Below are 125,743 nucleotides of genomic sequence, written 5' to 3' on the forward strand. Positions count from 1 at the left end.
TAGCAGAGAAGGGAAGAGAAGAATTGCAATAAAATGCATAGTGTTCTAGGGAGGGGGGGGGGGGCGATGTCTCTTTACCTGGTTACATGAATATCAACTAACCCATTTCTACATTTTATGAGCAAGATTGATTGTTTTGGAAAAAAAAAAACAACAGGCATACACAACAAGTAGATATGCTTATATAGATCTTGGGATATACAAAAAGAGAAAAGTGAATACAGTGGGATTAACGTTTCAGAAAGACCAGGGGGATGTTTCACAAAGATTCTAAGTTAAACTTATCTCTAAGTTGGACTTAACAATAATGGAAAGCCGTTAGCATCATTGAAAATATTTTATAAAAATTATTTTAAATTGCATAAAATGTTGATTCAAATCAATCATATTTTCTATTATCTCGGGAGATTTCATGTTCTTGATGTGGAATTTAAGAAAAGTCTAAAATACTTCAATTTTGCTTTTGAATGTATTTCGTTATATGCTACAAATGGCTCTCCATAATGTTTAAGTCCAACTTAGAGTTAAGTTCGACTTAGAATCTTTGTGAAACACGGCCCCCCCCCCCCAAGGATATGTAATGAGAAAAAGAGATAGAGGTGGATGGAGCGAGAAAGAGAGATTGAGGCAAATGGAAAAAGAGTGAAAGTATAATATCGGTATTAATTGGGAAAACAAAGCTAAGAAACGGGAAGGGGAGGGAAGCAAAAGAAAGCGTAAACAAGAGAGAAAGATGACATATCTTAATTAGGAGCATGTGGATCAAGACAAAGAGAAAAAGTGACTGGTGTAAATGGAATTTTTTTTTGTCGGAACAACATAGATAAAAAGATGTATTTGCCAATAAAATTTTAATTATACCCTAGAAGTGAAGGCTGCTTGAATAATTCTATTTTCATAATCCTGTTTTTAAATAGTCCTCCACCCCCTCCGACTCGACGTCAATGCTTTACAGACATGTGCAGTACATGTAGCCATATTCGTTGTCTTTCTTTGTCCTCATTCGGAAATTGACCGGAAATTATGAAAATAAATGAATTGTTGGTTCATCTTGTATTTCTTTTCATGTACTACTACAGCCATATTCCCCAAGGTCTGACTTACAAACCTTGGAAATGCCTAGTCGTGATAATTAATGTTACATGACGTTCGGTACAAATGAATTATCCATTATAACTTGTGAATGATACAATAGCTAGGGGAAAGGTCAATTTGATGGTTTTATATAATTGCGAGAGCCATATTTTATATACTGTACATTCTACATGTATAATTGGTCTCCTTTTTGTTATGCGCAATAGAATTATACATTAATCATGCATTTGTTAAACTTCATATTGCATTACTAGCTAAATCTTTGTCATCGAGTCGCTGGCCTCGAGTGGAAAAGCTCAATACAATACAACAATTAAGCCCAGTCCATTTGTAGTTTAGGCGCATCTTTATCATTTCCTCTTTGATGTATGGATGAATGTATACAATAAAGTAAACTGGCAATTATGATGGTTACGATTATATATAGTGAGAGGCACGTAACTGACGTGCCCTCCATCGCCCTCCATCACTTGCAATGCAATCGAATTTGGCTGTTTTAGTTTACCATAAACAAATATATTATATGATATGGCATATTGCAGCATGATATATCTGTACATGTATATTGATTTTGAGATTGGAGCTAGTTCGATTCCTCTTAATTGATGGAATCAGCTTTACAGATTGTATTAATTTTTGGTCTCTGTTTGCTTGGTTAAACCATGATCTAAAATATTTTGAGAGCTTAAAAATGAATATCTATTACCTTGCCAAGAAAACTTTTTTTTACTGAACCGTCTAAGTATAAACTGTTATACTGTACGCACTTCTTAACTTCTTTCTTACAGTCAACCAAGTTTTTATTATCATATCAATCTAAAATATTTGCAATCGAACAATAACATATTCTTAACAATATTGTTTATTTATAATTGTAATATAGCAGCCTGTCTCTTTATACTACGTAAATAGAAATACCTTTTAATTTTGTTATTGGCAATGCAAGGCTATTGCATTAATAAAAAAAGTTATAAACAAAACTGGTCAGAAACAGTTTCAATACTGAATTTCTAATTGTAATCTCAATTTTTTTTACTGGTTTTATAAACAAAGGCGGCCCTCCCGGGGGGCAGGGGGGCACAGTGCCCCCCACTGTTTCAGATACCCCAAAATTCCCCTTTTTACATAGGAAAAGTGCCCCTTTTATTTTGTAAGAAGTGCCCCTTTTACATAGGAAAGGTGCCCCTTTTACTTTGACAAGTGCCCCTATTACTTAGTAAAAGTGCCCCTTTCCCCTTTTCACCTCTGACGAGTGCCCTTTTTATTTTCGACACGTGCCCCTTTTCCTTCGACATGTTCCCATTTTCCTTTGCAATAAATGTTCATTTTCCATTCTCATGAATCTTGAAATTATCTTGAATAAGTGCCCTTTTTAATCTCTAGTATTAAAGTGCCTCTTTTCAGGTACGAGAAGTGCCCCTTTTCACTTTTAATAGGTGCCCCCTTCACCTCTGATGATTGCCCTATTCAAAACTGAGAGGTGCTCTTTTTACTTTGACAACTTCCCCTTTTTTCCTTTGTAAGAAGTGCCTCTTCTCTTTTTAATAACTACCCCTTTTTTAAACTCGGATGAGCGCACCTTTCATTTTAACATGTGCCCCTCTTATTTTCTAATAAGTGCCCCTTTTCCTTATGATAAGTGCCCCCATTAGAAAGAGAGAGCTCCTTCCCCTTCTCATAACTTCCCCTTTCCCTTTCTAATAAGTGCCCCTTTTCCTTATGATAAGTGCCCCCATTAAAAAGAGAGAGCTCCTTCCCCTTCTCATAACTTCCCCTTCCCCTTCTCATAACTGCCCCTTTTAAACATCTGAACGGTGCCCCCTTTTCATTCAACAATCAACAAATGCACATTTTCCTTTATTATAAGTGCCCCTTTTACATTTTCATAAGTGCCCCTTTTCATATCTGGTCAGTGCCCCTTTGCAACTCTGATAATTCCCCTTTTAATAATGATACGTGCCCCTTTTCCTTTCTAATAAGGGACCTATCCCCTTTTCACCTCTTATAAATGACCCTATTAAAATCTGATGGGTGCCCCTTTTCCGTCAACAAATGCCTATTTCCCATTTTCGTAAACGCCTCCTTTTCATCACTGGTGAGTGCCTCTTTTCAAGTGAAAAAAAGCCTCATTTTCACCTCTTATAATTATCCTTTGACTTATACACGTGCTCCTTTTATTTTCTAATAAGTGTCTTATCCCTTTCGATAATTGTCCCCTTTTCATGTAATCATTAAACGTGCCCCTTATTTAAAACGACTAAGAGCAGTTTCCCCCAAAGTTCGCCCGCTGCGCTCGCTCGCATTTAAAGATTATATAATTATGTTACTTATCAAAGGTCTTTTCAGTCTTCCGTTATGAGAATGTGCTTATAACCCCATCACGATTGGCTTTTTTCCTCTTTATAAGATGTAATTTTTCGCACTGCGACCTCACAGATCTTTAAAAAATTTCTCGCTCGCTTCGCTCGCTCGTAAATGCATATTTTGACATCACACCCAACTGTAAAGTTTGATGCTTAAGCGATATCTTGTATGATGTATGAAGAGAAACAAATATTGAAATCATCCCTGATAATGTAATCACAATGTAGGGGTATAATGTATACCAATGTCTAAAAATTGTATATTTTCGCTTTGAGATTTCCCACTGTAGGTGCCCTTTTTTCCAGAAAGTGCCCTTTTTTTGTTGGTGCCCCCCCCCCCCATTTTGAAAGTCGCTCGGCCGTCCCTGTTTATAAACGTTTATTGTTTATATTGTTTCTTATTTTACTGTCAACCATTTTTCTGTATGTCTTGTTTTCTCCTCCTTAATGTTCTCCTGTCTCTTCTTCTTCTTCTTCTCCTTCTTTTTATTCATTTTATCATATCACTTTAATTACTGCATGTCTTAATTTGGGTATTTTAAATTGTACTATTTTGATGTAAATGTATGTTAAATGTTGCAGTTTGATTTGTAAGTTCAAGATGTGTCCGCTTATAGCTGTGGCTTTGGATTTTTATCAATAATAACCTTATCAATTCAATTCAATTCAATTTAAAGCTTGCTATGCGGATTTAGCTTACTGAGTATTTTGTGCTGTAGAAATGGGTCTATCCTACATGTAAAGAACACTTGATATCACTGTTCATCCCCACTACGTGCAATTATAATACATTAGTTAAACACATTATAGATCGAAAGTACTTTGATTATTTTCAAATTGTTGGAATTATCCTTTTAAATTTCATAAAATTGATCTTGCATTATCACTTGGTCAAATCCTGATCCTAAGCATCTTGTGAAAGCCAAAAGCTTGCCATAATAAAGCTCAATTTAAGTAATAGCTACCTCTTGAATTAATCTGGTCTTAATCCCCTAAATAATGCTATTTACGACAGACTATTATGTCCATAAGACTATTATAATAAACAGTATCACACTACATGGCTTGAATAGGTAACATGTATAATTAACAGACTTTGTATCTAATTAAAACTTCATTCTCTAAACTTCCAACAATTTTTGAATAATTATATAGTATGTATCGCCAGGCGCATTATTTTTCTATTATGTGTTTTCTTCGACTGTCACCTAGTTACAGATTGAATTCAACCCATGAATTAAATACACCTTTGGCGAAGGACATGGCATATCAATTAAAAGTGGTGTATCTAAAGATAAATAAAATCTTCGAATCACTTGGGGCAAATGCTGCCAAGAAATGAAGGGAGAATGGCGAACGGGCTTTATCTACATTTTTCTGGACATTTTTCTGGACCTTCATAAGCCCGCCGCCGGCGCGCCGGCCCCATCTTATGTTGGATATGCCACTGCAGATTGTGTATGCAACTATAACAAGTGGGAATCTGAAAAGATTATCTTTCCCTTACCCTCTTGCTCTTGGAGAACAATTTTCTGATTCCTGCCCAACAGCAGGTCTCAAGGGTCTCAGAATGATCTTCAACTTCCTCCTCGAAAGACAAAGATCGGGGTCTGGATTTAGCAGAGCCCATTTTGAAAATTGCCAAAAGGTTTCGAAATAATTTGCGAAAATCGCTCAATAAGCTATGTGCGCAAGAGAAATGAATCTAGATTGTCATAAAATTGTATGGGCAGTACTAGCGGTAACCAGAGATACGCGCATGCGCACTGTTAATCATAATGCGCGCTTGCCTCTACGTCAACAATGGTAAGGATGCGCGCGCAGCAAAAAGTTTAGTAAGTTTGTCGAGGGCAGCGCAATGCGTGAATCTTAAAAAGAACACATGCAGGTCAAATATTTGAATGTATTTCTATAAGATAAGTAGTTCGTTAACTCTAGATATCATATAGTATATTCAAACTGATTATTTTGTATGATATCCTTTAATCTATTTAGGTACTTCGAAATCAAATCACTTTGATAAACATAGGTCTCTATTTAAGTCAGCAATGCACCTAAGGGTGCACCTAAAATATGAGGGCAATATTGGGAGATCTTTTTATGACAAAATTGGCTCAGGAAAATATACAACTTCAGAATTAATGTTCAGTTATTGGTCAAGTTTGCTGCTGCTGAAAGCCAATAGAGTATAAACAATGAATTCGTTTTACAATATCCTGTTATTGGAGTCGGAGTAATAATTGAAGCAACTTTGGTTTTCATGCAGGGAGAACAGTATAGTTAATAAATAAATGAATATTACATGTATTTGTAACATTACTGTTTTGATTATCATTATCATTACTATTATTATTATTGATATTTACTGTTATTTTTATTATCATTATTATTATTACTGTTATATTATAATCATTTACCCTATGACTGTTATTATATACCTCACTTAAGAAATCCAGCCATCTGATTGGTCGAATTGCATTCATAAACTTCAACTGTTCCTGTAAAATTCCCGGTAACCATGCTTAAAACATTTCATTATTTTTAATAACCATGGTTATTAAAAAAATAGGTCAGTCTCCATGGTTACCCCATAGGTTTACATGTTAAAAAATGGTTTGAGCGATGGAGGATACCATACGTGTGCGAAAAATTGGTCGGCAATTTCAATACAATTGAATCTCGATCGATCTTACCGACAATTTTATCTTGCATTGTTGACATGAAGACGAAAATAAACTCTCAAAAACAAAACAACAACATCTGCCGATAGATCTTGATCTAAGTTCGTGCCAATATGCATTGCAAAAGTAAAAGAAGGGTCCGTTTCATGGAGCTTTTGCGAAGCATCCCTCACGCGGAGCCGTTTTCAATCGTTTTTAATGTATATATTGGAGAAAACTGCCAAGCATGTTAACGGTGCGCGATAGCCAAGCGATCTAAGCGTTGGTTTTCGATACATCTCTTGTTGTACGCAAGAGTTCGAATCCCGTCTTCGACATAAATGTGAATTATTTTTTATTTTTTATTTTTTAGTCTATTTTTTTTCGGCATATAAAAGTATTAATGACTGCTTTAATATTCGAGAAATAGTTGTTTTCATACGCTCTCGGGAAGGTTACAATTGGGCTATTCCCCTCGGCAAGCCTCGGGGAATAGCACAATTCTAACCTTCCCTTGAGCGTAATAAAACAACTATTTCTCTCAAAGCAGTCATTAATACTATACTATGATTATTACTGCTAATATTATCTTTACTATTTTTGTAGTTATTTTGTAGTTATAATCATTATCGTCATTTTAATTATTATTAGCATTATTATCAGAACTATTACTAAAGTGTATTACTATTATTGTTGTTCTTCTCCTTCTTTGTCTTGTTGTTGTTGCATCACTTGCATTGTATTATTATCATCATCAGTCTTATTATTTATAATAGTTTATTTTCAATATTTACTATAAAGCTCAGTACCAAGAGCTAAAAAAATTATTGCCAAACAATAGGAAACCAACGTCTACTTCACTTACGTGCCTCTTACTATATTCGTATCCATCATCAGGCGCGGATCTAGGATTTTCCAATAGGGGGGGGGGGGGGGGGGGGGGGGGGGCCGGAAATTTGAAAATTGCGCAGACCGTTTTTCAACTCAACATACCAATCCTGACAAGGTCATATTAGAAGCACCATACCGGTACAATTGTTGACATTTTCACCGGGGGGGGGGGGGGGGCTTTCACAATTCGGCTAGTGAGCGAAGCGAGCGAGCAAAAATTTGAGGGTAATGTTTTTTTTGTGAGAGTGTTATTTATCACCAAAATAAAGGGGAAAGATATAAAAAAAAAAAATCATATTCGGGCAGCTCGCTCCCCCCCCCCCCCCAATTACGAGCGAAGCGCAGAAGCATTGATGTTTCATGAAATTATTAGAGAAAAAATATGATTCGTTGTACCATTCTCGACTCCTAATCCTAGTCTAAATTTAGTTCCTCCCCCCCCCCCCCTCCTCCCCCCCCCCCTCCCGCGCGAAGCGCGGAAGCTTTGACCTTTCATTAATTATAAGAGAAAGAAGACGACTTGTTGTACCATTCTCGATTCTTAGTCATTGTCTGAGTTCATCCCCCCCCCCCCCCTCCAGCGCAAAGCGTAGAAGCTTAACGTTTCATTAAATTATTAGAGAAAGAAGACGATTTGTTGTACAATTCTCGACTCTTAATCCTTGTCTGAATTCAGCTCCCCCTCCAGCGCAAAGCGCAGAAGCTTTGACGTTTCATTGAATTATTAGAGAAAGAAGACGATTCGATGTACCGTTCTGGACTCTTAATCCTTGTCTAAATTGAGTCCCCCCCCCCCCCCTCCCACGCGAAGCGCGGAAGCTTTGACCTTTTATTAATTATAAGAGAAAGAAGACGACTTGTTGTACCATTCTCGATTCTTAGTCATTGTCTGAGTTCATCCCCCCCCCCCCTCCAGCGCAAAGCGTAGAAGCTTAACGTTTCATTAAATTATTAGAGAAAGAAGACGATTTGTTGTACAATTCTCGACTCTTAATCCTTGTCTGAATTCAGCTCCCCCTCCAGCGCAAAGCGCAGAAGCTTTGACGTTTCATTAAATTATTAGAGAAAGAAGACGATTCGATGTACCGTTCTGGACTCTTAATCCTTGTCTAAATTGAGTCCCCCCCCCCCTCCCACGCGAAGCGCGGAAGCTTTGACCTTTTATTAATTATAAGAGAAAGAAGACGACTTGTTGTACCATTCTCGATTCTTAATCATTGTCTGAGTTCATTCCCCCCCCCCCCCTCCGGCGCAAAGCGTAGAAGCTTAACGTTTCATTAAATTATTAGAGAAAGAAGACGATTTGTTGTACCGTTCTCGACTCTTAATCCTTGTCTGAATTGAGTCCCCCCCCCCCCTCCCGCGCAAAGCGCGGAAGCTTTGACGTTTCATTAAATTATTAGAGAAAGAAGACGATTCGATGTACCGTTCTCGATTCTTAATCATTGTCTGAATTCAGCTCCCCCCTCCAGCGCAAAGCGCAGAAGCTTTGACGTTTCATTAAATTATTAGAGAAAGAAGACGATTCGATGTACCGTTCTGGACTCTTAATCCTTGTCTGAATTGATTTCCCCCCCCCTCCCACGCGAAGCGCGGAAGCTTTGACGTTACATTAAATTATTAGAGAAAGAAGACCATTCGTTGTACCGTTTTCGATTCTTAATCATTGTCTGAATTCAGTTTCCCCACCCCCTCCCGCGCGAAGCGCGGAAGATTTGACGTTTCATTAAATCATTAGACAAAGAAGACGATTCGTTGTACCGTTTTCGACTCTTAATCCTTGTTTGAATTGAGTCCCCCCCCCTCCCGCGCGAAGCGCGGAAGCTTTGACGTTTCATTAAATTATTAGAGAAAGAAGACGATTCGATGTACCGTTCTGGACTTTTAATCCTTGTCTGAATTGAGTCCCCCCCCCTCCCACGCGAACCGCGGAAGCTTTGACGTTACATTAAATTATTAGAGAAAAATGACGATTCGTTGTACCGTTCTCGATTCTTAATCATTGTCTGAATTCAGCTCCCCCCTCCAGCGCAAAGCGCAGAAGCTTTGACGTTTCATTAAATTATTAGAGAAAGAAGACGATTCGATGTACCGTTCTCGATTCTTAATCATTGTCTGAATTCAGCTCCCCCCTCCAGCGCAAAGCGCAGAAGCTTTGACGTTTCATTAAATTATTAGAGAAAGAAGACGATTCGATGTACCGTTCTGGACTTTTAATCCTTGTCTGAATTGAGTCCCCCCCCCCCCCACGCGAAGCGCGGAAGCTTTGACGTTACATTAAATTATTAGAGAAAAATGACGATTCGTTGTACCGTTCTCGATTCTTAATCATTGTCTGAATTCAGTTTCCCCACCCCCTCCCGCGCGAAGCGCGGAAGCTTTGACGTTTCATTAAATCATTAGAGAAAGAAGACGATTCGTTGTACCGTTCTCGACATGTCAGAATTTTCAAAAATGTTTCTTTGTCTGCTCCTATTTCGTCCTCTTACTGCCCCTACCGCCCCTAGCTACGCATGCTTTAACGGGGAAATCAAACAATAATGATTGTGATAGCACACAATTAGGTCAGTAGAAATGAAAGGGGAAAAAAGATCTTTTACACCGACCATGGAATAATCACGACCGGGAGCGTCATATCATAGTTTTGTGTTATCGGGCGAGGGCCGGCGCGTAGCGTGGCCCTCTATCGGGCCCACGATCGCCGCCCATGTCCATGATTACTACCGACATGAGTTCAAATATAAGTACAAGCGAGTTGGTATGAGCTGAATCCAAATGAATGGCAAAATAAGAGTTGTGAAGCGGCCCTACCGTTAATTTAAAATTTGACTGTTGAGTATATAGCTTCTATTTGAAAGACATCCAATATATTGTGCCCTTTTCAATTTTTTCAAAAAGCAGGGGCTATTTTTAACGTTTAACTTTGAATCCGTGGCTCGAGATTTTATGCGGCCGGCCCGGCCCCCTCTATTCAATAACGTTTCCCAATTCTTCTGGAATGACCCCAAATTTCCTGATTACAGTTTTTCCCTTATTCGTCGTTACTGTCACTTAGCGCCATTTCCTTGTCCTTCCCCTTTCTTTAATACCCGACTTTTCTCTTCCCCCTCCCCCCCCCCCCCCCACCCACTTAGTGTTATCTCGGGTACGCGCATGCATGTTCCCTCTCTTTGAAAGCACCCCTTTATCTTCGGTGTGTAAAGTCAGTGCGGGCCGGATTTTTGTGTATTACGGGCCGGACTTTGTTGCGTGAAAAGTAACCCTTTATCGGAGATTTTGGAACACAAATACGGTCCCTCTGACCCCGGAGTGGGAGTGAGGTGGGGGGGGGGGGGGGTTATCTTCTTTTTCTTTTCTCCTTTTTTTTTCTCTCTCTCTCTCTCTCTTCTTTCTTTTCTCTTCTCTTTTCTCTTCTCCTTTTTTTCTTCTCTTCTCCTTTCTTTTTTTCTCTTCTTTTTTTTTGCGCCGCCAATAGGGGGGGGGGGGGCCGCGGCCGTTTCGCCCCCCCCCCTGGATCTGCCACTGATCATAATTGCCAGTTTGCTTTATGTATACATTTATCCATACATCAAAGAGGAAATGATAAAGATGCGCCTAAACTACAAATGGACTAGGCTTAATTGTTGTATTGTATTGAGCTTTTCCACTCGAGGCCAGCGACTCGATGACAAAGATTTAGCTAGTAATGAAATATGAAGTTTAACAAATGCATGATTAATGTATAATTCTATTGCGCATATCAAAAAGGAGACCAATTATACATGTAGAATGTACAGTATATAAAATATGGCTCTCGCAATTATATAAAACCATCAAATTGACCTTTTCCCTGGCTAATGTATCATTCCCAAGATATAATGGATAATTCATTTGTACCGAACGTCATGTAAATTAATTATCACGACTAGGCATTTCCAAGGTTTGTAAGTCAGACCTTGTGGAATATGGCTGTAGTAGTACATGAAAAGAAATAAAAGATGAACCAACAATTCATTTATTTTCATAATTTCGGGTTAATTTCCGAATGAGGACAAAGAAAGTCAACGAATATGGCTACATGTACTGCACATGTCTGTAAAGCATAGACGTACGAGTGGGAGGGGGGGGGGGGGAAAGCTATTTTTAAGGATTATAAAAATAGAATTATTCAAGCAGCCTTCACTTCTTGGATATATTTGTAATTTAATTGGTAAATACATCTTCTATCTAAATCCTAAAATAAAAACTTGTTGTATTGCCCTTTGGGTGCCAAAACATGGGTCGGGCGGTCGGAAAAGTATTTTTTTTTTAAACTTTTTTTTTGTCGCCCTCTTTGGGCCGATATATTTCAGATTTAAATGTTTTTTTTGTTTCTCCTTTTTTTCCCGCCCTCTTTTGGCTGATATTTCTTAGTTTTTAATGCTTTAATACATGTGTTTCAACGTCACCATTCCATTGATATATTTTTTTTCACCTCATAATCATCCATGGTTTGCACGAGTGAGAATTTTGGAATAATTTGATTATATGCATTTTTATTCATCAATAAAACAAAATCTAAAAAACGGTTAAAAAAAAAAAAAAAAAAAAAATTTAAATGCCGACCGTAGATTTTCAGATTTTGGGCCGGTCGCAAAGGGCAATACAACAAGTTTTTATTTTAGGCCTAATGTTGTTCCGACAGAATTCCTTTTCCATTTATCCAGTCACTTTTTCTTTTTGTCTTGATCCGATTGCTCCTAATTAAGATATGTTATCTTTCTCTCTTGTATATGCTTTCTTTTGCTTCCCTCCCCTTCCCGTTCCCAATTACCAATATTTCACTCTTTTTCAATTTGCCTCAAAATCTTTCTCTCTCCATCCACCTATATCTCTTCTTCTCATTATATATATTCTAGGGGGTGTTTCAAAAAGATTCTAAGTCGAACTTAACTCTGAGTTGGACTTTTATATTACGGAGAGCCATTTGTAGCCTTAAAATGAAATATATTCAAAAGCAAAATCCAAGTATTTTAGACTTTTCATAAATTCCACATCAAGAACATGAAATCCCACGATAATAGAAATATGAATAATTTGAATCAACATTTCATGCCTTTTAAAATAATTTTTACAAAACATTTTCAATGATGCTAATGGCTTTCCATAATTTTTAAGTCCAAATTAGAGATAAGTTCAACCTAGGATCTTTGTGAAACGTTAATTCCATCGATTTACTTTTCTCTTTTTTATATCCCAAAATCTAAGCACATATCTATTGTGTGTCTACTTGTCTTTTTTTTCTTCTCCAAAACAACAAAACTTGCTCCTAAAATGTAGAAATGGGTTAGTTGATATTCATGTAACCAGGTAAAGAGACATTGACCCCCTCCCTAGAACACTATGCATTTTATTGCAATTCTTCTCTTCCCTTCTCTGCTACTCCTACCCCTCCTTCCACCTTTTATCTGTCTATTAACTATGTATGCTTGTGTGTGTGTGCATATGTGATGGTGTGTGTGTGTGTGTTGGGTGTATGTGTACACATTCTGTAGGTAATCGGTAATCATTCGTATTTTCTTACCCTTTTTTTTTCTTTACTTTAATACAGGGAACCGTTCACAAACGTATGCTTCTTCGTGGATACTCTCACCATTTTATTGAACAATTATTATTTTGTTTTATACTAAATCTGTTTCAAATTTTGACATTCATGTATTATCATTGAAAAACCTATTATATGTATTTTGAATGTTTTTATTAAAATGGTTGAACACGTTTTTGCTATATGACATCTACCTTGATCATCAATTTTGCTAAAAAAGTATTGTTATGAGCTTTGCACTTGTATTAGTTTTCTTAATACATTAACGTTGGGATAATATATACTGCTACAGGAAATTAAGTTCTTTTACATGAAAAATTATTCATTGTCTGGAGAAGCAAAGGAGACATCATGATTCATTGATCATAAATAGTTTAGAGCAAGAAATGTGTGTATACATGGACCATTCACAGATTCCCCAAGTTCAGATTCCAGGGAAGACTGATAGTAAGCACTAAAAAAAAAAAAAAAAAAAAAAAAAAAAATTCCCCCTCAACCACGCCCCCCTTAAGTAAAAAAAGGGAAGAGGATTCGGGGGGAAAATGGCATCTAACAACATCCCCCCCCCCCTTTTGAGTAAAAAAAATTGGGAAATAATAGGGAAAAATAGGGAAGAATAGAGAACATATGGGGAATCGGGAGAAGAAAAAAAGTAGAAAAAAAATTGGGTAAAAAAAAAAAAAAAAAATCGGAGAAAAAAAAAAAACAATTGGGAAACCGATTAAAATTGGGTTTTATCAGGCCTGGATTCATAGCGGTTTCATGACACAAAATAACTGAATCACAATGAATCACACAGAATCATGATGACAAGGAACATTTAATATACCTGTATATAAAGACCTCTCAAGGTGTTTAAAGACAGGTGGTCTTTACATACAGGTGGTCACTAAAGCGGGTTTCACTATACGGTACATGTATTTCAACTATGAATTCAAACATCATGACCACATTGCCACAGGAATTTTTTCCATATATGGTGATATCAATCAAGGATGGATCCAGAAATTCTCTGACAGAGTGAGGGGGTGGGGGGGGGGGGGTGCCAAGAACAATTTTTTTTAACGAGCCCCCCCCCCCCCTTACGGGAAAAAAGTAATTAGTTTGTGCTTTTAGGCCTTGTCCAGTTTGTAATTTATTCTAGATTAAAAAGAAAAAAGGAAAAATAACAAACCTGTTGCAAAACATGTGACTATATTAAAACACTCATAATCGTATATACTTTATGTTTAAAACATTTCACTAGCTGTACTTTTTTCATTCATTCAAAGGTAGTTTTGGTGGCCTTTTTGGAATTTAAATGAATCAGGACAGTACATGCACAACTTAATTTTGAAAGTGAATCAGGGAATATTCTAGTGCAAGACTCCTACTCAAAGAATGGGTACCTTAGCTTGTAATTAAACACTCGTGAAAGATGTTTATCACCCCATGTCCACACACAACAAATTCATCATATAACTATCCCGAAACAGTATAGTTATACCGTTTCGGGATAGTTAATACAACCAAATTGTGTGTGTGGATGCTTACTAACGAAACGCGGGTTTGGGCATCATTTTGAACTAGAAGTCAATAGAGAATCACGCCTAATAAGCGAGTTCACGGTTGCAGTCTGAGCATGAGCAGATCAAGGTCATTGCAGAACAAATTGTGAAATACACGGAGACGAAATACTGGATACGTGCTCATGAAAGTTATGTAATCGTTATTCATTCTTGCACATTCAGTGCAATCCATGATACACAGGTGGAAGTATTCTTTCAAAGGGGAAAACAAAGGCTATGTTATATAGCACCTTCATCGCTGTAGGAATGATTATTTCACAATGTACAAAGTGGGACCTCTTCATGTTTTGAAGATCTGTGGATATTCGGGGTCATTGCAGTAATGTGCTAACCGTGAACTGGTCTATTACGGAATGTGCTGTGTGTGGATGTAACTAGTATAACTAGTTAAACTAGATGGTATAATGGTATAACTGGGCGGAGTTTTACGTGACCGCACGCGAAAGGAGACCTGACCTCTCTTTTCCGCATTCATTTCATGACAGCAGTAGTAAAACTGCGCACTTATACAACGTTTCGCTGTAGAGTTTCGGAATTACTTTCTGGTCTGTGTGGACACCCTGGAATTTGTACGATGATTCTTTATAGGACGTTTCTTGTGTGTGGACACCCTGACATTTATACGATGATTCTTTATACGACGTTTCTTTATAGAGTTTCGGGATAAAAAAATTGTGTGTGAACACGCTGTCAGTCACAATAGCACAGGCTGAGATGAAGATGATTAGACGGAAGGACAAGACCTCTCTACATGACAGAAAGGAGAATGAAAATCTCATCTAACTCTTAGGAAGTTAGGAATGACAAAAATCATATACCTCAGTAACACCAACGTCGCAAGTGTGGAAGAACATCAGATAAAAAATGTTCCCTGAAAAGCATGGCTCTTGAAATGCTTTCATATTCTAAATATGGCATTAAACAACGTAAATATCGGGACAGATTTTTATGACACATGTTCGTGTAGCCCCATATTTATCTTTTTGTGTACAGGTGCTTGTAATTTTACCAAGACTTGGCCAAATTTCTTATCATTTTGATGATTCCAGAACCTAGCAGTACACACCAATACTTATAGGCCTATGGTAGATGAGCAACCTTTTATGATCGATTCCACACTGTTTCTTTAACAATGCAATTGCATGACCAGAACTCAACTTTATCTTTAAAGGTACCGGTATTACAAAGTTGAACATATTGGGGAGCATATGCGATCCTACAATGTTCAGTGATCGTTGTCGCGGTTGCAATCGAGTCTAAAGTTATGAAATTGTAAATAATACATTTAGGTCAAGATATTAATTAAGCTATGAAACAATGTTTCTTGACTATAATCGACCGATTAGGTATTCACGTTTGGAAATTATATATCACAACTACATATTCTGAGATTTCCATGGTCGCAGCTACCATTGTACGGCCGTAGGCGCTATTTGAAATTCATCAAAATTTACCGGGAGCACTTGAAAGTAGAAGTGCTTTAGGGACTAAATATTTTAGTGTTTATAATACATCCAAAGGGGCATCCAAATATATCAAAATTGTAAAGAATCACTATCCACCCAATTTTCAAAATTTCCCAAAACTTTGTATTACTATGTATGGTTACTTATCTTATGTTTATATTTGTGTTATATGTTTTTTGATTTTTGTTTCTTTTTATTTAATGTTCGTTTTTTTTTTTCTTCTTTTTTAAAATCTTTGCTTACATGTATATGCTATGAATGCTTTGGGAACTATGCGTGTACAAGGCCTAAGGGCTTTATTTATGTAGTTCCCCATTTCATTTCTAAATTTGTTCATGAATAATTTTGTATCTTTTGTATCAATGTAATTTTTAATCGATAATGAAATAAATGCGAATTCAGTTCAATTCAATTAACAAGCTTGAGTTCCGGTAAAGAATATAATTAATTTGTCAGCTTTTTTAATGTCACTTTGGAAGAATGCCATAGTGAAGAGGTCCCCTAAATATGATTGCTCTTCTAATGCCATTATATTTTGAATATATGACAAGAAATAGCTGAGAGCTTTAGACCAAACAAAAATGCCAAATGAGTGTGTAGTCCCAGATACCCATTTCTGTGAGCTATGCATGTGATTTTCGACATGACTGTCTAACAATATACCTCAACACACTCTACATGTAAGACCCAAAGTCAAATATGATTTCATAGAACAATCACAGCTGCACAAGTAAAAAACTACTAAGATAGGTTTACTTTAATTACAATTGTCAAATTTGCACTTCATAATTTTTTGGTGGACAGTTGCTAAAATCGATTTTGATTTATCATTATTGATTTACCAATAGAAGCCATTGGACATGACTGTGTTACAATATACCTCAACACACTCTACATGTAAGACCCAACGTCAAATATGATTTCATAGAACAATCACAGCTGCACAAGTAAAAAACTACTAAGATAGGCTTACTTTAACTACAATTGTCAAATTTGCACTCAACAATTTTTTGGTGGACAGTTGCTAAAATCGATTTTGATTAATCATTATTGATTTACCAATAGAAGCCATTGGATTTTGGGAACACGAATGCGGGGGAGGGGGCCGGGCTTAGCACTTCAAAAAAATTGAAATTACCATATTATTCTTTACACTTCACTTGACATGTATGCAAATTTTCGCGGCGATTGGTTGTTTCACGGCCGAGATCATAAGGGGGCCCCCCCCCCCCCCAGGGCTATGCAGTTTCAAAATAGCCCGGGCTAAAAAGGGTTAACCTAAACACACTATTAGTTAATGGTTAATCCACGAATGAAGTTTGAAGTATGGTAAGAGCAGGAAATTGATGGCTGAGCAATGGTTGCAGGAGCATGCGTCATACAACCAATTTTAAGAAGTCATATCATCACTCAGACTTTGTCAAGTGCTGCCTCAACACCAATGAATATCCTTTGGCAAGACATTAATCTACATTCCGTCGGTGGGGTGACAAAACCTTGTATCTCAAAAATCATGAATTTTCAGGAGAGCGAAAAAACTTTCCTGTCTCAACAAATTTAGTGCTGTGACACCGTTCTTTCTTTTTAAAACTGGAATATTTAAACAATTTTTAATGTCATTGTTGAAATACAGTAAAATAATTGATTTTATATTTGAAAGTGAGTTACAAAGTTTTTGCGTTTATTTACATTGATACAAGTTTTTAGTTTGTATTCAAATTGAGATACAAGTTCTTAATTTCAACTCTGGATGAGTTACCAGGATTTGGTTGAATAAGTTACAAGGATTTGAATACACTAACTTCGGTACTGATAGGCCGTGTGTGAGTTATACGAGGAAAAGGAATTACGTATCTTATGTTACGAGGTTTTGTCAGTGCAGCTTCAAAGGGGGTTAAAGTTACGAGATTTAGTTTAAGAGTGTTTGTGTGGAATTTGTGAAAAAACCGAGAAGGAGGCGTTCCATGGATTTATGAGGTGGTGTCGTAGGCCATTACATACAAAATTATGCAAAAAAATCAAAATCTCAGAAAATTGAGATACAAGGTTTTGTCACCCCACCGACGATTTGCCACTCTCCACCCAGGTGCTAAATGGGTACCGGTAGGAAGGAATTTCTTGAATTTCACCGAAATCAGTAGCCCACCAGAGCCGGAGTGCCTTAAACACCTTGCGTGGTGGATATGAGCCCTATAAAAATATCCAATATTATTATCATAAATATTATCATTATAACATTTTAGTAATTTCAATACAATGGCTCCATAACTAATTTTTTTATTTACCTTCCATTTGTTGTGAGTTGTCTGGCAAAGTCTATAGCTGTAGCAGAATCACCAACGTCCAGCGGCTTGGACATAGCTCCGTACTGTCCAAGAGGACCGGCGTCACCTTGGTCCTCATCCACGCTTTTCTTCTTACCCCACACAATCACCTGAAGAAAAATAATAGAAATATTTAAAGGTATAGACCAGGTTTGCAAACGCTCCCCTCTCAAAAATGAAATGGAAGCTCTTATTACCAATCTGTGAAAGAATATCTTTTGACTCATATGTGATGATACAAATTTTGCCGGGAAACCGCCTACTAATTGATATATTTGGTAAATTACCATATCTGTCTGGACTGGATAGATATCTCATAGTCCCATATACATCTTTCTGTGTTTGTAACTTTACCAAGACTCTGCCAAATTTCTTATCATTTTGATGATTCCAGAACCTTGCAGTACACACCAATGCATATATACTAGATCATCAACCTTTTCTGATCGATTCCACAACGTTTCTTACACAATGCAATCGCATGACCAGAACTGGGCCCCGTTGCATAAAACTTACCATTGATGGTAACTTTGCCATCAATGGTATCTACCATGGAAACCTTGATTTTGATTGGCTGTTGAGCCCTGTTACCATGGTAGTTGCCATTGATGGCAAAGTTATCATCAATGGTAAGTTTTATGCAACGGGGCCCAGGGCCCAGGTTTGGTCTATACCTTTAAAGAGAAGGTCAAGGAGTTCAGCAATTATATGTCAGCCTCATTTGCAGCCTTGGTGAAATATAACATCAGGTTTGGAAGACCAAATAATCCAGAATTTTGGCAGTGTCAAAATCTAGATGGAGCAAAATGGTTTATCAATACAATATAGTACTTTGGAGTAGGAGTCATTCATGCAGTGAGTAGAAGCATACCTGCCAACCTTCTACAGCAAGTATTAGAATCTTGAAAGGAAACATTAGGATATTATGATATTTTTACACAATTTTTTTTCAGAAGAAGTTAGGAATCTGGGTATCATAACATTAGTTTTGAGGGCCAAAATATAGCAACCATTCCTGCACATAGGAATGATTAGCCGCTACGTAAAAGTAAAATAATTTAAAATAAAAATGATGAAGCTTACCTTCTTATCTCTGGAGGATGTAGCAAAAAATTGACTATCATGAGACCAAGAGCATGCCCAGATGATACGTGAATGTACCGATGTCTTCTTATCGGTGTGTGCTATCAACCGATATGGATTATCTATTGAAATCAGTAAGAAACAAAGAGGGTTTAATTTGGTGGGCCAAAATTGTATAGTGCAAATTCGTGTTAATAATAATAACGGCAACAACATTGACAATGATAATACTACTTCTAATAATACAAATAATGGTAATAATAATAATGATAATGTAGATGTGCCGTGGTCGAGTGGTTAAGTCGCAGGACTGTCGATCACAAGGTCCGCGGTTCGAGACCCGCCACGGCACTAATATCCTTTGGCAAGACATTGATCTACATTTGCCACACTCAACCCAGGTGATGTAAATGGGTACCTGGCAGGAATTAATTCTTTGAAATGCTAGAGCGCCGCAATGGCAGCACAGCTAAAGCCAGGGTAATAATCTCCAAGTTTGGAAGCGCTTAGTGATTCTAATAAGCGCTATATAAAAACTGAGTATTATTATTATTATTATTATTATAATGATAATAACTATAATGTTGAGAAAATCAATAATAACCATTATCATCATCATAATTATCATCCTGAGCATCATCAAAATTTATGATAATAATGATATTAGATGTTTTTATAGCGTTCACATCCACAGCTCAAGGTGTTTAAAGCACTCTAATATTAAGAAAAAATAAAAAAATAAAAACCCAACGATTTTGAACCCCCTCAATGCGCTGCCAACTTAAGGATTATAAAGCTCTTTTTTTTCTTCGAAATTCCTAGCATTGTGTGCGGTGTGTGCAATAGCTTTTGCCCTTCCTACTCATGCATCTGGAATATTTTGGGGCTCTGAATCAAAAGTTATTAAAGGAAACCTAAACCCAAAGAATAGGTGTAGGTATTCTGAAAAATGAGATATTCCTCCCCTTTGATGTACAATATTCCTTACGAAAATGTACAAGATATATATAAATGAAGATATTCCTGGCATGATGTGATGCCTGTCAGCATGACATGGGCGCAGCCATTTTCTTAAAAATGTGATGTATCTGTTGAAGTTGTACATGTACCATGCACCAAGCTTTAGTTGGAAAGAATTTTTAAATCAATAACGAAACCTTTACTTTTCAATGAAAAAAATAACAACTGAGATGATAGAAATTATATTAGGTGAAAAATAAATAACAAGGGCACAATTGTAACAAATTCATTTATATATACTACACTATAGCAGTTGACAAATTTATTTCATTTATGAGAAACCTTCAACCCAGAAGAGCACTAACTAATTTATGCAATTTGCGTTCTGGCAATTATAGTACAAAGGATAATAGCAGGTGAATGAAGTGCTTTATCACCACACACGTCTGGGAAAGAAGCATCCATAAATTTGAATACATTTACTTGATAAACGACTTCGCATAGTACGTCACATTATCAAGAAAATGGCGATGCCCATGTCGTGCTGAGAAACTGTACTTTATTTTTGCTTTATACCTCTCTCATACACTTTGGTGGGGAATCTTGTAGATGTATGGGTAATAACATAATAAATCTCTCAGAATAAGTAAAGTTATTACTTGGGGTTCGGTTTCCTTTAAGCCAAACCACGAAATGTGGGATGATTGTCGTGAAAGGGATTCGGTAACTTTGTCTCAGATTCTGAATCAAAATCCTGGATTTAGCTCATGCTGCAATCATAATTATAAACCTTTAGGTCAGTCAGGAACCCAATGACTTTTACAAGCCGATCCCCTGTCTGATTATCAAGATATTTAATCGAAAACAAATTTTGCGTTTTCCTAACAGTTTTCAAAACACTACAGTCTATTGGGGAAAACGAGTATGGTAAAACCGGTCACTCAAAGATATTTACTTTTTTGAGGCAATTCTTGATCATTTTTTAAGCACAATTTTTGTTAGGTCTTCAATATACCACCATATCACAAACACTGGTAACACGTAGGGCTGTGCATCTCAGATTTAACATTTAACTTTTGTATGCACTTCTTGATCATTTTGAAGCGCATTTCTAGTTATCACTATTTCCATCATTATCATCAATTTTATTATTATCATTATCATTATGCCATTAACAAATATACATGTTTAAGCGTCCCCGCCCACTTCCTTTTCGGGGGCCGCCTCATGGGCCTACTGCTAAAATGATATACTTCTGATTTAAAAAAAATAAAAAAATACCTGCGGCCATCTTGAAAAATGGGTATATTGAAGCGGCCATTTTGAAGAAAAAAATGGTGTAAGCAATAGTGAGCACTAATTGTTTTTTTTTTGGCTCCCGAAAATTTTAAAAAATCGCACCCCCCCTTCTTTGAGCGCCATGGGAGGGGGCCCATCTCCAAAAAAGGGTAAAATTTACCTGTTTTTACTCTTTTTTTCTCACAGGAGATCACCCCCCCCCCCCATCCGCCACTAGTATACAGTCAGTATTTGCTATACATTCTTTTTGTTTTAACTTTTTCAAATTTTCCGGGGGTGGACGATCCCCCCTAACAAAAATTGAGGCCGGGGAAGAGCCCCCGCCCCCGGGATCGCCGCCCCTGATCAACATACACGAACTGATCTATACATGGAACGTCTAGCTTCAAAGGGTATGCATGCCTGTGAGGTAGACAAAAAAGATGAAATGATTTTGAATAATTCACTATTAAAGATAAACTTGAGTTCTGGTAAAAAAAAGAAATTAATTCTCACAGAATCAAACGAAACTTACACTGAATGTTCAAGATTACAAATAAATGACATGTGCCAAACAATTTTGGAAGAAAATGTATACTGGCTGAGTAATGAGCATAGAAAAGACTAGGAAATGAAGGTAGTACCAGCCCCGACACCATGTGTGTTGTCCCATATATAGCTTTCTGTGTACAGTGCTTGTTACTTTACCAAGACTCTGTCAAATTTATTATGATTCTGATGACTCCAGAACCTTGCAGTGCACACCAATACTTACATGCTACATGATCAACTGTTTCTGATCCTTTCCACACCTTTTCTTTCACAATGCAATCGCATTACCAGTACTAAAGTTTATCTTTAATGATTACAGAAATGGATAGAAATCGAGTGTGCAATTGATTAGGCCTGCATGTTATATGTATTTATATATATTCATATTAAATGTATGAACATTCAGCTAGTTGACCTGGGGCTCCTTTTAAATTGTAACGACTGACGCTAAAACATAATGTACTTCTCGGCATTACACCGAGGGTAAACATGCCAAAATTCGGCGTAAAGATTCATAAATGAATGATACACGCCAATAAAACAAAAACAACAGCAACAAGTCCCCAGACATATAATAATCGTATGTAAAACGAATTGCACAAACACACACACACGCACGCACATACGCTCCTAAACACACGCACACACGCGCGCACACACCACCACACACACACACGCACACACGCACGCACACACACACAAACACACGCTTGACTGCGCATAACCTTCGAGCTTAGAGTCGGTGTTTTTTCAGTTGCGTAACACATTTCTCCTTGTATCGTGAGCTTGAATTAATGCGTCCTCCGACCCTTCTCTAGCTGCGGACTGACCACACAGGACTTCCTAACTTATTTCCGTAGTTTATGCATAGTCCTATATGTATAGTATGGTTGAAAATAAGGCGCAGAAAAACTGTACCTGCACAAACTTCAGGATGGGATTTTATATTTCTCTATGTGTCACCATCTTTCTCGTTTTGTTCTACTGCATTTATATATCTGAAAGGAGAAGATCGGAGACATTCCTTTTGACAACATTCAAAGATGGGGATTGGGTAAGTCGCTCAGATTCAATGATGACCTATAGGTAGATGGTACACTGTTGGCCCAAAAGCTACATTTTGTTTGCCTCTTTTCACGAAGTGGCCGTTAAAATATGATTTCTTCTTAAAGTGACTCGGTAACATTGCCTCAGATTCTGAAACTAAATCCTGGACTTAGCTCATGCTGCAATCATAATTATAAACCTTTACGTCAGTCATATTAGAAATCCCATGACTTTTACACTTTTACTGTCTGATCATCAAGATATTTATGATTGGAAATCGAATTAAATCAAATTTTACGTTTTCCCAACGTTTTTTTATAACACTATCTTTTGGGGAAAATGAGTATGCATGATAAAACCATTTTTGAGGCACTTCATGATCATTTTGAAGCGCAATTCTTTGGGGCTTCATTATTACACCATATCGCAGACAGTGATATCACGTAGGGCCATGCATCTCAGATTATATCTTCTCAGAACATTATGAGAATATGAATAATCTTTATACTCGTAGAGATTGATAAATAAAGAATCAAGAATAGACTGTATTGTCAAAATCATTTCATGAAAAGAACTAAGAAAAAATGTTCAAATTTTAAGAGCAACAGTGTAAATTTATTTTTTCCATTCATTTCATTCAATAACTCGAATTAGGAACACTCTTTTTAACCACAAGCAATGAGGAGAACCCTTGAAACGGAAATTATTTTTGATATTCTTTATATTCGTCGATTAGCATTATGTTTCTTGGAATTAAATTAATCCAATACACAGCAAATAGCATTAACAAAATATATCATTATCAAAGTTTATGGAATGTGGAATGATGCTGGAGCTAGCAGTAATAGCACAGTATCACAGTAACAATTAAATACAAGTCAAATAAAAATAAGGTAAGAGAGAGAGAGAGAGAGTGCGATCAAGATGACTGAGATATACATAATCATAATAATAATGCTAATGAAGTCATTTTTATATAGCACATTATAATAAATTCTCTATGCGCTTTACAACAGTTTATTGTACAGTATATTACATGATTAATCTGAAGATTTAAATATGCATAATTTAACAAAAGTACATATCATATACAATGATGAAGAAAAAATTCAGATATAATGGTATAAACTTATGATTGAACACAATTATAATAGGTGTATAATTACGATCTTATTGTAGTAACGAAATAGCATTATTTGACATAAACTAGTCATATAATAGGCCATTTTCGTAATGTAACCAAATTCAATGAATAAGTCTTTGTGAAGTGCCTAAATACAGATTATTTCATTCACCTGATAAGAATAATAGTATTTCAATAGACAAAATCCGAAATGCATACATTAATTATTGCCAGGTTGGACAACATGAAGGCTTGACCTACCTAACAACACTTAATATTATGCAGTTGCATTCTGACTATTGAAATACTATTATTCCTATCAGGTGAATGAAATAATTTGTATTGAGGCACTTCACAAAGACTTATGCATTAAATTTGGTTACATTACGAAAATGGCCTATTAACAGACTATTGGACGAACCTAAATGTCTTCAGAAGTGATTTGAATGAATCGATGGCGGGGCGTTAAAAACATTTAATATTACATTTTGTTCCGTAGGATGGGTCCATAGTGGCTCAGGGATCTTTCGCCGTAGATGTATACATGAGATTGAGAGAGAAAGAGAGAGAGAGAGACAGGAACAAAAGTCATAGAAAACATAGAGTTCGTGGGAGATAACATCGATTGTTTTTTATCATTTCAGTTTGAAATAATGATAGTACCACTTTGAGGCGGGCTATGCTCGCTGTTTTTAAGGACCGCTATTCATTTTGTTTCGCGTTATGGATAGCGGACTTTATGAATAATGTTCCTTGTGAATGGCGGTCCATATGGATAGCGAGCTTGACCCTCGGAGCGTGCAGAACGTAAAAAATTAATTATTAGGAAGCGATTCCAATTAACACAGTGGGCATTAGTATTTACAGGAAGATGCATGCATTCAGAGCGATCAAGATGACTGAGATATACATAATCGTACTAATAATACTAATGAAGTCATTTTTATATAGCACATTATAATAAATTCTCTATGCGCTTTACAACAATGTATTGTACAATATTTTACACGATTAATCTGAAGATTTAAATATGCATAATTTAACAAAAGTACATATCATATACAATGATGAAGAAAAAACAGATATAATGGTATAAACTTATGATTGAACACAATTATAATAGTTGTATAATTAGTTAATTACGATCTTATTGTAGTAACGAAATAACATTATTTGACATAAACTAGTCATATAATAGGTCATTTTCGTAATGTAACCAAATTCAATGAATAAGTCTTTGTCTATTGGTTACATTACGAAAATGGCCTATTAACAGACTATTGGACGAACCTAAATGTCTTCAGAAGTGATTTGAATGAATCGATGGCGGGGCGTTACAAACATTTAATATTACATTTTGTTCCGTAGGGTGGGTCCATAGTGGCTCAGTTATATACTTTTTTCCCATTGACCACTTGACCACACATCGTACGTATTGCACTAGTGGGGTGTTATCGCATGGTCCATGGTTATTGTAATTTGCAAGGGTAGGGCAGCTGCAGGAATGGCGGCGATATGTAGAGCGGACTAAGACCAGGTTCTTAAATATGACGCTGAAATTTTGCATTCTCTAAAAAAATTATATTATGCGAAATTTTACCATCGATTTTACTGACAAGTCTGCAATGTTAAAGATGTTAAATTGTGTTAAAGGTAATACACTATTTTGGTATGGGGTCATGATTTTGGTCCAAATGAACATATTGGAAGCATTATGCGATCCTACAATATTCAGTGATCGTTGTCGCGGTTGAAATCGAGTCTAAAGTTATGAAATTGAAAATAATAAACTCTTTATGTTGTATCGCTCCCTCTCAAGGTAAAGATATTAATTGAGCTATAAAACAATATTTCTTGACTAAAATTCCCGTTTGGAAATTATATATCACAACTACATATTCTGAGATTTTCATGGTGGCAGTTCCCATTGTACGGCCGTAGGCGCTATTTGAAATTTATCAAAATGTATATATTTCATATTACATTTTTCTCGAAAGCAGAAGTGTTTTAGGGGCTAAATTTTCTAGTGCTTATGATACATCCACAGGGCCATCCAAATGTATCAAAATTGTAAAGAATCGCTATCCACCTAATTTTCTCAATTTCCCAAAACTTGCAAGTTGCAAATTCAATGCATTGCTCATGTGCAGAATCCATGATGGCAAGCATCGATTAGTTAAGGCTCGTCATCATCGGGTTCCGACATCGAAAACTACATTGTAATTTTATTCCTTTATCCCCCGGCACGGACCGTCAAACTTGCGAAAAAATAATTAGACCGTGAATGAGGTCGTTGTTAGCTATACATTATACATCCTTTTCACTAGTTTTGGGAAGAGGTGGAAATAACTTGTCAGTGTTATCATTGTTATTACGCAAGTGTGGAAGAGCATCAGATAAATCATGTTCCCTGAAAAGCATGGCTCTTCAAATGCCATAATATTCTAAATATGGCATGTAACAGCATACAAATCGGGACGGATTTTTATGCCACATGTTCGTGTAGTCCCATATACATCTTTCTGTGTGCAGTGCTTATAACTTTACCAAGACTGGGCCAAATTTCTTATCATTTTGATGATTCCAGAACCTTGCAGTACAAACCAAAATGCTAGACGGTCAACCTTTTCTGATCGATTCCACACCGCTTCTTTCACAATGCAATCGCATGACCAGAACTCAACTTTATCTCTAATGACGCGATTAATTGACTTGATTTTCTTGACAAATCCAGAAGTCTTTCTAATATAGGGGGGGGGGGGGGGGGGAGGGGGGGGGGGGGGGGAAGGGGTAAGAGGTCATTTTTTTTTTTGTCTCGAAATTTGAACATTTGACATGTTGCACCGTTGGGGGGGGGGTAAGGTCATCTTTTTTAGGTCAGCCAAGGGAATCTTTTTATTTATTTTTTTTAAATAAAAAAACAAAACAAAAAAAACAACAAAAAATATCCAAAAAAAAAGGGGGGGGGGTTAGGGGGGTTATGGGGGGGGGGGGGTTATACATATAAAAAATCCCAAAGGGGGGGGGGTTAAACCCCCAACCCCCCCCCCCCCTCCCTGTGTATACGATACTGTAGAAAATTGACTTTTTGTATCTCGGAATCAACTTTGAACTGTACTTGGTTCGAACTCAGGGGCGGATCTACGGGGGAAAGGGGTGTTAGAGGGTAAATAGCATTTTATTCTTGGTATATACTTAATTGTCCAAATACAATATATATAAATATAGTAAGTACATACGCACAATACGCAGTATGTAAAATATACATGTTAAATTACTTTCAATGGAAAACGTACAATAGTTTTTCGACATGTCCAGTTTTTAAAAACGAAAATCACATTGTCTTAAATACTCTATAACATTTTACACAGTGATTTTTTACTGAAAATAATATTTCCCCTTTTTTCAATGTAAATTGAATGTTTATGAATTACGAATTTAAATCCTCTTAACGTTACTGTTGCTGTTGGATGTGTTTATATATATATATTATAAATCCTTTTAATGTTGTTCATGTTGTTGAACTGTGAACTTATTGAATTAAACCCCTGTGAAGAGGAAAATAATAAAGAAAATATCACCTTGATTTACATATTCAGCTATCATAATGGTTACGTAGAACATTATATTGCTATTGAATTGCCTTTATCCTTTATCTTTAGTGTTTTAAATGCGTTTAAAAACTCTGCCATACCATACAACTGCATTTCCATCCCGTGTTAATATGCTTTTTCATTTAGAAGATAATGCTTCGTTCACTCGATGAAAATTGACTCCCTAACTTTAAAGGTATAGACGAGTTTTGGAAATGCCCCCCCCCCCCTCAAAAAATGAAATGAAAGCTGTTATTACAATCATGAGAAAGAATATGTTTTGACTAATACGTGATGATAAAAATTTAGTCGGGAAAACGCCTACTAATTGATATATTTGGTAAATTATTATATATATCCGGCCTGGATAGATATCGCGTAGACCCATGAACATCTGTCTGTGTTCAGTGCTTGTAACTTTACCAAGTCTGGGCCAAATTTCTTATCATTTTGATGATTTTTTTAAAAAACCTCATCCTGCTCTCCTTTTTCGATCCTAAGTTCCTCTCTACTTCCCCCTTTCTTTCCTTCTCTTTCTGTATCTTATTATTTCTTTTCTTCTCTCAATTCCTCTGTCCAGCTTTTCCATATCTACCTTCTCTCTTATACCCCATTTATCTTTTTCTGCTTACTTCTGATGAGATAAATTTGAAGTTTTAAAGGTAGTGTATCCCTTCTGCAGCCAACATCACATTATGTACTGGAAATTTGCAGGAATTATGAATATGGGATGTCACACGTGTCCTCTTTGTGAAATGTAAACGTTTGTAGTGTCCTAATATTCAAATTATGCAAGGAAAATCCATTTATTTTCTAGACTTCAATGTCAGACACTGACTTCTTTTTCTTCTTTGGTAATAACATACAGAAAATGAGCTAAAAAGGATCCATGAGCACCAATACTAAGCCCACTTTTTGTTATAGCCGAAATTAAACTGATTGAATCTTAGCGGAGCACAAAACGTACGACCATTCGGTACAAAGGTATGAAAATCAGACTATTACTAAATGGATTTCAACCACTCTTAAAAGTAGATTCGACAACTTAAATGCTCGTTATTTTCAAGCCCTTTCGTTTTAAGGGAAGTTCTAAATTAGTTTTATCTTTCAAATGCTGCGCTGGAATTTAACCATTTCATTTTTTTGGGGCCTGTAAATGGGACAAATTACCTTTAAAAGTTAATTGTAATAGTTGCGGATTTATTCAGTGCCCTTTTGTATAATTCATGTGCGACAGGCGCGTACGCAGGATTTTTTCAAGGGGGAGGGGGGGGGGGGGTTAACATTTATAAATCGGGCCGAAAATTTCGCAACGACTCAGCCAGCCGCTGAATAAGCGGGGTTGGGGGGGGGGGGGGGGGGTAAGAGGTCACCTTTTTTTTTTTTTTGGTCTCGAAATTTGGAAATTTGAAATTTTGCTCCGTTGGGGAGGGGGGTAAGGTTTTTTTTTTTTTTTTTTTTTAAATCCAAAAAAAAATCAAAGGGGGGGGGGGTTTAGGGGGTATGGGGGGGGGGGTTTACACACATTAAAATACCTAAGGGGAGGTTAACCCCCCCCCCCCCCCCCCCCCCCTTGTGTACGCGCCTGGATGTGAGGCTACATGTATTAGAAGTTCAATAATAGTTAAATTTGAGTTCTGGTTTGAACATTGAACGTTCAAGATTACAAATAAAAGACATGTGCTTATATAACACGGGTCACATGGTAGTCTGCAAGCACAGACCCTAATTGAATTTGAATTTGAATTTGAATTTATTAACAACAAAACAACAACATAACACAATGTTACAAATGTATTCAAGTGGGTAACAAAATAACAAAAATATCTATGTACATGAGTTACAAGGAAAAAGAAAATATCCATAGTTGAACTATGTGTACAAATTAAATTAATCATATACCATGTCATATCAAAACCTTTGAATTAGCTATAACTTAATAATACGTAGAGATTTGTGGCTGGAATTGAAATTTACAGAGTTTAAATAGCGTATTTAAGTTATTCAAATAAAGGATATTTTTAAACTTAAAAACTTAAAATGTTGTTAAAGGGAGATCCAAAAGTTAGCACGAGTGCTTGTCGGGATTGGATCTCCAAGTTTCTAAAACTATATGCAAATTCATATTGATATTTATTTTGACTTAATATCATTTATTATTTGATCGTCATGATTCATCTCTGCTTAGGAGTTTAATTCTGAGATTTTGACGAAATGATGATCTTGTTTTTTCTTCTCTTATATTTATGGGCAAATTATTCAGCAGCTTTGCTCCAATGAAAGAAATTGAAAAAGTGCCATGTGTCGTACTACATTTAGGTAATCGTGGCATTAAATGTTCTCTCCCTCTTGTTCTATACATGTGATTCATTAAAACAAAGTAATCCATTAACGAATGTGGTAAATGTCCTTTCTGCAGGTCATATACAAAGGTCGATACTGAATGCTTGAACAGATTATGCACATCTAATACCTGTAGACGTACGAACAGTGCCTTTGAACTTGTTCTACATGGGGAAAATGTTATCAAATGCATGGCCATTTTATGTGCCAATAGTATGCAATTTAAATGACTTTTATAGCAGCTTTATCAAAAAATCATTGTGCCTTAAAGGTATTATGTCCCATTTGCAGGCCCAAAAAATGAAAAAGTAAAATACCAACTGCATTTGAAAGATAATACTAATTTAGAACTTCCCTAAAAAAGGTGGTTTTTGAAAATGTCTTCAAGTGGGAAAATAACGACTATTAGTTGTCAAATCGACTTTAGGGCTATAGAGCCCAAAAGTAATAGTCTTGATTTTCAGACAATTGTACCAAATGGTCATACGTTTTATGCTGCGCAAAGATTCAATCAGTTTAATCTTGGCCATCACAAGAAGTGGGTTATTGATGTAGACAAATGCTTCAGTTTTGATTGCAGATGATTTTCACCAGGTTTTTGTGATTTTTATTTGTTTATTTGTTTATTTTACTGGTTCATACGATCAAGCTACTGCAGGATAAATAATCCAGTGTGAGTTATACTAATATATCCATGTCCCTTTGACATACGATTCCCAAACCAGAAATGTAAAAAGACCATGACTTTATGGACTGGATGGTTTTAGATGAGTAGGCCTGATTATTTAATACCCTAACATTGGAAGCGGTTTATTGTGAATAGGACGGAAATATGCCATTTATTGGATTATTGGCTCGCATTATTCCGATTCCGTGGCTAGGAAGTTAGTTAATTTATTTATGCTAATTCAGCCTGTGTCCCTATCACCAAAACTTACGCTAACCGTATCCCACGAAATTCGGGAAAGGAAGTGTATGCGATGTTCATTCACTACCGTCACTTCGTGAAAAAAGGGACGAAATTATGCTAAATCACCCTATATCCCTTTAAAACTTACGCTTACCGTATCACAAACTTTGATTATCTGACCACTAACCCCTAATATTATATCGGCAAATCCGGACGAGAAACGAGGAATCAATATCACGTGGCCTTATGATGTGAGAAGAAAAATTAGGGGCAGATAATACCAAGCTCCTTGATAATACCATGGACCTAGAAGGACCATGATAATAAGCGAATTCGTAATTAGGATTTGCGCATGGGCAGATAAAGGTCATTCGTACCCAAATTGTAAAACCATTGAGACGAATACTCGGATCGTGGTCATGAAAGTTATGTAATCGGTATTCATTTATGCACCAACAGTACATTTATCTGATACACAGGTGGAAGTATTCTTCTCAAGAGGCAAACAAAAAGTATTCATGAAGCACCTCCATCCCTTTGGCAGGGATTATTCTAAAATGCACACGTGGGACGTATCCAACGTGTAAAAGATCTGTGGATATTTTGGGGTCATGCGTTCCAGAGCTATTAGGGACTTTTAGATTTGCACGTCAACAGCTTTGACTGCAACGTGTGACGTCATTTTAAGGCACTGTGCATGCGGTATGTCGTCTCAGTCGGCGATCGAGAATGCGTCAACCTTGATTTTCCTAAATCTAGTACATATACATACATACATATTGATATTTATATAGCGCCTTTACATGCTCAAGGTACTAGTATGCCGCGTGCGCATAAAATATACAGTTCCTCAGGTAGACAAAGGAACATCCCTTCCCTGCTATGTAAAAATGTGTAGAACAGGTGTCACATGCACATTCACCTGTTCTTCACATTTTTACATATTAATAGCAGTGAAGGGATGTTCTTTTGTTGAGGGTAGAATGGGGAACTGTATATTTTGTCCTCTTTCTTTGTCCGTGATGTTCATAGTGTTACTTCCTGCATGCATGTATATCGTCGAGTGGAATCTAAAGGATTTATAAGTGTAGTCAACATGGGCAGTTAAGTACGTTGACACGCATGAACAGTCGGAGTTCGTCGTGTTCTCGTCCACTCAATCTAAAAGTCTCTGTTTACGAACTCGCTTATACGCCAGTTCATAGTTGCAGTCTGAGCAGATAAAGGTCATTGCAGACCAAACTGTGAAATACACGGAGACAAAATACTGGATACGTGCTCATGAAAGTTATGTAATCATTATTCATTTATGCACAAGCAGTGCACTCCATGCATGATACACAGGTGGAAGTATGCTTTGAAAAGGGGAAACAAAGGATATTTATGTAGCACCTCCATCGCTGTAGGAGTGATTATTTCTAAATGTACACAGTGGGACCTCTTCATGATTTGAAGATCTGTGGATATTCGGGGTCATTTGGGACATGTGCTAACCATGAAACTGGTCTATTACCAGGCGCGGATCCAGGATTTCTTTGGGGGGGGGGGGGGCAAATTTGAAATTATGCGAGCCAAATATTGGTACGTTATGGTGACCAGCAGTGACGTAATGCAGGGGGATGTAGGGAGGGGCGAGTTTCCCCCCTCCCTCCTCTGCAAAGCGCGGAAGCTATATATGACGTTTCATTAAAGTATTAGAGAGAGAAGACGATTCGTTGTACCGTTCTTGACTCTTAATCCTTCTCTTAATTCAGCCCCCCCCCTCCGCGCAGCGCGGAAGCTTTGACGTTTCATTAAACTATTATTGAAAGAAGACGATTCGTTATAGCGTTCTCGAAAATTATCCTCGTTTGAATGCAATTTTCCCCTCCCGCGCGAAGCGCGGAAACTTTTACGTTTCATTAAATCATTGACAAAAGAAAACGATTCGTTGTACCGTTCTCGACTCTTAATTCAGCCCCCCTCCCCCCCCCCCCGTCTCGCGCGAAGCTTTTACGTTTCATTAAATTATTAAAGATAGAAGACGATTCGTTGTACCGTTCTCTATACTCTTAATCCTCGTCTTAATTCAGTCCCCCCCCTCCGCGAAGCGCGGAAGCTTTGACGATTCATTAAATTACTAGAGATAGAAGACGATTCGTTGTACCGTTCTCTATACTCTTAATTCTTGTCTGAATTTCAAAGATGTTTTTTGTCTGCTCCTTTTTCTCCCTACGTCCTCTTCTATTCCTCTCCTCTCTTTTTTTTTGTTATCCCCCCCCCCCCCCCCCCCCCCCTGGCTACGTGCCTGCGGTCAGATAAACAAATTTTGATACCTTGTCCGACCCGAGAAGCTCAGGGGTTTTAGGCATTTGATTACGGTCAGATGAACATATTTTTATACCTTATTTGTGACACTGGTAGGACACTAATTGGCGTGAGGTCCAGCGGGCGAAGCCCCCAGAAAACAGGGGTTTTAGGCATTACATTTCCGTCAGATTAGCATCAAGAACCCCGGAAGCTCAGGGTTTTTTAGGCGTTTAATTTCGTTCAGATGAGCAGCTAGTTAACTACTCTTTCTTTCTTGCTCTCTTTATTTCTATTTCTCTTTACTTTACCTTTTAAAAAAAAGTGGAGGGGGGGGGGGGGGCTCGAGGCTTGCGATTCCAGCCGATCCCCGGGCCCTAACTTTTCTCAAGAATCATATTTCTTGCCTGGCTGTAAATTTAGGAATTTGTCATTTTCCAACAAACGCATACAAAAGTATAATTTACTAAAAACTGAGGAAAAATCTCGAAAAGATTTCAGCATTATTGGTAAGCCACCGTTATGGAATTTGAAATGAACCACGTTTGAATTTGAATTCCCCCAAGCCCCCCCCCCTATCAGTACGCCAGTGCCCCCTTTTTGTCTTTCTCTTTTTTTCTTCTTTCCCTTTCTCTCCTCCTTAAGGTTTGCCGAGGGGGGGGGGGTGGGGGCAAGGGCCTTTCGGCCCCCACCCCGATCCACACGTTGTTGGCGGGATTAACCGGAACTGATCTCCCGTTCTTTTCACCCTTTTCTTTTCTTCTTCCTCTTTTTTGTTCCCTTTTAGCTCTCCTCTTTCCCTTTTCCTTCTTTCTCTCTTTGTTATAGCGGGGGCGGGGGAGGTAAGGGCCTTTTGCCCCTCCTCGATCCACCGGCGGGAAAATTGCAAATGATATTCCCTTTATTTTTTTTCTTCTTTTTCCTTCCCTTTATCTCCTCTTACCCTTTCCCTTTCCTTCCTTCTCTCTTATTTTTTTATTGGAGGGGGGGGGGGGGGTGCAACAGCCTGGGAGGCAAGGCCCTTTCGCCCCCCGATCTCCTTCTTCACCCGTTTCTTTTTCTTCTTCCTCTTCTTTCTTCTAGCGCTACACCTCTTACAAAAACAAAATGCAAAAATATCCAAAAAGAGAGGACTGCAATGGGGAACTTTGATTTAAGCTACGCGACCATTATTCTCTCATTTCCTTTCACATTGTATCTCATAACCATGAGAATTGCCAAGCTATTGTATACGTTTTTTCGTTACACGAACACACACAAACACACGCACGCACACACGCACGCACACACACACACACACACACAAGATCATAACCTGCACGAGTCTACAAGGTGTGAGAAAACACTGATTCAGGAAAGAATGCAAGGGTGAAAGTAAAAGCGAAAAAAGTGGACACTCTCACATGGCTTCCATGGATGCCGTCTTTGTTCTCTTTTTGCCTTCTTCTTACTCCTTGACCGGTCGCGCATATTTTTTTTTACAAAACTGTTTAGCCATATATAGTTCATGTGCAAGCACGTATACCCAGGGAAGAGAAGGTAATAGAAAAGGGAAAACAAAAAAATACATAAGGAGAGTGCAGAGGATATGGAGAAAGAAATACAAAGAAATATATAAGAAATACATAACGGAAGGGCTTTTAGGCACCAAATTACGCATCTAGGGACCCGCCTTAGGCCCCTTGGTTGAGTCCAGAGGGCAGAGCCCCCGAAAGCTCAAGGATTTTAGGCATTTAATTACGGCCAGATGAGCAAACAGGGCCCGCCTTAGGGCCCTTGGTTGAGTCCAGAGGGCAGAGCCCCGAAAGCTCAAGGATTTTAGGCATTAATTTACGGCCAGATGAGCAAACAGGGCCCGCCTTAGGGCCCTTGGTGGGTTCCAGGGGGTAGAGCCTCCGGGAGTTCATGGAAAAATACTGCCATTTTAGCAATACTTGTAAATCACTGGTATCAAATTAAAAATAACCCATGTTTGAATTGTATTGGGGGGGGGGGGGGGTTACTGCCCCCCCCCCATCAGTACGCCAGTGAAAGAGGCGGAGGTGACGGAAGGGACTACCCCCATAAAGCTGTATGATAAGTCTTATATGTAAACCCCTCACAGGTTTTTGAAGTTTTGTTGTGTTAAAAATTACATTCTTTAGCAAAACTACAGCATAAAAACAAGCAATATACTTTTTCACGCTTTACTTTTACTTTGCCGATATCTAGTGTGCAGTCCGAAGGGTTGTAAAGATTTACTAGGTAAATTGTACTTTGACTGAGCAGGAAGGTACTTCTTAAAAGAGCAAGCTGAATATTCATTTTTTGAACACTGATCTATTTCTATAACTTTTAATCTTGTTAACATACAGTGTAATTTGTACATACGTGATACCATCAGAATACATATTTTCTTCAATATTTACTTGTATATTTTTAGGATATTATGCGAAGGAGCGTAGCGACCGAGCGAGAAGATTTTTAGCATTTCTATTAGTCTAAACGCTGTACTCTTGGGCCCACCAGAGCCTTAAAGCGTGTTGCAGTCTTTAGTCAGTATTTGCTATACATTTTGTTGGTGTGCACTTTTTCAAATTATCCATGGGGGACGATCCCCCTCAGAAAATTCCTCTTCTTTTTTCCCTTTCTCTCCTCTTTCCCTTTCCCTTCTTTCCTTCTCTCTCTCTCTCCTTTTTTTTTGCGGGGGGGGGGGGGGGGGGCAAGAACCGCTCGGCCCCCCTGGATCCGCGTCTGTCTATTACCATGTTTTGATTTTGTAATTGAAAACGTGATCAAACACATCATCATAATTTACAGGTTGCAACCAAAAATCTCAACAATTGAAACTTTTTCAGAAGCCTAACACTAAAAGCTGTTTTAATTATTTTATTAAAAGAGCTTTGTAGAGACGATGAACAAATAAGAATAAAAATATATGAACGTCGTTAAAGGTAAAGACCAGCATTGGAAACGCCCCAATTTAAAAAAAAATGAAATGAAAGCTCTTATTACCAATCATGTGAAAGAATATGTTTTGACTAATACATGATGATAACATTTTTGCCTGGAAACCGCCTACTAATTGATATATTTGGTAAATTAGTTTATCTATTGGGATGTGATAGATAAAACGTAAGTGTCGCGCACCTGTGCGTAGTCCCATATACATCTTTCTGTGTACAGTTTGTTTGTTTGTTTGATTGATTTTATTTCTGCGTTCAAAAATATACAAATTCAAAGTCAAAGTACAAAATTTCGAACAATAACAAATACAATGAATACAATGTTTACAAAAGTAATTAAATGAAAAATCATGTACAATTATATCATTCGATAAACATGTACGAAGCATACAATAACATAAGAAATATATGAAATATTTTCAATAAATTAGAGAGGTAATTTGGAACGCAGGAGACCACCATCGTGAGCGGTTAGGCTGGAGATGGATGGCGGCCTCGTGCTTGTAACTTTACCAATACTGGGCCAAATTTCTTATCATTTTGATGATTCCAGCCTTGCAGTACACACCAATACTTATATGCTAGATGATCAACCTTTTCTGATCGATTCCACAACGTTTCTTTCACAATGCAATCGCATGACCAGAACTGGTCTTTATCTTTAAGCGTGAAACCGTTCACCTCATTCTCTCCCCGCCAAATAATCCAAACAAAAGAATCAACCAACGAGAAATCAACTGTTACACGAATTTATCATGAGTCCTGGAAAAGTGATACTGCATGTTTGCATAGACATAGCAGTATTAGAGCGCAGCAAAGGCGAACGATTGTCGCAACAATTCAGAAATCGTTGATTGGATTGCCTTTCCCTCCAAATTACCATGATATACCAAGCTACATACAACGATGATCGACAAAAAAGATATTGTCTTGAAAACAGTCAGAAAACATTTGAACTACAGAGTGAGTCAGAAAAAATGTCCCACTTTTTAAAAGTTGTATTGTTTGAAGTATGAATATTTAATCATGTGTTTCATGATATGTCTTGATAGAGCTATCATCCCAGTATATTCTCATTTGAATCTCTGCATGCATGACTGAACATCAGACAATCATACAAGACTGCCAGATCTCACTTGCGCCAAGATACTGAGGAATAAAACAGTGGATTGAACAAAGCCAGCCACATACACACATACACGCACGCACGCACACGTCTGTGTGTTTGTTTTTGTCTGTCTGGCTGTCTTTGTTCAAAACAATATTTTATTCCTCACCCAGCAACTTGGCGCAAAAGAGATCTGACACTCTTGTATAAATATTATGTGATGTTCAATCATGCATGCAGAGATTCAAATGAAAATGGTACCTAAATGTACTGGGAGGAATACTCAAGACATATCATGAAACCATTATTCATACTTCAAACAATACAAATTTTAAAAAGTGAGACATTTTTTCGGACTCACTCTGTAGAATGACTAAAACATAATGCAAATAAATAAGACTAGAATGAATAAGACACAAGTTCGTTTTACCATGTTAATCATCCAGTACCAAATACCCAAGCAAAATTCGAGCCAGATGCATATAATGGTAAGCTTCAGGACAATGATTCATGACAAATTGTCAATCGTCATGATTATATTCTCTAGACGTATTGCAAGAGATAATCAGGATAATACGGATCAGAATGATACCACTACTACTAGGCCTACTTTCACATGTACTATACCACACTACCGTCATTGATGATTATGCTGATGATACTGATGATACTAATGATATAGTAATAATTATAATAATACTACTAATTTTAATCATTACCGTAATCATCACGTTCATTTTCATCATAATGAAAACAATACAAATAATAATGACTATAATAATAATATTAACGATAATAATCTTGATAATTACAAGAACACAAAAACCACCAACAATAATAATAGTTATAATAATAATTATTAACATAGCACACCCCAAGAACCCCCACCTGGTTACGCGCTTGCTCTCTCAACTCTCTTAATATGTTCATGTGACATTTGGAAAAGTTCGTTCCAGATTTTGGCACATGCGCACTATGCAATTACGAACTGGCTTATTGATTCAAGCCGCCGAAGTAGGTGTTATCAGCGAACTATATATTATAAACAGTGCGTCCTAGAAAAAACGAAACCAATAATTATTGATATTTTATCATAACTTAATCACAATTATAATTAATAAATGAGACACATTTATAAAGCTTGACCAGGTCTCAATGTTAGAATTAATATCTGTTATCATATTCCAACAGGTCTTTGGATCTACTAGTACTAGAGGACATTACGCTTCTACCGTCCAACAAACAACTCCACACCTCAATATTTCGAGACCCGTGAGTAAACCAATGTTTTCATGTCATTTTGATAAACACATGTATTGACAATGTCTCCTCATTTTGATTATTCCAAAACCTTGCAGTGCACACCAATACTTATGCTACATGATCAACTTTTTCTGATCGATTCCCAACCGTTTCTTTCACAATGCAATCGCATGACCAGAACTCAACTTTATCTTTAATATGTTCTATATTCTACTTTATGTTTTTTTTTTCTATTTCATATTCCGCCTTTTTCTTTATTTTGATCTTCTTTAGATATTACTTTATTTAACAAATATTTATTCTAATGTTTCCTTTTTTCTCTTGATAATATTTTAGCAGCGAATTAAGAGTTTTGGGTAGACATCTTTGATGAAGTAAAGTAGTAAAACCTGGGCATATGACGTATTACAAAAGATAACTATAAAAATAAGGATAAGATTGAAGAATAGTAATAATAATTCTAAGAACCAGAAATGCAATCGTGTCAAAGCGTTTTGCGTGCAATGACGCCCATGTTACTACGTGTCAAACGAAAGAGCTTCTCTCGGACTATCCAGAGCAATTTGTAAGAAGTCTGTAGCTTCTGTGATAGTGGAAATAGGAAATAGGTAGCCCTAAGGGCGAAAGAAAGGCTTCGAAAAGTGGCCCAAAATGGACAAAATTTAAAGATTACGCCTTTATCCGTCTCATGCATCAAATGTGTTGTAAATGGGCCCTGTCATTATTTAATTTGAATTGCAAAAACATTATACGCAGTACTCTTTAGGAAAATTGTTTGATCGTTTCCAAAAATAGCACTCAGGTTTGAATAGCTACCTGGCGATTGCTAGGGTAATGATGATTGCAGGGCCAGCAGAATTGACCAACCCTAGGTAATAATGATTATTATCATTTTTTGATATAGTTATTATCATTATTATTCTTATCATTATCATTATTGATATTACAATTATTGTTTATCATAATAAATGCTTTTATTTTCATTTATTTCTTTAAGGAAACCGCTGGTGTTACGAGCGATAAGAGTTCTACGTTTTACATCATCGATGCCTCAAGGAAATACCAAATATGTGATCGTCTGGATGTCATCATCGAGGCCAGAGACAGTAAGAATCAATTAAAAGTAAACGGAGGAGATTATATCCGGGTCAGGATCTACAATAATGACCTTAAAGCCGGTGCATCTGCCGATGGAGAAGTTGCTTATCTTGGAGATGGCAAGTACAAGGTTCGTAAAAAAAAATGATGGCTCCCCCCCCTTCTTCTTATAATAATCTTGTCGCGCTATCTCCTCATATCGAAATCAAATCACTTTCAATTAGTCTATATCCGAGACAAATCAAGAACAGATTATGTTCAGCGCCAATAGGGACTAACATTAGCACATTTTAATTGATGACGTGTAAGGTCATTGGAATTGCCTTGGAATAATTTTTCGAAAGTTTATGCGATCGTATTTATTCTGTACAAATGTATTGCGATATATGCCATCTTATATCTCTCATCTGACACCACATTTAGGCATCGTTCACATTACGATGGGTCGGGAAAACCTTTGTTCGTGCAATTCTCGTCCATCCAGCCGAGGCCGTGAATGTATTGAGACGAGCACGGGATACTTGCCCAACGAGATATGGCTACAATGGACGATTCACCGGGACGATTGGAAATAAATCTGTTGTAGAAGACACCGTGTGCAACATAATTACTCCCGAACCCAATGTAAGTAGGAAATAATTTACCCTTCTTTTGTTTGTACTAAATGTATTTCTACTACTACTACTATTACTACTACTACTACTACTACTACTACCAGCACCACCACTACTAATAATAATACTACTAATACTACTCCTACTACTCCTACTACTACTACTACTACTACTACTACTTCCACCACCACCACTGTTGAAGATGAAAATGATGATGATGATGATGATGATGGTGATGATGATGATGGTGAAAATGGTGATGATGATGATGGTGATTATGATGATGATGATGATGGTGGTGATGATAATGATGATGATGGTGAGAAGTAGAAGAAGATGAATAAAACGAAGAAGGAGAAAAAGAAGAAGAAGGAGCATAATATTCAATTTTAACCAAAGGAAGCTTCATCAGCATCAATACTGGTCTTTCTGAGGGCCCAGCAATTATTACTCCAGCGAATGCTAGGTTCCCATTTACATCTTGGTGGAGAGTTGCAAATGCGGATTAATGTCTTGTCAAATGCCGGGCTGGGATGTCAACCCTTCATCCTAGGAATGAGGTGCGAGCAGGCGCGCCGGAAGCAGTTTCGGATTAGGGGGGGGGGGAACATTCCAGGGGGCTCACCTCAAGTTGCCAGACCTGGCATAATTATGCTTTCAGGCATAATTTTGTCCCTTTTAGTATCTGGCATTATGCCTGGCATAATTTGGCGGTTTTTAGCAAAATTCTGGCATAATTTGAGCATTTTTAGCACAATTGGCATACATTTTCCAACATATTTCTCCCTTAAATGCTTCTTACTACCCCCCCCCCCTCGTTTATTCAGCGGCTGGCGCAGTCGGCGCGAAATATTTCCTAAAAAATTGCTTCTTACTACCCCCCACTCCCGCTTATTCAGCGGCTTGCTGAGTCGGCGCCAAATATTTCCTTACAAATTCGATGTCTGGGGGTTGGGCATAAAATTTAGCGATTAAGCATAATTTTCGCTGCTACCCTAACATATTTTTTTTTTTCACCGGCCACGCTGGCTCACCTTCCTTTTTTTTTGGGGGGGGGGGGCAGAAGAAAAATCTGCATCACCACAACTCTTACATGCAGGCCCCACGGGACATTTTTAAAAGTGGAGTAGTAACGAACAGGTAGAGCGTAGCGAGCGAAGCGAGTGGAGCGTAAATTGGCGTGATGTCCAAGGGCTTTGCCCCCGAAACCTCAGAGGTTTTATTTATTTAATTACGGTCTGATGAGCATCCAGGGGCCCGCCTAAGGGCACTTGGTTGGATCCAGGGGGAAGAGCCCCCGGAAGCTCAGGGGTTTTAGGTATGTAGTTACAGTCAGATGAGCATCGAGGGGCCCGCCTTAGGGCCCTCGATGGGTGAAAAGGTATGATTTACCCCAAAAAAATGAAAAAAATACCGGAAAATCATGTCATTTCAGGAACATTTGTAAATCACTGGTATCGAATTAGAACCCCCTATTAGTACGCCAGTGTTCAGGGGCTAATTTCTTCTCACCCCTATAATAAAAACAAACACGCTTTCCCATCCTCTCACAATATTTCCACGATATACGCGTATCGCTATTATAAAAACCTCCATTGATAAATTTAGGGGCATGCAGAATATATAGGAAATTTAATTCCTGTTAACTTTCCTTTTTCTGAAGTCAATCAATTGATATGTGGTTCAATTCAGTTTTTATTATTTGTTATGTTCTTTTTTGGTTAAAAAACACAAACAATCTGTACTCTTTTACTGCTTTTTTTGTGGAGGGGGGGGGGGGGAGAATGCGTTTCCCTCTCATTTTGTTGGTTGGGGGGGGGGGGGCGCCTTCCCTTCCCCCTTCTTCCGGCGCCTATGGGTGCGAGTTAATGTACCACTAGACCACAGCACCTGCTGTTTATTCAATTGTTTTTAGAGTTTACCTTCACTCTGTGATAAAACTCCACCTTTTAAAAGGGAAGTCCACCCTTTTGTTAAGTTCCATAAAAATGAATGAAACATATTAGTGAAAGTTCGAGCAAAATCCGATTAGAAATAGGAAGGTCATGAAGATTTGAAGTTGTCATTAGTTAAAGACAAATTGGCAACACTGTGACTTATCATAAGAGCTCCTCTTCAATTTGTTCTGTACAACACATTTCATAAACTTGAAACTAGTCAATTATGACGGAATATATATTACATACAGGAGTGAGGAGTTGTATAAAAACATATTTGCAATAATTATATAACTTATAAAGGAAAATATAGGGGGTGGAAGGGGGCCCAAGTAACGTCACACATTTGATTCTACACTAATTGCAGGGTTTGTGATTATGATCGTTTCATGGTTACGGCAAGTCTCTGTCCTTCCCCTCTCTCCCCTCTTTTCCTACCCCTTCTCTCTCTCACTCAGTTCAGTTTCAGTTCAGTTTATTTTATTTTTGCACGGCACCAACTTCAGCCAAGGGCTGTTCTTCTGTTGGTCCGTGCGCAATATAAAAATTACATGTACAATTATAAGATAACACATATCATAGCATATGGAATATTAAAAAAAACAAAAACAAAAGCAAAAAACATAAGTATACAAAGAAAAATGAAAATTTACAAACCAAGATACTACTACCAAGCCCCCCCCCCCCGTCGGCTGTTATTCTTTCCAGACAGCGTTTATTTTAGATGTTATAGTTATATAAATAGATATTTAAGCGAACAAAATATAAAATTAATATTCATATTACCCTTGATTTAAATACAGAGAAAGACATATTTTGTACGTTCATAGGTAGCTGATTCGAAGATGTAATGCCTCTATAACATAAACTCCTTTTTTAAATTCATATGGGGTTTTGGCAGTTCTAAGGTTTTATAAGCATTTCTCAAGCCATAATGATATTCTTTAATAATAAAGTACTTTCTAAACCCACCATATATCATTTCATGCACTATTGTATACAAAATACATAGAACATGTTCATCTCTCCGTTTTAATAGATTTTCTGTTTTCAGACAAAGAAATAAATCTCGGCTTGGGAACCTCCATTCAACTTGAAGTACCACCCGGAGTGTCCTATTCTGTAGCTTTTGCAAACTGTCTAAACGTCCTTTTCCGGCATTCCCCCAAATTGCATAACAGTAATCAAACTTATATACATTGAATTACTGATTTATAAAATATAAGTGCAGTTTGCTGTGTAACATATGGTCTAAGTCTTTTCAACAAATTTATATCTGTTAATACCTTCTTTCTTAAATATTAAATATGTTTACCCCAATCCAAATGTTCATCAATAACTATTCCAAGATACTTACGGTGGGTTACACGTTTGAGAGGAACATTTTGTATGTAAACATCTGGTACTACAATATTTTTTAACCGTTTCTTCGTTTCAATAAAAAGTAATTCACATTTTGGCACATTTAAAGCAAGTATGTTCCTTTTTAACCAAATATCAATAAGTAATAAGTCTGCATTTAATGATTCGGTAAGAGTTTGATGATTTGCACTAGCGTAATATAGACACATATCATCAGCATATGAAGATATTTTACATGTTTTCAGACATAAAGGCATATCATTAATAAACAGGATAAATAACAATGGGCCAATATTTGACCTCTGCGGTATTCCACATTGCATCTTTTGTGAATTGGAATGAACCCCATTTACACAAATGTATTGCATGCGATTGGCTAAGTAGCTACTAAACCTCTGTAATGACATTACATTCAAGCCAATAAGCCTAAGCTTATTTAAAAGAATTGAGTGGTCTACTGCATAGGCGCCGGAAGTTGGGGGGGGGGGGGGGAACGCATTTCCCCCCCCCCCCCAAAAAAAAAAAACGCCCCCCCCCCTCCACAAAAAAAAAACAGTAATGGAGTACACATGGTTTGTATTTTTAATCCAAAAGAACGTAACAATAATAAAAACCTGAATTAAATCAATCATACAATTCCATTCAAAGAAAAGGAAAGTTCACAGGAATTAGATTTCATAAACATTGCGCATGTCACCTATACGGTATTTATCAATGGAGGTCTCTATAATATAATAGCAATACACGCATATCGTGGACATATTGTGCGAGAATGGGAAAGTTTTTTGTTATAGGGGTGAGTAGACATGAGCCTCTGAACGCGGGCGTACTGGTGGAGGGAAGGGGGGGGGGGGGTTATGTATTTCTTAGTCGAAACAAGTGATTTACAAATTTTGACGTTGTGACATAATTTTCCGGCATTTTTTTTCCATTTTTTTTGTAAGTCTTACCTTTTATGCGTTTGTTGGAAAATAAGAAATTCCGAAATTACAGTCAGGCGAAATACGCTAATTTATAGAAACCTTTGTGTCATTCTCTGCAAAGTGCCTGGGCTCGAGCCCCCCCCCCCCTCCTTTTTGAAAAAGTATGTTAAAGAGAAGAAATAAAAGAAAGACGGAGAAAAAAATAAGTGACCTGCTAATGTCAAAAATAAGGTATAAAAAAATGCTCATTTAACCGTAATTAAATGCTTAAAATGCTTAAAAATTAAATGCTTAAAACCCCTGAGCTTCCGGGGGCTCTGCCCCCTGGACCACATCAAGGGCCCTAAGACGCAGGACTCAAATTAATTTTTTGTCCACGGGGGCTCTTCCCCCCCCCCCCAAAAAAAAGAGACCCGTGAGCCTTCTCACGGGGGCTCTTTTAGTGCTGACGGGGGCTCTTATTTTAATACAAATTTCCATTGAATTGGTACCCATGAAACTCCTAAATTCCTTGGTATTTTATCATTATCATTTATTTAAGTCGGCATTTTCCCTCTTAGGAATTTACTTGTTACATAGCTGTATACTTTTTTCCCCCGTGATCAGTGGCGGATCCAGGGGGGGGGGGAAGAAGGGAAAAAAAGAAGGAAAAAAAAAGGGGGAAAGATTTTTTTTTTGCTGTTGAAAAAAAAGTGTTCCCATCCCACTTGTATCACAGAGAAACAACAGTTTAAGTTAAGTCTAACGTTAACGTTAAATTTGTAATTAAAATGTAGAGTACAGCCCTTGGCCTTAGGCCTAATTTAGGTCGTAACTGTTACTGTTTGAAAATCTAAAGTAAAATTAAACGGTTTTCATGGTTATAGACCTAGTAATTGAGAAAAAAAAGTTTACCCGTCACTGAGACCAGGTCAATCAATCTTCTAGATCCATTATTAGCGTCTAACGTTAGTAGATATAATGTAGATGCAGGCGCAGATCCAGCGGGGGTGAGCGGGCTTTGCCCCCCCCCCCCTTCCGCAAAAAAGAGAGAGAGAGAGAGAGAGAGAGAGAGAAGGAAAAGAAGGGAAAGGGAAAGAGCAGAGAAAGGGAAAGAAAGAAGAGGAAGAAGAAAAGAAAAGGGGGAAGAAGGAGATCGGGGGGGGGGGGGTGCGAAAGGGCCTTGCCTCCCAGGCTGTTGCCTCCCCCCGCCCCCGCTAAAAAAAAAAGAGAGAGAAGGAAGGAAAAGGAAAAAAGGAGAGCTAAAAGGGACCAAAAAGGAGGAAGAAGAAAAAAAAGGGTGAAAAGAATTTCGATGCGGTGTTCGAGTAGAATTCTGTGAGATGATGATATACTTTCTCGTAGCTTGATGTGACGAGGTGTCTCTATCCAGATATCTGTTGATAGTATTATAGAATATAGAAGCCTGAAATGACCTTCTGCTCGTAACCGACAAGTCACCGCATTAAAATTAAATTGCAAATAGTGTTCAACAACACGATGGTGGATGAAACTTTCTAATATTCGAAGATATATGACCTTCAGACCATATTGTTTCATTATTTTTTATTCAATCAATCAACGTCAAAGAATTGATTTATCATCGCTCTTCAATTTATTATTTCACCTTTTAATGTACTTTCATTCTTATGAATCACGAAAGAACACTGTATTGGATTCTTTAATGTTTGTTTTGATTAATTTCCTCCCCTTTCCTTCGGCTCCCTGTTTAATACTGATAAAATTTCAATTTTTCTTAATCAAGGCAAAATATTATTTTCATATTTTCTTTATGCAAGACAGGAAGAGAGAGAGAGAGAATATGTTAAGTGAGAATTATCGAGTACAACTATGAATTGCATCCTTTTCAATATTATTCAATTCGCTGAAAATATTCAAAATATGAATATGATAAATCCTCATAATACACCAACGCTGTTCAACGCATCCAACGCTCCAACCATAGCACATACGCCAATGCACCATATTTCTCAAAATGAAAAGATTTTTTAAATGAAATTTGAAGAAAAATCAAATTTACAATGCACTGACAGGCATCAGTTGAAATCATGAATTCTCTGTGACTGGCTTCGCACTAGTTTCTGAGGGACCAGTCACTAAAGAGGAAATAAAGGGAAGGAAAATTGAGAAAGAAGTAAATAAAAGAAGGGGGATATTAGTTGCAATTTTCCCGCCAACAAGTTGCGTATCGGGATGGGGGTGGGGCAAAAGCCCTTTGCCTCCCCCCGCCCACGCTAAAAAAAAAAAGAGAGAAGGAAGGAAAATGAAAAAAGGAGAGCTAAAAGGGACCAAAAGAGAGGAAGAAGAAAAAAAAGGGTAAAAAGAAGGGGAGATAGAAAACCTAAAAGAGAGAGAGAAGGAAGGGAAAGAAAAGGGAAAGAGGAGAGAAAGGGAAAGAAAAAAAAAAGAGAAAGAAAAAACGTAGGGGAGATCAGTTGCCAACAAAGTGTAAATCAGGGGGGGGGGGGGGCACTGGCGTACTAATTAGGGAGGGGGCTCGGGGGACATAAAATTTAAACGTGGTTTATTTCTAATTCCATAACGGTGGTTTACACATAATGCTGATATGACATTATTTTCCGAGATTTTTTAGTAAATTATACTTTTTTTATGCGTTTGTTGTAAAATGACACATTCCTAAATTTACAGCCAGGCAAGAAATATGCTTCTTGAGATGCCTAGGGGCCTACACGTCAGGGCCCGCGGGACGGGGGGGGGGGGGGGGGATCGGGAGCCTTGAGGTCCCCCCCCCCCCCCCCCTCCACTTTTTTTTGAAATAGTATATAAAGAGAAATGGAAAGAAAGAGAGCAAGTAAGAAAAAATAGTTAACTGCCAGTGTCACAACAAAATAAGGTATTAACCGTAATTAAACGCCTAAAATCCCTGAGCTTCCGGGGCTCTGGCCCTGGACCCAACCGAGGGCCCTAAGTCGGGCCCCTTGATACTCAGCTGACCGTAATTCAGTGCCTAAAACCCTTGAGCCGAGTCGAGAACGGTACAGCGAATCGTCTTCTTTCTTTAATAATTTTAATGAAACCCCAAAGCTTTCGCGCTTCGCGCGGGAGCGGGGGGGGGGGGGGGTGGAACCGAATTCAGACAAGAATTAAGAATCGAGAATGGTACAACGAATCGTCTTCTTTCTCTAATACTTTAATGAAACGTCAAAGCTTCCGCGCTTCGTGCAAGAGGGGGAGTGGGGCTGGCTTCAGACAAGGATTAAGAGTCGAGAACGGTACAACGAATCGTCTTCTATCTCTAATGATTTAATGAAACGTCAAAGCTTCCGCGCTTCGCGCGGACGGGGAGGGGGGGGGGGGGTTAAAATGAATTCAGACGAGTATTATTTTCGAGAACGGTACAACGAAACGTCTTAATTTTCTAATAATTCAATAGAACGTCAAAGCTTCTGCATATCGCGCTCGAAGGGGGAAACTGAATTCAGACGAAGTTTATGAGTCGAGAACGGGCAACGAATCGCCTTCTTTCTCTAATGATTTAATGAAACGTCAAAGCTTCGGCGCTTTGCGGAGGAGTGGGAAAATTGCCCCTCCCTGCATCCCCTCCCCCAATTACGTCAATGCCGGTCACCATTACGTACCAATATTTGGCTCGCATAATTTCAAATTTGCCCCCCCCCCCTAAGAAATCCTGGATCCGCGCCTGCCCGTGATGACATTCTCTCCATTTCTTCCCGTTCTGCACATAATGTCGTCCTCATTATTCGTAGCAACCTTATTTATATTCTTTCTTTACTTTTAGTCTTTACCATATCCTTCCAAAACACGGGGGCGGATCTAGCTTTTTGCTAAGGGTGGGGGGGGGGGGGGTAAACCAAATACGCTGTAGAGCATCGTCCACGTGCCGCGAAGCGGTGAGGCGATTTTTTTTTTGGTGCTATTTTGATCCCTGTTAGTGATGTTTTCCTGGTATCTACTGAAATCTACTACTACTGTGTAGGTCTGGACACATGATAGCACTTTTCTATGCACATCACATTTTCACTTGGCAGCCTTCTGATCTTCTTCTCAATATTGATTTATTGGTCGAGTTACATTATTTGCTGGTCTTTTAGAACAACCAGATTTCAGAGGATTCACACTTTTCACAACGAAAAACTTCTCCATGTTTCAGTCCTTGCGCGATCGTCTCCAGCTCCAGCAGATATTGGGCGTCAGCGTGCACACCGGTACGTACATATTTTTTTTACACAACTGTTTAGCCACTTCAGTCAAATATACTGTGCAAACGACTAGAGACAGAGTCTAGCATTACCCTAAAGGCGTTGTGCGCCTGTAATCCAGCTAACAGTGGAAGTTACAAACTGATTCAGCCGAGGACGCAGGTTCGAAACTGAGTCACGTCTTTCGGATGGTGAGGTTTAAAGGTCGGTCCCCAGACGTAAATATTCATATCTGATTGATACACGTCTGTAAAAACCAAATACACACACACGTGTTACACAGTGTATACTCTTCTTCTATGTACACTGTGTAACACTACTCGTTAATTTGTTTCGGGTTAAATCTATCCTCTCTTCTCTTTCTTTATGTATTTCTGTGTTCTCCTTCAATCTACCCTCTTCTCTTTTGTCATGTATTTCTTTGTTCTCCTCCAATCTATCCTTTTCTCTTTCGTCATCTATGTTTAAATCTGATAGATTTCCTTTCTCCTTCTTTATGTATTAGTCCCTGTTTTTCCTTAGTCTATGATCCTCTTAGCTCTTCAATTATGTATTTCTACGTTCTTTCTTTGACTCATCCTCTTCTCTTTCCTTATTTCCTTGTTTTTCCTTCTTCATATCATCTCCACTATCCTTAATGTTTTTCCCTTTCTATCAGTTTCCCTTCCCTGGGTGTACGTGCTTGGACCCTTGCACATATAGTGCGCTGACGACTTAGACTCTTTCACCAGAGCACTTCTTGGAACTTTTTCGCGAAAATGGCTAAACAGTTGTGTAAAAAAAAATATGCGCTACCAGCGCAGTATGACGGCCGCATTAGCTGTGCACTGCGAGCTTCCGTTGTTTGTATCGGTAACACTCATAGAGATGGGAGGGAAAGCGCCATCTAAGTTCCATTTCATTGGTTTAAGGTTTGAAAATTGATACTCAATATTGTGTTAAAGTTATATAAGAAAAGATTATTTTTTTTATAATTCCACGGGGGCGATTTTTTATTTTGCAATCGCTCCCGTGGGCAACCTGACGGGGGCGATTATGGAGCTCACGGGGGCGAATCGCCCATCGCCCCTGTGTATTTTGGGCGCTGCTAAGACGGCTCCTGAATGCTCATCTGACCGTAGTTAAATATTAAAACCTCTGAGCTTATGGGGGCTCTACCCCTCTTGGAACACGTCGATTGCCTTACAGAGGGCCCCTGGATGCTCATCTAATCGTAATTAAATACCTAAAACCCCTGAGCTTCCGGGGGCTCAGCCCCTTGACCCCCTGCCGAGGCTCATGCCCTGGACCCCACGCAAATTTACGCTCTACCTGATCGATAATACTCCACTTTGAAAAACGTTCCGCGGGACCTGCATGTAACATGTAAGACTGGTGGTGATGCAGAGTTTTCGTCTGCCCCCCCCCCCTTCCGAACTTTTTTTCTCATTACATCACTGCCCCTGGAATGTTTGCCCCCCCCCCCCAAGGGTCACCACGCCTGCAAGATTACCTTTATCTAAACTATCAAGCCAGTCTTCCGTGACGTTCAATAGAGATGTCATTGTAGAGTGTTTCGGGCGAAAACCTGACTGATTGCAACTTATAATTCCGTTCTGATCCATATAACCGTAAAGTTGATCAAATACAAATTTTTCAACAATTTTAGCTATCGCCGGAAGAATTGATATTGGTCTATAATTGTTCATATCAGACTTTTTTCCCGATTTAAAAACTGGAGTAACACGAGACATTTTCCATTGTAGAAGGACAACACCTTGCTCAAAAGACAAATTCATGATATATGTTAAAGGCTTGAGAACATAAGTCATTATAATTTCCCAAAATTCAGCTAGTACATTATCTGGACTACAGGCCTTCTTATCTTTTAAATTCTTAATAACATTTAAAACTTGTTCTTCGTTAACTAGATCAAAACGGAATCCATCTCCGGGTAAAACAGTAAGCATAACATCTCTCTCTCTCTCTCTCACACACACACACACACGCACACACGCACACACACACGCGCACACACACGCACACACCACGCACACACACACACGCTTGACTGCGCATAACCTTCGAGCTTAGAGTCGGTGAGAATATGTTTTTTCAGTGCGTAACACATTTCTCCCTGTATCGTGAGCTTGAAGGCGTCCTCCGGCCGTTCTCTAGCTGCGGACTGACCACACAGGACTTCCTAACTTATTTATGCATAGTCCTATATGTTTAGTATGGTAGAAAATATGGCGCAGAAAAACTGTACCTGCACAAACTTCAGGATGGGATTTTATATTTCTCTATGTGTCACCATCTTTCTCGTTTTGTTCTACTGCATTTATATATCTGAGAGAAGATCTGAGACATTCCTTTTGACAACATTCAAAGACGGGGATTGGGTAAGTCGCTCAGATTCAATGATGACCTATAGATGATACACTGTTGGCCAAAAAGCTCCATTTTGTTTACCTCTTTTCACGAAGTGGCCGTTAAAATATGATTTTTTCTTAAAGTGACTCGGTGAAATTGCCTCAGATTCTGAAACTAAATCCTGGACTTAGCTCATGCTGCAATCATAATTATAAACCTTTACGTCAGTCATATCAGGAATCCCATGACTTTTACACTTTTACAAGCCGATCGCCTGTCCGATCATCAAGATATTTATGATGCGAAATCGAAATCAAATTTTGCGTTTTCCTAACGGTTTTTTATAACACTACAGTCTATTGGGGAAAATGAGTATGCATGGTAAAACCATTTTTGAGGCACTTCATGATCATTTTGAAGCGCAATCTCTTTGGGGCTTCATTATTACACCATAAGACAGTGATAACACGCATCTCAGGTTATATCTTCTCAGAACATTATGAGAAAATGAATAATCTATATATTCGTAGAGATTGATAAATAAAGAATCAAAAATAGACCATATTGTCAAAATCATTTCATGAAAAGAGCTAAGAAAAAATGTTCAAATTTTAAGAGCAACAGTGTAAATATATTTTTTCCCATTCATTTCATTCAATAACTCGAATTAGGAACACTCTTTTTACCCACAAGCAATGAGGAGAACCCTTGAAACGGAAATTATTTTTGATATTCTTTACATTCATCGATTAGCATTATGTTTCTTGGAATTAAATTAATCCAATACATAGCAAGTAACATTAACAAAATATATCATTATCAAAGTTTATGGAATGTGGAATGATGCTGGAGCTAGCAGTAATACTAATAGCACAGTATCACAGAAACAATTAAATACAAGGCCATTACAAAAATTATACATGTTTAGCGTCCCCGCCCGCTTCCTTTTGGGGGGCCGCCTCCTATTTTTTTTTTTTTTTTGTTGAATTTTTTTATTTTTTATTTATTTTGTTATTATTTTTGTTTAATCATTATTTATTAAAGAAAAAAACCATGAGAAACATGCTAAAATGGCTTTATTTATAGCCCCGACTGTCAGGGAAAATGTAACTTCCCGTTACATTGAGCGTGTTAGCCATTCCTCTGATTGGTCCGTTAAGGAAGGTCGTTGTACGTGTGGTGCGACAGCCGTGTTGCCATTTTCATGTTATATTTCCCATATACCCGTATGAGACAGCCGTGTTGCCATTTTCATGTTGTATTTTCAATAATATAACAGTATAAGACAGCCGTACGTGTTGCCATTTTCATGTTATACTTCCAATAGGCCTATAACAATATGAGACAGCCGTGTTGCAATTTTCATGTTATATTTCCCATATCCCCTGATATACCAGTATGAGACAGCCGTGTTGCCATTTTCATGTTATATTTCCCATATGAGACAGCCCTGTTGCCATTTTCATGTTATATTTCCCATATACCAGTATGAGACAGCCGTGTTGCCATTTTCATGTCATATTTCCCATGTGAGACAGCCGTGTTGCCATTTTCATGTTATATTTCCGATATATCACACTCGGAGTCTCGGCAATTTCGTCTTGTGCTTGTTCATACATATTAAACAGACTTTATTATATTAAACAGAATTTATTTAGTTGAATTTCATCGGTACATGCGATCTGGTACAGCACTACTCGCACCACACGTACAACGACCTTCCTTAACGGGCCGATCAGAGGAATGGCTAACACGCTCAACGTAACGGGAAGTAAAATGTACCGAGCGGCCATTTTGAGCGGCCATTTTGAAAGAAAAAAAAGAAAAGAAAAAAAAAAAGGGCCTCCTCCTTCTTATTTTTCGAAAAAACAGGACGCTAATAAAATATTGTTTTATTTTTTATTTGCAACACGTAGCGTGAATATGAATGACGGGAGAGAAAGATAACTCCTTTGTCCATTATTACGACGCTAGAATCATATCGCGATGTGGGAATTATACAAATTTGTTGATAATCATTCAAATTACAAACATACACAAGCGACCCAAACAGTAATCAATTTGCCGACTATAACGACATACATGTAGTCATTCACATCATTCGTCTTTTTTTGTTTTTTTGTTGGGGACAATCAAGCTCGCATTTAAACAACCATTAATTGTACATAGTCATATTTATTTCACATGTCATACAGTCGTCACAAAAATTAAAAGGAGGCGTATTAAACCCAACAAAAATAAATCATAATTTATTCTGATCAAGATGAACGAGTGTGTTGATTGCCCCCCAAAACAAAGACGATCCCATGATCGAGACAAGTTCATGCTGTGCTGTAGCAATGTACATCGCAAAGCTTCGCCACAATGATTGGAAAGATAATACCCCGCCCGTTACGACGCAAAACGGCGCGAGAAGAATAGATCGCGACGCGAGAAGAATACATCATTTTTTTTTTTTACAAACAATGGAATGTTTATCAGAACGAAAACCGGAGGAGGGGAAGACAGGCTTTGGCCGACAAATACTTTCTGTATATCAAGTTTAAGCTGTACCACGCATCACGAGCGAGAACAATAACGGGAGAGATAATCTTCCATCGCCTGGTGGGGCGCAAAAGGGCGCAAGAAGAATAGAGCGGGTTTATACCAACAATAGACAGTTCCTTTTGATATGCAAGAATCAGGTGAGGGTGACTATTGCGCCCCTTCGCGCCCCTTTGCGCCTCAATGCGTCTCTTGGGACGCGACTGTTCTATTCATCGCGCCCCGACGCGTCCGGGCACAGTCGCAACTTTGGAAGGCTCCCCTAAACGATTGCATTATGTCCATGTTAATCCCCTAGTTCCAAAATCATGATTGTATTCTCTATTTATTTCTCCTATATAATTTATTTTAATTTAAAATAGAAATTGTAATGTTCCTTCTTTTGGCTTGATGATATTTCAGCAACGAATTGACAGTTTTGGTAGACATCTTGGATGTATCATAGCAATAAATTCTTGGCACATGACGTATTGTGTATAAGATAATAATGATAAGAAGAAGAAGCATACAAATAACTATAAAAATAATAACAATAACACTTACTTACTATAATAATGATTATAATTACGATATTTACTATAATTATAAATATAACAATGATTATTATGATACTGCTGCTATTACTACTACTACAACTACAACTACTAAGAAGAAGTAAATGAAGAAAAAGGGAAAGAAGAAGACTCATTTCAGCGATATTAGTGAGTATATTCTCAATGATTGAGGAATACACTCAAATTTAAATCATAATCAAACATATGGGCCGGGTTCAAATTAAGTTTCCTTTAAATCAGACCCAGTACTGAGGATCTTTTTATGTGCCATGTTTTTTGTTATTTGACGGCTTTTGACGCCACATAGAAATGCCGTCTTTTGTCACCAAATATTGTTCAAATAGCATTGTAGAGACGATGAACAACAGCGAACGCACAGTCGTTAGCCATGACAATGTCAATTTCTATCAACCAAGTAGAATCAACTGTTTTTTTATTTTGTCACCAAATATTGTTCAAATAGCATTGTAGAGACGATGAACACCTACGAACGCACAGTCGTTAGCCATGACAATGTCAATTTCTATCAACCAAGTAGAATCAACTGTTTTCTTTCTTTTGTCACCAAATATTGTTCAAATAGCATTGTAGAGACGATGAACACCTACGAACGCAAAGTCGTTAGCCATGAGAATGTCAATTTCTATCAACCAAGTAGAATCAACTGTTTTTTTCTTTTGTCACCAAATATTGTTCAAATAGCATTGTAGAGACGATGAACACCTACGAACGCAAAGTCGTTAGCCATGAGAATGTCAATTTCTATCAACCAAGTAGAATCAACTGTTTTTTTCTTTTGTCACCAAATATTGTTCAAATAGCATTGTAGAGACGATGAACACCTACGAACGCAAAGTCGTTAGCCATGAGAATGTCAATTTCTATCAACCAAGTAGAATCAACTGTTTTTTTCTTTTGTCACCAAATATTGTTCAAATAGCATTGTAGAGACGATGAACACCTACGAACGCAAAGTCGTTAGCCATGAGAATGTAAATTTCTATCTCGTTCTGCTAAATAACCCGAACAATAGAATCAATTAAGTGGAATCAACTGTTAAACGAATTTATCACGAGTTCTGAAATATCAATTTGTTACTGCACGTCATAATAGTATTAAAGTAGATATTCATTAATTTTAAAAACTAACTTTATTTTCATTATTGCAAAGTTGAAGCTTTGATTCGACAAGGTTATCAAAATTCAATGCTTGGACACATTCGAAGTAATGATTATTATAAATTACAAAACGCTTAAATACAGCCCCGGCATAGCACCTGAAGAGCTCTCCGAACGCTGCTGAGATGTGTGAGATCACAGTATGGACATGATTTGCACAAGCAGACGATGTCCCATGACATCTCACACTTTTTCAGTGCCTGTGTTTTCATCTTCTCTTGAGTTCTTTCTCTTACTTCACTATCGTCAGGCTAAATGTATAATCTATTGCCTCACTCTAAACCCCGCGCATGGTTTAATTTGATGACAAATGCAGATCCATACAAAATCAGAATACGCAGAATTTTGCTCGTTTAAAAATCTTGACGAGGAGAAAATTTACAGTGAATTGAGAAGTACTCCTTGGCAGGTCATAAAAGATATAGATAATGTTGATGTTGCGTGGGATATGTGGTTGACTCTATTCAATAATATAATCAACAAGCACATACCAGTATGTAAAAAGCGGATAAGAAAAAAGGCATGTCCATGGATATCTGACGAGATTGTTAAGCTTATGACAGAACGTGATAAAGTTCTCAAAGCTGCTAAAGCTAACAAAAGTGATGATCTTTGGGACACCTACAAATATCTAAAGAATACAGTTATTCATCTTATGAGGAAAAGAAAAAGAGAATATAATGCAGACCAGATAATTCGTTGAGAACGGCTTCCTCTGTCAATTCATTTAAGAGATTGTTTAAACAAAGTTGTAATTTGTGAATTGCTCAGCCGAACATACACTACGTGCATGTTCTGTAATATTAACATGACTTATTCACATAACTGCGACTTAATTAATATTTTCCTATTGACATTACTGTTTACTAGGTTAATGATATACATGTATGTTTATTTTGCAAACGAGTATTATTAATATTTTGTTACTGTTCTGTATAAATGTTATAAACGATGTAAATGTGTTCATTTAGGGCCCCCTGGAAGACCACTACTTGTTGGTGAATGGGCTACCCTGTCAAAAGAATAGAAATAAAATACAAAAATAAAGGAATCTGTCGCTTGTAAGCAAAATAAGACGCCATTGTATATTCAGCTGCACACTACGCGGTATGTTCGGCGTTTCAAGAGGGAACAAATGCCGTCCTTAATATCATTCCGGGGGTTTTCAATTTGAAAGTCTGGTTTCTTTGATTGTTAATTAACCCCTATCCTTTGTATTTACAAACAAAAGATTTTAGTTATCAGAATCGGGTCATATCCCTTTTGAATGGTTTGACATGCCATTACATTTATATACACTTAACTCAATATAATTTGACAAATAATAGCTTTGCGATTATGTTCATTCTTTTTGGGATGTCGTCTGCCTGGGCAGTATTGGTCCATATAGTGACGTCATTAAAACATCGTTATTTTTCCGGCGAATCTCTCGTATATTCCAGCTGCTATGGAGGTGGTTGTATTTGTATTTTTATAAATCACCCGATATGTAGTTGACCTCAAACTTGTACGATGGCAATCTGTTAGCTTACCAGTTTCTAGTGATACATTAGTTGACATATTTGTGATTTTCTTTGAATTTCACCTTTAAAGAGCAGCAAAGGCGACCGATTGTCGCTAAAATTCAGAAATTGTTGCTTAGATTGCTTAAATTACCATGAGACATCAAGCTACATAGAACTATGATCGACAAACATGATATTGTTTTGAAAACAGTCTGAAAAATTGGAGGTAGAATGAATTAAAGATATTGTGGTCATGTAAACAAGTGCATTATGTCCATGTTAATCCCCTAGTTCCAAAATCATGATTGTATTCTCTATTTATTTCTCCTATATAATTTATTTCAAATTAAAGTAGAAATTCTAATGTTTCTTCTTTTGGCTCGATTATTTCAGCAACGTATTGACAGTTTTGGTAGACATCTTGGATGTATCATAGCAATAAATTCTTGGCACATGACGTATTGTGTGTACGATAATTATGATCAGAAGAAAAGCATACAAATAACTATAAGAATAACAACAATAACACACACTTACTATAATAATGAGTATAATTACGATATTTACTATAATTATAAATATAACAATGATTATTATGATACTGCTGCTATTACTACTCCAACTACTACTACTAGGAAGTAGAAGATGAAGAAGAACGGGGAGGAGAATCGTTTCAGCGAAATTAGTGGTTATATTCTCTATATATGATTGAGGCATACACTCAAATTTAAATCATAATCAAACAGGCATCTGAAGTTTTTAGATGCTTACTATTTGCTTCATGTTGTTGAGAATCGCCCCCGGCTGGATCGCACCCTGCTTCCCTGAATCAACAAACAAACTTTGAGAAAAGATTTTTGTCTCCCTTTAAATCAAAGTCGTTTTACAAACTTTTGACCATCGAATAATACCCGCATTAATTCAGCTAAACTTGACACGAGGTTATTTTCGGCTAATTGTTTATCGTGTATTTTGTAAAAAGATACAAACCCTCGTGTAATTTAAATAACGTTGGAAATTTGGAATTGAATTGGGGCCTTGAGCAAAGAATACACGTTAAGATGAACAAAAGTGCGAGGTAGTTTGCACTGCCCATGGGATCATAAAATATGTCATCCAAATCGTTTGCCTGTAGGTCTGGAGTATCAAAGGTTGATAAATTTAAGATCAGATTTGCGAAGGGTCATTTTATCCAATTTTGATCTGACAAATTTGAAGCATAAAAAAGAATCAAAAGCAGTTAGAGAAAAGACATCTCCAAGTCTCCAGCGGTAAGACAATTAATGACGAGCACAAGTGAAGACTAATCTAAGACGCGTTTATAGTGACGGCAGACTTCTGTGGGACGTTTAAAATTTTACTGCGATCATTTGAGTTCGATCGTCATCACAAGTGCGTGTAAAAACTGAAGTTTGATTTGGACCCGTCGTCTTTGACCACAAATTTCGTCATGATCCCGTCATCAAAATGGAAAATAAATGTCACAAGTAATTTAAAAAATAACCTCAGCAACAACACAATAATTTTTTGTTGTTGAGAAATTCGAATAAAGATGAACGATATATGGTCCAAGTTTCATGACAACGGCTTGTTCCATTATTAAGATATCCTGCGAACAAGTTTATGGAAGAATAATAATAAATTTTTCCATACAAAAACAAAATAAATACTAGAATTTAATTCGTCACGAGGACGAATAAGGTGGTCTGTCTTCAAGTCTTATGATAGATTATAATATTTACTGTATCGAGAAAGGGAGAAGTTATAGAGACATGTAGACAATGATGATCATGATGATGATCATGAGGATGATGATCTTGATAGTAATGGTGATGACGATGATGATGATGATCATTATCGTGATCCTGAAAATGAGGGGACATTCAGATAGCATATAGTCTCAGCTACAACATACTCAACAATCAACAAAAGTCAAGCTGAAATAACGGCGATATTTCTCGCGAAAGACATGAATGTAGAATCCAGATTTGAGAAAAAGTCATCTCCCATAAGGATTACACGCAAAAAGTAATGAATCAAGTGATAATAGGGTAATAATAAAGTAAATATAGTTGTTTATTACATTATTTGCGATTCTACGTGTTTTAATATTCAAAGGAGATGGTACAGTGGAAGGTCAAAAAAAAAAAAAAGTGAAGAAAAAAATAGTTGGAGACGCCCGGACTCGAACCAGGGGCCTCGAGGTCGAAAGTCAAGTGCGTTACCGATATACCAAAACATTTCCCTTAGAGATTACACGTAAACGGAAAAAGGAATTTTCAAATCCCACTTTGCAAGTGAGATATGAGCATGATCCCGGCATCTGATCGAAAAATGAAGGGCACACTTGTGATAGCTTATTGTCTCAGCTACAACATACTCAAAGCTCAGCATAAACAAAGATAAAACGACGGAGATTTTGCTCGCGAAAGACAGGAGTGTAGAATCCAGTTTTGAGAAAAAGTCATTTCCTATAGAGAATACACGCAAAATGTGAAAAATTGACATGCCTCCTTTAATTGCAAATATACGCAATGATGCCATTGTTAAAATGAAATATTGTGGGACTGCATATGAAGACAATATTTTCAGGTAGATCATATGAAAATTTGGAAGAAAATCGATCAATATTTACAGAGATACAGTCGATTTTCCAGAAATCTGCTGACGTCATAATATGCAAATTGAAATTTTGAGTTGGGAGACCATTATGATGACGTCATGAGTTAATTGAGGGTAAAATGAGACATGAAATCAGATCTCCATTTCATAATCTATCCAAATATGACAAAATATTAGGAGTTTCTATCTATTCTAAAGAGTTACAATGAATTTTATATAGGCATGTTTTTGCCAATGTATTGTGGATAAAGATAACGCAAATCCGCGCGTGCTGTCAACTTTGACGGACGCTCATTGCGTTAATAAAAGGTGAACAAATTATCAAAATGCTTTGAAAAATGTACCGAATATGATGACAAAGAAAATTCGGCGATTCTATGTTGCAAAATGCTAGAACGCGCAAAAAACGCGCGCGCATGCGAGTTTGAGTGATTTTTTGTCAAATGCTCTATATTGCTTGAAACGTATGGAAAAAAAATTGGGGATGATTTGGAGCATTTTAAATTTTTGCGCGCACGAAAGCGTACGCGCGGATTTGCGCACGTTTTTTTTATCTGAAATTGACCGGTAGGATATTGATCTTATTCATGATTAATATGAATGAAAAATTACTTTCCGTTATGAAGATATGATCATAAGTTGATTTTCACAAAATGGCGCCTGGATGACGTCACGATGACGTTGAGTCTATGAAAAGTCATGCAGTTCTAAGTTAGACTAAGATCTATCATCATTAAAAGTTTCATGACAATGGCTTTTGCCATTCTTGAGATATCCTGCGAACAAAATTGAGGAAGAATAATAATAATTTTTTCTATACAGACACAAAATAAATACTAGACTTTAATTCGTCACTTTGACGAATTAGGTGATACGTATGCTAATGGTTTACATAATAAAGAATGCATTACACGATATCATATTATTTCATGAAATGCTTCATCCATTAAGATCTATCCATATGTCAAGTTTAAATTGTGTCCCCTTGATCATTATGGATCTAGGGAAGATAGATTGAAAAAATATGACCATTGACCCTGCGCAGTAACCAGTTACACCTTTGACTCTAATTTACATCATGAAGATAACATTTTGACGATTTTATCTTATTCAAAGAAATGAAAATGTAATTGATAAATGATTATCATCATTATGATAATGATGATCATGATGATCATGATGAAGATCATAATCATGAGCGGGATCCTGACATCTTATTGACAAAATGAGGGGTGATTTAGATAGCACATAGTCTTAGCTACAGCATACTCAAAAATCAACAAAATCCAAGCAGAAATAACGGCGATATTGCTCGCAAAAGACAGGAATGTAGAATCCAGATTTGAGAAAAAATTATCTCCCACAGGGATTACACGCAAAAAGTAATGGATTAAGTGAAAATAGGGAAACAATAAAGTAAATAGGGTTGTTTATTACATTATTTGCGATTCTACGTGTTCGAATAATTAAAGGAGATGGTACAGTGAAAGGTCAACAAGAAAAAAAAAATTCAGAATTTTTTTTGGGAGACACCCGGACTCGAACCCGGGATCTCAAGGTCGAAAGTCAAGTGCGTTACCGATATACCAAAACATTTCCCATAGCGATTACACGTAAACGAAAATGGAATTCTAAAATCCCACTTTGCAAGTAAAATATGAGCATGATCCCGGCATACGATCGAAAAATTAAGTACACATTGGAGATAGCTCATTGTCTCAGCTACAACATACTCGAAGCTCACCGAAAAAAAAGTCAAAACAACGGAGATGTTGCTCGCGAAAGACGGAAATGTAGAATGCAGTTTTGAGAAATAGTCATGTCCCATAGACAATACACGCAAAATGTGAAAAATTGACATGCCTCCTTTAATTGCAAAAATACGCCATGATACCTTTGTCAAACAGGAAAATTGTGTACACTATATTTGTAGGAAATTATCTCAGCTACAACATATCAAAATTTTGAAGAAAATCAATCAATATTTACAGAGATACAATCAATTTTCTAAAAATATGCAAACGTCATAATATGCAAATTTAAATTTTGAGTTCGGAGGCCATTATGATGACATCATGAGTTAATTGAGGATCAAATGAGACATGAAATCATATCTCCAACTCATGATCTATCAACATATGAAAACATATTGGGAGTTCATATCTATTCTGAAGAGTTACAATGAATTTTGTATAGGTATGTTTTTGCCCATATATTGTGGATAAAGATAACGCAGATCCGCGCGCGCTGTCAACTTTGACGGACGCTCATTGCGTTATTAAAAGGTGAACAAATTATCAAAATGCTTGGAAAAATGTGCCAAATACGCTGAAATAGAAAATTTGGCAATTCTATGTTACAAAATGCTAGTGCGCACAAAAAACGCGCGCGCATGCGCGTGTGCATGATTTTTTGTCAAATGCTCCATATGGTCTGAAACGTATGCAAAAAAAAATTGAGATGATTTAGAGCATTTTTAATTTTTGCGCGCGCGTAAACGCGCGGACGAACGCGCCCGCGCGCATTTGCGCACGTTTATTGACCTGAAATTGACCGGACGAATATTGATCTTATTCATGATAAATATGAATGAAAAATTACTTTCCGTTATAAAGATATGATCATAAGTTGATTTTCACAAAATGGCGCCTAGATGACGTCATAATGACTTTGAGTCTTTGAAAAGTCACGCAGTTCTAAGTTGGACTAAGATCTATCATCATGGCAAGTTTCATGATAATGGCTTTATTCAGTCTTGAGATATCCTGCGAACAAATTCGAGGAAGAATAATAATAAATAAATAAATAAATAAATAATAATAAAAATCTTGACGAAATCAAAAGGTGATACGTCTACGTACGTATCACCTAACTAGACTTTAATTCGTCACTTTGACGAATTAGGTGATACGTGCTATTTTGTTATCATGAAAGTGTGCCGATGATGATCTAATGAAAATGATCATAAATACGATAAAGACCATGATTAAGAGTGGTATAGCGCCCCCTTCAGGTATTCGATAGAGATTTGTAGAATCAGGATTTCAGAAAAAGTCGCCTAACACGCTAACTAAGAAAATTCTGACATGTCGCCTTTAATTGAAATTTTTACTAGGATGATGTCATCGAAATGATAAATGATGTACATCATTCTTATAGATAATTTGCTTAGCTACGCCGTATCAAAATTTTAAAGAACATAAAGCACAAATAAGCTAGATAGTGCTTATAATGGCCTGAAACGTATGCAAAAAAAATTTAAGACGATTTTGAGCAATTTAGAATTTTACGCGCGCATTAACGCGCGTGCCTACGCGTACGCGCATTTTTGCGCGCATTTATTGACCTCAAATTGACCCGACGGATATTGATCTTAATCTTGATAAATATGAATGCAAAATTATTTTCCGTTATGAAGATATGATCATAAGTTGATTTTTACAAAATGGCGCCTGGATGACGTCACGATGACTTTGAGTCTGTGAAAAATCACGCAGTTCTAAGTTAGACTAAGATCTATCATCATTGAAAGATTCATGACAATGGCTTTATTCAGTCTTGAGATATCCTGCGAACAAATTTGAGGAAGAATAATAATAAATAACTAGACTTTAATTCGTCACTTCGACGAATTAGGTGATACGAAGCTATTTTTGCATTATGAATGTGTACCGATGATGATCTAATGATAATATTCATAAATACGATAATGACGATATTGATGATGAAGATTTTTTGGTTTTAAATGACGATGACCATGATTAAAAGTGGTATAGCGCCCCTTCAGGTATTTGATAGAGAATTGTTATATGATTAAACTATTAATTTACTAAACAAGCTCAAATTTTCGTCTGATTGCAGAGCCTACCAATCATTGAACTGATATTTCGACGCACTACATACGCAACATAATGAACAAGTCTAGACTGGAATGTAGTATCAATCACCTCCCATAGGCATAACACGCATATTTAGCAAAAATTTGACATATGTCGCCTTTAATCGCAATTTTCACCATAATGACGTCATCAAAATGAATAAATATTAGAAATGATCTTGTGGATTGTCTCAGCTACAACATATCAAAATTTAGAAGTAAATCGATCAATATTTACAGAGATACATTCGATTTCCCATAAATATGCTGACGTCATAATGTGAGTATTCGTATTTCGGCTTCCAAGGCTATTATAATGACGTCACGATGTACTTAATGGCCAAATGAGACATGAAATCATATCTCCTACTCATACTCTATCCAAATATGAAAAAAAGAATGGGGAGTCTCTAGGCATCCCAAAGAGCTATAATGGACTTTTTATAGGCATATGTTTTTGCCAGTATATGCTATGTATTACAAAACTCGCGCATACGCCTTGAACAGACGCTCATTCCGTTATTTATAGTGATAAAGAGATAAACATGGTATCAATTTGTTCGGACAAATATGAGAAATATCCTGTCCAAAAAAATTGACTGGTAATTATTTTGAGTTCGACTGTGACAGACGAAAACGACCGAAAATGCGCGTTTGCGCGATTTTTTTTAAATAAAATGCATATAATGGCATGAAACGTATGCAAAATGAATTTGAGATGATTTGGAGCAATTCAAAATTTTGCGCGCGCATTTACGCGCGGACATACGCGCATGCGCGTTTTTGTTTAACTGATATTGATTGGACGGATATTGACCTTCAACATAACAAATATGAATGAGGAAAGACTTTCTGTTATGACGATATGATCATGAGTTGATTTTCACAAAATGGCGCCTAGATGACGTCACGGTAATCTTGAGTCTTTGAAAAGTCACGCAGTTCTAAGTTAGACTAATATCTATCATCATTACAAGTTTCATGATAATAGCTTCATTCATTCGTGAGATATCTTGCGAACAAATTCAAGGAAGAATAATAATAAAAATAAACTAGATTTGTAATACTTGTTTGGAACAAGTATAGGTGGGCTGGTCGAACCAAAATTTGAGACAAAATGAAGGGTACATTTGAGATAGCTTATTGTCTCAGCTACAACATACTCGAAGTTCAGCGTAAACGAAGCTAAACGACAGAGATATTGCTCGCGAAAGAATCCAGTTTTGAGAAAAACTCATGTCCCATAGAGAATACACTCAAAATGTGAAAAATTGACATGTCTTTTTTAATCGCGAAAATACGCCCTGATGCCTTTGTCAAAATGAAAATTAGGGCCAATTTTATTTGTAGACAATTGTCTCAGCTAAAACATATCAAAATTTTGAAGACAATCGATCAATATTTACAGAGAAACAATCAATTTTCCGTAAATATGCTGACGTCATAATATGCAAATTGAAATTTTGAGTTTGGAGGCCATTATGATGACGTCATGAGTTAATTGAGGGTCAAATGAGACATGAAATCATATCTCCAATTCATACTGTATCAAAATATGACCCAAAAATTGGGGTCACCTTGCATCCTAAAGGGCTACAATGGATCTTGTATAGGCATGTTTTTGCCCATATATGCTATGTATTACAAGAGCTCGCGCGCACGGAAATTTATGTTAAACGGTCGATCATTCCATTATTAATAGTCATAAAGAGACAAGCATGGTATCAATTTGTTTGTAAAAATATGTGGAATATTATGAAAGAAAAAAAATGGCGATTCTATGTTGTGTAATAGTTTTACGCGCGAAAACGCGCGCGCCGCGCGCATGCGCGTGTGTGTGGGCGATTTTTTATAAAATGCTTAGAATGGCCTAAAACGTATGTAAAATGATTTTGAGATGATTTTGAGCATTCAAAAATTTTGCGCGCGCATTAACGCGCGTACGTACGCGCACGCGCGCGTTTTTTGACCTGAAGTTGACCGGACGGATATTGACCTCGATCATGATAAATATGAATGAGAAATAGCTTTTGGTTATGAAGATATGATCATGAGTTGATTTTTACAAAATGGCGCCTAGATGACGTCATCAGTGAAGGTCAATGTTGAAAACGTTATTGTGCTTTGTACATATGCCTATACATATGTGTGCCAAATTTCAAGGCATTTCATTGAGCCATTTTCAAGTTATCTTGCTAACAAAAAAGTGGTTAGAAATAAGAAAAATATTTAATAAATAAATAAATAAATAAATAAATAATAAAGGCAATTCTAACGAAATTATAAGGTGGTCTGTACGTTATACAGCCCACCTGATAATAATAATAATAAATAACTAGACTTTAATTCGTCACTTTGACGAATTAGGTGATACGTATGCTAATGGTTTACATAATAAAGAATGCATTACACGATATCATATTATTTCATGAAATGCTTCATCCATTAAGATCTATCCATATGTCAAGTTTAAATTGTGTCCCCTTGATCATTATGGATCTAGGGAAGATAGATTGAAAAAATATGACCATTGACCCTGCGCAGTAACCAGTTACACCTTTGACTCTAATTTACATCATGAAGATAACATTTTGACGATTTTATCTTATTCAAAGAAATGAAAATGTAATTGATAAATGATTATCATCATTATGATAATGATGATCATGATGATCATGATGAAGATCATAATCATGAGCGGGATCCTGACATCTTATTGACAAAATGAGGGGTGATTTAGATAGCACATAGGCTTAGCTACAGTATACTCAAAAATCAACAAAATCCAAGCAGAAATAACGGCGATATTGCTCGCAAAAGACAGGAATGTAGAATCCAGATTTGAGAAAATATTATCTCCCACAGGGATTACACGCAAAAAGTAATGGATTAAGTGAAAATAGGGAAACAATAAAGTAAATAGGGTTGTTTATTACATTATTTGCGATTCTACGTCTTCGAATAATTAAAGGAGATGGTACAGTAAAAGGTCAACAAGAAAAAAAAAGTTCAGAATTTTTTTGGGGAGACACCCGGACTCGAACCCGGGATCTCAAGGTCGGAAGTCAAGTGCGTTACCGATATACCAAAACATTTCCCATAGCGATTACACGTAAACGAAAATGGAATTCTAAAATCCCACTTTGCAAGTAAAATATGAGCATGATCCCGGTATATGATCGAAAAATAAAGTACACATTGGAGATAGCTCATTGTCTCAGCTACAACATATTCGAAGCTCAGCGAAAACGAAGCTAAAACAACGGAGATTTTGCTCGCGAAAGACAGGAGTGTAGAATCCAGTTTTGAGAAAAAGTCATGTCCCATAGAGAATACACGCAAAATGAGAAAAATTGACATGCCTCCTTTAATCGCAAAAATACACCATGATACTTTTGTCAAAAATAAAAATTGTGAATACTACATTTGTAGAAAACTGTCTCAGCTAGAACATATCAAAATTAAAAAGAAAATTGATCAATATTTCTAGAGATACAATCAATTTTCCAAAAATATGCTGACGTCATAATATGCAAATTGAAATTTTGAGTTTGGAGGCCATTATGATGTCATGAGTTAATTGAGGATAAAATGAGACATGAAATCATATTTCCGACTCATCATCTATCCAAATATGAAAAAATATTAGGAGTTTCTATCTATTCTAAAGAGTTACAATGAATTTTATATAGGCATGTTTTTGCCCATGTATTGTAGATAAAGATAACGCAAATCCGCGCGTGCTGTCAACTTTGACGGACGCTCATTGCGTTAATAAAAGGTGAACAAATTATCAAAATGCTTGGAAAAATATACCAAATATGATGTCAGAAAAAAATCGGCGATTCTATGTTGCAAAATGCCAGTACGCGCGAAAACGCGCGCGCATGCGCGTGTGCGTAATTTTTTTATCAAATGCTTCATATGGCCTGAAACGTATGCAAAAAAAATTTGGGATGATTTAGAGCATTTTAATTTTTTGCGCGCGCGTAAACGCGTGGACGAGCGCGCACGCGCGCATTTACGGACGTTTATTGATATCAAATTGACCGGACGGATATTGATCTTAATCATGATAAATATGAATGAAAAATTACTATTCCTTATGAAGATATGATCATTAGTTGATTTTCACAAAATGGCGCCTGGATGACGTCACGATAATTTTGAGTCTTTGAAAATTCACGCAGTTCTAAGTTAGACTAAGATCTATCATCATTGAAAGATTCATAACAATGGCTTCATTCAGTCTTGAGATATCCTGCGAACAAATTCGAGGAAGAATAATAATAAATAACTAGACTTTAATTCGTCACTTAGACGAATTAGGTGATACGTATGATAATGGTCTACATAACGAATAATGCATTACACGATATATTATTTTGTAAAATGCTTCTCCCATTCATATGCTTCTCCCATTATGATCTATTCATATGTCAAGATTAAATTGTGTCTCCTTGATCATCATGGATCTAGGGAAGATAGATTGAAACAATATATGACCTCTGACCCTGTGCAGTAACCAGTTACACATTTGACTCTAATTTACATCATGAAGAACACCTTTTGACGATTTTATCTTATTCAAAGAAATGAAAATGTAATTGATAAATGATTATCATCATTATGATAATGATGATCATGATGATCATGATCATGATCATGAGCGCGATCATGACATCTTATTGAAAAAATGAGGGTTGATTTACATAGCATATAGTCTCAGCTACAACATACTCAAAAATCAACAAAATCCAAGCCGAAATAACGGCGATATTGCTCGCAAAAGACAGGAATGTAGACTCCAGATTGTAGAAAAAGTCATCTCCCTTAGGGATTACACGCAAAAAGTAATGGATTAAGTGAAAATAGGGTAATGATAAAGTAAAAAGGGTTATTTATGACATTATTTGCGAATCTACGTGTTTAAATAATCAAAGGAGATGGTACAGTGAAGGTCAAAAGGAAAAAAAAGTGAAGAAAAAAAAGTGTTGGAGACACCCGGACTCGAACCAGGGATCTCGAGGTTGGAAGTCAAGTGCGTTACCGATATACCAAAACATCTCCCATAGCGATTACACGTAAACGGGAAATGGAATTCAGAAATCCTACTTTGCAAGTGAAATATGAGCATGATCCCGGCATCTAATCGAAAAATAAAAGGCACACTTTTGATAGCTCATTGTCTCAGCTACAACATATCCGAAGCTCAGCGATAACAAAGCTAAAACAACGGAGATTTTGCTCGCGAAAGACAGGAGTGTAGAATCCAGTTTTGAGAAAAAGTGATGTCCCATAGAGAATACACGCAAAATGTGAAAAATTGACATGCCTCCTTTAATCCCAAAAATACACCATGATACTTTTGTCAAAAATAAAAAATGTGAATACTGCATTTGTAGAAAATTGTCACAACTACAACATATCAAAATTTGAAAGAAAACCAATCAATATTTACAGAGATACAATCAATTTTCCAAAAATATGCTGACGTCATAATATGCAAATTGAAATTTTGAGTTTGGAGGCCATTATGATGACGTCATGAGTTAATTGAGGATCAAATGAGACATGAAATCATATCTCCGACTCATAATCTATCTTAATATGAAAAAATATTAGGAGTTTCTATCTATTCTAAAGAGTTACAATGAATTTTATATAGGCATGTTTTTGCCCATGTATTGTGGATAAAGATAACGCAAATCCGCGCGTGCTGTCAACTTTGACGGACGCTCATTGCGTTAATAAAAGGTGAACAAATTATCAAAATGCTTGGAAAAATGTACCAAATATGATGACAGAAAAAAAATCGGCGATTCTATGTTGCAAAATGCCAGTACGCGCGAAAACGCGCGCGCATGCGCGTGCGCGTAATTTTTTTATCAAATGCTCCATATGGCCTGAAACGTATGCAAAAAAAATTTGGGATGATTTAGAGCATTTTAATTTTTTGCGCGCGCGTAAACGCGCGGACGAGCGCGCACGCACGCATTTACGAACGTTTATTGACCTAAAATTGATCGGACGGATATTGATCTTAATTATGATAAATATGAATGAAAAATTACTATTCGTTATGAAGATATGATCATTAGTTGATTTTCACAAAATGGCGCCTGGATGACGTCACGATGATTTTGAGTCTTTGAAAATTCACGCAGTTCTAAGTTAGACTAAGATCTATCATCATTGAAAGATTTATAACAATGGCTTTATTCAGTCTTGAGATATCCTGCGAACAAATTCGAGGAAGAATAATAATAATAAACTAGACTTTAATTCGTCACTTTGACGAATTAGGTGATACGTATGCTAATGGTTTACATAATAAAGAATGCATTACACGATATCATATTATTTCATGAAATGCTTCATCCATTAAGATCTATCCATATGTCAAGTTTAAATTGTGTCCCCTTGATCATTATGGATCTAGGGAAGATAGATTGAAAAAATATGACCATTGACCCTGCGCAGTAACCAGTTACACCTTTGACTCTAATTTACATCATGAAGATAACATTTTGACGATTTTATCTTATTCAAAGAAATGAAAATGTAATTGATAAATGATTATCATCATTATGATAATGATGATCATAATGATCATGATGAAGATCATAATCATGAGCGGGATCCTGACATCTTATTGACAAAATGAGGGGTGATTTAGATAGCACATAGTCTTAGCTACAGCATACTCAAAAATCAACAAAATCCAAGCAGAAATAACGGCGATATTGCTCGCAAAAGACAGGAATGTAGAATCCAGATTTGAGAAAAAATTATCTCCCACAGGGATTACACGCAAAAAGTAATGGATTAAGTGAAAATAGGGAAACAATAAAGTAAATAGGGTTGTTTATTACATTATTTGCGATTCTACGTGTTCGAATAATTAAAGGAGATGGTACAGTGAAAGGTCAACAAGAAAAAAAAAAGTTCAGAATTTTTTTTTGGGAGACACCCGGACTCGAACCCGGGATCTCAAGGTCGAAAGTCAAGTGCGTTACCGATATACCAAAACATTTCCCATAGCGATTACACGTAAACGAAAATGGAATTCTAAAATCCCACTTTGCAAGTAAAATATGAGCATGATCCCGGCATACGATCGAAAAATTAAGTACACATTGGAGATAGCTCATTGTCTCAGCTACAACATACTCGAAGCTCACCGAAAAAAAAGTCAAAACAACGGAGATGTTGCTCGCGAAAGACGGAAATGTAGAATGCAGTTTTGAGAAATAGTCATGTCCCATAGACAATACACGCAAAATGTGAAAAATTGACATGCCTCCTTTCATTGCAAAAATACGCCATGATACCTTTGTCAAACAGGAAAATTGTGTACACTATATTTGTAGGAAATTATCTCAGCTACAACATATCAAAATTTTGAAGAAAATCAATCAATATTTACAGAGATACAATCAATTTTCCAAAAATATGCAAACGTCATAATATGCAAATTTAAATTTTGAGTTCGGAGGCCATTATGATGACATCATGAGTTAATTGAGGATCAAATGAGACATGAAATCATATCTCCAACTCATGATCTATCAACATATGAAAACATATTGGGAGTTCATATCTATTCTGAAGAGTTACAATGAATTTTGTATAGGTATGTTTTTGCCCATATATTGTGGATAAAGATAACGCAGATCCGCGCGCGCTGTCAACTTTGACGGACGCTCATTGCGTTATTAAAAGGTGAACAAATTATCAAAATGCTTGGAAAAATGTGCCAAATACGCTGAAATAGAAAATTTGGCAATTCTATGTTACAAAATGCTAGTGCGCACAAAAAACGCGCGCGCATGCGCGTGTGCATGATTTTTTGTCAAATGCTCCATATGGCCTGAAACGTATGCAAAAAAAAATTGAGATGATTTAGAGCATTTTTAATTTTTGCGCGCGCGTAAACGCGCGGACGAACGCGCCCGCGCGCATTTGCGCACGTTTATTGACCTGAAATTGACCGGACGAATATTGATCTTATTCATGATAAATATGAATGAAAAATTACTTTCCGTTATAAAGATATGATCATAAGTTGATTTTCACAAAATGGCGCCTAGATGACGTCATAATGACTTTGAGTCTTTGAAAAGTCACGCAGTTCTGAGTTGGACTAAGATCTATCATCATGGCAAGTTTCATGATAATGGCTTTATTCAGTCTTGAGATATCCTGCGAACAAATTCGAGGAAGAATAATAATAAATAAATAAATAAATAAATAATAATAAAAATCTTGACGAAATCAAAAGGTGATACGTCTACGTACGTATCACCTAATAATAATAAATAACAATCTTGACGAAATCAATAGGTGATACGTAGACTTCGTTACGTATCACCTAATAACTAGACTTTAATTCGTCACTTAGACGAATTAGGTGATACGTATGATAATGGTCTACATAACGAATAAGCATTACACGATATATTATTTTGTAAAATGCTTCTCCCATTCATATGCTTCTCCCATTATGATCTATTCATATGTCAAGATTAAATTGTGTCTCCTTGATCATCTTGGATCTAGGGGAGATAGATTGAAACAATATATGACCTTTGACCCTGTGCAGTAACCAGTTACACATTTGACTCTAATTTACATCATGAAGAACACCTTTTGACGATTTTTATCTCATTCAAAGAAATGAAAATGTAATTGATAAATGATTATCATCATTATGATAATGATGATCATGATGATCATGATCATGATCATAAGCGCGATCATGACATCTTATTGAAAAAAAAGAGGGTTGATTTAGATAGCATATAGTCTCAGCTACAACATACTCAAAAATCAACAAAATCCAAGCCGAAATAACGGCGATATTGCTCGCAAAAGACAGGAATGTAGAATCCAGATTTGAAAAAAAAAGTCATCTCCCATAGGGATTACACGCAAAAAGTAATGGATTAAGTGAAAATAGGGTAATAATAAAGTAAAAAGGGTTATTTATGACATTATTTGCGAATCTACGTGTTTAAATAATCAAAGGAGATGGTACAGTGAAGGTCAAAAGGAAAAAAAAAGTGAAAAAAAAAAGTGTTGGAGACACCCGGACTCGAACCAGGGATCTCGAGGTTGGAAGTCAAGTGCGTTACCTATATACCAAAACATCTCCCATAGCGATTACACGTAAACGGGAAATGGAATTCAGAAATCCTACTTTGCAAGTGAAATATGAGCATGATTCCGACATCTAATCGAAAAATAAGGGACACACTTTTGATAGCTCATTGTCTCAGCTACAACATATCCAAAGCTCAGCGAAAACAAAGCTAAAACAACGGAGATTTTGCTCGCGAAAGACAGGAGTGTAGAATCCAGTTTTGAGAAAAAGTCATGTCCCGTAGAGAATACACGCAAAATGCGAAAAATTGACATGCCTCCTTTAATCGCAAAAATACACCATGATACTTTTGTCAAAAATAAAAATTGTGAATACTACATTTGTACAAAATTGTCTCAGCTAGAACATATCAAAATTAAAAAGAAAATTGATCCATATTTACAGAGATACAATCAATTTTCCAAAAATATGCTGACGTCATAATATGCAAATTGAAATTTTGAGTTTGGAGGCCATTATGATGACGTCATGAGTTAATTGAGGATAAAATGAGACATGAAATCATATTTCCGACTCATCATCTATCTAAATATGAAAAAATATTAGGAGTTTCTATCTATTCTAAAGAGTTACAATGAATTTTATATAGGCATGTTTTTGCCCATGTATTGTAGATAAAGATAACGCAAATCCGCGCGTGCTGTCAACTTTGACGGACGCTCATTGCGTTAATAAAAGGTGAACAAATTATCAAAATGCTTGGAAAAATGTGCCAAATATGATGTCAGAAAAAAATCGGCGATTCTTTGTTGCAAAATGCCAGTACGCGCGAAAACGCGCGCGCATGCGCGTGTGCGTAATTTTTTTATCAAATGCTTCATATGGCCTGAAACGTATGCAAAAAAAATTTGGGATGATTTAGAGCATTTTAATTTTTTGCGCGCGCGTAAACGCGCGGACGAGCGCGCACGCGCGCTTTTACGGACGTTTATTGACTTGAAATTGACTGGACGGATATTGATCTTAATCATGATAAATATGAATGAAAAATTCCTATTCGTTATGAAGATATGATCATTAGTTGATTTTCACAAAATGGCGCCTGGATGACGTCACGATAATTTTGAGTCTTTGAAAAGTCATGCAGTTCTAAGTTAGACTAAGATCTATCATCATTGAAAGATTCATAACAATGGCTTCATTCAGTCTTGAGATATCCTGCGAACAAATTCGAGGAAGAATAATAATAAATAACTAGACTTTAATTCGTCACTTGGACGAATTAGGTGATACGTATGATAATGGTTTACATAACGAATAATGCATTACACGATATATTATTTTGCTTCTCCCATTCATATGCTTCTCCCATTATGATCTATTCATATGTCAAGATTAAATTGTGTCTCCTTGATCATCATGGATCTAGGGAAGATAGATTGAAACAATATATGACCTTTGACCCTGTGCAGTAACCAGTTACACATTTGACTCTTATTTACATCATGAAGAACACCTTTTGACGATTTTATCTTATTCAAAGAAATGAAAATGTAATTGATAAATGATTAGCATCATTATGATAATGATGATCGTGATGATCATGATCATGAGCGCGATCATGACATCTTATTGAAAAAATGAGGGTTGATTTAGATAGCATATAATCTCAGCTACAACATACTCAAAAATCAACAAAATCCAAGCCGAAATAACGGCGATATTGCTCGCAAAAGACAGGAATGTAGACTCCAGATTTGAGAAAAAGTCATTACCCATAGGGATTACACGCAAAAAGTAATGGATTAAGTGAAAATAGGGTAATAATAAAGTAAAAAGGGTTATTTATGACATTATTTGCGAATCTACGTGTTTAAATAATCAAAGGAGATGGTACAGTGAAGGTCAAAAGGAAAAAAAAAGTGAAAAAAAAAAGTGTTGGAGACACCCGGACTCGAACCAGGGATCTCGAGGTTGGAAGTCAAGTGCGTTACCGATATACCAAAACATCTCCCATAGCGATTACACGTAAACAGGAAATGGAATTCAGAAATCCTACTTTGCAAGTGAAATATGAGCATGATCCCGGCATCTAATCGAAAAATAAGGGGCACACTTGTGATAGCTCATTGTCTCAGCTACAACATATCCGAAGCTCAGCGAAAACGAAGCTAAAACAACGGAGATTTTGCTCGCGAAAGACAGGAGTGTAGAATCCAGTTTTGAGAAAAAGTCATGTCCCATAGAGAATACACGCAAAATGCGAAAAATTGACATGCCTCCTTTAATCGCAAAAATACACCATGATACTTTTGTCAAAAATAAAAATTGTGAACATTACATTTGTAGAAAATTGTCTCAGCTAGAACGTATCAAAATTAAAAAGAAAATTGATCCATATTTACAGAGATACAATCAATTTTCCAAAAATATGCTGACGTCATAATATGCAAATTTAAATTTTGAGTTTGGAGGCCATTATGATGACGTCATGAGTTAATTGAGGATCAAATGAGACATGAAATCATATCTCCGACTCATAATCTATCCAAATATGAAAAAAATATTAGGAGTTTCTATCTATTCTAAAGAGTTACAATGAATTTTATATAGGCATGTTTTTGCCCATGTATTGTGGATAAAGATAACGCAAATCCGCGCGTGCTGTCAACTTTGACGGACGCTCATTGCGTTAATAAAAGGTGAACAAATTATCAAAATGCTTGGAAAAATGTACCGAATATGATGACAGAAAAAAATCGGCGATTCTATGTTGCAAAATGCAAGTACGCGCGAAAAACGCGCGCGCATGCGCGTGTGCGTAATTTTTTTATCAAATGCTCCATATGGCCTGAAACGTATGCAAAAAAAATTTGGGATGATTTAGAGCATTTTTAATTTTTGCGCGCGCGTAAACACGCGGACGAGCGCGCACGCGCGCATTTACGCACGTTTATTGACCTCAACTTGACCGGACGGATATTGATCTTAATCATGATAAATATGAATGAAAAATTATTATTCGTTATAAAGATATGATCATTAGTTGATTTTCACAAAATGGCGCCTGGATGACGTCACGATGACTTTGAGTCTTTGAAAAGTCACGCAGTTCTAAGTTAGACTAAGATCTATCATCATTGAAAGATTCATAACAATGGCTTCATTCAGTCTTGAGATATCCTGCGAACAAATTCGAGGAAGAATAATAAAAATAAACTAGACTTTAATTCGTCACTTAGACGAATTAGGTGATACGTATGATAATGGTCTACATGACGAAAAATGCATTACATGATATATTATTTTGTAAAATGCTTCTCCCATTCATATGCTTCTCCCATTCATATGCTTCTCCCATTATGATCTATTCATATGTCAAGATTAAATTGTGTCTCCTTGATCATCATGGATCAAGGGAAGATAGATTGAAACAATATATGACCTTTGACCCTGTGCAGTAACCAGTTACACATTTGACTCTAATTTACATCATGAAGAACACTTTTGACGATTTTTATCTTATTCAAAGAAATGAAAATGTAATTGATAAATGATTATCATCATTATGATAATGATGATCATGATGATCATGATCATGATCATGAGCGCGATTATGACATCTTATTGAAAAAATGAGGGTTGATTTAGATAGCATTTAGTCTCAGCTACAACATACTCAAAAATCAACAAAATCCAAGCCGAAATAACGGCGATATTGCTCGCAAAAGACAGGAATGTAGACTCCAGATTTTAGAAAAAGTCATCTCCCATAGGGATTACACGCAAAAAGTAATGGATTAAGTGAAAATAGGGTAATAATAAAGTAAAAAGGGTTATTTATGACATTATTTGCGAATCTACGTGTTTAAATAATCAAAGGAGATGGTACAGTGAAGGTCAAAAGGAAAAAAAAGTGAAAAAAAAGTGTTGGAGACCCCCGGACTCGAACCAGGGATCTCGAGGTTGGAAGTCAAGTGCGTTACCGATATACCAAAACATCTCCCATAGCGATTACACGTAAACGGGAAATGGAATTCAGAAATCCTACTTTGCAAGTGAAAATGAGCATGATCTCGGCATCTAATCGAAAAATAAAAGGCACAATTTTGATAGCTCATTGTCTCAGCTACAACATATCCAAAGCTCAGCGAAAACAAAGCTAAAACAACGGAGATTTTGCTCGCGAAAGACAGGAGTGTAGAATCCAGTTTTGAGAAAAAGTCATGTCCCATAGAGAATACACGCAAAATGCGAAAAATTGACATGACTCCTTTAATCGCAAAAATACCCCATGATACTTTTGTCAAAATAAAAATTGTGAATACTACATTTGTAGAAAAATGTCTCAGCTAGAACGTATCAAAATTAAAAAGAAAATTGATCCATCTTTACAGAGATACAATCAATTTTCCAAAAATATGCTGACGTCATAATATGCAAATTGAAATTTTGAGTTTGGAGGCAATTATGATGACGTCATGAGTTAATTGAGGATAAAATGAGACATGAAATCATATCTCCGACTCATAATCTATCCAAATATGAAAAAATATTATGAGTTTCTATCTATTCTAAAGAGTTACAATGAATTTTATATAGGCATGTTTTTGCCCATGTATTGTGGATAAAGATAACGCAAATCCGCGCGTGCTGTCAACTTTGACGGACGCTCATTGCGTTAATAAAAGGTGAAAAAATTATCAAAATGCTTGGAAAAATGTACCGAATATGATGACAGAAAAAAATCGGCGATTCTATGTTGCAAAATGCCAGTACGCGCGAAAACGCGCGCACATGTGCGTAATTTTTTTATCAAATGCTCCATATGGCCTGAAACGTATGCCAAAAAATTTTGGGATGATTTAGAGCATTTTAATTTTTTGCGCGCGCGTAAACGCGCGAACGAACGCGCACGCGCGCATTTACGCACGTTTATTGACCTGAAATTGACCGGACGGATATTGATCTTAATCGTGATAATTATGAATGAGAAATACTTTTCCGTTATGAAGATATGATCATAAGTTGATTTTCACAAAATGGCGCCTGGATGACGTCACGATGACTTTGAGTCTTGAAAAGTCACGCAGTTCTAAGTTAGGCTAAGATCTATCATCATGGCAAGTTTCATGATAATGGCTTTAGCCATTCTTGAGATATCCTGCGAACAAAATTGAGGAAGAATAATAATAATTTCTTCTATACAGACACAAAATAAATACTAGACTTTAATTCGTCACTTAGACGAATTAGGTGATACGTATGATAATGGTCTACATAACGAATAATGCATTACACGATATATTATTTTGTAAAATGCTTCTCCCATTCATATGCTTCTCCCATTATGATCTATTCATATGTCAAGATTAAATTGTGTCTCCTTGATCATCATGGATCTAGGGAAGATAGATTGAAACAATATATGACCTTTGACCCTGTGCAGTAACCAGTTACACATTTGACTCTAATTTACATCATGAAGAACACCTTTTGACGATTTTTATCTTATTCAAAGAAATGAAAATGTAATTGATAAATGATTATCATCATTAAGATAATGATGATCATGATCATCATGATCATGATCATGAGCGCGATCATGACATCTTATTGAAAAAATGAGGGTTGATTTAGATAGCATATAGTCTCAGCTACAACATACTCAAAAATCAACAAAATCCAAGCCGAAATAACGGCGATATTGCTCGCAAAAGACAGGAATGTAGACTCCAGATTTAGAAAAAGTCATCTCCCATAGGGATTACACGCAAAAAGTAATGGATTAAGTGAAAATAGGGTAATAATAAAGTAAAAAGGGTTATTTATGACATTATTTGCGAATCTACGTGTTTAAACATTCAAAGGAGATGGTACAGTGAAGGTCAAAAGGAAAAAAAAAGTGGAAAAAAAAGTGTTGGAGACACCCGGACTCAAACCAGGGATCTCGAGGTTGGAAGTCAAGTGCGTTACCGATATACCAAAACATCTCCCATAGCGATTACACGTAAACGGGAAATGGAATTCAGAAATCCTACTTTGCAAGTGAAATATGAGCATGATCCCGGCATCTAATCGAAAAGTAATAGTCACACTTTTGATAGCTCATTGTCTCAGCTACAACATATCCAAAGCTCAGCGAAAGCGAAGCTAAAACAACGGAGATTTTGCTCGCGAAAGACAGGAGCGTAGAATCCAGTTTTGAGAAAAAGTCATGTCCCATAGAGAATACACGCAAAATGCGAAAATTGACATGCCTCCTTTAATCGCAAAACACACCATGATACTTTTGTCAAAAATAAAAATTGTGAAAACTACATTTGTAGAAAATTGTCTCAGCTAGAACATATCAAAATTAAAAAGAAAATTGATCCATATTTACAGAGATACAATCAATTTTCCAAAAATATGCTGACGTCATAATATGCAATTTAAATTTTGAGTTTGGAGGCCATTATGATGACGTCATGAGTTAATTGAGGATAAAATGAGTCATGAAATCATATCTCCGACTCATAATCTATCCAAATATGAAAAAATATTAGGAGTTTCCATCTATTCTAAAGAGTTACAATGAATTTTATATAGGCATGTTTTTGCCCATGCATTGTGGATAAAGATAACGCAAATCCGCGCGTGCTGTCAACTTTGACGGACGCTCATTGCGTTAATAAAAGGTGAACAAATTATCAAAATGCTTGGAAAAATGTACCGAATATGATGACAGAAAAAATCGGCGATTCTATGTTGCAAAATGCCAGTACGCGCGAAAACGCGCGCGCATGCGCGTTTGCGTAATTGTTTTATCAAATGCTCCATATGGCCTGAAACGTATGCAAAAAAAATTTGGGATGATTTGGAGCATTTTAAATTTTTGCGCGCGCGTAAACGCGCGGACGAACGCGCACGCGCGCATTTGCGCACTTTTATTGACCTCAACTTGACCGGACGGATATTTATCTTAATCGTGATAATTATGAATGAGAAATACTTTTCCGTTATGAAGATATGATCATTAGTTGATTTTCACAAAATGGCGCCTGGATGACGTCACGATAATTTTGACTCTCTAAAAAGTCACGCAGTTCTAAGTTAGACTAAGATCTATCATCATGGTAAGTTTCATGATAATGGCTTTATTCAGTCTTGAGATATCCTGCGAACAAATTCGAGGAAGAATAATAATAAATAAATAAATAATAATAAAAATCTTGACGAAATCAAAAGGTGATACGTCTACGTACGTATCACCTAATAATAATAATAACTAGACTTTAATTCGTCACTTAGACGAATTAGGTGATACGTATGATATTGGTTTACATAACAAAGAATGCATTACACGATATCATATATTTTATAAAATGCTCCTCCCATAATGATCTATCCATATGTCAAGTTTAAATTGTGTCGATCCCTTGATCATTATGGATCTAGGGAAGATAGATTGAGACAATATATGACCATTGACTCTTTGCAGTAACCAGTTACACCTTTGACTCTAATTTACATCATGAAGAACGCATTTTGACGATTTTTATCTTATTCAAAGAAATGAAAATGTAATTGATAAATAAGAGCTTATGCCTGAATAATTAAAAATGAATAGTGTATTAGCGATCATTTTGAGTTGTCGACGTGAGATTCACTAGTTGCTTGAAAATAAAATCTTTAAATATCGGATGGATATATACTGTCACTGTATAAGGAATGTGGATTAGAGGGATATTGATCCGTCAGTCTTTCTTGAAGGCTTGTCAATTAAAGGAATACAAAGATTTGAATGTATTTCGCTCAAGAAATTACATACAGCATTGCCAGTAAATTTCACGGGATCAATGTTAAAATCTCCCATTATATGAACCTGTTTATGTTCAGTATGTGTTTTTTGTAAAACATTTTCAAAGACAGGGATGAAATCATTGATATTTGATTGGGGTTTCCTATATATGACACCTACAATAATATTCTTATGTCTCGGCAAATTGCTTTCAATAAACAGTGATTCATAGTTGTATGATGGGTATAATATAAATATATCATTGCGTATTTCATATTCAAAATTGTCAGCGACCAATAGACCAACACCTCTACTCTTTTCTACTTGGCGATTAAAATGTATAAATGAATGACCAGACACATTGAATAATAGTGGCGTACTATCATTAACCCAAGTTTCTATACATAAGTACAGATGAAATTGGATAAAGCATTACAATGTATGTTTAAACTACGCGAATTAAAATGTAAAATACTAAAATGATAGTTAATGTTACTGAATTCAGTCGTAAAATCCTCATCAATATAATATTTACAGTTCAAAAACCTACTGAAATGAACTCATATTCTTTTTCGGATAAATAGTTTAAATCATTGATATCAGTATAAGTATCTGTAGTATTACTACCAAATATTGAATGAAGTTCGTCATTATTCAAGTCTTGAATAGGAAATGAACAATGAGAACAGAGTGGGTTATTAATGTAGCCGAATGCTCATGTTCTCTATAACGCTCATTTTATGTATTTTATTACCAGAGAAAAAAGATGTCAGTCAGTCACTCAATAGTGTCTGAGAGTAAAGTCTAGAAAGTAAAAGGGTTTCCTTACATAATTTCAATACGAGGACACTGCTAACGTTTAAGTTTCACAAATAGGACATACGTGACATATTCATCATTTCAACATTCAACTGAAAATTGTGATATGATCTCATCATCTGATCAAAAAACTAAAAACATCGTTTTATAGCCCATGGTCTCAGCTATAACATACCCCAATTGGGAGAAAACAGAGCACACATAAGATAGATAGTGCTCATAGATGAATGCCATGTAGATTCATGATGTGAACGAAATTCACCTTCCATAGACATAACACGCAAATGACGAAAATTCTGACATGTGGCCTTTAATTGAATTTTGTACTATGATGACCTCATTAAAATGAAACTTAGTGAAAAGTGATCTTGTAGAGAATTGCCTTATCTACAACATATCGACATTTCAAAGAGAATCGATGAATATTGAGAGAAATACACTACATTTTCCATAAATACAATGACGTCATAATATGCAATTTTGTATTTTTGACTTCCAAGGCCATTATGATGACGTTAAGATGTACTTAATGGCCAAATGAGATATGAAATCATACCTCCGACTCATACTCTATCTAGATATGAAAAAAATTGGCAATCCCTATTCATCCCAATGGACTTTTTATAGGCATGTTTTTGCCCATATATGCAATGTATTAGAAAAATCGCGCGTACGGACGGTTATCTTGAACGGACGCTCATTCCGTTTTTAATAGTGATAAAGAGCTAAACATGGTATCAAATTTTCCGGAAAAATATGAGGAATATTCGGTCAAAAGCTTTTGCGGAGAAATTATTTTTCGTTCGGCCGTGACGAACGAAAACGTGCAAAAATGCGTGTTTTGCGTGATTTTTTATGAAATGCTTATAATGGCCTGAAACGTATGCAAAAAAAATTTAAGACGATTTTGAGCAATTTAAAATTTTACGCGCGCATTAACGCGCGCGCCTACGCCTACGCGCATTTTTGCACGCATTTATTGACCTCAAATTGACCCGACGGATATTGATCTTAATCTTGATAAATATGAATGTAAAATTACTTTCCGTTATGAAGATATGATCATAAGTTGATTTTTACAAAATGGCGCCTGGGTGACGTCACGATAACTTTGAGTCTTTGAAAAGTCACGCAGTTCTAAGTTAGACTAAGATCTATCATCAGTGAAAGATTCATAACAATGGCTTTATTGAGTCTTGAGATATCCTGCGAACAAATTCGAGGAAGAATAATAAATAAATAACTAGACTTTAATTCGTCACTTAGACGAATTAGGTGATACGTATGATAATGGTTTACATTCTACGTGTTTAAATAATCAAAGGAGATGGTACAGTGAAGGTCAAAAGGAAAAAAAAGTGAAGCAAAAAATTGTTGGAGACACCCGGACTCGAACCAGGGATCTCGAGGTTGGAAGTCAAGTGCGTTACCGATATACCAAAACATCTCCCATAGCGATTACACGTAAACGGGAAATGGAATTCTGAAATTCTACTTTGCAAGTGAAATATGAGCATGATCCCGGCATCTAATCGAAAAATAAAGGGCACATTAGTGATAGCTCATTGTCTCAGCTACAACATATCCGAAGCTCAGCGAAAACGAAGCTAAAACAACGGAGATTTTGCTCGCGAAAGACAAGAGTGTAGAATCCAGTTTTGAGAAAAAGTCATGTCCCATAGAGAATACACGCAAAATGTGAAAAATTGACATGCCTCCTTTAATCGCAAAAATACACCATGATACCTTTGTCAAAAATAAAAATTGTGGTCACTGCATTTGTAGAAATTTATCTCAGCTAGAACCTATCAAAATTTGCAAGAAAAAAAATCAATATTTACAGAGATACAATCAATTTTCCAAAAATATGCTGACGTCATAATATGCAAATTGAAATTTTGAGTTTGGAGGCCATTATGATGACATCATGAGTTAATTGAGGGTTAAATGAGACATGACATCATATCTCCATTTCATAGTCTATCAACATATGAACAAATATTGGGAGTTCCTATCTATTCTGAAGAGTTACAATGAATTTTGTATAGGCATGTTTTTGCCCATGTATTGTGGATAAAGATAACGCAGATCTGCGCGTGCTGTCAACTTTGACGGACGCTCATTGCGTTATTAAAAGATGAACAAGTTATCAAAATGCTTGGAAAAATGTGCCAAATATGATGATAGAGAAAATTCGGCGATTCTATGTTGCAAAATGCTAGAACGCGCAAAAAACACGCGCGCATGCGCGTGAGCGTGATTTTTTGTCAAATGCTCCATATGGCCTGAAACGTATGCAAAAAAAAATTGGGATGATTTAGAGCATTTTAAATTTTTGCGCGCGCGTAAACGCGCGGACGAACGCGCACACACGCATTTGCACACGTTTATTGACCTGAAATTGACCGGACGGATATTGATCTAAATCATGATAAATATGAATGAATAATTCCTTTCCGTTATGAAGATATGATCATAAGTTGATTTTTACAAAATGGCGCCTAGATGACGTCACGATGATGCTGAGTCCATAAAAAGTCACGCAGTTCTAAGTTAGACTAAGATCTATCATCATGGCAAGTTTCGTGATAATGGCTTTAGCCATTCTTGAGATATCCTGCGAACAAAATTGAGGAATAATAATATAATTTCTTCTATACAGACACAAAATAAATACTAGACTTTAATTCGTCACTTAGACGAATTAGGTGATACGTATGCTAATTGTTTACATAACGAAGAATGCATTACACGATATGTTATTTCATAAAATGCTTCTCCCATTATGATCTATCCATATGTCAAGTTTAAATTGTGTCCCCTTGATCATTAGGGATCTAGGGAAGATAGATTGAAACAATATATGACCATTGACCCTGTGCAGTAACCAGTTACAACTTGAACTCTAATTTACATCATGAAGAACACATTTTGACGATTTTATCTTATTCAAAGAAATAAAAATGTTATTGATAAATGATGATCATCATTATGATCATGATGATCATGATCGTAAGCGTGATCCTGACATCTTATTGAATAAATGAGGGATGATTTAGTTTGTATATAGTCTCAGCTACATCATACTAAAAAATCAACAAAATCCAAGCAGAAATAACGGCGATATTGCTCAAAAGACAGGAATGTATAATCCAGATTTGAGAAAAAGTCATCTCCCATAGGGATTACATGCAAAAATTAATGGATTAAGTGAAAATAGGGTAATAATAAAGAAAATGGGGTTGTTTATTACATTATTTGCGATTCTACGTGTTTTAATTATTAAAGGAGATGGTACAGTGAAAGGTCAAAAAGAAAAACAAAATTAAGGCATATATTGTGGGAGACACCCGGACTGTAACCAGGGATCTCGAGGTTTGAAGTCAAGTGCGTAACCGATATAGCAAAACATTTCCCATAGCGATTAAACGTAAACGGGAAATGGAATTCTCAAATCCTACGTTGCGAGTGAAATTTGAGCATAATCCTGACATCTGATCGAAAAATAAAAGGCAATTTGTGATAGCTTATTGTCTTAGCTACAACATAGTCGAAGCTCAGCGAAAACGAAGCTAAAACAATGGAGATTTTGCTCGCGAAAGACAGAAATGTAGAATCCAGTTTTGAGAAAAAGTCATGTCCCATAGAGAATACACGCAAAATGCGAAAAATTGACATGCCTCCTTTAATCGCAAAAATACAGCATGATACTTTTGTCAAAAATAAAAATTGTGAACACTACATTTGTAGAAAATTGTCTCAGCTAGAACATATCAAAATTAAAAAGAAAATTGATCCATATTTACAGAGATACAATCAATTTTCCAAAAATATGCTGACGTCATAATATGCAAATTTAAATTTTGAGTTTGGAGGCCATTATGATGACGTCATGAGTTAATTGAGGATCAAATGAGACATGAAATCATATCTCCGACTCATAATCTATCCAAATATGAAAAAATATTAGGAGTTTCTATCTATTGTAAAGAGTTACAATGAATTTTATATAGGCATGTTTTTGCCCATGTATTGTAGATAAAGATAACGCAAATCCGCGCGTGCTGTCAACTTTGACGGACGCTCATTGCGTTAATAAAAGGTGAACAAATTATCAAAATGCTTGGAAAAATGTACCGAATATGATGACAGAAAAAAATCGGCGATTCTATGTTGCAAAATGCCAGTACGCGCGAAAACGCGCGCGCATGCGCGTGTGCGTAATTTTTTTATCAAATGCTCCATATGGCCTGAAACGTATGCAAAAAAAATTTGGGATGATTTGGAGCATTTTAAATTTTTGCGCGCGCGTAAACGCGCGGACGAACGCGCACGCGCGCATTTGCGCACTTTTATTGACCTCAACTTGACCGGACGGATGTTTATCTTAATCGTGATAATTATGAATGAGAAATACTTTTCGTTATGAAGATATGATCATTAGTTGATTTTCACAAAATGGCGCCTGGATGACGTCACGATAATTTTGACTCTCTAAAAAGTCACGCAGTTCTAAGTTAGACTAAGATCTATCATCATGGCAAGTTTCATGATAATGGCTTTATTCAGTCTTGAGATATCCTGCGAACAAATTCGAGGAAGAATAATAATAAATAAATAAATAATAATAAAAATCTTGACGAAATCAAAAGGTGATACGTCTACGTACGTATCACCTAACTAGACTTTAATTCGTCACTTAGACGAATTAGGTGATACGTATGATAATGGTTTACATAACGAATAATGCATTACATGATATATTATTTTGCTTCTCCCATTCATATGCTTCTCCCATTATGATCTATTCATATGTCAAGATTAAATTGTGTCTCCTTGATCATCATGGATCTAGGGAAGATAGATTGAAACAATATATGACCTTTGACCCTGTGCAGTAACCAGTTACACATTTGACTCTAATTTACATCATGAAGAACACCTTTTGACGATTTTATCTTATTCAAAGAAATGAAAATGTAATTGATAAATGATTAGCATCATTATGATAATGATGATCGTGATGATCATGATCATGATCATGAGCGCGATCATGACATCTTATTGAAAAAATGAGGGTTGATTTAGATAGCATATAGTCTCAGCTACAACATACTCAAAAATCAACAAAATCCAAGCCGAAATAACGGCGATATTGCTCGCAAAAGACAGGAATGTAGACTCCAGATTTGAGAAAAAAGTCATTTCCCATAGGGATTACACGCAAAAAGTAATGGATTAAGTGAAAATAGGGTAATAATAAAGTAAAAAGGGTTGTTTATGACATTATTTGCGATTCTACGTGTTTAAATAATCAAAGGAGATGGTACAGTGAAGGTCAAAAGGAAAAAAAAGTGAAGAAAAAAAATTGTTGGAGACACCCGACTCGAACCAGGGATCTCGAGGTTGGAAGTCAAGTGCGTTACCGATATACCAAAACATCTCCCATAGCGATTACACGTAAACGGGAAATGGAATTCAGAAATCCTACTTTGCAAGTGAAATATGAGCATGATCCCGGCATCTAATCGAAAATAAAAGGCACACTTTTGATAACTCATTGTCTCAGCTACAACATATCCAAAGCTCAGCGAAAACGAAGCTAAAACAACGGAGATTTTGCTCGCGAAAGACAGGAGTGTAGAATCCAGTTTTGAGAAAAAGTCATGTCCCATAGAGAATACACGCAAAATGCGAAAAATTGACATGCCTCCTTTAATCGCAAAAATACACCATGATACTTTTGTCAAAAAAAAAATTGTGAATACTACATTTGTAGAAAATTGTCTCAGCTAGAACATATCAAAATTAAAAAGAAATTGATCGATATTTCTAGAGATACAATGAATTTTCCAAAAATATGCTGACGTCATAATATGCAAATTGAAATTTTGAGTTTGGAGGCCATTATGATGACGTCATGAGTTAATTGAGGATCAAATTAGACATGAAATCATATCTCCGACTCATAATCTATCAAAATATGAAAAAATATTTGGAGTTTCTATCTATTCTAAAGAGTTACAATGAATTTTATATAGGCATGTTTTTGCCCATGTATTGTGGATAAAGATAACGCAAATCCGCGCGTGCTGTCAACTTTGACGGACGCTCATTGCGTTAATAAAAGGTGAACAAATTATGAAAATGCTTGGAAAAATGTACCGAATATGATGACAGAAAAAAATCGGCGATTCTATGTTGCAAAATGCCAGTACGCGCGAAAACGCGCGCGCATGCGCGTGTGCGTAATTTTTTTATCAAATGCTCCATATGGCCTGAAACGTATGCAAAATTTTTTTTGGATGATTTAGAGCATTTTTAATTTTTGCGCGCGCGTAAACGCGCGGACGAGCGCGCACGCGCGCATTTACGCACGTTTATTGACCTCAACTTGACCGGACGGATATTGATCTTAATTATGATAAATATGAATGAAAAATTACTATTTGTTATGAAGATATGATCATTAGTTGATTTTCACAAAATGGCGCCTGGATGACGTCACGATGACTTTGAGTCTTTGAAAATTCACGCAGTTCTAAGTTAGACTAAGATCTATCATCATTGAAAGATTCATAACAATGGCTTCATTCAGTCTTGAGATATCCTGCGAACAAATTCGAGGAAGAATAATAATAAATAAATAATAATAAATAATAAAAATCTTGACGAAATCAAAAGGTGATACGTAGACTTCGTTACGTATCACCTAACTAGACTTTAATTCGTCACTTAGACGAATTAGGTGATACGTATGATAATGGTTTACATAACGAATAATGCATTACACGATATATTATTTTGTAAAATGCTTCTCCCATTTATATGCTTCTCCATTATGATCTATTCATATGTCAAGATTAAATTGTGTCTCCTTGATCATCATGGATCTAGGGAAGATAGATTGAAACAATATATGACCTTTGACCCTGTGCAGTAACCAGTTACACATTTGACTCTAATTTACATCATGAAGGACACCTTTTGACGATTTTATCTTATTCAAAGAAATGAAAATGTAATTGATAAATGATTATCATCATTTTGATAATGATGATCATGATGATAATGATCATGATCATGAGCGCGATCATGACATCTTATTGAAAAAATGAGGGTTGATTTAGATAGCATATAGTCTCAGCTACAACTTACTCAAAAGTCAACAAAATCCAAGCAGAAATAACGGCGATATTGCTCGCAAAAGACAGGAATGTAGACTCCAGATTTGAGAAAAAGTCATCTCCCATAGAGATTACACGCAAAAAGTAATGGATTAAGTGAAAATAGGGTAATAATAAAGTAAAAAGGGTTGTTTGTGACATTATTTGCGATTCTACGTGTTTTAATAATCAAAGGAGATGGTACAGTGAAGGTCAAAAGGAAAAAAAAGTGAAGAAAAAAATTGTTGGAGACACCCGGACTCGAACCAGGGATCTCGAGATTGGAAGTCAAGTGCGTTACCGATATACCAAAACATTTCCATAGCGATTACACGTAAACGGGAAATGGAATTCTGAAATCCTACTTTGCAAGTGAAATATGAGCATGATCCCGGCATCTAATCGAAATATAAAGGGCGCACTTGTGATAGCTCATTGTCTCAGCTACAACATATCCGAAGTTCAGCGAAAACGAAGCTAAAACAACAGAGATTTTGCTCGCGAAAGACAGGAGTGTAGAATCCAGTTTTGAGAAAAAGTCATGTCCCATAGAGAATACACGTAAAATGTGAAAAATTGACATGCCTTCTTTAATTGCAAAAATACGCCATGATGCCTTTGTCAAAATGGAAAATTGTGGATAATTTATTTGTAGAAAATTGTCTCAGGTAGAACATATCAAAATTAAAAGAAAATCAATCAATATTTACAGAGATAAAATCAATTTTCCAAAATTATGCTGACGTCATAATATGCAAATTGAAATTTTGAGTTTGGAGGCCATTATGATGACGTTATGAGTTAATTGAGGGTCAAATGAGACATGAAATCATATCTCCAACTTATAACCTATCTAAATATGAAAAAATATTGGGAGTTTCTATCTATTCTGAAGAGTTACAAAGAATTTTGTATAGACATGTTTTTGCTCATGTATTGTGGATAAAGATAACGCAGGTCCGCGCGCGCTGTCAACTTTGACGGACGCTCATTGCGTTATTAAAAGGTGAACAAGTTATCAAAATGCTTGGAAAGATGTACCAAATATGATGATAGAGAACATTCGGCGATTCTATGTTGCAAAATGCTAGTACGCGCAAAAAACGCGCGCGCATGCGCGTTTGCGTGATTTTTTGTCAAATGCTCCATATGGCCTGAAACGTATGCAAAAAAAATTTGGGATGATTTGGAGCATTTTAATTTTTTCGCGCGCGTAAACGCGCGTACGAACGCGCACGCGCGCATTTGCGCACGTTTATTGATCTGAAATTGACCGGATGGATATTGATCTTCTTCCTGATAAATATGAATGAAAAATTCCTTTCCGTTATGAAGATATGATCATAAGTTTATTTTCACAAAATGGCGCCTGGATGACGTCACGATAATTTTGAGTCTTTGAAAAGTCACGCAGTTCTAAGTTAGACTAAGATCTATCATCATGGCAAGTTTCATGATAATGGCTTCATTCAGTCTTGAGATATCCTGCGAACAAATTCGAGGAAGAATAATAATAAATAATAAATAAATAAATAAATAAATAATAAAAATCTTGACGAAATCAAAAGGTGATACGTCTACGTACGTATCACCTAATAATAAATAAATAACAATCTTGACGAAATCAATAGGTGATACGTAGACTTCGTTACGTATCACCTAATAATAATAATAATAAATAACAATCTTGACGAAATCAAAAGGTGATACGTAGACTTCGTTACGTATCACCTAATAATAAAGAAAAATCTTGACGAAATCAAAAGGTGATACGTATATTTCATACGTATCACCTAACTAGACTTTAAATTCGTCACTTAGACGAATTAGGTGATACGTATGATAATGGTCTACATAACGAATAATGCATTACACGATATATTATTTTGTAAAATGCTTCTCCCATTCATATGCTTCTCCCATTATGATCTATTCATATGTCAAGATTAAATTGTGTCTCCTTGATCATCATGGATCTAGGGAAGATAGATTGAAACAATATATGACCTTTGACCCTGTGCAGTAACCAGTTACACATTTGACTCTAATTTACATCATGAAGAACACCTTTTGACGATTTTTATCTTATTCAAAGAAATGAAAATGTAATTGATAAATGATTATCATCATTATGATAATGATGATCATGATGATCATGATCATGATCATGAGCGCGATCATGACATCTTATTGAAAAAATGAGGGTTGATTTAGATAGCATATAGTCTCAGCTACAACATACTAAAAAAATCAACAAAATCCAAGCCGAAATAACGGCGATATTGCTCGCAAAAGACAGGAATGTAGACTCCAGATTTAGAAAAAGTCATCTCCCATAGGGATTACACGCAAAAAGTAATGGATTAAGTGAAAATAGGGTAATAATAAAGTAAAAAAAGGGTTATTTTGACATTATTTGCGAATCTACGTGTTTAAATAATCAAAGGAGATGGTACAGTGAAGGTCAAAAGGAAAAAAAAGTGGAAAAAAAAAAGTTGTTGGAGACACCCGGACTCAAACCAGGGATCTCGAGGTTGAAGTCAAGTGCGTTACCGATATACCAAAACATCTCCCATGGCGATTACACGTAAACGGGAAATGGAATTCAGAAATCCTACTTTGCAAGTGAAATATGAGCATGATCCCGGCATCTATCGAAAAATAAAGGGCACACTTTTGATAGCTCATTGTCTCAGCTACAACATATCCAAGCTCAGCGAAAACGAAGCTAAAACAATGGAGATTTTGCTCGCGAAAGACAGGAGTGTAGAATCCAGTTTGAGGAGAAAAAGTCATGTCCCATAGAGAATACACGCAAAATGCGAAAAAATTGACATGCCTCCTTTAATCGCAAAAATACACCCTGATACTTTGTCAAAAATAAAAAATTGTGAATATTACATTTGTAGAAAATTGTCTCAGCCAGAACATATCAAATTAAAAAGAAAATTGATCCATATTTACAGAGATACAATCAATTTCAAAAAATATGCTGACGTCATAATATGCAAATTGAATTTTTGAGTTTGGAGGCCATTATGATGACGTCAGAGTTAATTGAGGATAAAATGAGACATGAAATCATATCTCCGACTCATAATCTATCCAAATATGAAAAAATATTAGGAGTTCTCTATCATTCTAAAGAGTTACAATGAATTTTATGTAGGCATGTTTTTGCCCATGTATTGGGATAAGATAACGTAAATCCGGCGTGCTGTCAACTTTGACGGACGCTCGTTGCGTAAATAAAGGTGAACAAATTACAATTATGAGCATGATCCCGGCATCTAATCGAAAAATAAAAGGCACACTTTTGATAGCTCATTGTCTCAGCTACAACATATTCAAAGCTCAGCGAAAACAAAGCTAAACAACGGAGATTTTGCTCGCGAAAGACAGGAGTGTAGAATCCAGTTTTGAGAAAAAGTCATGTCCCATAGAGAATACACGCAAAATGCGAAAAATCGACATGCCTCCTTTAATCGCAAAAATACACCATGATACTTTTGTCAAAAATAAAAAATTGTGGATACTAAATTTGTAGAAAATTGTCTCAGCTAGAACATATCAAAATTAAAAAGAAAATTAATCCATATTTACAGAGATACAATCAATTTTCCAAAAATATGCTGACGTCATGATATGCAAATTGAAATTTTGAGTTTGGAGGCCATTATGATGACGTCATGAGTTAATTGAGGATAAAATGAGACATGAAATCATATTTCCGACTCATAATCTATTTAAATATGAAAAAATATTAGGAGTTTCTATCTATTCTAAAGAGTTACAATGAATTTTATATAGGCATGTTTTTGCCCATGTATTGTGGATAAAGATAACGCAAATCCGCGCGTGCTGTCAACTTTGACGGACGCTCATTGCGTTAATAAAAAGTGAACAAATTATCAAAATGCTTGGAAAAATGTACCGAATATGATGACAGAAAAAAATCGGCGATTCTATGTTGCAAAATGCCGGTACGCGCGAAAACGCGCGCGCATGCGCATGTGCGTAATTTTTTTATTAAATGCTCCATATGGCCTGAAACGTATGCAAAAAAAAATTGGGATGATTTGGAGCATTTTAAATTTTTGCGCGTGCGTAAACGCGCGGACGAACGCGCACGCGCGCATTTGCGCACTTTTATTGACCTCAACTTGACCGGACGGACATTTATCTTAATCGTGATAATTATGAATGAGAAATACTTTTCCGTTATGAAGATATGATCATTAGTTGATTTTCACAAAATGGCGCCTGGATGACGTCACGATAATTTTGACTCTCTAAAAAGTCACGCAGTTCTAAGTTAGACTAAGATCTATCGTCATGGCAAGTTTCATGATAATGGCTTTATTCAGTCTTGAGATATCCTGCGAACAAATTCGAGGAAGAATAATAATAAATAACTAGACTTTAATTCGTCACTTAGACGAATTAGGTGATACGTATGATAATGGTCTACATAACGAATAATGCATTACACGATATATTATTTTGTAAACTGCTTCTCCCATTCATATGCTTCTCCCATTATGATCTATTCATATGTCAAGATTAAATTGTGTCTCCTTGATCATCATGGATCTAGGGAAGATAGATTGAAACAATATATGACCTTCGACCCTGTGCAGTAACCAGTTACACATTTGACTCTAATTTACATCATGAAGAACACCTTTTGACGATTTTTATCTTATTCAAAGAAATGAAAATGTAATTGATAAATGATTATCATCATTATGATAATGATGATCATGATGATCATGATCATGATCATGAGCGCGATCATGACATCTTATTGAAAAAATGAGGGTTGATTTAGATAGCATATAGTCTCAGCTACAACATACTAAAAAATCAACAAAATCCAAGCCGAAAAAAACGGCGATATTGCTCGCAAAAGACAGGAATGTAGACTCCAGATTTTAGAAAAAGTCATCTCCCATAGGGATTACACGCAAAAAGTAATGGATTAAGTGAAAATAGGGTAATAATAAAGTAAAAAAGGGTTATTTATGACATTATTTGCGAATCTACGTGTTTAAATAATCAAAGGAGATGGTACAGTGAAGGTCAAAAGGAAAAAAAAGTGAGAAAAAAAGTGTTGGAGACACCCGGACTCGAACCAGGGATCTCGAGGTTGGAAGTCAAGTGCGTTACCGATATACCAAAACATCTCCCATAGCGATTACACGTAAACGGGAAATGGAATTCAGAAATCCTACTTTGCAAGTGAAATATGAGCTGATCCTGGCATCTAATCGAAAAATAAAAGGCACATTTTTGATAGCTCATTGTCTCAGCTACAACATATCCAAAGCTCAGCGAAAACAAAGCTAAAAAAACGAAGATTTTGCTCGCGAAAGACAGGAGTGTAGAATCCAGTTTTGAGAAAAAGTCATGTCCCATAGAGAATACACGCAAAATGTGAAAAATTGACATGCCTCCTTTAATCGCAAAAATACACGATGATACTTTTGTCAAAATAAAAATTGTGACCACTACATTTGTAGGAAATTGTCTCAGCTAGAACATATCAAAATTAAAAAGAAAATTGATCCATATTTACAGAGATACAATCAATTTTCCAAAAATATGCAAACGTCATAATAGGCAAATTGAAATTTTGAGTTCGGAGACCATTATGATGACGTCATTAGTTAATTGAGGGTCAAATGAGACATGAAATCATATCTCCGACTCATAAGCTATCTAAATATGAAAAAATATTGGGAGTTTATATCTATTCTGAAGAGTTACAAAGATTTTTGTAGAGGCATGTTTTTGCTCATGTATTGTGGATAAAGATAACGCAGGTCCACGCGCGCTGTCAACTTTGACGGACGCTCATTGCGTTATTAAAGGGTTAACAAGTTATCAAAATGCTTGGAAAAATGTGCCAAATATGATGATAGAGAAATTTCGGCGATTCTATGTTGCAAAACGCTAGTACGCACAAAAAACGCGCGCGCATGCGCGTGAGCATAATTTTTTGTCAAATGCTCCATATGGCCTGAAACGTATGCAAAAAAAATTTGGGATGATTTAGAGCATTTTAATTTTTGCGCGCGCGTAAACGCGCGGACGAACGCGCACGCGCGCATTTGCGCACGTTTATTGACCTGAAATTGACCGGACGGATATTGATCTTAATCGTGATAATTATGAATGAGAAATACTTTTACGTTTTGAAGATATGATCATAAGTTGATTTTCACAAAATGGCGCCTGGATGACGTCACGATGAGTTCGAGTTTTTGAAAAGTCACGCAGTTCTAAGTTAGGCTAAGATCTATCATCATGGCAAGTTTCATGATAATGGCTTTAACCATTCTTGAGATATCCTGCGAACAAAATTGAGGAAGAATAATAATCATTTCTTCTATACAGACACAAAATAAATACTAGACTTTAATTCGTCACTTAGACGAATTAGGTGATACGTATGATAATGGTTTACATAACGAATAATGCATTACATGATATATTATTTTATCAAATTCTTCTCCCATTATGATCCATCCATATGTCAAGATTAAATTGTGTCTCCTTGATCATCATGGATCTAGGGAAGATAGATTGAAACAATATATGATCACTGACCCTGTGCAGTAACCAGTTACACATTTGACTCTAATTTACATCATGAAGAACACCTTTTGACGATTTTATCTTATTCAAAGAAATGAAAATGTAATTGATAAATGATTAGCATCATTATGATAATGATGATCGTGATGATCATGATCATGATCATGAGCGCGATCATGACATCTTATTGAAAAAATGAGGGTTGATTTAGATAGCATATAGTCTCAGCTACAACATACTCAAAAATCAACAAAATCCAAGCCGAAATAACGGCGATATTGCTCGCAAAAGACAGGAATGTAGACTCCAGATTTGAGAAAAAGTCATTTCCCATAGGCATTACACGCAAAAGTAATGGATTAAGTGAAAATAGGGTAATAATAAAGTAAAAAGGGTTATTTATGACATTATTTGCGAATCTACGTGTTTAAATAATCAAAGGAGATGGTACAGTGAAGGTCAAAATGAAAAAAAAGTGAAAAAAAAAGTGTTGGAGACACCCGGACTCGAACCAGGGATCTCGAGGTTGGAAGTAAAGTGCGTTACCGATATACCAAAACATCTCCCATAGCGATTACACGTAAACAGGAAATGGAATTCAGAAATCCTACTTTGCAAGTGAAATATGAGCATGATCCCGGCATCTAATAAAAAAATAAAGGAAAAACTTTTGATAGCTCATTGTCTCAGCTACAACATATCCGAAGCTCAGCGAAAACAAAGCTAAAACAACGGAGATTTTGCTCGCGAAAGACAGGAGTGTAGAATCCAGTTTTGAGAAAAAGTCATGTCCCATAGAGAATACACGCAAAATGCGAAAAATTGATATGCTTCCTTAAATCGCAAAAATACACCATGATACTTTTGTCAAAAATAAAAATTGTGAATATTACATTTGTAGAAAATTGTCTCAGCTAGAACATATCAAAATTAAAAAGAAAATTGATCCATATTTACAGAGAAACAATCAATTTTCCAAAAATATGCTGACGTCATAATATGCAAATTAAAATTTTGAGTTTGGAGGCCATTATGATGACGTCATGAGTTAATTGAGGATCAAATGAGACATGAAATCATATCTCCGACTCATAATCTATCCAAATATGAAAAATATTAGGAGTTTCTATCTATTCTAAAGAGTTACAATGAATTTATATAGGCATGTTTTTGCCCATGTATTGTGGATAAAGATAACGCAAATCCGCGCGTGCTGTCAACTTTGACGGACGCTCATTGCGTTAATAAAAGGTGAACAAATTATCAAAATGCTTGGAAAAATGTACCGAATATGATGACAGAAAAAATCGGCGATTCTGTGTTGCAAAATGCCAGTACGCGCGAAAACGCGCGCGCATGCGCGTGTGCGTAATTTTTTTATCAAATGCTTTATATGGCCTGAAACGTATGCAAAAAAAATTTGGGATGATTTAGAGTATTTTTAATTTTTGCGCGCGCGTAAACGCGCGGACGAACGCGCACGCGCGCATTTACGCACGTTTATTGACCTCAACTTGACCGGACGGATATTGATCTTAATCATGATAAATATGAATGAAAAATTACTATTCGTTATAAAGATATGATCATTAGTTGATTTTCACAAAATGGCGCCTGGATGACGTCACGATGACTTTGAGTCTTTGAAAATTCACGCAGTTCTAAGTTAGACTAAGATCTATCATCATTGAAAGATTCATAACAATGGCTTCATTCAGTCTTGAGATATCCTGCGAACAAATTCGAGGAAGAATAATAATAAATAAATAAATAAATAATAATAAAAATCTTGACGAAATCAAAAGGTGATACGTCTACGTACGTATCACCTAACTAGACTTTAATTCGTCACTTAGACGAATTAGGTGATACGTATGATAATGGTTTACATAACGAATAATGCATTACACGATATATTATTTTGTAAAATGCTTCTCCCATTTATATGCTTCTCCCGTTATGATCTATTCATATGTCAAGATTAAATTGTGTCTCCTTGGTCATCATGGATCTAGGGAAGATAGATTGAAACAATATATGACCTTTGACCCTGTGCAGTAACCAGTTACACATTTGACTCTAATTTACATCATGAAGAACACCTTTTGACGATTTTATCTTATTCAAAGAAATGAAAATGTAATTGATAAATGATTAGCATCATTATGATAATGATGATCGTGATGATCATGATCATGATCATGAGCACGATCATGACATCTTATTGAAAAAATGAGGGTTGATTTAGATAGCATATAGTCTCAGCTACAACATACTCAAAAATCAACAAAATCCAAGCCGAAATAACGGCGATATTGCTCGCCAAAGACAGGAATGTAGACTCCAGATTTGAGAAAAAGTCATTTCCCATAGGGATTACACGCAAAAAGTAATGGATTAAGTGAAAATAGGGTAATAATAAAGTAAAAAGGGTTATTTATGACATTATTTGCGAATCTACGTGTTTAAATAATCAAAGGAGATGGTACAGTGAAGGTCAAAAGGAAAAAAAAGTGAAAAAAAAGTGTTGGAGACACCCGGACTCGAACCAGGGATCTCGAGGTTGGAAGTCAAGTGCGTTACCGATATACCAAAACATCTCCCATAGCGATTACACGTAAACGGGAAATGGAATTCAGAAATCCCACTTTGCAAGTGAAATATGAGCATGATCCCGGCATCTAATCGAAAAATAAAGGGCACACTTTTGATAGCTCATTGTCTCAGCTACAACATATCCGAAGCTCAGCGAAGACGAAGCTAAAACAACGGAGATTTTGATCGCGAAAGACAGGAGTGTAGAATCCAGTTTTGAGAAAAAGTCATGTCCCATAGAGAATACACGCAAAATGCGAACAATTGACATGCCTCCTTTAATTGCAAAAATACACCATGATACTTTTGTCAAAAATAAAAATTGTGAATATTACATTTGTAGAAAATTGTCTCAGCTAGAACTTATCAAAATTAAAAAAAGAAAATTAATCCATATTTACAGAGATACAATCAATTTTCCAAAAATATGCTGACGTCATAATATGCAAATTAAAAATTTGAGTTTGGAGGCCATTATGATGACGTCATGAGTTAATTGAGGATCAAATGAGACATGAAATCATATCTCCGACTCATAATCTATCCAAATATGAAAAAATATTAGGAGTTTCTGTCTATTCTAAAGAGTTACAATGACTTTTATATAGGCATGTTTTTGCCCATGTATTGTAGATAAAGATAACGCAAATCCACTTGCTGTCAACTTTGACGGACGCTCATTGCGTTAATAAAAGGTGAACAAGTTATCAAAATGCTTGGAAAAATGTACCAAATATAATGACAGAAAAAATTCGGCGATTCTATATTGCAAAATGCCAGTACGCGCGAAAACGCGCGCGCATGCGCGTGTGCGTAATTTTTTTATCAAATGCTCCATATGGCCTGAAACGGATGTAAAAAAAAATTGGGATGATTTGGAGCATTTTAATTTTTTTCGCGCGCGTAAACGCGCGGACATAAGCGTACGCGCATTTTTGCGCGCATTTATTGACTTGAAATTGACCGGACGGATATTGAGTTTAATCATGATAAATATGAATGAAAAATGGCTTTCCTTTATGAAGATATGATCATAAGTTGATTTTCACAAAATGGCGCCTGGATGACGTCACGATGACCTTGACTGTCTGAAAAGTCACACAGTTCTAAGTTAGACTAAGATCTATCATCATTGAAATTTTCATGATAATGGCTTTATTCAGTCTTGAGATATCCTGCGAACAAATTCGAGGAAGAATAATAAAAATAAATAATAATAATAATAATAAAGAAAAATCTTGACGAAATCAAAAGGTGATACGTTGACTTCGTTACGTATCACCTAATAATAAATAATAAAAATCTTGACGAAATCAAAAGGTGATACGTAGACTTCGTTACGTATCACCTAATAACTAGACTTTAATTCGTCACTTTGACGAATTAGGTGATACGTGCTATTTTGTTATCATTAAAGTGTGCCGATGATGATCTAATGATAATGATCATAAATACGATAAAGACCATGATTAAGAGTGGTGTAGCGCCCCCTTCAGGTATTCGATAGAGATTTGTAGAATCAGGATTTCAGAAAAAGTCGCCTAACACGCAAACTAAGAAAATTCTGACATGTCACCTTTAATTGAAATTTTCACTATTATGATGTCATCGAAATGATAAATGATGTACGTCAATATTGTAGATAATTTATTAGCTACACCGTATTAAAATTTGGAAGAACATAGAATACAAATAAGCTAGATAGTGCTCAAAGATCAATGTCATGAAGATTTATGATTTAAACGAAATTCACCTTCCTTAGGCATAACACTCAAATTAAGAAAATTCTGAAATGTGGCCTTTAATTGAATTTTGTACTATGATGACGTCAATGAAATAAAAAGTAGTGTGTCTTTATCTTGAAGGCAATTGCCTCAACTACAAGATACCGAAATTTGGAAGAAAATCAGTCAATATTATGAGAAATACACTAAATTTTCTATAAATATAATGACGTCATAATATGCAATTTAGTATTTTGACTTTCAAGGCCATTATGATGACGTCAAGATGTATTTCATGGCCTAATAAGATATGAAATCATATCTCCGACTCATACTGTATCTAAATATGAAACAAAAATGGCAGTCCTTATTCATCCCGATGTACTTTTTATAGGCATGTTTTTGCCCATATATGCTATGTAATACATTGCCTCGCGCGCACGGATATTTTTCTTGAACGGACGCTCATTCCGTTATTAATAGTGATAAAGAGATGAACATGGTATCAAATTGTTCAGAAAAATATGAGAAATATCCTGTCAAAACAAATATACAAGGAATTATTTTTCGTTCGGCCGTGACAAACGAAAACGTGCAAAAATGCGTGTTTTGCGCGATTTTTTATGAAATGCTTATAATGGCCTGAAACGTATGCAAAATTTTTTTTTAACGATTTTGAGCAATTTAAAATTTTACGTGCGCGTTAACGCGTGCACATAAGCGTACGCGCAGTTTTGCGCGCATTTATTGACCTGAAATTGACCGGACAGATATTGATCTTAATCCTGATAATTATAAATGAGAAATTTCTTTCCGTTATGAAGATATGATCATAAGTTGATTTTCACAAAATGGCGCCTGGATGACGTCACGATAATTTTGACTCTCTAAAAAGTCACGCAGTTCTAAGTTAGACTAAGATCTATCATCATGGCAAGTTTCATGATAATGGCTTTATTCAGTCTTGAGATATCCTGCGAACAAATTCGAGGAAGAATAATAATAAATAACTAGAAATTTAATTCGTCACGAAGACGAATAAGGTGGTCTGTCTAAGTCTTATGATAGATTTGAGAATGGGAGAAGTTGTATAGACATGTAAACAATGATGATGATGATGATGATGATCTTGATAGTAATGGTGATGACGATGATGAGGATGATAATGATAATGTTGATGATGACGATGATGATGTTGATGATCATGATCATGATCATGATGATATTGATGATGATGATGATCATGCTGACATCTGATTGAAAAAATGAGGGGGATGTAGATAGCATATAGTTTCAGCTACATTATACTCAAAAATCAACAAAAAACAAGCGGAAATAACGGCGATATTGCTCGCAAAAGACAGGAATGTAGAATCCAGATTTAAGAAAAAGTCATCTCCCATAAGTATTACAAGCAAAAAGTAATGGATCAAGTGATAATAGGGTAATAATAAATTAAATATGGTTGTTTATTACATTATTTGCGATTCTACGTGTTTTAATATTCAAAGGAGATGGTAGAGTGAAAGGTCAAAAAGAAAAAAAAGTAAAGAAAACAAATTGTTGGAGACGCCCGGACTCGAACCAGGGACCTCGAGGTCGGAAGTCAAGTGCGTTACCGATATACCAAAACATTTCCCTTAGAGATTACACGTAAACGGAAAATGGAATTCTCAAATCCCACTTTGTAAGTGAAATATGAGCATGATCCCGGCATCTGATCAAAAAATAAAGGCCACACTTTTGATAGCTTATTGTCTCAGCTACAACATACTCAAAGCTCAGCATAAACAAAGATAAAACGACGGAGATATTGCTCGCGAAAGACGAGAATGTAGAATCCAGTTTTGAGAAAAAGTCATGTCCCATAGAGAATACACGCAAAATGTGAAAAATTGACATGCCTCCTTTAATCTTAAAAATACGCCATGATGCCTTTGTCAAAATGAAATATCGTGGTCACTGCATTTGTAGAGAATATTCTCAGGTAGAACATATCAAAATTTGAAAGAAAATTGATCAACATTTACAGAGATACAATCAATTTTCCGAAAATCTGCTGACGTCATAATATGCAAATTAAAATTATGAGTTCGGAGGCCATTATGATGACGTCATGAGTTAATTGAGGGTCAAATGAGACATGAAATCATATCTCCAACTCATGCTTTTTCCAACCATGATATAAAAGTTGGGGTCAATTGACTATCTGAAGAGCTATTTTGATTTTTAAAATAGGATGTTTTTGATCAAATTTGCATTATATTGCCCATAGCAGCACGCGCAGATTTTGAACTTTGACGCGCGCTCACGGCCTTATGAAAGGTCAAGAGTGACTGAAATTAATGTAAATTGTCATTTACGGTAAGAGGAATCTAAATCATGTAAACAATTTGAATTTGACCTTTTCCGCGCGTTTTGAGCGCGCGCAACGCGCGCGGTGACACTTACGGACGGAAAATTTTGAAATGCTTAAAATGACCTGATTCGTACTCTTCTTTAATAGTTAAGTGATTTTGAGCATTTTTAAATTTTGAAGCACGCGTACGTGCGCGTCATGACCTTTATGTGACCTTTGATGACATGACTTGTTGACCCTTGACCTGAAGTATATGTGATATGAATATGAATGACCTTTGCTTATGCATCATGAAGATATGATGGATAACGTGATTTCACAAAATGGCGCCTGGATGACGTCACGATAACCTGATGACCTTGAAAAGGTTACTGTCACGTCTCATGACAATGAACTATGACTGTGTCAAAATTGAAAGAAATTAACACAACCGATCTTGAGTTAACCGATGAACAAAAAACGGGGAGAAATAAAAATAAATAATAAATAAAGAAAGAAAATTCTGACGAAAACAATAGGTGGTCCTGTTGATAACAGACCACCTAACTAGAATTTAATTCGTCACGAAGACGAAAAAGGTGGTCTGTCTAAGTCTTATGATAGATTTGAGAATGGGAGAAGTTATATAGACATGTATACAATGATGATCATGATGAACATGGTGATGATCATGATAGTAAAGGTGATGATGATGATGATAATGATAATGTTATATGACGATAAAAACGATAATGTTAATGATGATGATGAGCATAAGCATGATCCTGACAACTGATTAAAAAAATGAGGAAATATTTAGATAGCAAATAGTCTCAGCTACAACATACTAAAATTTGGGAGAAAACTGTTGAATAACAACCGAGATACTGGTCAAAACACCTTGTCATGCAGATTCATGTTTTGAAAAAAAGTGACCTCCCATAGACATAACACGCAAATATAACAAATTATGCATTGTCGTCTTTAATCGAATATTTAAGTATGATGACGTCATTTAAATAAAAAATAAATCACATATTTCCGATAGAGAATTATCTCAGCTACAACATATCAAAATCTGGAAGAAAATCAATCACCGATAAGTGAGATAATCTCAATTAAACAAAGACAAAAATGACGTCATCAACAAAATACATTTTTTTGAGTTTAGATGCCAATATTAAGACTTTGTTTCACTTTGTACGAGTCAGGGTGGTATGAAATCATATCTCCAACTCATGCTTTTTCCAACCATGATATAAAAATTGGGGGTCAATGGACTATCTGAAGAGCTATTTTGTTTTTTAAAATGGCATGTTTTTGATCAAATTTGCATTATATTGCCCATAGCAGCACGCGCGGATATTGAACTTTGACGCGCGCTCACGGCCTTATGAAAGGTCAAGAGTGACTGAAATTAATGTAAATTGTCAATTCCGTTAAGAAGAATCCAAATCATGTAAACATTTTGAATTTAACCATTTCCGCGCGCTGTGAGCGCGCACACCGCGCGCGGGGACACGAACGGACGGAAAATGTTGAAATGCTTAAAATGACCTGATTCGTACTCTCGTTTAATAGTTAAGTGATTTTGAGCAATTTAAAATTTTGACGCGCACGTACGCGCGCGTCATGACCTTTAGGTGACCTTTGATGACATGACCTGTTGACCCTTGACCTGAAGTACGTGTTATATTAATATAAATGACCTTTGATGACGCGTCATGAAGATATGATGGATAATGTGATTTCACAAAATGGCGCCTGGATGACGTCACGATAATTTGATGACCTTGAAAATGTTTCTGTCACGTCTCATAATGATGACCTATGACTGTGCTGAAATTGAACGACTTTGACTGAACTGATCTTGAGTTATCCTCTGAACAAAAAAGGGGGGAGAAATAAATAAAAATAAATAATAATAATAATAATAATAAACTAGAAATTTAATTCGTCATGGTGACAAATTAGGTGGTCTGTTTTCAATTTTATGATCATTAAAAAGTAAAAAAAGTTAAAAAAAATGAAGAAAAAAATTGTTGGAGACGCCCGGACTCGAACCAGGGACCTCGAGGTCGGAAGTCAAGTGCGTTACCGATATACCAAAACGTTTCCCTTAGCGATTACACGTAAACGGAAAATGAAATTCTCAAATCCCACTTTGTAAGTGAAATATGAGCAAGATCGCGGCATCTGATCAAAAAATAAAGGGCACACTTATGATAGCTTATTGTCTCAGCTACAACATACTCAAAGCTCAGCGTAAACAAAGATAAAACGACGGAGATATTGTTCGCGAAAGTAGAGAATGTAGAATCCAGTTTTGAGAAAAAGTCATGTCCCATAGAGAATACACGCAAAATGTGAAAAATTGACATGCCTCCTTTAATCGCAAAAATACGTCATGATACCATTGTTAAAATGATGTTTTGTTGTCGGCATTTGTAGAGAATATTCTCAGGTAGAACATATCAAAATTTGGAAGAAAATCGATCAATATTTACAGAGATACAGTCAATTTTCCAGAAATATGCTGACGTCATAATATGCAAATTGATATTTTGAGTTCGGAGGCCATTATGATGACGTCATGAGTTAATTGAGGGTCTAATGAGACATGAAATCATATCTCCAACTCATGCTTTTTCCAACCATGATACAAAGGTTGGGGTCAATTGACTATCTGAAGAGCTATTTTGATTTTTAAAATGGCATGTTTTTGATCAAATTTGCATTATATTGCCCATAGCAGCACGCGCGGATTTTGAACTTTGACGCGCGCTCACAGCCTTATGAAAGGTCAAGAGTGACTGAAATTAATGTAAATTGTCATTTACGGTAAGAGGAATCTAAATCATGTAAAAAAAAATGAATTTGACCTTTTCCGCGCGTTGTGAGCGCGCGCAACGCGTGCGTTGACACGTACGGACAGAAAATGTTGAAATGCTTAAAATGACCTGATTCGTACTCTCGTTTAATAGTTAAGTGATTTTGAGCGTTTTAAAATTTTGACGCGCACGTACGTGCGCGTCATGACCTTTATGTGACCTTTGATGACATGACGTGTTGACGCTTGACCTTAAGTATATATGATATTAATATGAATGACCTTTGATAATGCATCATGAAGATATGATGGATAATGCGATTCCGCAAAATGGCGCCTGGATGACGTCATGATGACTTGATAACCTTGAAAATGTTCCTGTCATGTCTCATGACAATGACCTATCACTGTGTCAAAATTGAAAGAAATTAACACAACCAATCTTGAGTTATCCTATGAACAAAAAAGTGTAGGAAATAAATAAAAATAAAGAATAAATAAATAAATAATAATAATAATAAAGAAAATTCTGACGAAAACAATAGGTGATCTGTTTTCAACAGACCACCTAATAAAGAAAATCTTGACGAAATCAAAAGGTGATACGTAGACTTCGTTACGTATCACCTAATGATTCCGTCAAAATTTGCAATTTCAACTTTCGATTGAAAATTCCGACATGATCCCAACATCCGATGAAAAAACAAAGTACACCGTTTTCATAGCCCATGGTCTCAGCTATAACATACCCCAATTTGGGAGAAAAGAGAGCACACATAAGATAGATAGTGCTCATAGATGAATGCCATGTAGATCCATGATGTGAACGAAATTCACCTTCCATAGACATAACACGCAAATGACGAAAATTCTGACATGTGGCCTTTAATTGAATTTTGTACTATGATGACCTCATTAAAATGAAACTTAGTGAAAAGTGATCTTGTAGAGAATTGCCTTATCTACAACATATCGACATTTCAAAGAGAATCGATGAATATTGAGAGAAATACACTACATTTTCCATAAATACAATGACGTCATAATATGCAATTTTGTATTTTTGACTTCCAAGGCCATTATGATGACGTTAAGATGTACTTAATGGCCAAATGAGATATGAAATCATACCTCCGACTCATACTCTATCTAAATATGAAAAAAAAATTGGCAATCCCTATTCATCCCAATGGACTTTTTATAGGCATGTTTTTGCCCATATATGCAATGTATTACAAAAATCGCGCGTACGGACGGTTATCTTAAACGGACGCTCATTCCGTTTTTAATAGTGATAAAGAGCTAAACATGGTATCAAATTTTCCGGAAAAATATGAGGAATATTCGGTCAAAAGCTTTTGCGGAGAAATTATTTTTCGTTCGGCCGTGACGAACGAAAACGTCCAAAAATGCGTGTTTTGCGTGATTTTTTATGAAATGCTTATAATGGCCTGAAACGTATGCAAAAAAAATTTAAGACGATTTTGAGCAATTTAAAATTTTACGCGCGCATTAACGCGCGCGCCTACGCGTACGCGCATTTTTGCGCGCATTTATTGACCTTAAATTGACCCGACGGATATTGATCTTATTCATGATAAATATGAATAAAAAATAACTTTCCGTTATGAAGATATGATCACTAGTTGATTTTCACAAAATGGCGCCTGGATGACGTCACGATAACTTTGAGTCTTTGAAAAGTCACGCAGTTCTAAGTTAGACTAAGATCTATCATCATTGAAAGATTCATGACAATGGCTTTATTCAGTCTTGAGATATCCTGCGAACAAATTCGAGGAAGAATAAAAAGAAATAATAACTAGACTTTAATTCGTCACTTAGACGAATTAGGTGATACGTATGATAATGGTTTAAACAACGAATAATGTATTACACGATACATTATTTTATAAAATGCTTCTCCCATTATGATCTTTCTATATGTCAAGTTTAAATTGTGTCCCCTTGATCATCATGGATCTCGGGAAGATAGATTGAAACAATATATGACCGTTGACCCTGTACAGTAACCAGTTACACCTTCGACTCTAATTTACATTATGAAGAACATACTTTACGATTTTATCTTATTCAAAGAAATGAAAATTTAATTGATAAAGGATTATCATCATTATGAGAATAAGAATGATCATGAGCGTGATCCTGAAATCTAATTAAAAAAATGAGAAATGATTTAGATAGCATATTGTCTCAGCTACAACATACTAAAAAATTTACTAAATCCAAGCAGAAATAATGGCGATATTGCTCGCAAAAGACAGGCATGTTGAATCCAGATTTGAAAAAAGTCATCTCCCGAGAGGATTACACGCAAAAAGTAATGGATTAAGTGGAAAAAAGGGTAATAATAAGGTAAATACGGTTGTTTATTACATTATTTGCGAATTTATGTGTTTTAATAATCAAAGGAGATGGTACAGTGAAAGGTCAGAATGAAAGAAAAAATGAAGGGAAAAAAAATCGTTGGAGACACCCGGACTCGAACCAGGGATCTCGAGTTTGGAAGTCAAGTGCGTTACCGACATACCAAAACATTTCCCATGGCGATTACACGTAAACGGGAAATAGAATTCTCAAATCCTACTTTGCAAGTGATCTATGAGAATGATCCCGGCATCTGATTGAAAAAAGACACATTAGTGATAGCTGATTGTCTCAGCTACAACATACCCGTTAAACAACGGAGATATTGCTCACGAAAGACAGGACTGTAGAATCCAGTTTTGAGAAAAAGTCATGTCCCATAGAGAATACACGCAAAATGTGAAAAATTTACATGCCTCCTTTATTCGAAAAAATACGCCATGATGCCTTTGTCTAAATGAACATTAATGAATACTGCGTTTGTAGCAAATTGTCTCAGCTAGAACATATTAAAATGTGGAAGAAAAACGATCAATATTTACAGAGATACACTTAATTTTCCAAAAATATGCTGACGTCATAATATGCAATTTGAAATTTTGAGTTTGGAGGACATTATGATGACGTCATGAGTTAATTAAGGGTCAAATGAGACATGAAATCATATCTCCAACTCATAATCAATCTAAATATAAAAGAATATAGGGAGTTTCTATCTATTCTGAAGAGTTACAATTAATTTTGTATAGACATGTTTTTTGCCCGTGTATTGTGGGTAAGGATAACGCAGGCCCCCGCGCGCTGTCAACTTTGACGGACGCTCGTTGCGTTATTAAAAGGTGAACAAGTTATCAAAATGCTTGGAAAAATGTGTAAAATATGAAAACAGAGAAAATTCGGCGATTCTATGTTGCAAAACGCTAGTACGCGCAAAAAACGCGCGCGCATGCGCGTGAGCATAATTTTTTGTCAAATGTTCCATATGGCCTGAAACGTATGCAAAACAAATTTGGGATGGTTTAGAGCATTTTTTATTTTTGCGCGCGCGTAAACGAGCGGACGAACGCGCACGCGCGCATTTGCGCATGTTTATTGACTTGAAATTGACCGGACGGATATTGATCTTAATCGTGATAATTATGAATGAGAAATACTTTTATGTTATGAAGATATGATCATAAGTTGATTTTCACAAAATGGCGCCTAGATGACGTCATGATGACTTTGAGTCTTTGAAAAGTCACGCAGTTCTAAGTTAGACTAACATCTATCATCAGAGAAAGTTTCATAACAATGGCTTCAGCCATTCTTGAGATATCCTGCGAACAAAATTGAGGAAGAATAATAATAATTTCTTCTATACAGACACAAAATAAATACTAGACTTTAATTCGTCACTTAGACGAATTAGGTGATACGTATGATAATGGTTTACATAACGAATAATGCATTACACGATATATTATTTTGTAAAATGCTTCTCCCATTCATATGCTTCTCCCATTATGATCTATTAATATGTCAAGATTAAATTGTGTCTCCTTGATCATCATGGATCTAGGGAAGATAGATTGAAACAATATATGACCTTTGAACCTGTGCAGTAACCAGTTACACATTTGACTCTAATTTACATCATGAAGAACACCTTTTGACGATTTTATCTTATTCAAAGAAATGAAAATGTAATTGATAAATGATTATCATCATTATGATAATGATGATCATGATGATCATGATCATGATCATGAGCGCGATCATGACATCTTATTGAAAAAATGAGGGTTGATTTAGATAGCATATAGTCTAAGCTACAACATACTAAAAAATCAACAAAATCCAAGCCGAAATAACGGCGATATTGCTCGCAAAAGACAGGAATGTAGACTCCAGATTTTAGAAAAAGTCATCTCCCTTAGGGATTACACGCAAAAAGTAATGGATTAAGTGAAAATAGGGTAATAATAAAGTAAAAAGGGTTATTTATGACATTATTTGCGAATCTACGTGTTTAAATAATCAAAGGAGATGGTACAGTGAAGGTCAAAAGGAAAAAAAAGTGAAAAAAAAGTGTTGGAGACACCCGGACTCGAACCAGGGATCTCGAGGTTGGAAGTCAAGTGCGTTACCGATATACCAAAACATCTCCCATAGCGATTACACGTAAACGGGATATGGAATTCAGAAATCCTACTTTGCAAGTAAAATATGAGCATGATCCCGGCATCTAATCGAAAAATAAAAGACACACTTTTGATAGCTCATTGTCTCAGCTACAACATATTCGAAGCTCAGCGAAAACAAAGCTAAAACAACGGAGATTTTGCTCGCGAACGACAGGAGTGTAGAATCCAGTTTTGAGAAATAGTCATGTCCCATAGACAATACACGCAAAATGTGAAAAATTGACATGCCTCCTTTAATCGCAAAAATACACCATGATACTTTTGTCAAAAATAAAAATTGTGAATACTACATTTGTAGAAAATTGTCTCAGCTAGAACATATCAAAATTAAAAAGAAAATTGATCAATATTTTCAGAGATACAATCAATTTTCCAAAAATATGCTGACGTCATAATATGCAAATTAAAATTTTGAGTTTGGATGCCATTATGATGACGTCATGAGTTAATTGAGGATAAAATGAGACATGAAATCATATCTCCGACTCATAAGCTATCTTAATATGAAAAAATATTAGGAGTTTCTATCTATTCTAAAGAGTTACAATGAATGTCATATAGGCATGTTTTTGCCCATGTATTGTGGATAAAGATAACGCAAATCCGCGCGTGCTGTCAACTTTGACGGACGCTCATTGCGTTAATAAAAGGTGAACAAATTATCAAAATGCTTGGAAAAATGTACCAAATATGATGACAGAAAAAAATCGGCGATTCTATGTTGCAAAATGCCAGTACGCGCGAAAACGCGCGCGCATGCGCGTGCGCGTAATTTTTTCATCAAATGCTCAATATGGCCTGAAACGTATGCAAAAAAAATTTGGGATGATTTAGAGCATTTTAATTTTTTGCGCGCGCGTAAACGCGCGGACGAGCGCGCACGCGCGCATTTACGAACGTTTATTGACTTGAAATTGACCGGACGGATATTGATCTTAATCATGATAAATATGAATGAAAAATTACTATTCGTTATGAAGATATGATCATTAGTTGATTTTCACAAAATGGCGCCTGGATGACGTCACGATAATTTTGAGTCTTTTTTTTTTTTTTTTTTTTTTTTTTTATGTGTTTTATTGGTTTTCAAGATACAAATCAACACATGAATCAAAGAAATCAATTTGAAAAAAAAAAAAAAAAAAAAAAAAAAAAAAAGCAGCAATACAAAAATGTTAACATAGAATTGTCGCCAGAAGAATAAGACAAAATGATTTTCATTCATAAAAAAAGACATGTTAGGTGTTTTCCGCGTTACTTATATAACAAACATGGTACATAGTACATTGTACAGGGTATTTTTTTTTTTAAAGCATGTTAAAAGCAAAAATACAATTTGCAAAGGAGCTCAAAGGTAACATATTCAAATGTTAAATCTCCATTTCCGAAAATGAATAGGGAGTTTGTTATTTTTTTTGGCAATACAATACTCGAGTTCTTTATTGGCCGTAATATAGCATTTATAACCTTCGAAGTTTGGTGGTTTGCTTTGGAATTTGCATATATAAATATAATATTTAAGTAAAAGAAACAAATATGTAAGGAACCTATCAGATTCGCAACCGAACATTTTTTCAAATGTTGAGACATTTAGAGGTTTATTAGTTTTCTGAATAATAGCTTTAACAGTTTCATCCCAAATAGGCTTAACATTAGGACATTCAACAAAAATGTGACTATATGTCTCAGGGTCAGTATTACAAAATGAACAATTGGGGGAGACCTTCCTTTTAATTTTATACAAAAACTCATTCAAACCTATAGCTCTATGAAATAACTTAAAGTAGAAAGAGCGAATACGAGTACTTATAGTGCATTTAAAGTTATTCACATGAGTCTTTTCCCAATCAACTTCGTCAGGTTCTTGGAGGTCATTCCAAAATAAGATTTGACGTTCTGGAGAACATGACTCTAGCATTGTACTGTATGCATATTTTGGAATTTTTAGAGTTTTCAAGAGCTTAGTTTTAACGTCATCAAATATTTTGTCAGGGGTTAAGTCAGAAGTGACTAGCAAGTCATTTGGTATATTTCTCAATAAAAAATTGTATTTCCGCCTGTCTTTTTTACCAATATCATAATCCAGAATAAGCTCTTCAAAAAGTTTATTACCTGGGTGGGGAGGGTTGAGTAAATCACTGATATAGACAATTCCTTTGTCCAACCAATCTTCATATAAAAAATAATGTTTTGATTTTGAACAGATATTTCTGTTAAACCAAATACACTGACAAGAGCCAATTGCGGAAAAGACTGTACCGAACTCAGTTTTAGCAAAATTTTCTCTAAATATATACCATGTTTGAAGGGATTCAGCTAATTGACATGAACCTAATTTGTTTAATATACTTTGAGGAGCATATGCTTTCCATAGTATATCCTCTCTGCTACTGAAATTATTTAAAATAGACATTTCAATGGACTTCCACACGCTTTGATATTTATCATCAAGAAGCATTTTGACCCATGACATTTTTTGAGCAATAGAGAATGTGTATGGATCTATCATTTTTAAACCACCCAAAGAGTAATCATTACACATGAGCCTTCTTTTGACCCTATCACTGCCACCATTCCATATAAATTTATACAGTATTGTATTTAACTGTCTAAAAAATTTCTTAGGTATTTTAATACACAACACAGAAAAAAAATAAAGAACTTGTGGCAGCAATAGGGTCTTTACGACACAGATCTTCCCGACCAGAGATAAATTTCTTGCGCGCCAACAATTTAGGGTGTTTTCAATGGATTTGAGTTTTATCTTATGGTTAAGGTCATATAAATGATCTGTGGTCAAAGAAAAGTGAATGCCTAAAGTCTTAAAAGTAAATTTATTCCACTTCAGACCTTTCTCACAAAATGGATACCTTTGACAACCCTTCAAAGAACCAATCCATATTGCCTCTGATTTTGAAATATTAAGTTTACAGCCAGAGCTCTCAGAAAAAAACCCAATAGTGTCGAATAATGATTTAAAAGAGTTATCTGAGCCATCAATAAAGCACGTAGAATCATCTGCTAACAAAGAAATTTTCAGTTCATTTTCTGCAACTGGGATACCTTGAATATTAGGATTTTGTCGAATAGCAAGAGCCATAGATTCAATAACTAGCAAAAATAAATATGGGGATATGGGACACCCTTGGAAAATACCTCTTTCCATATTAAGTGGTCTGGTCAAATTACCATAGTTAGATACATAACTTTTCCTACCGGAGTAAAATACTTTTATCCAATCAATGAATTCATTACTGAAATTGAATTTTCTTAGTACACAACATAGGAAATCATGGGAAACACTATCAAAAGCTTTTTGAATATCAAGGAGAAGGATTGCACCAGGAATTTGTTCTGATTCTGTATATTCAATTATATCAATAATTAATCTCACATTGTTTCCAATATTCCTTCCTTTTAAAAAACCAGATTGGTCTGGATGAATCAAATCTGAAAGGATTTTTTTTACACGGTTTGCTAAAGTTTTGGCTAAAATTTTGTAATCTACTGTTAACAGGGATATAGGTCTGAAATTTTTTAAGTAGGAGGCATCCCTGTCTTTTTTTGGAATCAAGGTAATAACTCCGTTTCTTTGTGAGCTAGACATTAGTCCATTCTGTAAGGAGAAATTAAATGAGTCTATAAGCATATCAGAAATATCTTTCCAAAACACAATATAAAATTCTACAGGTAATCCATCCAAACCTGGTGACTTGTTATGTTTCATTGAAGCAATTGTATCAAATAATTCCTTTTTAGAGATGGGTTTATCAAGAAGAACCTTATCAACTTCATTTAATTGAGGGAATTCAATAGAGTCTAAAAAGTCCTCCATTTCATTATCTGAATTATTGTCACCACAGTGTTTTGTGTAAAGGGTTTGATAAAATGAATTAATTTCCTCCAGTATAGCGTGTTGATTAACAATAATATCATCATCTTCATTCTTTAATTTGAAAATACTTTTCTTCTCTCCAGTTCTTTTTTCTAAATTACAAAAATATTTGGAGCTTTTTTCTCCTTCTTCAGCCCATCGAAGTCGTGAGCGAATAATTAAACCTTTGGTTTCCACATCTAAAATATCATTTAAAGCCTGGGTTAAAAAATCCTTTTCATTAATAAGCTCATTGTTATTTAAATCAGCACTTAATTTTTTCTCTATATCTTCTATTTCCGCCAAAAGGTATTTTTTTGCAAAATCCTTTTCCTTCTTTTTACGTGTACAATATTCTATACAAATGCCAGTAATGGTGCACTTTAAAGAGTCCCATAAAATATTTGGATTGCAATCGCTTTTGGAATGAATTAATTTAAAATCTTCTATTTTGTCAATGATAATTCTACTAAAGTCTGCATCATTATGTAAATATTTGCAATTCAGTTTCCAAAATCCTCGGCCCCTTAGTGGTTGAGCACCTTTAAAATTTAATGTAACAAGGGAATGGTCGGATTGGATTCCTGGGATTATTTTAGATTGCAAACAATTGGTAACAAAATTATCAGAAACAAGAATGAAATCAATCCTGGATAACACTCTAGGTTTTTTTTGATGTCTCGTATATTGCTTCAGGTTTGGATGAAAACTGCGCCAAATGTCACAAAGATTAAATTCATCCATAAGTGTTATTAACATTTCCTTTGATTTGAAATTTGAGTGGGTGTCCCTACCCCCTTGATAATCCATGGGCCCCAAAACAGCATTAAAATCCCCAGCGCATAGAATGGAGGTGTAATCGAGTTTATCCACTTTACTGAAAACTTCAAGAAAAAAATTGGGGTCATCATTATTTGGACCATAGAGATTAACTAAAATCATAGGTACCTCATTAATGGTAACAGATAAAATCAGGTATCTCCCATCGGGGTCAATAAAAGAAGAGTTAAGGACCAATGACACCCGATTTCGAATCAAAATGGCTACACCTCTACTATTTGAAGCGTGGCTAGAAAACCATGCTTTTTCACCCCATTGTTGTTTCCAAAATTGTTCATCTGATTTAGAAGAGTGAGTTTCTTGTAAAAATATTATGTCACTATTAATTGATCTTAAGTAATGAAAAAATTTTCTTCTTTTGACATGATCTTGTATACCCCGACAATTAAAAGTAGCTAACCTAACATTCATGGTATATACACATAAATACACACCAAATCACTACACTTGTAGATGAAGATAACACTGAAATAAGAATTGTGGTCATAAAAACCAGTCCTATGTAACAAAGCTGCAAAATACTGATTGCTGCATGATCATTTGAAATTAAAAAAGTAATTGACATACATGTAGATGTAAGCATCATCAAAACGACAAGATTAAGACAATAAAAAAGAGAAAAGGTTGCACGAGAACGAACGGCAAAGGCTTCAAATCATAAAACAGCCCAAACCAAAAGTGCAAAGGCATGCAGAACAGTTCTGAGCAGAAAAAAGGGTAAAGTGACTTTTCGAACTCCCAATCTAACTAGGAAAAGAGCATTCTGCAAACATATAACAAAAAATGTCTTGTGTTGTTGGAGTCAGAGGGAGAAACAGTAAGAATTACAGACAAAATGAAAATGGCACAGAACTTTTATACTGTTGTAAATTGTAACTGACCAGGGCCACTTAAACTCCACATCTTGTAAAATAAACTTAAATTACACTCTTATATGTTTAAAAGTTCACCCTCACCAAATAAAGGAGAGTTAGACATCTGTCAATAACATCCAAGTTACTGTCAACTAGCTTGTTAATGCAAGTTCTTTTGTACAGATGACATGAACGTACGGATGTATATTCTCCAAACAAAGTAAGAAACTTTCAAATAATGTGATGAATAAAAAATGTTGAGTGCTGTAGACTCCACGGTGAAATAGCCAGAAGCAATTAATTCACACCTACGTGTATCTCCATAGACCTATATAGGAATTCTTCAGCAGAACGTCATAAAACAAACATAATAATCAGGGATGAAACTGGAATGTCACATGAATGATATTATCCCATAAAAGGAGGACAGCAGAAAGTTAAGCGATGATCATCTTTCCATCTGGATTCCTATGACATAACTTGTCCGGAAAAACGAAAAAAGGCCTTTTGCCCTCTTCCTTGAGACGCTTGAATGAACCAGCCTTAGCTTTTCTGAGTTGGAGAACACGTTGCGAGAGATCCTCCGCAACGAAAACCTTGTGGTCTTGGTATAATGATGTAGTAGCCTTAAGCTTCTTAATGCAGGCTTTTCGGGCCCTCTCTTTCGCAGTGTAGGCGCCAAAACCTAAGTGGATCCTCCTGGGATATTGTTGAGAATTCTCCTTTACCTGGGGCCGAAATGATGGTGTACGGTGACATCGTTGAATATCCTTGATAACATCCTCAGGCACCTCTGCAAAACGCATGAAATCTTGAATCACCTTCCTGCAGTCTTCCTTGTTATCTGATTCCTGGATCCCAAAGACTACGAGATTATTTCTTCTAGAACGATTTTCAAGATCGTCTAACTTGCTTTCCAGCTTTCCATTCTCTATTTGCAAGGCCTGTACAGCATCTTTCATATTATCAACTTCAAAAGACAGACATTTGATCTTCTCTTCATGATCTGCGACTTTAAAAGTAAGGTCACCCAGTTTTTTGTCGAGAAGTGACTCAATACGAGCCTCTTGTCTATTCTCAAAATCAGCAAAGAATTGTACGAACCATTGTGGTGGCTTGTTCATTGATAGGTCGGCTACTGCCGCTGGGGTAGAGTGGGAAACTGATGAGAGAATGTTCCGTTTCGCTGGGGGGTCGCACACTGTAACGTTCCCGGCGGTTGCCGGGGAAGCCTGGTGAGGAACTGCTGAGTCCGCGTGCTCATTGTTCAACTTTAGTTTCTTACTGAGTGGCGAGTTATTCTCCATGATTACGCATAAATCTGCTCGTAATATTGACTATAAGTTTAACACAGTATCACAGAAGAGTTGAAATTGATAGAATTTACCGTTTATAAGTCACACATATTCGTCACCGGTGATAAAATTCTGCTCAAAACTGCTCTCGACGCAAATCACGTCCACATGCGAAACGCGGCCATTTTCCTCCATAATTTTGAGTCTTTGAAAATTCACGCAGTTCTAAGTTAGACTAAGATCTATCATCATTGAAAGTTTCATGATAATGGCTTTATTCAGTCTTGAGATATCCTGCGAACAAATTCGAGGAAGAATAATAAAAATAAATAATAAAGAAAAATCTTGACGAAATCAAAAGGTGATACGTTGACTTCGTTACGTATCACCTAACTAGACTTTAATTCGTCACTTAGACGAATTAGGTGATACGTATGATATTGGTTTACATAACGAAGAATGCATTTAATACACGATATCATATTATTTTATAAAATACTTTTCCCATTATGATCTATCCATATGTCAAGTTTAAATTGTGACGATCCCTTGATCATTATGGATCTAGGGAAGATAGATTGTAACAACATATGACCATTGACTCTATGCAGTAACCCGTTACACCTTTGACTCTAATTTACATCATGAAGAACACCTTTTGACGATTTTATCTTATTCAAAGAAACGAAAATCTAATTGATAAATGATTATCATCATTATGATAATGATGATCATGATGATGATGAAGATGATCATGACCATGAGCGTGATCCTGATATCTTATTGAAAAAATGAGGGTTGATTTAGATAGCATATAGTCTTAGCTACAACATACTTAAAATCATCAAAATCCAAGCAGAATTAATGGCGATATTGCTCGCAAAAGACAGGAATGTAGACTCCAGATTTGAGAAAAAGTCATCTCCCATAGGATTACACGCAAACAGTAATGGATTAAGTGAAAATAGGGTAATAATAAGGTAACAAAAGGGTTATTTATGACCTTATTTGCGATTCTACGTGTTTAAATAATCAAAGGAGATGGTACAGTGAAGGTCAAAAGGAAAAAAAAGTGAAGCAAAAAATTGTTGGAGACACCCGGACTCGAACCAGGGATCTCGAGGTTGGAAGTCAAGTGCGTTACCGATATACCAAAACATTTCCCATAGCGATTACACGTAAACGGGAAATGGAATTCTGAAGTCCTACTTTGCAAGTGAAATATGAGCATGATCCCGGCATAGGATCGAAAAATGAAGTACACATTTCGGATAGCTCATTGTCTCAGCTACAACATACCCGAAGCTCACTGAACACAAAGTTAACAAAACGGAGATGTTGCTCGCGAAAGACGGAAATGTAGAATGCAGTTTTGAGAAATAGTCATGTCCCTTAGACAATACACGCAAAATGTGAAAAATTGACATGCCTCCTTAAATCGCAAAAATATGCCACGATACCTTTGTCAAACTAGAAAATTGTTATTACTGCATTTGTAGGAAATCATCTCAGCTAGAACATATCAAAATTTGGAAGAAAAACAATCAATATTTACAGAGATATAATCAATTTTCCAAAAATATGCAAACGTCATAATATGCAAAATTCAATTTTGAGTTTGAAGGCCATTATGATAACATTATGACTTAATTGAGGGTCAAATGAGACATTAAATCATATCTTCATTCCAAAATCTATCCAAATATGAGAAAATATTAGGATTTTCTATATATTCTCAAAAGTTACAATGAATTTTATATAGGCATGTTTTTGCCCATGTATTGTGGATAAAGATAACGCAAATCCGCGCGTGCTGTCATCTTTGACGGACGCTCATTGCGTTAATAAAAGGTGAACGAATTATCAAAATGCTTGGAAATATGTGCCAAATATGATGTCAGAGAAATTCGGCGATTCTATGTTGCAAAATGCCAGTACGCGCGGAAACGCGCACGCATGCGCGTGTGCGCGATTTTTTTGCGAAATGCTTTAAATGGCCTGAAACGTATGCAAAAAAAATTAAGATGATTTAGAGCATTTTAATTTTTTGCGCGCGCATTAACACGCGCACGAACGGGTACGCGCGCGTTTACGCACGTTTTTTGACCTAAAATTGACCGGACGGATATTGATCTTAATCATGATAAATATGAATGAAAAATTACTATCTGTTATGAAGATATGATCATTAGTTGATTTTCACAAAATGGCGCCTGGATGACGTCACGATGACTTTGAGTCTTTGAAAAGTCACGCAGTTCTAAGTTAGACTAAGATCTATCATCATTGAAAGATTCATAACAATGCCTTCATTCAGTCTTGAGATATCCTGCGAACAAATTCGAGGAAGAATAATAAATAAAAAAATAAATAAAAATCTTGACGAAATCAATAGGTGATACGTAGACTTCGTTACGTATCACCTAATAAAGAAAATCTTGACGAAATCAAAAGGTGATACGTAGACTTCGTTACGTATCACCTAATGATTCCGTCAAAATTTGCAATTTCAACTTTCGATTGAAAATTCCGACATGATCCCAACATCCGATGAAAAAACAAAGTACACCGTTTTTATAGCCCATGGTCTCAGCTATAACATACCCCAATTTGGGAGAAAAGAGAGCACACATAAGATAGATAGTGCTCATAGATGAATGCCATGTAGATTCATGATGTGAACGAAATTCACCTTCCATAGACATAACACGCAAATGACGAAAATTCTGACATGTGGCCTTTAATTGAATTTTGTACTATGATGACCTCATTAAAATGAAACTTAGTGAAAAGTGATCTTGTAGAGAATTGCCTTATCTACAACATATCGACATTTCAAAGAGAATCGATGAATATTGAGAGAAATACAATACATTTTCCATAAATACAATGACGTCATAATATGCAATTTTGTATTTTTGACTTCCAAGGCCATTATGATGACGTTAAGATGTACTTAATGGCCAAATGAGATATGAAATCATACCTCCGACTCATACTCTATCTAAATATGAAAAAAAAAATTGGCAATCCCTATTCATCCCAATGGACTTTTTATAGGCATGTTTTTGCCCATATTGCAATGTATTACAAAAATCGCGCGTACGGACGGTTATCTTAAACGGACGCTCATTCCGTTTTTAATAGTGATAAAGAGCTAAACATGGTATCAAATTTTCCGGAAAAATATGAGGAATATTCGGTCAAAAGCTTTTGCGGAGAAATTATTTTTCGTTCGGCCGTGACGAACGAAAACGTCCAAAAATGCGTGTTTTGCGTGATTTTTTATGAAATGCTTATAATGGCCTGAAACGTATGCAAAAAAAATTTAAGACGATTTTGAGCAATTTAAAATTTTACGCGCGCATTAACGCGCGCGCCTACGCGTACGCGCATTTTTGCGCGCATTTATTGACCTCAAATTGACCCGACGGATATTGATCTTATTCATGATAAATATGAATAAAAAATAACTTTCCGTTATGAAGATATGATCACTAGTTGATTTTCACAAAATGGCGCCTGGATGACGTCACGATAACTTTGAGTCTTTGAAAGTCACGCAGTTCTAAGTTAGACTAAGATCTATCATCATTGAAAGATTCATGACAATGGCTTTATTCAGTCTTGAGATATCCTGCGAACAAATTCGAGGAAGAATAAAAAGAAATAATAACTAGAAATTTAATTCGTCATGGTGACAAATTAGGTGGTCTGTTTTCAATTTTATGATCATTAAAAGTTAAAAAAGTTAAAAAAAATGAAGAAAAAAAATTGTTGGAGACGCCCGGACTCGAACCAGGGACCTCGAGGTCGGAAGTCAGTGCGTTACCGATATACCAAAACGTTTCCCTTAGCGATTACACGTAAACGGAAAATGAAATTCTCAAATCCCACTTTGTAAGTGAAATATGAGCAAGATCGCGGCATCTGATCAAAAAATAAAGGGCACACTTATGATAGCTTATTGTCTCAGCTACAACATACTCAAAGCTCAGCGTAAACAAAGATAAAACGACGGAGATATTGTTCGCGAAAGTAGAGAATGTAGAATCCAGTTTTGAGAAAAAGTCATGTCCCATAGAGAATACACGCAAAATGTGAAAAATTGACATGCCTCCTTTAATCGCAAAAATACGTCATGATACCATTGTTAAAATGATGTTTTGTTGTCGGCATTTGTAGAGAATATTCTCAGGTAGAACATATCAAAATTTGGAAGAAAATCGATCAATATTTACAGAGATACAGTCAATTTTCCAGAAATATGCTGACGTCATAATATGCAAATTGATATTTTGAGTTCGGAGGCCATTATGATGACGTCATGAGTTAATTGAGGGTCTAATGAGACATGAAATCATATCTCCAACTCATGCTTTTTCCAACCATGATACAAAGGTTGGGGTCAATTGACTATCTGAAGAGCTATTTTGATTTTTAAAATGGCATGTTTTTGATCAAATTTGCATTATATTGCCCATAGCAGCACGCGCGGATTTTGAACTTTGACGCGCGCTCACAGCCTTATGAAAGGTCAAGAGTGACTGAAATTAATGTAAATTGTCATTTACGGTAAGAGGAATCTAAATCATGTAAAAAAAAATGAATTTGACCTTTTCCGCGCGTTGTGAGCGCGCGCAACGCGTGCGTTGACACGTACGGACAGAAAATGTTGAAATGCTTAAAATGACCTGATTCGTACTCTCGTTTAATAGTTAAGTGATTTTGAGCGTTTTAAAATTTTGACGCGCACGTACGTGCGCGTCATGACCTTTATGTGACCTTTGATGACATGACGTGTTGACGCTTGACCTTAAGTATATATGATATTAATATGAATGACCTTTGATAATGCATCATGAAGATATGATGGATAATGCGATTCCGCAAAATGGCGCCTGGATGACGTCATGATGACTTGATAACCTTGAAAATGTTCCTGTCATGTCTCATGACAATGACCTATCACTGTGTCAAAATTGAAAGAAATTAACACAACCAATCTTGAGTTATCCTATGAACAAAAAAGTGTAGGAAATAAATAAAAATAAAGAATAAATAAATAAATAATAATAATAATAAAGAAAATTCTGACGAAAACAATAGGTGATCTGTTTTCAACAGACCACCTAATAAAGAAAGAAAATTCTGACGAAAACAATAGGTGGTCTGTTGATAACAGACCACCTAATAATAAATAAATAAATAAATAATAAAAATCTTGACGAATCAATAGGTGATACGTAGACTTCGTTACGTATCACCTAATAAATAAATAAATAAATAATAAAAATCTTGACGAAATCAAAAGGTGATACGTCTACGTACGTATCACCTAATAATAACTAGAAATTTAATTCGTCATGGGGACGAATTAGGTGGTCTGTTTTCAATTTTATGATCATTGAAAAGTCAAAAAAGAAAAAAAAATGAAGAAAAAAAATTGTTGGAGACTCCCGGACTCGAACCAGGGATCTCGAGGTCCGAAGTCAAGTGCGTTACCGATATACCAAAACATTTCCCATAGCGATTACACGTAAACGGAAAATGAAATTCTCAAATCCCACTTTGCAAGTGAAATATGAGCATGATCCCGGCATCTCATCGAGAAATTAATGGCGCACTTGTGATAGCTTATTGTCTCAGCTACAACATACTCGATGCTCAACGAAAACGAAGCTGAGACGACGGAGATATTGCTCGCGAAAGACGGGAATGTAGAATCCAGTTTTGAGAAAAAGTCATGTCCCGTAGAGAATACACACAAAAAGTGAAAAATTGACATGCCTCCTTTAATCGCAACAATACGCCATGATGCCTTTGTCAAAATGAAAAATTGTGACAACTGGATTTGTAGAGAATTGTCTCAGCTAGAACATATCAAAATTTTAAAGAAAATTAATCAATTTTTAGAAAGATACAATCAATTTTCCAAAAAATGCTGACGTCATAATAGGCAAATTGAAATTTTGAGTTCGGAGGCCATTATGATGACGTCATGAGTTAATTGAGGGTCAAATGAGACATGAAATCATATCTCTGATTCATACTCGCTCAAAATATGAAAAAAAAATTGGGGTCACCTTGCATCCTAAAGAGCTATAATGGATTTTGCATAGGCATTTTTTTGCCCATATATGCTATGTATTACAAGAGCTCGCGCGCATTGAAATTTATGTTAAACGGTCGATTATTCAATTATTTATAGTCATAAAGAGACAAACATGGTATCAATTTGTTTGTAAGAATATGTGGAATATTATGAAAGAAAAAAAAATGGCGATTCTATGGTGTCTAATAGTTTTACGCGCGAAAACGCGCGCGCATGCGCGTGTGCGCGATTTTTTAAAAAATGCTTAGAATGGCCTAAAACGTATGCAAAATGATTTTGAGACGATTTTGAGCATTTCAAAATTTTGCGCGCGCATTGACGCGCGGACGTACGCGCACGCGCGCGTTATTGGACCTGAAATTGACCGGACGGATATTGACCCTGATCATGATAAATATGAATCAGAAATACCTTTTGGTTATGAAGATATGATCAGGAGTTGATTTTCGTAAAATTTTACAAAATGGCGCCTAGATGACGTCATCAGTGAAGGTCAATGTTGAAAACGTTATTGTGCTTTGTACATATGCCTATACATATGTGTGCCAAATTTCAAATTATTTGATTGAGCCATCTCCAAGTTATCTTGCCAACAAAAAAGTGGTTAGAAATAAGAAAAATATATAATAAACTAGACATATAATACTTGTTTGGAACAAGTATAGGTGGGCTGGTCAACTAACATTTGAAACAAAATAGAGCAAAAATAAGCGACATACTGCTTACAAATTCTTAAAAGACAATATCATGTAGATTCATAACGTGAACTAAATTCACCTTCTATAGGCATAACACGCAAATTATGAAGTTTTTGACATGAGGCCTTTAATCAAAATTTTCACTATGATGACGTCATCAAAATGAACAATGGTTATTTCTGCGCTTGTAGAGAATTGTCTTAGCTACAACATATCGAAATTTTAAAGAAAATTGATCAATATTTACAGAGATACAATCAATTTTACATAAATATGCTGACGTCATAATATGCAAATTCGTATTTTGAGTTCCAAGGCCATTGTGATGATGTCACGATACACTTAATGGCCAAATGAGACATGGAATCATATTTCCGACTCATACTCTATCTTAATATGAAAAAAATTGAGGATCCCGGTGCATTCCAAAGAGCTATAACGGATTTTGTATAGGCATGTTTTTGCCCATATATGCTATGTATCAAAAGACCTCGCGCGCACTGACATTTATCTTGAATTTACGCTCATCTTGTTAATAATGGTCATAAAGAGATAAACATGGAATCAAATTCCTTGAAAAAATATGAGAAATATCATGAAAGAAAAAAAAATGGCGATTCTATGTTTTTTAATGGTGTAACGCGCGAAAACGCGCGCGCATGCTCGTACGCGCGATTTTTTTTATAAAATGCTTAAAATGACCTGAAACGTATGCAAAAAAAATTTGAGACGATTTTGAGCATTTTAAATTTTTGCGCGCGCACTGACGCGCGGACGTACGCGCAGGCGCGCGCTTTTTGACATGAAATTGACCGGACTGATATTGACCTTGATCATGATAAATATGAATGAAAAATAAATTACCGTTATGAAAATATGATCATGAGTAAATTTTCAGAAAATTTCACAAAATGGCGCCTAGATGACGTCATCAGTCAAGGTCAAGGTTTAACTCTTTATGCGCCACTTAAAAAACCCCCCTGTGCCACATTCTTTTAGGGTCACACATTTCGAGGGAATCTTTATTGACTCTGCTGAATCAAGAGGCTATAACTCTTCACTGGATGATCATGATGAAAAATATTGTGCAGCAAAGTTGTAGACCGGAAAACGTGCTTTTCGATGAACCGTCATTTGTTATATTTTGAATTATCATTTTTATAATAATCATAATTATATAATGTTTAATTTTTCTTATTTACGGCAGTTTTTTATCCCTCTAGAATTTCTTATTTAGCAATGATAAGACATCTTCAAATCGAATCTATTAGAAAGGTGGACTTCTTACCTTTCTTTACATACCTTGCTCAAGTATTCTAACAATTCAGAAGGTTAGTATTTAGGTTGTTGAAGAAAAGAAGTTCAATAGGGAGAGACTTGAAAGTACCCCGCTCAGCCACCCTTGACAATGGGCTAATCTGCCCATTGAAATCCCTATTACCCCAGGTTATTGTCAATGTCCGGTTTAGCGGGGCATGAAAAGGGACGTCGTGGGGATGTTTTTCTTTGTTGTGCCATGATAAGTCAATAAGAAATAAGAGAATGTTATTGATTTTGCCCACTGGTATGAGCATGTAAAAATGGTATAGGCATAATATATTATATGTGATATACATGACATAATCAGCATCTTATTGAAATGTCTCATTATGAATGTTCACCGCATCTGTTCTCTCACCTTCTTTACCCCTCAATAAAATTGATTTCAAGTACATTTATCACAGCCATAGATATACAAGAAAGAATGAATCAATCTTAAAATATAAACTATATTGCATTGTTTTCCATTTACTTTATTGTGAGAGAGCTTATTATCAGAATGATTGACGAGTGGAGTATGCAATGAATAAAATATGGAGAACGGACGTGAGAGACATTATGAGAGAGAAATAGTGATATGAAATGAAAGGACTTTACTGTGAATAAAGATTATAAGAGAAAGAGATAAAGATGACGGCAAGACAGGATACATATTGATACGAAAATAAACAATAATAATGAGATAGAGATGACGGAAAGAAAGAGAGTAAACACTGATAGCATAAGAATGAATAAAGATAATAAGAGAAAGATATAGAGATGACGGCAAGACATAGGGTACATATAGATAGGAAAATGATAATAATAATAAGATAGAGATGACGGAAAGAAAGAGAGTAAACACTGATAGCATAAGAATGAATAAAGATAATAAGAGAAAGATATAGAGATGACGGCAAGACATAGGGTACATATAGATAGGAAAATGATAATAATAAAAAGATAGAGATGACGGAAAGAAAGAGAGTAAACACTGATAGCACAAGAATGAATAAAGATAATAAGAGAAATATATAGAGATGACGGCAAGACATAGGATACATATTGATAGGAAATAATAATAAAAATATAATAAGATGAGATGACGGCAAGAAAGAGAGTAAACACTGATAGCATAAGAATGAATAAAGATAATAAGAGAAAGATATACAGATGACGGCAAGACATAGGTACATATAGATAGGAAAATGATAATAATATAAGATAGAGATGACGGCAAGGAAAGAGAGTAAACACTGATAGCATAAGATGAATAAGATAATAAGAGAAAGATATAGAGATGACGGGCAAGACATAGGGTACATAATTATAGATAGGAAAATGATAATAATAATAAGATAGAGATGACGGAAAGAAAGAGAGTAAACACTGATAGCATAAGAATGAATAAAGATAATAAGAGAAAGTATATGAGATGAACGGCAAGACATAGGGTACATATAGATAGGAAAATGATAATAATAATGAGATAGAGATGACGGCAAGAAAGAGAGTATTACACTCATAGCATAATAATGAATAAAGATAATAAGAAAAAGATATACAGATGACGGCAAGACATAGGTACATATAGATAGGAAAATGATAATAATAATAAGATAGAGAGATACGAACGAAAGAAAGGAGTAAACACTGATAGCATAAGAATGAATAAAGATAATAAAAAAAGTTAAAGATGACGGCAAGACAGGATACATCTTTCTTTCATTAGTTTTATTCATTCTTATTCTATCACTGTCTACTCTCTTTCTTGCTGTCATCTCTGCTCTTTCATAATTTTTATTCATTCTTATTCTATCAGTCTACTCTCTTTCTTGCTGTCATCTCTATCTCTTTTCTTTCATTATTTTTTATTCATTCTTATTCTATCACTGTCTACTCTCTTTCTTGCTGTCATCTCTATCTCCTTCTTTCATTTTTTTTATTCATTCTTATTCTATCAGTCTACTCTCTTTCTTTGCTGTCATCTCTAGCTCTTTCATTAATTTTTATTCATTCTATTCTATCAGTCTACTCTCAGGGAACACTTTATCACTAGAGTCTT

General features: G+C 36.0%; 2 protein-coding genes across 2 annotated transcripts; one reads left to right on the top strand and one right to left on the bottom strand.

The window, feature by feature from the left end:
- Positions 1-17,885: 17,885 nt before the first annotated feature.
- Positions 17,886-21,264, bottom strand: LOC115925849 (elongator complex protein 2-like). The gene is made up of 3 exons (XM_030989858.1): positions 21,255-21,264; positions 19,014-19,135; positions 17,886-18,040 (listed from the first exon to the last, which is right to left on the bottom strand). Exons 1-3 carry the CDS (start codon positions 21,262-21,264, stop codon positions 17,888-17,890), a joined length of 285 nt encoding a protein of 94 aa, XP_030845718.1. The 3' UTR covers positions 17,886-17,887.
- Positions 21,265-22,711: 1,447 nt separating this feature from the next.
- LOC115925850 (NXPE family member 1-like) lies at positions 22,712-112,756 on the top strand. Its single transcript, XM_030989859.1, has 5 exons — positions 22,712-22,857; positions 38,350-38,430; positions 39,419-39,649; positions 39,943-40,143; positions 112,733-112,756. Exons 1-5 carry the CDS (start codon positions 22,738-22,740, stop codon positions 112,754-112,756), a joined length of 657 nt encoding a protein of 218 aa, XP_030845719.1. The 5' UTR covers positions 22,712-22,737.
- Positions 112,757-125,743: the final 12,987 nt, after the last annotated feature.

This window comes from Strongylocentrotus purpuratus, unplaced genomic scaffold, assembly GCF_000002235.5.
Source record: "Strongylocentrotus purpuratus isolate Spur 01 unplaced genomic scaffold, Spur_5.0 spur5_scaffold_19, whole genome shotgun sequence".
Lineage (NCBI taxonomy): Eukaryota > Metazoa > Echinodermata > Echinoidea > Camarodonta > Strongylocentrotidae > Strongylocentrotus > Strongylocentrotus purpuratus.

What these genes read in the sequence shown, in the direction of transcription:
- LOC115925849 (XM_030989858.1), bottom strand. An exon ending in CATCCTCCAGAGATAAGAAG is followed by an intron (nt 18,041 to 19,013) that starts GTAAGCTTCATC and finishes ATTTTTCTTCAG; the next exon opens with GTGATTGTGTGGGGTAAGAA.
- LOC115925850 (XM_030989859.1), top strand. Translation starts at nt 22,738, where the DNA reads ATGGGATTTTATATTTCTCTATGTGTCACCATCTTTCTCGTTTTGTTC. An exon ending in ACCTCAATATTTCGAGACCC is followed by an intron (nt 38,431 to 39,418) that starts GTGAGTAAACCA and finishes TATTTCTTTAAG; the next exon opens with GAAACCGCTGGTGTTACGAG. An exon ending in TAATTACTCCCGAACCCAAT is followed by an intron (nt 40,144 to 112,732) that starts GTAAGTAGGAAA and finishes CTCCTTCTTCAG; the next exon opens with CCCATCGAAGTCGTGAGCGA.